A 144,179-nucleotide genomic window follows, 5' to 3' on the forward strand; every position below is an offset into this window, starting at 1 on the left:
GGGAACGTAAATGGAATATAGATGATAAATGTAGAAAATGCAGTGTTTTTCAAATAGGAATAGAAAGTGTCTGTATAAGAGACAGATCATATACTTTACACTGGTGCATTGCAAGTGAAAAGTCACAGATACAAGATTTATGGGAAAAAGTAGATCTTCAGCTTTATTAAAACACAGAGAAGACCATGCTGCCTGCCAGCGGATGTTGATTTGCCAGATAAATCTAAATCCCCAAGGCTATCTGAGACTACAAGCTACCAACCGCAAAGGGAAGCCAGATATAGAATATGAACAGGGACAGAATGTGGGTGAAGCAGAGGGCAAGGTAGTGGATTTTGCAGCAGCATTTTGCACAGTCTAAAAAGGGACAAGGTGCATGTCAGCAGCTACTGGAGAATTGTGGGGAGGGGGTTGATGGGACCCCACCAGGGTTACCCCTCCCTTCCAGCACCCTCAAACACAACTATGCAGGGGTGACCCAGGGAAACTAGGATCCATCCAGTGCCCCTCCCCTGATAGCCTTGTGGACTTGTGGAAGTCAAATCCTGAGTGGAGACAGCCCATGAGCCACAGAAACTGAAGCTGGCAGATACAGACAGCTAGCAGTCTGAAGCAGGCATCATCGCGACTACTCATAAACCCAGTCTGCTTTCTACAGTTTCCACTATGGGCATACTCTCCCCTGTGCTACTTACCACAATATTACCCTGCCCTCTCACTCACTCTCTTCACCTTAACGTCACTTGTCATTCTATCCATGCTTTTCTCCTCCCTCTTCTCCCCTGCCCTATTTTACTTACTCCCCTGCCTTCTATATCCCCTCTCCTTTCCTCAGCCTTTCCATCCAGTGAATCCTCTCCTAACAAAACCGAATCCACAGAATGTAGAAAAACCTCACAGCACTAACATGATGCAAGCCAACCAACAATGTTCATTGTGCTTGTATGGTATCCTCCATTACCCCAATACTTTGTCTTTTCTATTTAGATTGTAAGCTCTTCTGGGCAGGGTCCATCTACTACAGCACTTTGCACAATCAGGTCACATTCTTCGCTGTCCCTTAACCATTACCATTACAAATAATAATGTTGGGAGGATGGAAAAGTTGCAGTAATTGAGACAAGAGAGTATCTAAGGAGTTCAGTTTGTGTCTTATAGGCAGTAGATGTGCAGGAAGAGATGTCTGAACGTCCGTAAGAGATGCGAGACTAAACAAAATGGTGTAGCAAAAGGGTGGGAAGTTAAATCTCAGTCATCAGAATCTAGGCAATAACTGAGGCTTTGTGGGCAGAAGAGGCGTAGAGAGAAAAGAGGACCAGGTCAAGGATGGAGCCCTCAGGGACCCTGACAGAGAGCAGGAGGAGGAGCCAAAGGAGGCACTAACGGAGCATCCAGAGAACTAGAAAGAGAATCAGAGTGTGATGAAATGGTAGGGAAAGGGCTATCAATGCTTTCTACAACAAATCTTTGGACTAATATTATATTCATTTCAGTCCCTGGACATCATCAGTCCTATAGAAGCTCAGTTTCCCACTCTGCAGTTTGTCTCCCAATGGTCACTTTGAAATCACTTTATACTAGAAGCGGGGAAGACAGTGATTTTTCTATTTTAGTTTTTACAATGAAATGTGCTAAGTAAAAGAAGGTGGACATAGCCACATAGAAAGGCCTGAAACCACAGTTGTCAGTTACTCCTGTCTCCTCTCTCTCTCTCTCTCTCTCTCTCTCTCTCTCTCATTAGGGCCTACAACAATTCAGATAGATAGAAACCCCAGTCAGCAACTATATTGCACTAAGCAGTGTATACACTCACCTCATGCCTAGGCTGCCTGGGTTATCCCTTGCCTCCCAACTCACACACTATCCCTCTAGCACTTGGTCTTCCCCCCACCCACACTTAAAATGAGTAGGGATCTTAAAGTTGGTGTTTCAACAGTGAGGTCCAAGCACTAATATTACATCAACACAAAGACCCATGGACAATCAGAACATGGCTATGAGCAGTGTGCACCCAAAGCCATGCGGTTTTCTAATCAAACAGAATTCTGTTCAAGGAATAGTCAGTATTAATTGGAGAAAGTGACATCCACTTTGTTTCAGAAAGTTTTTGAACATGAGCATTATTACAATGAACTTATATCCCACTCAAATTAATTTCATTCCCCAATGAGTTAAAAACACAGACCCTGATAGGATTTGTTCATGTTTCCACAATTTTTAAAATATTTTTTTCTCTCACCAATTTCAAGCTACAGCTACTTCCTGTTTAGCGTGCAGAACACATTATCTTCATCTCCCCATTTGGTTCTCTTTGCTGTCAACAAGTTCACTAGTAGCTGTGTTTTGGTAATGCTTAAAATTAAGTGGCCATTACAATTTCACTGGGATAAAGCACCATAAATGAAATCAGTAATAAAATTAATCTGATTACATACGACTGCCATAATAGCTTTGTCAATAATATGCCTTGGTGGTACATTACTTTTCCCACAGTCAATGCAAGATACTTTAAAGTGGATGCTATGCTTTTAGATCCACAACAGTCTTATTTCAGTTAAAACATGAATTCAGATTACTTGAGTGCATGAATTCAGATTACCTGAGAGGGGACATTCATCTCTTGCGAGTGCCTCCTGTTGGCTCAGTGAGATGCTGTAAACTCTCCTGCCCCAGGCACCCTCTGTAGGTTGTTGACCTCACTCACGAGGTCTTCAGTAGCTCAGCCTTACAGTCAACTATGCATAAACCCTGTTCCAGGGCAGCAAAGAGCTCCACACACTGTCTACCCTCAGCAGGGTCTTGCACCCTATCTCTGGACTCTTTAAATCCTGACCTTCACTTGGGCTTTCCAACAGAGCCTTGTCTTCCTTGGGACTTAGGCCGCTTCAATAGTAGGAGAGGAGGGAAGGGGATCCAGACCATGGAGCATAAAAATGACAGACATATTTTGCTTCCTTCAGTTTGCTACTTCTGTTCCCTGGACCTTTCCTCTGTATAGCCCCCTTTTCTTCACCCTGGCCTGAAGTTCTCATTTAAGTCTTCCTCACTAAATGCAAGTATCACCAGACCATTTCTTCCAGTTTTCTCTCAAGCACCTTACTCCTCTCATCCCAGCCAGGAACTGACCTGATCACACTCTGCAGCTCCTTTTATTGGAGCATACTGGGCCCTAATTGGCTGCTTCTATGCATCCTCTCTAGGCAGGCTTGGAGGACCTACCTTCGCTGCTGCTGTCCTGGGGCAGGCTGTGGTAGGAGAGTGTGGCCTCCCACAGAAGCCCTCTAAGGCCTCCTACACCCCATCACAGCCTCCTATATTTTTATGTATTCAGCAATGTTTCTCAGCTGCTGTAATACAGGCCATTTAGTCCTACTGTGATCTTTCAATATGAGTCACTAGAACACAGCAGTTTTAATACTCTTCTTGAAACAATGGAAATTGTTAGGAGTGGGAATAATTTATTATTTAGGCAATATTGTAACTTAGAGCCAGTTGCAGATGAGCTTACATAGCTATCAGAGTAGTGCTACTTGTGGAGTAAGGGGCTGCTCATTGCGAGGGTCGGAATCTGGCCCTTAGTGAATAGTAGCCTGATGACAACATGTGACAGGGTGCAGAGACATCACAAAGTCAGTCAGTCCAGGGAACAGGGCGAGAAATTCTGTCTGGAACAGGGCTGGGTTCTCAATCTAGCTTGGGGTGGGGGAGTTGGGTTGGGGCTAAAAAAGGCCAACTGGGGAACATCTTTTGTTACATTTCTAATGTTTTGTTAACTTTTGTCCTTTGTCTGATATATAAAGTTCTTTCTGAGAAAAGAATATAACTGGCTGACCTAGTGTGTTTTGGTGGAATTGCCTTACCAGCCTGCACAACACTTCCCCTGTCATAACTGGGAAATGTGGTAAACATAGAATACAGGTGATAGCCAAAGTGTTGGGGAAATAAGAAAAATGGTAGCTGCCAGCTGGCTAGATGAGTCAGCCCTGTATAGAATCAATCACCTCACTGGCTGGGATCACATTGCTCCATAACAGGCAACTTAAATTGGTTCAACTGTTGCTGAATGCTCTTTTTTTTCCTAAAAATAATCCAACAATGAGCTTTCACAATTCTTTCTTTCAACTGCCACTATGGTGTGTCTCAGTATTATTCGGGGTCCTATTTTAAGAGGCATCAGTAAGCTACGGTTCCAAAATTTTTCAATTTATATGGAATATAAAGATCAGTTAATATTGTACAAATGATACCAGATGGGGATCGTTCATGACATAGTATGTACCAGAACAAAGGAAGATGACATGTGTCTCTACCTACATGTGTAGAGTTGGAAACCACATGGCATAAGCTTATAGATTTTGATTTTCAGAGGAGCTCAGCTCCAATTTAAGCACTATAATACATGGCCAGATTTTCTAGAAGTGCTCAGCATGCTGGTTGTTGAGCTCTTTTAACAGTCTGTCCCTGAGTGTGGGTGCTCAGCCCCTGAAATATTGGGCCCTAAGGTCTTTTGAAAGTCTGGCTCATAGTAGCCATGAGATCCCAAATAGCCAACCTACGTTCATATGACCATACAGTGTGTTAAAACCAGGGCTAGTGAACCAGCTAGGCAAAGGGAGGGAATAGAACTGAAGTAATTTGTTACATCCTTCATACCTGTTTGTACAACTTTTAAAGAGGTTTTCAATATTTTACTTTTTAAAGATGTATGATAGGCTGGTGCCTTTCATGATCTGATGATCTCACTTCCTGTGCTTCTTGTTCTGGCAGTTACAGTTCTTACTACTGAAACTAACTTCTATCTACTTCCTCCCTGCTGTAAGAGCTGCTTTGTTTTGTTTGTAGGGTTTTTGTTTGTTTGTTTGCTTGCTTTATTTAGCTTCCATTGTCTATCCCCCTTTCTTCATCTAAAATGGCAACCTAAAAGGGAGACAGCTGTCTGTGTATCTGTGAGGAGTGAATCAAAATGAATTGGAGCTCAGTGTTTTCCTGCCAATTACTGAACTATTGATTGACTCCCTATCAATTGCTACACTGCTCCAGTTCAGTCAGATGATATAGACAAAGCATGATGGTGTGAGAAGGCGAGGCGATATTCAGAGAACCAAATGGGACCTCAGAGTACAAAATTAAACAGAGGTGGATACAAATGAGAGCAAAACAAACAGAATCAAAGCCGATGGAGTGGAGAAAGCAGTCTGAAAAGAGCATGGTTTTATTAAGTGATCATGCAGCATGTAGGCACTGTGCAAGCTTCTCCCCACAGCTCTGTAAATGCACCCTACTTCTCATCCATCCTATTTACTCCATTCTTGAATAGGACACAGGGCAACACAGAAAAATAAAGGCAAGGAGTAGTAAAATACTCCAAAGAAAATACACACTGATTCATTAATCCACAGAGAAGCAGGAACCACCAAAAAAGAAGCAGACCATGAAACAGGAAAAGCATTTGAACAAATAATAATTAATAATAAATAATAATATAAAAAGTTAATCTGCAAGAGAGTGAGCCCACAAAAGCAGCATAAAAGAAACCAGAACACACAAATACTATGGAAGAATAGCACAACATAGGATTAAAGGTATGAGAGCAAAGGATTGTTGAAATGATTATGTTAAACTTTAGAAAATAATCAGAGTCTAAGTTTAAAATGAATAAACAATAATCATTAAAGAAAATAATTGAATGCTGAGGAAAGGTGGTTTAGTGGCTCAGGTGATAACCTCCAACATGAGTAACTCAGGTTCAAGTTCCTGCCGTCTCAAAGATTTGTTATGTCACCTTCAATATGGCACTTAGGGCTACATCCACAAAAGCACTTCGATGCCTAGCTGCCACCTTAAGCACCTGAATCCAACATTTAAGCACTGTTGAGATCCTCAAAACTCACAGTAAGCTGCCACCTACCTATATATATCCCGAGATGCCTAAATTTCCACAGGTGAAATCCTCAAGGCACCTAAAAATCTGCCAGTGTACATGCCCACAGCTGCTTTAGTCTGTATTCCTGGGCACCTAGCTCACACCTGGGCCCCAGCTGCATCCTCAAACTAGGTGTATCCCTGCCTATCTCACCACTGATGCCCAATCCATTAGGTACTCAGAAACTGCCCAGCAGGTCAGTCCCCAATTCAAACAAAGCTAGAAGAGGAGAAAATCATGGTACATCCCTTATAAGTTTTAGGCCAATGGTCAGAGAACTCACCCAGAATGTGGGAGTCACAGGTTCAATTCCCCACTCTGCCTGATGAGGAGAATGGAGTGGAAGTCAGAGGGTGCTCTAACTACTGGACTATAGGGAGTCCTGGAGCAGGTCTCTATCGATCCCCGTATTGAAGCTGATCCACACTATATATATACATAATGAAATAGTCATTGGGCCAAAGAGCAAGTGAAAATGTCTCTGTGGCCCGTAGCTGGGGAACTCACATGGGAGGAGGAGACACAAGACCCATTCCATTCTCCACATCAAGCTGAGTGGGGAATTGAGCCTATCTTTCCCAGATCCTGGGTAAGTGCCAGCAGCAGGTCCAGGCACCAACGCTCCAAGTGCATGCCTGGGGCAGCAAGCCGTGGGGGGGCACCCTGCCGGTCCCTGCAAGGGCGGCAGGCAGGCTGCCTTCAACGGCTTGCTTGCGGGAGGTTCCCAGTCCCGCGGATTCGGCAGTGCGCCTGTGGGAGGTCCGCCGTTCCTGCAGATTTGGTGGCAATTTGGCGGCAGGTACACCAAAGCCACGGGACCGGCGGACCTCCCACAGGCGTGCCACCGAACCCTGGGACTGGGGACCTCCCGCATGTGCACCGCTGAAGGCAGCCTGCCTGCCAAGCTTGGGGCGGCAAAAAAGCAAGAGCCGCCCCTGGTAAGTGCTCTAACCACTGAGTTAAAAATTATGGGAGGCGGGGCACCATATCCTCTTCAGTGATTTGCATGAAAGCAGAGATAAGTTCCTCCACCTGATCTGGACTTAGGTGCCTAACTCCCTTTGAGGGTGGGGCTTCAGAACCAGCCCTCTCATCAGCACGTGCCATTGACTAGTTTAAGTGGCTTGGACTTCCTGCTGAGCATGCTCTTTTTTATAGATACTATTCGTAGCTGCCTAACTCTTCCCGTCCATTGCATACGGAGCCCAGGCAACTAACACAAGACCATGTATTCCACTAGGTCAGGGGTTGGCAATCAGGCGGTCCACTGGGAGCTGCGGGGGGCCGTGCCTGCGGATGGTCAATGTAAACAAACTGTCTTGCAGCCTGCCAGCAGACAACCCTGATGGGCCACATGCCAAAGGTTGTCTACCCCTGCAGTAGGTGGTAGGGCATCTAAAACTGAGGTGCTGCAATGCTGGGTCTAAGTCCCCTTTGTGGATCTAGCCCCTAGTCTTTTTGACCTCAGTTACACATCTGTAAAATGGGAATAATAGCACTTCCATGTCTCACAGGAAAGTTACAAGGGTAAACAAACTGAAGATTATGTGGCGCTCAGATACTATGCTACTGAGAGCCAGATAAGTACCTAAAATAGACAGATACTAATTGTGCTTGTTAAATTCAGGCTGTTTGGAGATTTTCCTCTCTACTAAATGTATTGTGCCAGCTTTTGACAGGTGCGGAGTAGAAACAGCTAGCTCTGATTTCAATAGCAGATGCTGGTACTCTGCATCTCTGACAATCATATTGTATATGTTGACTGCAGTCTGAGTTGTGGGTGGCTGTGGTTAGAAACCCCAGTCCCTGTGGAGCCCTCATTCACTTTTGCCAAACATTCACATTAAAATACTGCCCATATTAGTTAGTTCAATGTTTGGAATAACAACGGGCCATGATCAATAAAGTGACACTTTTCATTGTAACCTTCAACACGTTTCACATAAACAAGCAGATTTTCAGCCTCCTAATCACACTGGTTACAATTTATTGATAGCTTGGAAAAAATGGAATGAAGTAGTTTCACCATATCTTAAAAATCAGGAAAACTGGCAGGCAGGCTACATTAATAGCATATGAATATATTATTACTTTTGTTTGTTTAGAAGATAGGAAACACTATTGGTGGTAGTGTGCAAAATGAGGTTACTTGCCATATACCAAAATGTTGCCACAAACTAACATTATCCTGTAGCGCCCCTCTCCACCTGGTTACCTCCTTTAATGCCAATCTGCTTACATGTTTTGATGGACAGGTCTGGGTTCTTTTGGATCCCGCCACCCACTCGGCAGGGTGTATATTTTTTCTTTTTTTCCTATGAAATTATTTGGCGGTGCCTCCACACCCCTCGCTCCTTCCTGGCAGGGTCACCAGGGCAGCTTGGGCGTAAAATTCTAACTACAGAGTAATCCCCACTTACCTGCCAGATAGTTGGAGACTTCCAAGAAATAACACAAACACATAAACATATATTCAACACAATAATTATATTAAACAGGAGACAAATACAACATAACAGGGTGAAACACTATTTTTAGGGTCACTGGTGCCCCCACTGAAAATACCTGTGACTTGATGTAGCAAATGTAAAATTAGTGTCCTGTTGGTACGCGTACTTTGCTGGGGCCCTTCATGACCTATAATCAAAAAATTCTTCTCTGCAGTGGTCTAGCAGTGTGGCTGGCTGGGTTCAGTACAGGCCAAAGGACTCACAAGTGGGAGGAGGTCATAAATCCCTCCACAGGTGTAATATGCATCAGGTTATAAATTCCTCAAACCCTTACTCCCTGGCTTGAGGACATAGTTCAGGGAGTAGTAGGGGGTCCCCAAAACAAATTCCCTGACTGACTAACTAACTAAAAGATGGTGCACTCGCAAACTCCATGAATGATCCTCAGGTTTGAAGGTGACGCTGGACTCCTCAGTCACTGCAGAGGGGCTGCTGTCTGCTGGCAGGGATCCTCCTCAGGCAGGAATCAGGCTGCGTCGGTCCCAGGATCTTCCCTCATCACAAAGGGGTGCAGGGTTCAAGGTGTAGGTTACAAAACTACACTAACATCCAAACTGTAGCCTCCTAGCCCAGCCTCCAGTCACACACTCAGCAGGCAGCTTCCCTGGACTAGCAGGCAGAGCAGAGCTGACCATGTGGTGACTGGTCTCACCTAGCTGGAGGGCGAACTCAGCCTGGCTGGGGAAATTTCCCAGCAAAGGCTACAAATTGGGAATCATCAGTCGGGAAGGAAGAACCCAGCTGAGGGATCTGCTGTCAGGTCCCTAGAGGCCAGTTCTCAGGGGGAACCCTGCATGCAGGCCTGGGACTCACCAGTTCCCCACACAGCCAGTCATGTCCTTTTCCTGGCTGGCTCCAGACTCACTCCAAAATGGCTTCTCCCTGGGAAGGGCCTCTCACTCCCTATTGGTTGCTGGGTGGACTCTGAGTCTGCCTTGGCTCCTCCTCCCTACCAGAGACACTGTGCCTCTCCCTGAGCTGCCCTCAGACAGAGTCCCAGGAATCTATGTAATCTCCTTGCGGGTTACAATCCCATGGCTGAACATGACAAATGCAACAAGCAACTACTCAATCCTTCCTTGAGCTCTCTAGTGCATGGACTAACCCCATAAGGTCCTATACATCGGTGCAACCATGGCCTTGGAGTCCCCACTGCACAAGATCTGCAACTTCCTCTGGCCCTCCTTGTTTGGGGCATGAAAGGAGTGTGGACAGGAATTTTGTGTCCTTGCATTCCCTGCACATTTGCACAAAGGCCTGTGATAATCCTGCACTGAGACAGCACTATGTGACATGAAGTGAACCTTCTTTTTGGAAATATATACCTGACAAACATACCTATGGAAGTTTCCTTGGCTAGAATTGATCAAATAAAGCTCACAACCTCAGATCTCATGGTATATATCCATGGTATCCCCACATCGTGAGTACAGCATGCAGTTCTGGTTGCCCCATCTCTAAAAAGACATTAGATTTGGGGAAAGTACAGAGAAGGCAACAGAGAAATCTCCTCATATGGAGATTAAAAAGATAGGGACTGTTCATCTTAAAAGAGACATGACTAAGTAAGGATATGATAGAGAGCTATAAAATCATGAATGGTATGTAAAAAGTGAATACAGAAGTGTTATTTATCCCTTCACCTAACACAAGAACCCAGTGGAATTAGTAGGTAGCAGGTTTAAAACAAACACAAGGAAGTACTTTTTCACATAATGCACAGTTGACCAGTGGAACTTGTTACCAGGGGTCTTGTGAAGGCCAAAAGTATAACTGGGTTCAAAAAAGAAAGATACATTAGTTAATGGAGGATAAGTTCATCAATGGCAATTAAGCCAAGATGATCAGGGATGCAAGCCCATGCTCTGGGTGTCCCTATACCTCTGCAAGCCAGAAGTTGGGACTGGAGGACAGGGGATGGATCATTCAATAATTGCCCTGCTCTGTTCATTCCCTCTGAAGCATCTGGCACTGGCCACTGTCAGAAGACTGGATACTGGGCTAGATGGACCAATGGTCTGACCCTGTATGGCCATTCTTACATTCCTATGACCATCCCATAAAAGAAATTAATATTTATATATTATTACACCTAATCCATTACACATGGAGGACACATGAACATTAGCAATACAATAAAAATGACTGATGACTATCTGATGATCTCTGATGTAAGGGTCATATTTCAAATCTGGGATTTATTTCCATTATTTCCAGTAACATAATGAATGAGTGTACTGCGATTCTAGATGAAGAGGAACATGGGAAATAATGCTACTCAGTGAGTGATCTGTTACAAGTGTCTGCGTTATTAATTAACCTATTACTTCTGTTTTGTCATGTCTCATTAAGTTAGAGATTTGTGTTATGTCGCATATGAATATGAGGCCGTGAGCCATATTCTTCACTCAAACTGTTTTTATTGACTTCCATGGGGTTGGTCCTGTTATACCCAAGTATAAACAAAAGGAGAATCAGGCTCATGAATGGAACACCGCAAGAGTGAATATCAAGAACCATCCCCAGTTTACTGTGATTTCTGATTGAGTAATGGGAATGTGAAAAGTGGAACTATTTTGCAGAGTGAATACTTATTAGTGATGTATTTGAGAAATGTGTTTAATATGCAAAACACATTCTTATATTCTCCAAGTTCGAATTTATTTAACTCCTGTAATCCAATACTGCAAAGCTTTTTTTATTCGGGATAATAAATAAGTGAGCTGTTCATCAGTGATAATCCGCAGCATTGCCTAGTGGATAGAGCACTGGAGTAGGATTAAGGAGACTCTGGTTCTATTCCCAGCTCAGCCAGAGGCCAGCTGAACAGGAACATGGGAAATATGGGTGACCCTGGGCAAATCACTTCCCTTCTCTGTGTCTCACTCTCCTCATGTGTGAAATGGGAATAGTGATGCTAACCTCCATTGTAAAGCTCTCTTAGAACTACAGATGAAATGTGCTATATAAGAGCTAGATGGTATTATTATTGTGATATCACCGAAACAGGTGGTGTAAGGCACTGTACAAGCAGGTTTGTGGAGAGAGTGAGTTCTGATTCCGAATTATCTGCACATTTTAGAAAAACCTGTTGGCATATGGCTATGGATTATGCAATATATGTTTACAGCATATTAACGTTTTCTGTGACATTGTATATGACTTCTTATTCCAAGTCCCTTTGGTTTGCATGCTACAGAGTAACACACAATGCTTGACAACCTGCATAAAATGATATAGAAATTCATTTTTTAAAGTCTTCCTAATTGTAATCATGTTCTTGTAATGCAGCATGAACGAGAGGGACTAAATAATGTAGATACTTTGCTTCATCAGAATCTCTGACCTATGCCAGAAACATTATCACCTTTAGACAAATGCAAAATCTTTGAATAGTTCATTGATAACAGCAAGAGAACAAAGCAGAAGCTGAAACTGTTTTAAAGGAACATGTACCCCTAAAATGTAGATGTAGCATAGAGGTACAATAAATTCTTTCCCTTTGCATTCCTTGGTGCATAAAATCAGAGAGCACTAAGCAATAAGAAGCTATCTGCCAGAGGCAAACATTCAATTTGCTCTAGTTTGCGAGTCCATTTCAGCTGAAGAGACCTGCTGTTTAGTTAGCTCCCCTGCTGAATGTTGTAAGAGATATAGATGAAATTGAGCAAACAGCAATTTCTCTAATGAAAAAGTTGTGTATGTCTTACAGTTTTCAGTGGGGGAGCTGGCATTTGATCATTTTGGTACCTCATATTACTACAAGTTGTTCAGGATGAGACTGTGACCTGCTAAAACCAAAAACAGACCAAATACAGATCTGGTGTAGACAAATGAAACTCCATTAAATCAACAGAACTCCAGTCACATCAGGTCTGTATTGGTCCAAAGTTCTAAAGCACAGAAATGGCTTAAAAGCACAGACTTTATCACTCAATAATATACCAACTCCTATTTGCTGAACTTAACCAAAGGAATAAAATAATTTAAATCTTCAATAAGTGAAGTTTCATCGATCCAAAAGTAGCCTATATAGAAAATCTTTGGAGCTATTGACTTTATCACTCAATAATATACCAACTCCTATTTGCTGAACTTAACCAAAGGAATAAAATAATTTAAATCTTCAATAAGTGAAGTTTCATCGATCCAAAAGTAGCCTATATAGAAAATCTTTGGAGCTATTGCTCAGTGTGCAAGTGCATAAAAATTGAGAGAAACAAACACTGGGCCAGATCAAGTTTAGTCCAGACACCTGTGTTTACGTCTTCCACCCCATCAGAGAGCAGTAAAGCTACAGCAGGTTCTTTTCTGTTTCAGACAGCACATGCCGCACATTTAGTAGGACTTTTTATACACACTGCTAGATTTATGATTTACTGGTGTATACCCAGAAGAGAATTAAAACATACACAAAATATAAAGTTCAGGATTTCAACAGAGTTTATTGAAGAAAATGCCTGCAATGCCCTGACAAGCATATTCACAGACCACAGCAATCATTGAATTTCAGCACATCTCAGATGAACACATTAAAATTCATAATACCTTTAACACACTGGTAAGTTGCTACCAAGAGGTTTTTTCACCATCAATACACTGATTATCATACTATTAAATAACCACAGAGTTAATGAAATTCAGAGAAATCACCAGTCAGATATAAAGCAAGAATGAGAAAGCACCAGCTAATTAGAGGGTGGTGATGAAAAATGTCTTGCTCATCAAGGTCTTTACAGAGAAACACTCTAGGTGACATGACGCATTCTAGCTCATCTTCTGGACAACATCATAAACATTTGGAAAAAAAAATGATGAACGTGTATTGTGCAGTAGTTCAGCTGATGTTTGGAATACCAAATAAATTGAAGTCAAGAAGAAAAAAGAAATTACTTAAGAGGGTTGTTTGTTCATGTAGCTTATAAATATTGGTATACTATTTAAATAATTATAATTTGCCAAGTAATGTTTTAAGGTGTCCATGTTAGGTCATTCTTAATAAGGTACATGTAAAGAAAAAAAAGTTTTTCTTTGAGAGGACTGGGAGCTAGTAGCTAAATTCTAATCTTGACTGACACTGGCAGTCTCACTCTTTACCCCTTTGCCTCAGGCCTGGTCTACACTAGGATGGGGGGGTCGAACTAAGGTACGCGACTTCAGCTACGCGAATAGCGTAGCTGAAGTCGAACTACCTTAGTTCGAACTTCTTACCTGTCCAGACGCCGCGGGATCGAAGTCCGCGGCTCCCCCATCGACTCCGCCACCGCCATTCGTGGTGGTGGAGTTCCGGAGTCGACGGGAGCACGTTCGGAGTTCGAACTATCGCATCTAGATTAGACGCGATAGTTCGAACTCTGAGAAGTCGAACGCTATGCGTCGACCCGGCAGGTAAGTATAGACCTACCCTTTGTTTCTCAATATGTAAAATGGAGGATGAGGGACTAATATCTTACTTATTACTTGCATATCTCAGAGGGTTCTATTAACTATTATTTGTATTCAATATTTGTATAAACCTTTGAAGACAGCAACTATCACTACTGTTTGGGGTAAACGATTAAAAGTTAGTAACTGGTGAGTATCTATAGTAAATCTGTAAGGGCCCAGTTTGCAACCCTTACTGAATAATACTTAGTCTTCTGAATAGTTAGAGTGACCACATGAATGAGTAATGGTTGTTGGATAAGGACTTAAGGCTAGATTTTTTTTATTAATAAGTTGCCTATTAGTCACCCTCAATGTCACGGGAGAAGCAATGAAGCTAATAATTTGGCTAATGAAGTTACAGGTATTAGAACTCCATGAGCATAATAATCCAGCAGTAAGAGGAATGTTTTTGCATTTAAATCCTTTTGTCCGGGACAGTTCAGCCTGCAAAATTGCAATCCATTATTGACAATTATTGTTCTCCTTTGGAAAGAAACCCGATCCTGTTGCTGCAGAGAAAAATGAAGCTGGTAGAAAAGAAAAAGATACATGATGATATCTTTGATCTTTTTTGGCTTCAAGGAAAGTTGTTTCATCTTCTTTGCTAGTGAATAGCAAGACATCTCTCCTCAGCAGAAGGATATAAACTATGAAGTGAACAAAACTATTAACTCTTACAGAATCACTAAGATACTATTTGTCACCCTTGTAAAATAACAGTGACTTTTAGTCTTCCAACAATATCAGTCAGGCAGCTACTAAATATCCAACCAGCTGGTTGAGCCAATATTTCATTGGCCTCCTCGGGCAATCTTGATTATGGACACTTGTTAGGGTTTTTTACATGTCAGGGGACATCTATAAAAATCCTTAAAAGTATTTGACAGTGCCTTTGAGAAACTCCACAAAATATGTATGAGGGAGAAGATACATATTCAGATTTCCAAAGCCACCAGAAGTAAAAGAAGAAGCAGCTCTAAATAAGCACTTGAGGCACAAGGTGACAGTCTCATAAATTAGTGAAGGAAAGGTATGTCTACACTGCCAAAAAAGGTGTGTTGACTTGGGTTAGCTAACCTGGATTAACATAGCAGTGAAGACATGGCAACTTTGCTTTTAACTCACGTTAACGCTTGTGTTACAGTCTATAGGTGAGCCTGAGATTGAATTTGAGCCGTAACCCAATTAAAAGCTGAGTTGCTTTGTCTCATTGCTGTTTTAACCAGAGATAGGTAACCCAATTAAAAAAAACACACCTTAGTTTGCATTGTAGACATGCCTAAAAACTACACCAGGACAAACAGGGAGATTGTCAGAAGTAAAGAAACATACAGTAGCATATATACGTCTGGTATGGGCTGCAGAGGCCAACAAAATGTGGCAAATTAGGGCCCTAATCCAGAAATTCCTCTGCGCGGTAGGGCATTGTTGGGGTATGTGTGTAGAGAGCTGGGAGTGAGGATAGAGGCATGTTCTGGACCTCTGTAGATTTTCAAGTAGACAGCTATGTAGCAGCTATTGCTGGTTTGGCCAACATGCTGCCCCTGTCTGCTAGAGAACAGGATTGGTGCAGCTACTACAGTAAAGGCTCCTGAGAGAGCCATGTTGCCGCTGGAGAAGGGAGTAGCAAAGGAATCAGGACAGATACTTTGAGTCTCTGCATAGAGGTCACTGACCCAGGCTATAATCGGGTAACAGCAAACTCCCCAGTTAAACAATTTGGAGGGAATTCCATGAGTGGAAACTGGTGGAGTTTTTGTTGTGCTCATGAAGGATTTTGCTGTGAATGGAAACATATAAGCCAATTATCAGGATATAAGACCTTCCCTCAAAAACCAGTACCACTTTGGTGAATTTATCATGACAATGGTAAATTGTAAGCAGCTTGACAGTGAATAGACCTATAGTACAAAGGAGTTTAACAGAAATGTAACAGGGGAAATGAAAATCAATACAGGTGACTGTTGAGGGGATATATTATCCTACAGAAAGGACCACTCTGGAAAAAAAATGAATGAGGTAATATCCTTAGAGTTTAAGGAAGGTAAATCAATGAGAAAAGAACACTTGCAGGAACTGTAAGTGAAGTGGAACATGATGATTCAGAAGTACAGGTGCAATATACCCAACTCCTAGGATTCTGTCACATTAGGAATTTGCAGTAGACCAAAATAACCAAAAGGAAAAGCATGGTCATGGGAGAAAAATATACTGAAGAAGTCTGGGAAAAGAAAAAGGTAGTGGTAAAAAGATGATTTAGTTACTCAAACATAATCCAGGACAAAATACACTGAGTGATGCATTAATATTTGTAGACATAGGAACATTATGAATAACAATACCTTATAAAATAAGTAAAGAAAACAAAATAAAAAGGGACAATTCTTCAGGATATGATTGGAGATGCAGAAGTGAATAATCATTCAATAAGAGACCTTTGATCATTAAAAAAAAATTAAACAAAAAGGGGGAAATGAGGAAGTTGAAGTTCAGCCGCACAAATTTTGAATAATATAGAAAGAACGTAAGGCAATGCTGGTGAAAGGCCACAGAAGGGAACTGGAAATATGGCTGCAGCTTATAACTGTCTCCTGATAATACTTATACCGTTCAAAGAAACAAAGCTAGTATGAATGAATAAATGCAAATGTAATCAAATAAAGAAGCAGAAGTATAAAACATTAAGCAACACGCGGTCCACGTTAGGCAACAGAATGAAAATAAAGGAAACAGAAGACAATAATAAGAAAGAAGAAGATGGAGAAGAAAAGTCAAGAAAAAGAAGGAATGAAAAATTGTGTTAACCTATTTAGGACATTAAAAATGTATTATGCTAGGAGTAAGAAAAGGCTGAATGAAGGAGAAAGAGCCTGTTAAAGATTACAAGTGTAATTTTATTGACTGAAATCTGAGAAATTGCTAAAATATTATTTTCTTATCTTTGTGTTTATAAAATAGATGTGAAAACAAAGACCATAAAGAGGTCTAGATTAAGGTTGGATTTAACTTTCCCAAGGGAGGAAGAAGGAATACTAAGTAACAACCTGAATGGAATAGTAAGGAGAGGTGCTATTTAAGCTGCTATTAAATACAAACCTACGTCAGCTGAAATATTGCTGGACACCAAAGGATTTTATCAGAGAAGAGTTCATAGCGTACAGAATAATTGCAGTAATCAATAACTAAAATAGCAGTAGCTAGTATAGGCTTTAACAGGAATTAAGCTAGTATAATGAAAGCCACCCGCTAAATCAAAGGAGAAGGCAAAGGACCCAAGTGGGCTTCCCAAGCTACTTCCAAACATGCTGTCCTAAAATGCCATATGTTATAGAATAGAATACATTCTCTGGTATTCTGGTTTAATCCATTTCCTAATATCAGTAGGGCTACAGCTGTTCAGCTGCATATTGTGATGAATGAGAAACACCAGTTAGGAAGGGAAAAAAAGATACAACTCTAATATGCCCGTAGTCTGGTCAATGGAAACCAAGTTTAGTTCAACATTCCCAAATCTCTGAATATTTCCTGGGTTAACTTTCAGCCTCTACTATTTACCATTCATGGCACACATCACACATTTTTAGCTACTTATTGAGTAAACATTTACTTAAAAACATATCATAGCACAGCCTTCTTAAGTCCCTTCTTCTGCTTCAAACATGCAAGGGATTCACATCTGACTCTTTTAATTTGACATGCTATGGTGTTGTTATGTTTCCTGTACAGTTAACAAGGACTTTTACTGCAGCTGACACTAGTGCTTTGTGGTTAAATTTGGCTGTGGCTGGATTAGGTCATGAGTTACCATTAGATTAGGAGATCACTGCTTATCTTGCTCTCCAATGTTGTTTCATTGTTCCCTTGTTCTCCTCAATCTGTTTGAATGGATCCATCTATTGTCTCTTGTCCTACACTTGGATTATAAATTCTTTGGGGCAGGGATCATCATTTTATGATGGAGTCCGAGTCCATGACTAGGGCTCCTGGGCACTGCCACAGTACAAATAATAGTAATAATAATGTGATGTTTGGTTATTAACTTAATTACACAACTTTCCACCTGTATTTGGCTGTGACATAAGAAAACTCGGTTTGCTTCAAGTTTTATTTCCATATTTTGGAATTAGAATTGTGGTGTCTATTTTGAGTTTCATATTTCTTGTAATTTCACTCTTAAAGATCATAAAAAAAATTGTGCTCAGACCTAGTTACACGAGGAGAAGAGGTAGATTTATATATTCTATTAAAACTCTCTCCTTTTGGGTTTTGTCTGAGGCCTATCCAAAATGGCCATTCCTGACAAGTTTCATAGGCTTTTGTTGATTTGAATTTAAAACAAATTTATTTTACTGAAGCATTTGTGCATTTCTACAGCAAATTAGCCAGTGCCGAGAAATGCAGCAGCTCAGTATATATATATTTCTGGTCTCGGTAGTATTTGCAAGAATGGGCCCCAAGTCAGGTGACACTTTTATTAGGGCTTCTTTACATGGGAAATTATTCCAGCATTATAGCAATTATAGTATTACAGCAATTATACCTGTATAACCCCCTGTGTGGACATTCTTATTCCTAAACAAGAGTACCTATTTCCAGTTTTGCTTACATTGCTCTGGAACATAGTTATGCTGGTGAAATTCACCATGTAAACAAGTCCTTAGATTCCTCCAACTGGTTTCTTTAAAAATTACCTCACTTGTTTTAATATGGTGGGTTCACCCCTTTGTGGGCTATTTGCATCTTAAATAGATTAAACAGTAGTTTACTTGTGTCTGCATTCCAGAAGCATTTTCATTCCTCTGTATATAAACTACTCTGGCAATGTGACATTTCATCAGTAGTAAAGATGGGAAAATGTAAAAGGTACATATCAGAGAGGAAGATGCAGCTAACAGCTGCTAGGAGTAGAATGGTTACTTTAGGACTTCAATTGTGTGTGTCTGCCAAATTTAAAGGACTAGAACCAGAAAGACATGCTGAGAGAAAAAAAAATCCAATTAAGGAGCATTCGTATACCAGGGAGAGTTAAGAAAGACTAGAAAGTCAATGAAAGGTGCTTCTGAGCAAGAGGTTGCTTATGTGGTACCTATCACAGCTACAAATGACAGATTTTGGCCTTGAAAGTTGTTAATTACTTGCTTCATTTTAAGTGACTCAACTTTTAAAGCTGCTTCTTTGAGCAATCAGATAATTTACCCTTCAGCAATGTACCCTTTAGCTGCCAATCTTAAAGACAGTTTTTGATCCGATAAAATAAAAGCTAATAGAAAACATAATTTTTGTCACAATATTACATTATTAATTATGAAAACATATAAAGAGGAATGTTCCTAAAGTATAAAGGTTGATACTTGTATATGGAGGCAAGGGGTGAGATTCACTGGTATCTTCTGGCTGCTTTGCATTGCTCAGATAATGCAAAGCAGACAGATATGTTTATAGATATGCATATAAAATACGTAATGTAAAGATGTCCTGTTAGGTCCAAACACATATATACAATATTGCTTTAGTTTCTTTACTCCATTATAAAACCCTCCCACCTTTTATACTTCCAAAATATTCTCATCTGTTTGCTGAAGTTTAAAATCAAGATTTTACCAGAATACTATAATGTAGTCCAGACCACCAGCAGGACACTGCATTCTGAGTACACCTCAGTATAAAACTGAAAAAATAGGTAACCAAAAAAATTGTTAATAGTTACATGTCTCCCAAGTCAGTGCCAATTGCCATTTGAATGTAATGAAAACCAGGGCCCCAATCTCACACAGAAACGTGCTTACATTACTATTGTGAATAGCCCCATTGACTTCATTGGGACTATTCGTGACAGTATAGTTAAGCAGCTGTGTAAGTGTTTGTAGGATCAAGGCCCAGGAATTGACGGCAATAGTATATGCAGCTACAGTAAGAACCATATAAATTGAGGGTATATACAGTAGCTCCTCGCTTAACATTGTAGTTATATTCCTGAAAAATGCTACTTTAAGTGAAACAAAGTTAAGCAAATCCAATTTTCCCATAAGAATTAATGTAAATAGGGTGTGTTAGGTTCCAGGGAAATTTTTTTGCCAGACAAAAGACTATAGATAGATAGATAGATAGAATCTATATAAATAGATATAGATATATCTATATATGGATATAGATATAGATACAGTATAAGTTTTAAACAAACAATTTAATACTATACACAGCAATGATGATTGTGAAGCTTGGTTGAGGTGGTGAAGTTAGAGGGTGGAAGAGGGTGAGATATTTCCCGGGGAATGCCTTACTGCTAAATGATGAACTAGCACTCGGCTGAGCCCTCAAGAGTTAACACATTGTTGTTAATGTAGCCGCACACTCTACAAGGCAGCATGAATGGAGGGAGGGGAGACAGCATGACAGAGAGAGACAGAGACACACACTATGTGTGTGTGAGAGAGAGATGTGCATTGCCTCTTTAAGTATGCTGACCTCACAAATACATTGCCTTTTTAAGTAGATCACCAAGTTGAGACAGCAGCTTCTGCCAGCAAGATCCCTCTGTCCTGAGCCCTGTTGTGTCCTCCCCTGTCCACATATCTGTTCAAGGGACACCATCACAGGACATAATCACATCAGCCACACCATCAGAGGCTTGTTCATCTGCACATCTACCAATGTGATATATGCCTTCATGTGCCAGCAATGCCCCTCTGCCATGTACATGGGCCAAACCGGACAGTCTCTATGCAAAAGAATAAATGGACACACAAGAATTATAACATTCAAAAACCAGTCTTGAATAAAGACTGGAAGTGGATGGGTCATCACAGAAATTAAAAGCTATTTCCCTATGCTAATTTCCCCCCTACTGTTACTCGCAACATCTTGTCAACTGTTGGAAATAGGCCATCCTGATTATCACTACAAAAGTTTTTTCCTCCTGCTGATAATAGCCCACCTTAACTGATTAGTCTCATTATAGTTGGTATAGTAACACCCATTTTTTCATGTTCTCTTTGTATATATATCTTCCTACTGTATTTTACACTGCATGCATCTGATGAAGTGGGTTAAAGCCCATGAAAGCTTATGCCCAAATAAATTTGTTAGTCTCTAAGGCGCCACAAGTACTCCTTGTTCTTTTTGCTGATACAGACTAACTCTGAATGTTATAAAGAAGCATTGCACAACTTTAAACAAGCATATTCCCTAATTGATCAGCAATGTAACAACAAAACAACGTTAACCAGGATGACTTTAAGTGAGGACTTACTGTATAAAACTTCCTTTAATAAGAATAAATATCCCATTTTTTATCACAGAGTAAAAATATGCCGAGAATGATGGAACCTCTATAAGCACTCATCAAAACAAATTCACATTTTCAATTTGGAGGATGATCAGAAATTTTTCAAAGTAATATAGGAACTTTTAAACCTGTGTCAAAATACTAGTCATTTAAAATATATATTAGATATGCCTTTTCAAATATGCAGCTGAAATGTCTTCCTTTCACTTTAATTTCTTATGTCCTGTCCAGAAAAATATATTCATTCAATGCACTGATAATACCACCATCTTCAAGGTATTTGAAGCTGGGAAAAATGCAGAAATTAGCATACATTATCTTTGACTTCTTTGATATGCTTTCAAAGAGGAAACATCTATAGGCAAAACAACAGCACATCTGAGAGCCAGAAATAAGGTAATCAATACTCTCTATGCATTTAAATGTCAGGTTATTTTTTATTATTACCATTTGAGTTAACTTTAAAAATCTCCCCTAAGAATTATCTCGTACACTTACACAGTACACAATACAAACACCAGTGAACATTTCAGTGCTGGTGGATATGAAATGAAAGATGTATTCATGAAACAGACCTAGAAGTTCAGGTTATTGGTAATGGATCTTTTTTTTTTTAACTTTGACAGCATGAAGACTACAGAGGTTGGTTCTTTTAATAATTCAAATGCCCTAGTGTATTGATTCAGTCTGAGCAAATTCAATATCCACTGTTAAAAATATATGTGGTATTAACACATCAACATCTCTCCCAATAGTGATAACAAGATTTTAAAGACTAAAATGACCCAAGTGGCAGTGTTAAAGAAAACTTTACAAAAGTTTCATAGAAGTATTGCAATGCATTGACTGAAGGACACAGCCCCCATGATTGTGTAGTATAGGAGTGACACAATTTTTCCATAGCCAGGACTACTTAATATAGATTGAGCTTCTCAGGCCACCTCTCTTCCCATTCCCAAATCAGTGGGCTACCTCCCCTCCCATCTGTGGTGGCAAAACCCACTTATGACAACTACAGCAATTGTTTACCGGGAAAAAGGAAACACATAAGTAGGATTTTTACTTATCTTAATGAAGTTTAGCATCTGGAAATGGGAAAGAACCAGCACCACGTGACCAGCCAAATCATTGTGGACCACTAGCAAATACTATGCAGACAAGACCAATAAGAGCCCATGGCCAATAATTTGGGAACCAATACTTATTGGGTTATCCAGTGTATCTCTATGGAAAGAAGCAAATAATAAACAGTGTACCAACATGAAATTTCACTATGTGAGATCATTTCTTGGCTGTCCTAAAACATGACAAAGTAGCCACATTACTATTTAATGGATTATAAGCAATTCATCTTGTGGAGAAGAGGGGGGAAAGACTTGAACATGAAATAGGGTAAAACATAAATTGAAATAATCATATGAATTTCATCTTAGGCATTTGGGCACCTAATTCTGTTAGGCTCCTTGGAACACCCCAGCATTAGAGCTCTATTCTGATTCATATATTTATGTTGATTAATCATAGAATCATAGAAGATTAGGGTTGGAAAAGACCTCAGGAGGTCATATAGTCCAACCCCCTGCTCAAAGCAGGACCAACACCTTCTAAATCATCCCAGTTAGGGCTTTGTCAAGCTGGGCCTTAAAAACCTCTAAGGATGGAGATTCCACCACCTCCCTAGGTAACCCATTCCAGAGCTTCACCACCCTCCTAGTGAAATAGTGTTTCCTAATATCCAACCTAAACCTCCCCCACTGCAACTTGAGACCATTACTCCTTGTTCAGTCATCTGCCACCACTGAGAACAACCTAGCTCCATCCTCTTTGGAGCGCCCCTTCAGGTAGTTGAAGGCTGCTATCAAATCCCCCCTCACTCTTCTCTTCAGCAGACTAAACAAGCCCAGTTCCCTCAGCATCGCCTCGTAAATCATGTGCCTCAGCTCTCTGATCATTTTTGTAGCCCTCCACTGGACTCTCTCCAATTTGTCCACATCCTTTCTGTGGTGGGGGGCCCAAAACTGGACGCAGTACTCCAGACGTGGCCTCATCAGTGCAGAATAGAGGGGAATAATCACTTCAGTCGATCTGCTGGCAATGATCCTACTAATGCAGCCCAATATGCCGTTAGCCTTCTTGGCAACGAGGGCACACTGCTGACTCATATCCAGCTTCTCATCCAGTGTAATCCCCAGGTCCTTTTTTGAAGAACTGCTGTTTAGCCAGTCGGTCCCCAGCCTGTAGCAGTGCATGGGATTCTTCCATCCTAAGTGCAGGACTCTGCACTTGTCCTTGTTGAACCGCATTAGATTTCTTTTGGCCCAATCCTCCAATTTGTCTAGGTCACTCCGGACCCTATCCCTACCCTCCATCGTATCTACCTCTCCTCCCAGCGTGGTGTCTCCACGAACTTGCTGAGGGTGCAATCTATCCCATAATGCAAATCATTAATAAAGATGTTGAACAAAACCGGCCCCAGGACCGACCCCTGGGGCACTCCACTTGATACTGGCTGCCAACTAGACATCAAACCAGTGATCATTGCCTGTTGAGCCTGACAATCTAGCCAGCTTTCTCTCCACTTTATAGTCCATTCATCCAATCCATACTTTTTTAACTTGCTGGCAAGAATATTGTGGGAGACTGTATCAAAAGCTTTGCTAAAGTCAAGATATTTCACGTCTTCTGCTTTTCTATTGAAATCCATTGGACTGCTCACATAACAAGACTGCTCACATTGGACTGCTCACATAGTAAGACAGAGAACAGATCCACATGGGCAGGGTGGCAGAGTTAGGCCCTTTGATAATTTCACTCTCTCTTGGGAAGCTTTGACTCTGAAAAAGGTTTCGCTGTCATATTGGATAATCAGCTGAACACGAGCTCCTGGCATGACACTGTGACCCAAAGAGCTAATGTTATTCTGGGATTCATAAACAGGGGAATCTCGAGTAGGAGTAGAGAAGTTATTTTACCTCTGTATTTGGCACTGCTGGAATACTGTCTCCAGTTCTGGTGCCCACATTTCAAGAAGGATGTTGATAAATTGGATAAGGTTCAGAGAAGAGCCATAAGAATAATCAAAGGATTAGAAAACATACCTTATAGTGATAGACTCAAAGAGCTCAATCTATTTGGCTTAACAAAGAGATTTAAGTGGTGACTTGATTGCAGTCTATAAGTACCTACATGGGAAACAAATATCTTATAATGCCATCTTCAGTCTAGTAGAGAAAGGTCTAACAAGATCCAATGGCTGTAAGTCCAATGGCTATTCAAATTCAGGCTGGAAATAAGACATACATTTGTAAAGATGAGAGTAATTCATCACTGAAACAATTTATCAAGGGTTGTGGTGTGTGACGAATTAGGGATTTTCCCTTGTTGTTGTATGTGAGCCTACGTGAGTTTTACTGTTTTGCATGAATACTGTGTGTGCCTGTTTCCCTGTGTGCTACACCAGTGCCTAGGTAATGAGAATAAGAGTGTGTGACTTTGGCTGAGACCCTCTGGGGCAGGTGATGCTTCTCCAGCTGCCTGCACATATGCTATGGCCAGTGCCTTTCCTAACCTAAGACCCAGGAGGGGGATGGAACCAGGTGATGATCAGGTGACTCTTTGCCCAGGAAGCAAGACAAAGACCAGGAGAAGGAGCAACGGGGGTGTCTGAGGTTGGGTTGCTGGAAGCTGGGAAGTGTGCCTGGGGGAACTGGAAGAAGGCGAGTCCAGGGTGTCTGGCCCGGGACTCCCCAAGATGGACTTGGCTGAAAGTCACTGATTTCCGTGCTAACAAGTTCTGTTCTACACTGTGTTCCTGTCGACTATTAAACCTTCTGTTCTATATACTGGCTGAGAGTCACTGCTGACTGTGGAGCTGGGGTGCAGGGCCCTCTGGCTTCCCCAGGAACCCTGCCCAGGCAGATGTGCTGTGGGAAGCGCATGGTGTGGAAAGGGATACTGAATGCTCTGAGGTCAGACCCAGGAAGGTCAGAGCTGTGTAAGCTTCTTGCCCTGGCAACAGTATGCTCAGAGAGAGGCAGGCATGCTATGCCAGAGTCCTGGCTGGCTTCGTATGCAGTAGTTCCAGAGAATTGCCCTGGTGACTCCATGACATGGTGGATTCTCTATCACTGAGAATGGGGACAGTATTTGAGTCTGGGGCCACTCTCCAAATGGAGGAATAACTACAAAATGATGCAAGAAAATAAAATGGTTTCTACCATCCTCTACCATATATAGATTCCCTTCTTATCAATTGCTTCTTCAGTGTGAAGGGGCACTGTATAGTGGGAAACAAGCAAGACCTCCAAAGGAAGGGATACACTCTCTCCAGGGACATGGACGCTGTCCACAGGCACCTGAGTTGGCCTGTAGGAATCATGCTTTCATTGGCTGTATCACCCTGTAGCAGCTCAGTAGCCATTACAGAGGGGACCCTTCAAGCTGTATTTACTTCCTCTTCGATTTCCACATAAGCATCCACAAGCACTGCAGCAGATGATACCACAAAGAGTGACATTTCAAATGAGGTGATGCAATATTAGTATGGGGGTGACTATGCTAATACCTGTGAAGCCTATGAGCATGCTCCATGTGAACTAAAAATTTCTAGAAGCCTGAGCAGGTTTAAACTGAGTGGTGTGCTCCTGTAGTCAATAAAAATGCCCCACCCATGAAGACCATTTTATGCTGAGCACCTGTAGTGTAATACCTGACAACCATTTGTATTATTGTGTTAAGACTGGCTAGGTCCACTGGATTGTGTGGGGGAGATCCTAAGTACATTGGGTATTATTCTGCATGACCCTAACTAACATAGGCCATGCAAGGGTGGAAGGCTCTTTATGTCATTTCCCCCTTACTGCATGCCACCCACATAAGGGGCAGATACAAACTACCCCTAAATGTTCAAAAGCTGCAATACACTGATCAAGAAAAAATGTCTGGTGTGATAGCGATTAGCTACAACACTAAAACTATCAGCTCAATATCTGGCAGCAATCAGGAAAAGAAACAGAAGGTCAGAATGTACTGCAGTAGCAATTCAGGGGTAGAGCACATCTCAGAGGCAATGATCTTGGGTCTTGGCACTGTACATAGAAAGCTAATGAGACCTTACCTGGGGTATTGTACATAAATCTGGGCAACTTGTTACAAAAAGGATCGTAGCAATTTGGAAATTGTGCAGAAAGAGTGTGAAAAGGATAATGGAGTGCCTCAGGGGTTATAATTATTGTATGGAGTGAGGTTAGGAAAATTAGATTTATTGGCATTAGAAAAGATTAAGAGGGGACATGATGAAGGCACATAAAACTTTCAAGGGCATAGAGAAGGTGGATGTCGTAAAACTATTCAGAGGGTAAAAGTCTCCCCAAATAAGAATTAACAAACTAACAGTTAAAAGGACCCTGGGCATTAAGACTATGTCTGCACAGAGATAAAAGACCTGCAGCTGGCCCAGGTCAGCTGACCTGGGCTGGTGGGGCTTGGCTCTGGGCTGTAGATGCTTTGACTTGTGTTGCAGCCCGAGCCCAAGTTTTCTACATAGCAATTTTTCATCCCTGGAGCTGGAGTTCTGTGACCCAAGTCAGCTGACTTGGACCAGCTGCTGGTTTTTATCCCTGTGTAGACATAGCTTAAGGGAGCTCAGGAGATACTTTTGAATGCAGAGTGACATTAATGTGCAGAATGGACTAGCAAATGCATTAGTAGAAACTGTAAGTATATAAAACCTCAGAGCAAATCAACTGGGATGGATGGGAAGGTAATTACACCCCAATCCTACAGATATTTGGAGGACCAAATGGGAATGGAGACTCAATTACTTCTCATCTCAAGAAGTGCACCCTCTAGAATAGCACTGCAGATTTGGAGCACATTGCTGACCTGGTGCACAGAAATTTCAGAGCCTCCGTACACGTTTAGTGGATGAACAGACAATTTCAGTCTCTATTACTATCTGCCCAGTGCCTTCCATTTTCCATCCCATTTTTCTTTTAAAAAATAGTGCTAATGAAAGGTGTCAGACTGAGGGGAGTTCAGGCACCCCCACACCATCCTATAAATACTTATTTGCTCTTTCACTGCTTTGCTCAGGCTGCAGACAAGGTTGCCACCTGTGATGGTGATGCCTGTCTGCCTAACACTAACTCATTTCACAGAAACCACCGGAAAGCTCTCAGATGGTAATAACTTTTGGTCACTACCTTCCTGGATGAGATTCAAAGTGATAACCTAGAGGTGAAAGACACCATATCTCATTTCCATTCCCCTGCGTCATTCAATCCCTTATTTGGATCTTTTCGCTAGTACTAAATAAACTATTTTAAAAGGATCTATATAGACTTCATCTCCTCCTTCCATCATGAGGTTCCAACCCTGCAATGCACAAGACGTGAGCAGACTGCTGGATGCATACAGAGCCCCAGTGAAGTCAAAGTTGCTCTGGGTGGGCACAGCAAACCACTTGTGTGTTGTAAATTGCAGGAGCGATGCCTTATTGCATTAGTGTAACACATAATATTTACTAGTGTCGACATTTTATTTTTCTAAATTACCAAAAAATATCAAGACCATTTGCATGTTTATTTTTTTTAAAGAGATGCTGAGGAGCTAACTGATGTAATCATGTTATTCTGATTCCTTTCTCTTCTGTTGAAAGTTAGTATGTAAAGGCAGCTTTGAACTTGATTTATATTCAGTTTTTTTAAATGTACTATTTCAAAGCTATACATTAATGGGTAGATAGAGACTATAATTGATTTTTATTTTTGTGCTATTTAGCAATTTTTACAAAAGACCAGGCACTCGTGAATCATTATAAACTTCTCTGAGAAATGTTTCTTTTACAATTTTGAAGCAATTTCAGTTCTAGGGCAACGCTAAAGTTTAAAGTTCTGTAAGCAAAGCCATTCAGTGGTGATATATTTGTGGAGAGACAGAACCCCTTAGGATCCAATATACTGTATATGCATGCTTTGATGACAAAGGATAAGGGTTAAATATCATTTGCATCAATAAATAGCATCGTTTAGCACTCTGTGAAAATACTGCACTAGCCTTTGTGTTTTAAATGAACAGAGACTATAATACAATATCTTTTTTTATGGTGCAGAAGTAATGTAATTCATGTAATTATTTTTTAATAACGTAATTGTGGCCAGATAGAGTGAGGACCATAAAAAAAAATCCAGTCAGTACAGCGTTATTTATGCCCTGAAAATAATATAGCAATTATACTTGGAGTTAAAGTACAATGCACCACCTAGCATAATTGCCTTTGGATTTCTACTGGTAGCTTGAAGATGGAGGAACCTCTTTATTTATAGGCACAGAAGTAACCACACAATTTCCATGTATATAGTGTAGCACACTTATAACTGAAATTGCTAGTGAATCAAATTATTAATTGCAAACAATTTATCTGCCAAATTTATCCTCTGTGTGCATGAGTTGTCCATGAAAAGATTACAGCGCCCAATAATGAAAAGATTCCAAATTATCTGACAAATACTTTGTGTAAACAAATTTAGGATGCTGCCTTGCTCAGAAACTGTTTACCGTGAACATTCATTTGACTGTTTAGTATTCAGAATTCTGTAGCCAAGTGGTGTGACTGGTCATTAACATTGCCTGGAGCTTTTCCTGCTTCATGACTGGAGGACCAAACTTTATAAAGAGCTGCAGTGGCTGCACAAAGACACTGCCTTGTGTCACTGGATTCACCACTGCTGCACTAACAGTGCCTCCTGGAACCTCGAGATTATGCTGCTCTTCCCCCTCCAGGATGTGCAGCCTCTGCCTGAGAGCTGCTGCCTACAGATGAGTCAGATGCCCCCAGCTGCTGCAGTGCAATATCCGGAGGAAAGAACTGTCCACTACTGCCTTGCAGCTGCTGTTGTCCACTTTATGATTGCTGCTTCAGCTGTGTTCCTCTTTCCCTTGATTGATTCTGCTATTTTTTTTACCACTTCTCCTTGATGATGGTGACAGCACGGATGACCTCCTTTCCCATACTACAGCCTTTGACATCACGCTGACAGCAGGTATCCAGTCACAGGGCAGTACCACCACAGAGATGATTCCATAGGTTGGTTACTCCTGAGCTATGTTACAACCCCACCCACATATCTGCCACAATGCATATTAAGGGATGCTGAAGCATAAGCAAAGACTTGTCATAGAAAGGACATTTTCGTGACTTATAGTGTATCTCAAACACCCTTTCCCTCAGCCATCCCCTTCTCAGCACTGCTACCCACCCTGGTCAGTTGTATTTAATATTTTGTTGTTTTTAAAAACACTTGTTTTCTCCCTTGTGTGAAGGGATGTAGGGGGAGTATTAATGGCTAGTCAAGCACTCCCCGCATGAATGGTGATCTCTCATGCAAATAATAATATTTGCACTAATAGGATCTCTTAAACATTTTCACAAAGTCTGTTCAGAAACATGAGTGCAAACATGGTCAAATGGAGAAAAGATTCTCGCATTAAATCACAAACAAACATAGTGATCAGTTCTCCCAGCTTTTTTCTGAACCAGGTGAAATACAAGTAATACACATTCTTAAAAACAAACAAAATACAATAGTTATAATAATACCACATACCTCGTATATACTGCAATTACTCTGTTTATGGGTTATTAGTACAGAGCCCAACCCTGCAAAATATTTTTTCAATGAAATTGCTTATAAGGGTAATTCATATGAGGAACTGTTTGGAGGATCAGTCTCGTGAAATTCATGATTGTCATATACAACATAATAAAAGGAAAAGAGGAAATAATTTGGTGTCTTAATGGCTGACTTGTTTGCTATAAAGGGGAGTGACAACATGCTTCTTTTGTAAGTTTGTACAAGGCATTGTTTCTCTTCTTTAATTACACTATTTTGAACCGCTACATCAGAGCAGTCCAGGATGGCTGCAAATCTGGCTGCCTAGCAGCTATATTACAGACTTAATTAACACATGTTGAGATCTGCTGCAAATCAGGCGTGCAACCATTCTCTCTCCACTGATGATGACAACCTTCTGGAGGCCAAGCTGAAAATCCACCACAGTGACTGCAATGCAGTAACCATTACACTGTAGATTGCAGTAGCTCATCTGTTGTGTGGTTAAAATAGGTAATCAGGATGCCAGGTTAAAAAGATGTTTGTTATTCAAGCAGCCATTGAAGATAAATTCAATACATCTTTGAAAATAAAAATAAATTCGTTTGAAGAAGCAGAACACAAAAACAAAACAAAAACAAGAGGACAGTGCAGCTTCATGAAAGTCTTTATCAAAGATCTCAGTTAAAACCAAGCTGCTATAGAAAAAGAAAACTGATAACAAGCATGTAGGACTATTTGGTGTATTAAAGGTTGGCAGATAAAAGAAAAAGAGGGTGATTTTCCTGGACATTGTGTAATCACTTACACCAACGTAGTCTAGGTGTAAAATGCTATCACATCAGAATGGTAGTGTTTTATACTCACTTTGCGCTCATAAATGACAACCCAGGATACAGGGCAATGGTGGATCAGGTCCTTGTGCAGCACAAATGAGAATGAGTTAATACTACTGAAAGGGTTACGGGGAATATAAAAAATATCAGGTGAAAGACATGTTATGGGGAAAAGGTAATCCATTCATACACAAGGAAGAGAATGAAATAAATTCTCGACCTCAGAATGATTCTGCTCTATTCTGTTCAGGTTCTTATACCATGTCTGTCACTATAGTTTCTGAACTTCTCCTGGGGGGTCAGTACTAACTCATCAATGCAGGGCTGTGCCAGCATCACACAACCGAATTTACATTAACACCCAGGTTGGCATTGGGGAAAAAACACGTTTTGAATTATGTACTTCATTTTTAAGCAGCATTTAAGGAAGATGTAGCAATTACTGGAGAAGTACATGCAACCATTGTAGAAAAAAAAACAATTAGCAAGTGGGCTACAAATTAAAATAAATAATATGAAAGGGCAACCCAAATTAACAGAACTGCAAGAGGTGAGAGAGAAGTTATTGGTGGAATATTTGCAGAAATCATCAGTTCAATACAGATTAACGAGTCTAAAAAGTCATGTACTGTAGCAAACAATGAAGAAAGAGGAGTTTTAAATGGAGTAGTGCTTTCCTGCATGCTAACTAGGAAAGAGATTTGAGAGTTACTATGGATAAAACTGCAAGTCCCCCAGCAAATTGTGCAGTTGCAATAATGTAAGCATATATAGGGTACTAATGTTGAGCTGCTTTATGAAAAGCATGGTATTCAAAATGTAGTGTGTTATAATTTATTAACTCTGATGTTGTAAAGTGCTTTGAGATACACGGATTATGAAATATACTTCTGTATTTGAAACAAAAAAAATCTATCCTAATAAATACAGAAAACATTTTTTAAATAACACTAATTTTGTACAAGATATTCTTAACCAATATAATATATTTTTAAAAGGCTTTGTATTTTTGCTAAATTTTTTAATTATGAACCATACTCCCAGCATGCTTTACATTTATAGTGGAAATGCATGGGTAGTTAAACTGTGTATGCCTCCTGTTCCTTGTACTTGTAGGAAATGGCAAAAACAAGATATATGTTCTGTTAAGGACTATTGGATATGGCCAATACTAGTTATCTGTTTTAGAGATAACTGGTATAAGATGTCTTTGTGACCTGCAAAATAATTGGAAACTAGATAAGAAGGCGTGTGAAAGATCTTTAATTAATAAAGAGGATTCTGTAGAATTTTCTATCTGTTGTAAACAAGTAGGGTATAAAAACAGGTAGTAGTTGTAAGAAATTCAGAACAGACTTCAGCTATAAGCTGCAAGCCTGTCCTCTAGAGATTGGTAATGTATGAACCTGTCTCTTTGTGCTGATTTCTCTATGTTTTAGTAAACTGATTGAGCTGATTTATCTGATGCCTTATCAGTAAAATATTTTGGTATAAAATAAAATATATAATATTTATATACTATATATATATGTATAATATATGTATAATATATAAAATATATAAATAAAATATATTGGTATCAACAATACTAAAACAACCAAAGAAATTACAAATTATGGTTGAAACTCCTCCCATAGACTGCTGTCATAGATTCGCAGATTCAGAGCCAGAAGGGACCACTGTTATAGTTTAGCCTGACCTCTTGCATAGAACAGGCCACAGAACTACTCCCCAAAATAACTAGAACATATCTGTTAAAGAAATAATCTAATCTTAATTTAAAACTTAGCAGTGATGGAAACTCCACCATGACCCTTGGAAAATTGTTCCAGTGGTTAATTACCCTCAAAAATGCATGCCTTATTTCCAGTATGAATTTGTCTAGCTTTAACTTCCAGCCATTGGATTGTGTTATGCTTTTGTCTCCTAGATTGAAGATGCCATTATCAAATATTTGTTCCCCAGGTATGTACTTACAGACTGTAATCAAGTCACCCTTAACTTACCTTTTGTTAAGCTAAATAGATTGAGCTCCTTGAGTCTATAACTATAAGACATGTTTTCTAATCTTTTAATCATTCTTGTAGCTCTACTCTGAACCCTATCTTGCACCTTGGCATTGAAGCAAGAATGGGATGTAACATTAACAGGCAAGAGTGAATTTTAGATTTACCTCTAAAGGCCTTCCTCTTGTTTATTTGCATCACTACTGTCTTGCTCATGCTCACACATAACCAGGTCTCTCTTTTGATGTCACCTAACTCGTAGCAAAAACACACACAGGACAGAGAAAACTCTTGAATATGTACTGGCAGTGTTTTCATCTTTCTCAGGCAAGGGATTTGTTCCTGAAATCCTCAGATCAGCTGAGAATTGCAGAAACCAGACACATACATGTAGACACTCTGTAACTCCCCACTGTTTTTGCCTTCCCTCGCAACATGGACTGGAGAACATGGTGTACTTGTCTGCAGGATAGGAGCTTCTGTTTGCAAAAGACTGAGTGTGTTAACCTTCAGGGCATGATGCACAGCCCATCTTCTCTCCCTGGATCACTAGGATGGGTGTAGTTGGAGGGGGATTCTGTTGGTGGCTTTGGTCCCAATCCTGCATTAACACGTGTTTAACTTTACATATGTGAGTAGTTCTATTGAAGTCAATAGGACCATTTATGTATGTGCGTAACTTTATGCATGTTAATGTTTGCAGGATCAGAACCTGTTAGTTGGGTTCATTAAACCTCTTTATGTTGCTCCCAGACTAGGTTTTTTTTGTTTTTTTTTGTTTTTTTTTTCCTATGGGTAACATGCATTTATCAAGCATACCCAGAGCTTGTGTAAATAAAAAAATTAAATAAACCATAAATCAGGCAAAGGCACAAGAATGTGCCTCTGTGCCCCAGTCATTATGTGGTGTGTGTCTATTAGGATGTACAAGATGTATTTATACAGCAGAAAGTTTGGACATGTTGGCCTGAATTACACCAAAAGTTGTTTAAAACTCAGAGCATTTACACAGAAGAATGTCTAGCCCATAGCAAGCACATCTCTCCTTAATAGAAGAGCTTTCACAAGAAAAATATTCTCTGGACATTACTCATAATGACGTCAATAACAGTCGTTCTACCACTATAAAATGAAAGGGACCATGGCCTGCAAAGGAAAACCATCCACTCGTCTTTACCTTTTTGTACTGCTGTTAAAAATAAGAGGCCTGTTTCTGACAGTTGCTACTGCTCAGGGTTTCATGACAACTCAGAGTTGTATTCTGCCTTCCTGCGGGCTGGGGAAAGGAGACTCAATTTAAACAATCATGTGACTCAAGTGTTGGTGTGCAGATGGGCCTCCACGATTATTCCAAAGGGATATGGCAAGCAGAACTGGTGTAATCAAACATAAGTGAAAGGTAATCTAGGAAAGCTGGAGCTGAATGTTACACTTTCAGTGTTTAGCCAGAGGTCAGTTGAAGGTTATTGCTATTAGTCAAAGTACAGGATTTTCAGGATCTAGACAGTATACTTAGCAATGGGGGTGTGCTACCTTGCACCTTTAACTTGTTGCAAGGCAACAAGAAATGGATCAGCCTACAAAGCAGCAGAAATTACTCAGTGTGATCATTTAGGTCTATCGTTGCAGATAACTGGTATTGGCAATAGCTGGGGGCAGAATACCTGACAAAGAAACAGAAGTAGAAATTGAGAAGTGATACTATGGTGGTGCATTACTGCTTTGAGAAACAAGATAAGACCATGGTGAAATAGCTGTCCAATTAGTAATACCAACTGTCATTCTCACAAAGAGACCAGTGACTCTGACTGAGGCAGCTGTCCCATCTCCTTCACTATAATTTATACAGTTCCAGTATCTCTCTTTTATCTTAAGAAAAACACGGATTCATAAAGTCTGATCCTGGACTCACCAAAGTCAGTGCTGATTTCCCAATTGACTACAATGCATCCAGGGTAGGAATAAGTTATTTAAAAATACTTGGTCATGCTGAAATGTTCACTTACAGGACTTCTAATACCAGGTAATATTTTGACACTATGTGATGTTGAGTTTACTTGAAAGTATAACCAATAGAGAGCAGGAGTCCTCTTAAGCAATAAATCAGTCAGAGAGAATAAAGCAGAGGAGACGCTACTGAAGATGTTCACAGCATCTAAAAAAACCTGCCTCACAACTGACAATAAGCATTTTCCTAAGATGTAACACAAATATGGTCAGACAAAGAGAACTAGCAACACAATCTGTTGTATCACCATCTGGTGCCTCATGAAATGTTACAGCAGAGTTTATTTCCCATTCTCTTAGATTTTCCATCTTGAATCCTTTCACTGCACCCTACAGAAATACAGCTGAATTCTTACATCTAAAAGGTGAGAGACAAAGAAACAGTACAGAAACATAGCTCTTTAAAACAAATCCCACACTACCATAGCAAGTCCCTTTGTGCAACTAAACTATCAGAAGAACTAGTTAAAAAAAAATCTCGTGCTTCAGGGTATAAACTAATCAGGAAGAAATTCACCTCGACCATGTAGTTGTATTTGTTTGCAAAATTGCTCTTTTCAATTTTGATTTATGTATATGTGAAAAAGTTGTTTATATAAAAATTATTACACATAAAAAGCTACACCATTATGAGAGTAATGCAGCAGAGCGCATCACTCTATCTAAGCATGGTGAGCTCTTGCAAAATATTTTCTTGAGGTTTGGGCTGAGCTGTGAGCTAGCCCCACAGTGGAACGTAAGTGCAAGGTGACTTGCTGAAAGAAGCCTACATTGGACTCAATTCAGCATTCCCCTGCATCATGTTGAGTCATTTATATCAGTGCAAAGTGAGTCAAAAAGTTACTACTCTGACTTGGTACCACTAGGTGCGAGACAAAAAGTTGGACTCATTTCATTTATTCATGTTTCAATATTTTTAAGCTAAGCTCTAGCTGCAGGAAAGCTTTTGCCTTTGGTTAGTGACCCCTATCATTACCCCGAAAAATGAATTTTGGGATGCCCCTATAATAACCTGCCTATAGCCCCCTTAGTCTGTTCTTCATGAGGTCTGAGTTTCCAGGGTTAAGGAAACACTAGAGGACATAGATATAATCTTGTGATAAAGTGATTGACACAGGCAGTGCATCTTCCAAAACAAAGTATCTTTGTACTAAAGTAGCTAATAATCCCTACTACAATATAATCTAAAAATAGAAATCAGACATAAATCTTATTGCAAGTTAAAGAGCATTCAAACCTCAATCACATACAGCTCTCCCCACTAGGGACCCTCCTCTACTTGTGCTACATTGATGACATCTTCATTATATGGACCCATGGGAAGGAGGCCCTTGAAGAATTCCACCTAGATTTCAGATTTCAACATTTCCCATCCACTCATCTCAGCCTGCTGAAGTCAGTCCTCAGACAATCCACACCTCTACACTACTATGCAAATAAGTGATGGTCACATAAACACCACCACCCTAGACCAGAAGGCTACTGACTGCACTTACCTACAGGCCTCCAGCTTCCATCAGACCATCCATCATCACCACTATCTACAGCCAAGCCCACAAACAACAACAACATTTCCAATAGGTCCAATACCTCAGACAGAGACAAAAGATCTTAAAGAGCATTAAAACTAAATGGGAAAAGAGGAAACAGATTGACAGAGCGAGATAGGTACCCAAGAAAACCCTAGGACAACAGGACACAGAAAACACAATAACACCACACCACTGTCCATCACACCATCCATCATCTAAAATCTCCAGCACATCAATGATCTACCCACCCTCCTCACCTATCCCCACCTCACTCACAAGGCTTGGCAGGCTCACCCTTCTCGAGACAACCCAACCTGAGACAAATACTCACCAGCAACTATACACCACAAAACAGACCACCACATCCAACACACCACCTCAACACAAACCGTCTTACACCTCTGTCTGCGTATCTACTCTAATCGATTCCATCATAGGACCACCATCACATCAGCCACCATCAGGCCCATCATTATCATATCATATTGATAGCATATATGCCATGCCATGTATTAATGCCATATTGCCATGTGCCCCGTAAACATGGAACCAGACAGTAAAAAGACAAAAAGAATAAATGGAATAAAAAGAGGAATCAAGAATAATAAAGCCAAATAACAAACAATATCATCTCCTGGACATACATCAATTCAACAATAAAAATAACAAAAAACAAAAAAAAAAAAAACAGAACAGAAAGAAAAAACCAAAAACATTTTGACATTTAACTTAACACACCATTAATTTGGGCTTGAGCTTGGACTGGGACTAAGCTTGGCTCCTGCACTGCAAAAACCTCTTCATCAATTGACCTCATCTCTCCATCTCCATTATTGGACCTCATCCACATCCACCCGGACCCACTTGGAATTCCATGATTTTCTCTTAATGTGCCAATATATTTATGCCTGTATCTGTAATTTTCACTCCATGCATCTGAAGAAGTGGGTTTTTTACCAACGAAAGCTTATGCCCAAATAAATCTGTTAGTCTTTAAGGTGCCACTGGACTCCTCGTTGTTTTTATGCAGTTTAAAGGATTCTAAGCCAAGCACTTTGCTACAAATGGCTAGTTTGTAACACATTACTGAGAGCAGTTCTGAAATTATACTGTTTTCTATAAGTAAATACAATTAAAATACACACACATTTCAAGTATACACATATTAAATAATATGCTAGACTAGACAACACTAAAATTATAGTTAAAAAAACTAACAGGCTTACTTTCTAAATCCTGTAGCATCATTCTTTTAATAGCTGTTGCTGCTTTATAAATTATTTGGAATTCTTCTTTAATTGTGGTTGCTGCTCAGATCTGGTCAGCCAGCTCCATTTGCTCTAGTCTTCTTCTCTCTCTTTCCACACTTTCTGATTCTGCTTTAGCAGCTCTTCTTGCTGATGTCCAATTTCTGTCTTCTCCCAGTTATGTTGCTTGCTGTCTGCTGACTGTCTAACTGCCTGTCAGCACATTGCCTTTTATACTGTCAGACCTTTAGAATTACTGCACATGCTCACTATCAACATTACCTTGGGCATGCTCAGATTTGTTCGATACTAGTAACCTTGCACATGCTCACTGCTGTTATTTACCTCAGAGCTATGACCCAACCGTACTTGGCCTTTTACCAAGGTGCCATCTTAGAAATTCTTGGCTTTGTGCCAATTAACTGAACTTTTCACCCCAATCCTGGTACTGGGCATGCTCAGTCCAGGAATCGCTCAGCTCTGGTCATGTGTCCTATATTGTCCTATGGTAAGTTATCTGCAGCTTTCAGTTGGTGAAGTGATTCCTGCTTATTTAAGAGAGAGACACATAATGGAGTTTAAGAATACAAAATAGAGGTTAGGAATGTCTTTGGTATCACTATACTTCTCTAGATGGTTTCTTTTACACTTTGCTTTAATGTACCTGGCTTGTTAAACCTTCACACATTGATAAAATAGTCATTGCTTTTCATGTTTGTAATTGCCATAAGATCCTATAATGTATGCCTTTTATAAGAAAGCAAATGATCAGCTAAAAAGAACAAAAGTGGTCATTTTATAATAAGGAATTAATAATACATAAAGGAGGTGAGTAAAGTTGAAATCTTTAAAAACTCTAGTAATTAATAGAGAAGTGAACCCAAATGATATTATGTATGAACACACTGTCAAAAATGGCCAGATATTACTATCAAGAGAGATTCAAATAACTATCTTTGTTAGGAATTTAAATATTAGACCTTCTTTGTGGGAAAGCCATTAAGTCATTTTATGCACATACCAGCATAGAATAGGTTTTTAATAAGTGTACCCAAGCAGCCATATACACACACAATAACCAAGGTGTTTGTACACATGGACAAGGCTCCTAACACACAAATAACACTGGGGATCATAATTTATCCACTTGTGAAACTCATATATGATGAGTACCTAATGACACCAAGTCACCTTGTTGGACATTTAGATGGGAGTCAAATGTTCATGATCTGATTGAGTTTGCCCCACTGGAATGAATAAACCAGGATTACTTTAAATAATAGCAATTGAAATGAAAATGCTGCTTGACTGTTCACTTTTATACATACGAGTTATCATAACAAATCAAGCAAACCTCTTAAACCTAAAATCCTCTTATGATAACATCCATAGAGGAGCCCAAAGTGATTAACAGCTTTCAACAAAACTTGACCCCAGTTTAAAAGTTTACCCTTGAGTACAGAGAAAGCAGAGACAATTTCTTAGAGTAAACATCACTATTGAAAATGGGAGATTTATCATTGAGCTCTGTTTAAAAGGCATGGTTCTAAACTCATCACTCCTGGGAGACAGCTGCCACCCAACCACATAAAAATGTGGATTACACTGTCAATCAACTTGTGCATGCTAACTGCATCAGTAAAGATGGTAATCCCTGCAACAGTAGAGCTGAGGAAGTCTTAGAGACGTTTAAGGAGAAACGATATGAAAAAAGTGGTTACTAAGGCCTGGTCTACACTGAGAGGGTGGGGGCGAGCTAAGTCGGGCTAAGTTACACAACTTCAGCTACGAAAATAGCGTAGCTGAAGTTGACATACTTAGAGCTACTTACCATGGTGTCTTCAATGCAGTAGGTCAACTGCTGATGCTCCCCCGTCGACTCCACGGACGCTTCTCGCTCTGGTGGAGTACCAGAGTCGACAAGAGAGCACTCAGCGGTCGATTTATCGCGTTTTCACTAGACGCGATAAATTGAACCCCGCTGGATCAATTGCTCTGGAGGTAAGTGTAGACATGCACTTTCAAATGGTGAAAGAAAAGAGGAAGACTATCTATAGAAACAGGAACTTTAAGGGTATATTTACATTGGAGCTTGGTGCGAGTAGACAGACTCAGATTAGCTCAGCTCAAGCTCACATGCTACAAATAGCAATGTAAACATTGCAGTTCCAGCAGAGATTTGAGCTAGTCACCTGAGCTCAGGGGGTGAGGTGGACATGAGAGCCTGAGCCACCACTGAAACCACAATTCTCACACTGCTATTTTTAGCATGGCAGCTCAAGCCCCTCTAGCCCAAACCTGTCTACCTGCACCGGGAGGCTCATTTCCAGCTGCAGTGCAGACATACCCACAAAGGGCTCTATGTTTTGTACTTTCTACATAAAGTGGAAATTACAAAATATATTCAAAAATAAATCATCTCAGAGGGGAAGGGATATGTTCTTAGCTGGGCTTTAATTTGGCTCCCAATATTGAAGCCTAGAAGAGTGATGCACCAGCTGGCATGCTCCTTTTGGCTGGGCATGGCCTAGCAGGATCTCCTCCTCTGCCACCCTGTTTTGAAAGCAACCTCAGCCCTGATGTGGTCTGCTTCTGTTCATGCATGTGGTAATGTAGGTTATGAAAACTTGTTTCTGAATAGCTACAGGCCAAATTTTAATCTCAGGGACACATTTCTAACTTCCATTGCATTCAGTTGGAGTGGTGTGTGCATATGAGAAGGTGGAATTGTACCTTAAACTCACATATTTTAATCTACCGTTCCAGAGGGGAGAACATACCTCTCAACTGACCTAGATTTTGTGGGATGTTTTAGAATCCTTTCACCTTGCTGTAATCCCCTAGAGTCTGAGTCATGCCTCCTAGTTCCATATGATGGAGATTCCACCAATGTACTCCCACCTGGGGGCCATTTGAGAGCTTCCCTTCTATTTCTCACAGGGTGCCAGGCCCTTTTCTTTGCAGAGTGGGGTATAAAAAGAATAAGCAGAATAGGAGCAACTTGGCCAGTATGCATACATCAAGAGGAGTTAAGGGGGAATGGGGAAGAGTAAAGAAAAATATGGCTTTATTATTTTTTATAAGTAGTGTCTGATACATCACAGTGGTTAGTGTGTTACAACCATCAAAATATAATATATATCATGCAACTAGAGCTCCTCTCCATAAAAGGACTTAGATATCGCAACATTGAGCATTGCTACACTTATCTTTTAGGTGCCTAGTCCATAAAGCTATAATCCCCAGTTGTCGCCTATACAGTCTGTGGGGAGAGATAGGCACCTAAGAATGGGATCCACAAAAGCCAGCACCATAGGCTAGGAGCTTCCTAAACTAGCCAAATATAGATGCAAAAGCTCTGCCCCATTCCATGAGTTAGGCACCTACATTCTTTTGTGGATCTGGGTTTAAGTGCCTGGTTCTTCCACCCCTGAACCAATGCATGACCAATATAGCAGTATTATTGTTTGTAATATGGTTGCACCTAGGGGACCCCTGCATGGGATCAGTGCCCTGTTGTGCTGGGGACTATACACACATATAACACAAAGATGGTCTGTGTGCCAAAGAGCTAACCATCTAAGTGAATGAAAAGGACAGGTATCATTTTAAAGAATATTTAAAAGGAAATATCCCATATTTTGCTCATTGGATCCATAATGAATGGTTTGGAGCATGAATAGTAATAAGGACAAATCAACCAGTACTGTTAAGTGAGGGTGTAACTACCATAGACCAAGGGATTTATTATAGAGTACAGTAAATATATGTGGGTACAGGATGCCCACCCTGTATTGAGGACTCTGATTGGGATTCCCTTTTTGAGCTAACAAGTCAGGTCATTAGAATTCTGCATGCTATCATTCGCACCAAAAGTAAATTCCCCTGGAATGAGGTGCCCACAGTTACTAGGGGGCAAACAAACGTGAAGTCATGTTGATACTCTTTTAAAAAGTCAGCCCCTATACCTATGAGATATATACAAATTCCAAATCGAAGAGAGGAATTCAGTTACTGAAGAAAAGTAAATGAGGTGGAATTAAATACAGATTTGTTAGCCCAAAATACTAACACCAAATGCCAATAAAGAAGTCACATTGCAAGTCTCATCATGGAATAGTTCTTAAAAACTACTTTAGGCTGCATTAAAAATCAATACCACTGCAAAATCAAATGGATCAATTCTGACAAAGGTGGAAGATGGGGAATACTTTGAAAACAACATCACGAAATAATTTGTTTGAGTATATATATGAGATAAGAGATGGATTAAAGTATTACTCATTATTTTGCATAGTTAAAATCCTGGGTAATATGCAGATTCACAAGCTGCACAAACAGCTGTTCATTCTAGGCCTGCCTGTTTAAAAAAAAAAGCATACAGCTTATCAAAAGGGACAGAAATTCTTAGTTCCAGAAAATTATTTTATTTTTAAAATTTGAAACAGTAAAGATTGACTAGAGCCTGCAGGCTTCACATCATAGAATAGCTGTGTTTAAACTAAGTTATCTGAATTGTTTAAAAGTAAAAAAAACATTGGGAGAAATGCTGCCCTTTAAATCAATGGAGCAGCTCAGGTATAACCAGGTTATACACGTCTATTGAAAATTAACTGGTACAGAGTTTATGTTAGTATGTAAGTATTAGCCCTTAAGTTAGAAGAGTATACACTTGGCAAATTCCCCCAGCATATATCTAGTTAAAGTGAATAAGCATGTATTCTTTCAGTAATTTCATGGACCAACTATCCCTCAGAAAGAATATTATATTATCCTTGAAATGTCAGTCTCCTAGGAATAGTATAAGCAGCAAGGTTTCTTGGTAAAACAAGATAAATCACTTCCCATCGCTTAAATAAGCATTAATAACAGAATAATGCTTCCACAAGGTTGTTCTGTTTAAAGAGGAGGAGGAGGAGAAGAAGAAGGCTTAATATTTATATAGAGTTGATTGGAAAGCAGAAAATCATTTGCTCTATGTTCAGATTTTAGTGAATGGGTAGGGGTTTCCTGCTCAAGAAAGCAAGTATTGAAATATTTCCAGTTCCTGTGTGTTAAGGAAGACTCAGGTAGTAAAACAGATCTCAGCAAAATGAGAGTTCCTATGGGCACTTTTACCCTTTTTATCCATATTTTACTGGTAATGCAAGCCTTGGCACTTTTAGGCCAGTATGAACATGGTACCCTGAATCAAAATACACCTGTGCGCACACCTCCTGTCATATGTATGGCAATACTTTCTTTCTTGTCCATTAAGAACAAGTCCCTCCATAGCTCCAACCCCACATGTAACATGCAGGAAGGGATACGTGGAAATGTATGAAGATGATGACAGTATCTTTGTCCAGCCAAGTGGGGAGGGAGGAAGGGGTGGCAAGTCCCACCACTCACTGAGCCGAGTCCATTGTAACAGGCACATGTGTTAGCATCCCTGTAGAGTCTACTGGGCTTTAGTACTGCGTTTTGTTAACAGTTAACCTGGCCAAGTGCCTTCGCCACTGAACGGGGTGTGATCTTGGGTAGTTCAATCGAAATCTGCTCTATGGGCTATGTGGCCAGAGCCAGTGCAGGCCAGAGAGAACACCCATGCAGCCAACAACTGACAACAGCTACCTTAATGTTAATAATGAAGAGTGGGCATGAGTTGAGGGGAGCATGCTGAAGTCATTGGCTGCTCCTTGCCTTCTCTTCATACGCCATGGGAGAATTCAGTGGAGCCTCTGCTTTTCCCTGCTGTGGGTCTGCCAGATGTCTGCCTCAGTTTGCTACCCTCCACATTTCATGCACTACAGGAGAGCATGGGCCATGGTAATAGTTGTTCCTGCAATTCAAAGCAAGAATCAAAAGAGGATTAGACATCTATATGGCTAATTATACTTCATAAGGGTAAAAAACTATAAGGGGGATATACCTTCATGCTTCTTCATATAATCCAACCACTAACTTCCTAGGGTCCACATGAAACTTTCAGTCTGGGCAGGTTATTCCATAGCAGCCCATTGCAAGGATTCTTGTATGTTCCTCTGTGCAACATCTAGTTCTAGCCAGGGCAAAGCCAGGATACAAGACTGTGTAGAATAGACCATTGCTCTGATCTGGTACAACAATTCCTGCATTAAATGAAGATGGTGAATACAATTTTGAAAAGACCTAGATTCACTAAAGGGAATTAATTATTACAATACCTGCCCAGGGGAATTCACAGCTCAAGTTAGTCACCCAAGCTTCCTATGCACCGTATGGAGAGAGTTAAGCTCCTAACAAAGGGATTCACCGAAGCCAACAAGTGAAGTGAGGAGCTGCCGAAGCTAATCAGGAGTTAGATGCAGAGGAACAGTGAGGAGGAGGAGATTCACAAAGATGTTTAGGCATCTAACTGATGAGCTAGAGGGAGGCACCTCCCTTCAACTGGGATTCACAGCCACAAAACCTCTCCTGTAGTTAGACACCTAAGCCAGGTCAGCCTTCTTCTTGAAAAAATAATGGAACCCCCTGCACCATTGTGGCCTATTGCCCTGTGGTTAGGGCATCACCTGGGATAGGGGATGCCTATTTTCAAATACTTGTTATGGAGAAGGGACTAGAAACAAGGTCTCCCACATCCTAGGAGGGTGCTCATACCATAAGGTTATTAGGTATTCTATGGTGAGTTGCTCTTGTTGAATCTGTTCCACTTTATATAAATAATTAAGTATTCATTGGGCCAAAGAGCAGTCAAGAGATGTACTTTATAGACCAGTGGTTAGGCCACTCACATATAATAGAGGAAAAAGGTTTAAGTCCCTGCTCCATGAAATAGCTAATTATTTATGGCACCTTAAAGACTAACAAATTTATTTTAGCATGAGCTTTCGTGAGCTAAAGCTCACTTCTTCGGATGCATAGAATGGAACACACAGACAGGAGATATTTATACATACAGAGAACATGAAAAGGTGGAAGTATGCATACCAACAGGCAGAGTCTAATCAATTGAGATGAGCTATCATTAGCAGGAGGAAAAAAAACTTTTTGAAGTGATAATTAAGATGGCCCATAGAAGGTGTGAGGTGAACTTAACATAGGGAAATAGATTCAATTGGTGTAATGATCCAACCATTCCCAGTCTTTGTTTAGACCACAGTTAATAGTATCTAGTTTGCATATTAATTCAAGTTCAGCAGTTTCTCTTTGAAGTCTGTTTTTGAAGTTTTTTTGTTGCAAAATTGCCACCTTCAAGTCTGTCACTGAGTGGTTAGAGAGGTTGAAGTGTTCTCCCACTGGTTTTTGAATGTTATGATTCCTGATGTCAGATTTGTGTCCATTTATTCTTTTGCGTAGAGACTGTCCGGTTTGGCCAATGTACATGGCAGAGGGGCATTGCTGGCACATGATGGAATATATCACGTTGGTAGATGTGCAGGTGTACGAGCCCCTGATGGTGTGTCTGATGTGATTAGTTCCTGTGATGATGTCACTTGAATGGATATGTGGACAGAGCTGGCATCGGGCTTTATTGCAAGGATAGGTTCCTGGGTTAGTGTTTATGTTGTATGGTGTGCGGTTGCTGGTGAGTATTTGCTTCAGGTTGGGAGGCTGTCTATAAGCGAGGACTGGTCTGTCTCCCAAGATCTGTGAGAGTGAGGGATCATCTTTAAGGATAGGTTGTAAATCTTTGATGATGCGCTGGAGAGGTTTTAGTTGGGGGCTGTAGGTGATGGCTAGTGGTGTTCTGTTATTTTCTTTTTTAGGCCTGTCCTGTAGTAGGTGGCTTCTGGGTACTCTTCTGGCTCTGTCAATCTGTTTTTTCACTTCAGCAGGTGGGTATTGTAGGTTTAAGAATGCTTGATAGAGATCTTGTAGGTGTTTATCTCTGTCTGAGGGATTGGAGCAAATACGGTTGTATCTTAGAGCTTGGCTGTAGACAATGGATCGTGTGGTGTGTCCGGGATGGAAGCTGGAGGCATGTAAGTAAGTATAGCGGTCAGTGGGTTTCCGGTATAGGGTGGTATTTATGTGACCATCGTTTATTAGCACAGTAGTGTCTAGAAATGGACCGCTTGTGTGGATTGGTCTAGGCTGAGGTTGATGGTGGGATGGAAATTGTTAAAATCTCGGTGGAATTCCTCGAGGGCTTCTTTTCCATGAGTCCAGATGATGAAGATGTCATCAATGTAGCGCAAGTAGAGTAGGGGTGTTAGGGAACGAGAGTTAAGGAAGCGTTGTTCTAAGTCAGCCATAAAGATGTTGGCATATTGAGGGGCCATGCGGGTACCCATAGCAGTGCCACTGACTTGAAGATATATATTGTCCCCAAATGTGAAATAGTTGTGGGTGAGGACAAAGTCACAAAGTTCAGCCACCAGGTTAGCCGTGATATTATCGGGGATACTGTTCCTGATGGCTTGTAGTCCATCTTTGTGTGGAATGTTAGTGTAGAGGGCTTCCACGTCCATAGTGGCCAGAATGGTGTTTTCTGGAAGATCACTGATGGATTGTAGTTTCCTCAGGAAGTCAGTGGTGTCTCGAAGATAGCTGGGAGTGCTGGTAGCATAGGGCCTGAGGAGAGAGTCCACATAGCCAGACAATCCTGCTGTTAAAGTACCAATGCTTGAGATGATGGGGCGTCCAGGATTTCCAGGTTTATGGATCTTGGGTAGCAAATAGAATACACCTGGTCGGGGTTCCAGGCATGTGTCTGTATAGATCTGTTCCTGTGCTTTCTCAGGGAGTTTTTTGAGCAGATGGTGTAGTTTCTTTTGGTAATCATCAGTGGGATCAGAGGGTAATGGCTTGTAGAATGTGGAGTTAGAGAGTTGCCTGGCAGCCTCTTGTTCATATTCCGACCTATTCATGATGACGACAGCACCTCCTTTGTCAGCCTGTTTGATTATGATGTCAGAGTTGTTCTTGAGGCTGTTGATGGCATTGTGTTCAGCACGGCTTAGGTTATGGGGCAAGTGATGTTGCTTTTCCACAATTTCAGCCCGTGCACGGTGACGGAAGCAATCTATGTAGAAGTCCAGTCTGTTGTTTCGACCCTCTGGAGGAGTCCATGCAGAATCCTTTTTATTATAGCGGTGGTAGGAAGGATTCTGTGGGTTAGTATGTAGTTCAGAGGTGTGTTGGAAGTATTCTTTGAGTCGGAGACGGCGAAAGTAGGATTCTAGGTCACCGCAAAACTGTATCATATTCGTGGATCTGGAAGGACAAAAGGAGAGTCCCTGAGATAGGACAGATTCTTCTGCTGGGCTAAGAGAATAGCTGGAAAGATTAACAATATTGTTGGGTGGGTTAAGGGAGCTATTGTTGTGGCTCCTTGTGCCATGTAGCAGTTTAGACATAAATGGACAAAAATCTGACATCAGGAATCATAACATTCAAAAACCAGTGGGAGAACACTTCAACCTCTCTAACCACTCAGTGACAGACTTGAAGGTGGCAATTTTGCAACAAAAAAACTTCAAAAACAGACTTCAAAGAGAAACTGCTGAACTTGAATTAATATGCAAACTAGATACTATTAACTGTGGTCTAAACAAAGACTGGGAATGGTTGGGTCATTACACCAATTGAATCTATTTCCCTATGTTAAGTTCACCTCACACCTTCTATGGGCCATCTTAATTATCACTTCAAAAAGTTTTTTTTCCTCCTGCTAACGATAGCTCATCTCAATTTATTAGACTCTGCCTGTTGGTATGCATACTTCCACCTTTTCATGTTCTCTGTATGTATAAATATCTCCTGTCTGTGTGTTCCATTCTATGCATCCGAAGAAGTGAGCTTTAGCTCACGAAAGCTCATGCTAAAATAAATTTGTTAGTCTTTAAGGTGCCACAAGTACTCCTGTCTTTTTTGCGGATACAGACTAACACGGCTGCTACTCTGAAACCTCTAATTATTTATATACACGGAACAGCTCCGACAGGAGAGATTGAGAGAAATTTAGAATATTTTACCTTACACGTGTATCTGAACATTAATAGAAGTAATTAAAAATCAGTTTAATTCTGCTGGGATTGTTAATGCATTACATTTTTGTTTCAAGTGAGTTTACTCTGAGAAATATATATACATATATTTAAGATCTTTGAGGTAAAATAACATGTAGGTAGTTACTGGTACAAGATATCATTCATCAGTCATAACTAATATTAAACAGATTTAGGCATTAAAACTTTTCTGATAATCTTTGATGTCACAAAAAAAGAATTCAGCATCACTCACTCTATCTGCATACATGGAGACAGAAGAGAAAAACTCTAAACCAAGTCACGTTTTTTCTCCAATATCACTGAGCAGCTCAGAAAAAGTCCTATACTCACACTGTTGGTGGGAGTCAATTCAGACCACAATAAAATCTGTGTAGCAATAATAAATCCACGTGGTGTATTCCTCTTAAAAAATTAAGCTTATACAAAATCCAATCAACCCTTTGAGTTGGGATATATGGGTACAGACGGTTAGTTAATTGGTTAATTGTTAATCAGTTGTGATTCCCTACAGGAAGTCCCATAGTCTTACAACACCCCTACCCAGAAAGCAGGATAGGAAGGAAGAGAGCAGTGAAGCTGGATCTTCCAGGCCTGCCTAGAGTGGCCTCACAGAAGCAGCCAATCAGAGCTCAGCAGGCTCAGATAAAAACAGCTGCAGGGCCTTGGTAGGTCAGTTCCAGGCTGGGACTAGATGAATGAGGAAGGATGTTCCTCTCTGGCCAAAAGAGCTTAAGGGAGAACCAGGGTTTGTTTCTGACTGGGTTTGCAGGAGGAGAGAGGACTGGAGAAGCTTAACCCTCAGGTAAGGGTGAAGCTAAAGGAGGCTAGGTAGGAAGAGGCCCAGAGAAGAAGCAGTGATAAACTGAAATTTAGCAGTGTGTGTCTGCTCTTTAGAGGGCCTGTGGATTAGAATATGGAGTATTGGGCAGGCCTGTGTTTGCCCTGCTGATGACAGTGGCATAAACCCCAAGAATGGGAGGAGCTTAGTTGAGAGCCTGAACAAAGGGCTGTATTTAAAGGACCCAGTGCTGTAATTGAAGACCCTAATGAGGGCAACAGGACTGTTCATTTATTGCACTTTTCCCTACCCTGGAAGGGGCTCATTTGAACTTTGTGATTTAACTGGAGGGCCAACCAATGAAAGACCCACCAACGCAGGCCAGCAGCCTGAAGGGGGTGCCAAAAGGACTTCAGTACCACACTGAGCTGCAAGGAGGTGTGCAAGAGGTGAGTGACACTCCTTACACCAATGCATGGGAGAAGGGGCAGATTACAGCCTAACTTGCCATGAACAAGTAGTCATGTAGACAAACTCTTACTCAAACTTCATCTTCTGAATATTTCACTGTGTAAAGACTAGAGATGCAAGCTCAGGAGGGCATAGTCATATGCCATAGCCTGTGTGCCTCTGTTATGGTGAGTACTTATCCTGACACACACCCTTGTGTCAAGACTAGAGTGACTACCTGTACAATTCCTGGTGGCACCTAGCACATCTCTTCAGGTGTACCAGAACTTCAGGTACATCTCCGTCTCTGTTTCCCCTTATGGACTTTCAATGAATTCAATGGCACATTTATATAGAGAACAGCACCCCTTCAGAGGTCAAACATGGTAGGCAAACAAGCCTTCACTCCACTGTTTTAGTTGGTTGTTAATCTTAGTCAGTCCTACCTGAGGCCATCCTTCTCCTCCATCTAGGCTCCTTTATGTGTAATGCCCTCTGAACCTAGGACCACCTCCTTGCCCCTCTGTCACCTCTGAAAGGGCTCACTCTCTGGACTCAGGATATTTTTTAATCCCCATTAAGAAGAATCTGGCTTATTAGTATTTATTCTTAATTCTCAATTATTAATTGTTGGCATCATGGAAGAAGAGTTTCTTATGACAGTGCGGGACACCATTTAATTTTACATTCTATTCACTATACCTTGAGAAAATGATAAAGAATAAAAACCTACAGCTCAATCATTCCCCCACAAAAAATACAAAAAAAACCCCCCAAACCCTTATAGTTGTTTGCTAGAAAATGGCCAGACTTTTTAATCATGCCTAGCTCTTGTTGTTCATTCTAATCTTTCACCTGTGGATGTAGCTTAATCTCTCCCCCGCCCCAAATAGTTAATGAATTCTAAGGTCTTATAAATATCTGACATTAATACTAACAGACAGCAAAGGGGTCTTTCTAGACACATAGCCACATCTGGTCAAAAAAGTTTATCAATCTTTAAAGACTTTACAGGTTTTCAAAATACTGATGACACTTCTCAAAAATCAAGCAACTTCAATCAGTCATGCAATATATAAGTACCCCTGTCTCTCCCCATTCTCCCCCCCCCCATGCAAAAAAAAATCCTCTAGGGAGGGAGAGGTCATCAATATCTGAATTTTCAATGAAAACTTCCATGGAAAAATGTCATTTGTTTTCCAAATATTGGCCAACGCTGCTACTGTTTAAAATTTATATTTTGTAATGTGATTAAATGCCCCAGTCAGATTAGTGCCCCATTGTACTAGGAGCTGTACATCAAGTAAAAAATATTATTTACGGTTTACAGTCTAGGGTCCTGAGCCTATAAACAAGTTCGTGCTTAACTTTACTGATATGAGTCTCATTTAAGTCAATGGGGATAATATGCATGTGCACAGGATCAATGCCTAGATTAAGGCAAGACAAAAACTGAATGTAACATATATAGTGAGCAATCACAAAGGGAACTGTGATCAGAACAAATGGTTGCATAGACCAGCTACATGCTTGATGTGTAGGTGTGTGTGTTTTTAAATTATCTAGAAACCCGACTTTTAATTATATCAGTAAACCCAACTGCAGCACAAACAATGCATATTCATGGGAATGCTTTAAAAAGGGGGGTTGTTCTAAAGGCATTCATTTATATGGGATGCAGTGGTTATTACATTAAGCATGCAGACATAACACAACACATCTCTCACATCCTGTTATACAAGTGCATGCATAATGCCAGAGATTATAGATAGAGTAAAAGATTAAAGAATGTACTAACATGGTTTCATTTCACTGAACATCAAAAATCTTAACAACAACAAAAGCAAACAGCAGAGCAAGGAGTGGTGCCAAAATTATAAAACACAAAGCTGCAAACACTTCATTCAGAGATTAACTTTTTAAAATGAGTTTTTAGTAAAAGGTGTCATCAGTTGTTGGCTGTGTGTGTGTTCGTCCTGCGTGCTGCATTGGCTCTGGTCAGATAACCTGTACAGCAGGCTCTGATCCAACTGCCCCAAAAGACCACAGACTCGGTTCCGTAGTGAAGGCAGGTTTATTGCTGGCAAAGCACGGTACTACCTTCCTGGATCAATGTCTACAGTTACACAGAACATGTATGCCCATGAGAATGGACTCAGCTCAGTGAATGGCAGGACTTTCCATTCCCCGCTCAGCTGGACAAAGACACTCCCTCTGAGGCTCCTCTTTTATAAACTGATGCAAACTATTGCCCCTCTAACATGGTTAGTTACCATCCTTTACCTTGTACCTGTTCATTCAAACAAGACATCTATCCATCACCCTATCATCCTGACCTTATCTTTTAGAGGGGTCAGTGTGTCCTTGCATCATCTTCTGGGAGTGTGTTTACACCATAACCCTGTATTGGGATGTTCTGGTACTACCCTTCTGGTATGTGTTCACATGAATACTTAGTGCCTAGGAGTGCTTGTGTTTTCTGCCCTGTTATTGCCAAGTTCATGTATCGGATAGAGAGACAGAACAGATGCTTGTGTGCAGGAACAGTGCAGGGCCTGACTTGGCCTGACTCTTGCTAACCCTGCTTTATATTAGCAGGGCCTTTGGCATTACACTAGGCCTTTTATAACAGGCTCAGGCTCTTTCTTTCTACAACAAAAATTAGAATTTGGCTCCATTAGCAATTATCTCTTTTGTCCTCATTCTGGGCTTGTCCCCATACCCATAGAAGGCTTTGGATCAATCCCTAAATCACATGGGTCTGTGTATAATACCATTCTTCAGCATTACATAGTCATCTCAGTCATGGCTGCCACTTCCATGCATTACTTGTGTAAACAGGGCCGGCTCTACAGTTTTCGCCGCCCCAAGCAGCGTGCCGAATTTCCACAGCGGGGGCAGTCTGTTTGCCATTAGGCTCCAGGCGCGTTTTGGCGGCGGCGGTGGCAATTTGGCAGCAGCTTCTATGTTTAGCTGAAGCCGCCAAGGACAGATAAATACAGAACCTGCCGCCGAATTGCCACCGCCGCGGAAATGCGCCTGCCGCCCTAAAAGCGCATGGACTGCCCCCGCTGCCCGCGGCAGCAATTCGACATGCTACCTGGGGGCAAAACAACAGGGACTGCCGCCCCAAGCACCAGCTTGGAATGCTGGTGCCTGGAGCCAGCCCTGTGCGTAAATATTCATTATTATGCCTTTCCTGCAGGCTCTCACAAGTCTTATAGCCACAAATATACACATTCAACAGCTTTAAAGCTGGTCAGAATAATTTTGACAAAATGACATTTTGCCAAAATATGCTGTCTTGTCAAAGCTCAAACACTTAGTAGAAATGTATCAGTTTGAACAACGTTTTCATCAGAAAGGTTGGTGTCATCTCTAAGACAAACACATCGTGGGACCTAGCTTTATTTTCAAACCTTTCCATTGTGTTATTTAGTGCCTCGTTATCTTTCATAAGCACATTGAGTTATTTTATCTGCTTGGCTTAATTTCCCCCGACATAATGTTTCTATGTCATGTTTAATCAGTTGTGTTTTCATCCCAGCAGTACACTGCTTCAGAGTATTTACTCTGGACGTTAGTTTATTTCTTCTATCTAGGGTAGTAACACAGCAGCACCTTGCAGGTCTTTAAAATTTCTGTTTAACATCTTTCAGGATGACTCAGATTTTTCAGTCACTTTTTTCCCTCCTCTAATGGGAGATATGCACGTCTCATTCATTCCACATGACATCAAGGCTGCAGCAAGCCTCTTACCCTGGAAAGAGCGTGATTTGTTTGCTTGTTGTTTTCTAGTTTAGTTTTTTAGACCGCATAACAGCCTCTCAATCTTGTTAGGCCTTTCCCTTCGAGGGAAGGGGTAATGTCTACTGGAAAAAGCAGATACAGTCCTCCCCAAAAAACAGGGAAGCAGGAATAGCCACCCTGAATCCCATTTTCCACTTTAAAATGATCGATCCATCTAAAAATTCAAAGCAACCCCCACAGTAAACAGGTAGAAACAACAAGATAATGTAGTAAGTGGAGGTTGAGTGGCACCAGCCTCTTTACCAAGGCAATTGCTCTAAGCAGACCCCTCCGGAAGGGATCCAGGCTTTGAGTCTTCCCAGTTAGGTCAGCAGGCTTTGGATCAGGCCCATGACAAATGTTTTTAATTTAATATGGAGTGATATTGTAGTTACAACCATAGGTTAAATATTTTTTTTTCCTCAGAAGGAGATAGATGTGTTAGGTAAGGTAATAAAACATGAGGATGTCTAATTTGTAAAATGTCAGAGTGAACCATTATAGAAAGCAGGCTGTATGAATGAGAGTAGATAAAATAAATTCCTTGGTGCTTAATAAGAGCTAAGCAGCATAGATTTTACTTCCACCTGCCACTGGCTCACTGTAGAACATTGAACAAATCACTTCTGTCCAAGTTTTCAAACCACTTGAGGGCCAGGTTTTCAAATACCTCGCACCCACATCAGGACAAGCTTTTTATTTTCCAAAACAGATCAGCATCCAGTTAAGCACCTAAGTAAGATCAATGTTTCAGAAGTGGTTGTCAGGGATCACACTGTGCATCACAGGCTTGCACTTCCTCTGGAAACTGGTTCTAATTGGCTGGACATAACAAGAGCTTCACAGCACCCTGCCCAGACTTTGTCTGGGAAGCTCAGTCCTTAAAGGCACTGCCCCAAATACTACAGTCCTAATGAGGACCTGGACTTACTATGAATCATTCATAAGAAAGATTAAGAAGAGGTAAGCAGTTCTGAAGATGGAGGAAGCCTTGAACAACAAGGAAACCAAAGGAGAATTTTGTTATGTTTGGACCCAACAGAGAAGGAGATAGAGCTCAGAGAATCCACAGTCAAATTACTTTAGGGAGGATGGCAATAAGGGAAGCAGACCTCTTAAACTGATGATTTTAGAAACTTTTAGCAAGAGGAGCCCAATTCTGTTCCCAGTTAAATCAATAGGAATGTTGCCATTGTCTTCAGTGGTAGCAGGTTTAGGCTCATATACAGAAGCAGAGAGGGAGGAAGGGTGATCCGGTGGACATAGTGGACATAGGTTTTCAGAAAGCTTTTGACAAGGTCTCTTACCAAAGACTCTTAAGCAAAGTAAACTGTCATGGGATAAGAGGGAAGATCCTCTCCTAGATCAGTAACTGGTTAAAGGATAGGACACAATGGGTAGGAATAAATGGTTAGGTAGGTAAATAGTGGGGGTCCATCTTGGACCAGTGCTGTTACATAAGAACATAAGAACATAAGAAAGGCAGGCCCAGTCAGTCCACAGTCCATCTCATCCAGTATCTGTCTACCGACAGTGGCCCAGGCCAGGTGCCCCTGAGAGAGTGAAACTGCAGCAATGATCAGATCATCTCTCCTCTCATCCATCTCCCATCTCTGACCAGACAGAGGCTAGGAGGCTAGGGATCTCATATTCCTACATATAAGCCTATGGAGCCATATACCATAGCCAAATCCATGAATTTATCCAGTCCCATTGTACATTTCCTATAGTCTAGCCTCTCTCCTCTCCTAAGGTAAGTTGTTGACTGTGCGACTGAAGAAAGAGAAAAGAAAAAATTTGTTTTAATTTTATTTCTTTTGGCTTTTGCTTTTATTTAGTTTGGGAATTGTTAAATATAATTTCATAAATACTTTCTTATTCTCTCATTTTTTTATCATCTTTCTCTCACCTTTTATATACCCCCCTCTTCTCCCTCTCCCTCCTCTTCCCTCTTTCTGAACTCTTTAGCCTCTCCTCTCTTTCCTCCCTCTGGACCCTAATCAAACCCTTTTTTCTTTTTCTTAGTTTTTCTTTTTCTAGTTTTAGAATTTCTTTTTGAGGGTGATCTGACATCTGTACACAGTATTCGGGATGTACCATGGCAGATATATATATAAGGGCATAAATATATTCTATATCTTATTCTCTATTTCTTTTATCTATTTTTAATCCCCTTTTTTTTTTTGTTTTTGATCTTGTTTGCTTTTCTGATATGATCTTCAGAGAACATCCTGCCTATCAAGATCTTTTTTTCCTTTCTCATGTTTATTTAAATACCCCCCATCATATTGTATGTATAGTTTTTTTTATTTTATATTTTTAAATGTTTATTTTTATTTATTATTTTTTTTTTTATTTTTCCATTTATTTTTTTTTTTTTTGTGTTTTTTGTTTGATTCTTTTTTTCTTCTCTTTTTCTTTTTTTGTTTGAACTTTAGTGTAGTTTAGTGTCATCTGCAAACTTTGCCACCCTTCTGTTTATACTCCAGATCATTTTTTTAGGAATATAATTAAGGACTTACCTCTGAGGACCTCCCTTGGGAGAAACACTAGTTACCCTCCTCCATCTTGAGAATTTACCTTCCCTTCTTTTCCCTTGTTTCTCAACCTCCTTAACCCAGTCTCCAATTCCTTCCCTTTCCTTTCATGACATGACACACAGCTTTCTTGGTGAGGGAGCTTGTGCTTTTGAGTCTGGACCTTCTTTCTGGAAATCTATGTACTAAGTACCCTGTGTCATGTGTGTTGTGTTATTTGGTTAGAACTTAAATAGACGATTAGTAGATTAGTAAGCTTTAAACCACCATTGAAACCTATTGCTTTTTTATTATTTTTTTCTATTTATGTTTTAATTTTATTTTTTACTTACTATTTTTTCAATTTTTTATTACTTACCCGCGTTAGACTTTTAGACTGTAATACTGATCACCCCTTTTTACCTTTTTCTAACATTAGCTAACTTATTGTCATTACATTCAAACCATTTAAACATTTAAGGTTGCAAGCCTTGGTTAACAGTTTTCGTTCTTGGTTAACCATCTTTCATCTCTGAGTTCTTGGGTGAATGGTGTCTGGTCATCATTGTTATCTGACTTTTTAGAATTAATCTAAATCTTAACTCTCCTCTCACTTCAATCAAATACACCCTCCTCTTGTTCCTTCAGCTTTGTCACAACTCTCAGCCAGCAACACTTGGGAATCTCTCCATCAGCATGTGAAGACTGAAGCAAAAATCCTTTTTTAGTTTCCATTTAACTTTATCATCTCATCTTTTTTTTTTTTTTTTTTCATTCAGGCCCCACTGGTTGTTTTGTTTACTTTTTTCTTCTGATGTGATGTAAAAAAAAACATTTTATTACCTATTTTTTTTTTTTTGGCTTTTTTTTCTTCTTTCTTTTGTTCAACATATTCATAATGATAAGGGGAAAAGAAGTAAACAGTGAGGAGGCAAAATTTGCAGATGATACAAAACTACCCAAGGAAAGGCCAAAGCAGACTTTGAAGAGTTACAAAGGGATCTCACAAAACTGGGTGACTGAGTAACAAAATGGCAAATAGTATCAGAGGGGTAGCCGTGTTAGTCTGGATCTGTAAAAGCAGCAAAGAGTCTTGTGGCACCTAATAGACTAACAGACATTTGGGAGCATGAGCTTTCGTGGGTGAATACCCACTTCGTCGGATGCTTGTAGTGGAAATTTCCAGGAGCAGGTATATATAAGCAAGCAAGAAGCAGGCTAGAGATAATGAGGTTAGTTAGTTAGTAGGGTGGTGAAGCACTGGAATGGGTTACATAGGGAGGTGATGGAATCTCCTTCCTTAACGTTTTTTAAGGTCAGGCTTGACAAAGCCCTGGCTGGGATGATTTAGTTGGGTTTGATCCTGCTTTGAGCAGGGGGTTGGACTAGATGACCTCCTGAGGTCCCTTCCAACCCTGAGATTCTATGATTCTATGATTCAATCAGGGAGGATGAGGCCCTCTTCTAGCAGCTGAGGTGTGAAAATCAAGAGAGGAGAAACTGGTTCTGTAGTTGGCAAGCCATTCACAGTTTTTGTTTAATCCTGAGCTGATGGTGTCAAATTTGCAGATGAACTGAAGCTCAGCAGTTTCTCTCTGAAGTCTGGTCCTGAAGTTTTTTTGCTGCAGGATGGCCACCTTAAGATCTGCTATTGTGTGGGCAGGGAGGTTGAAGTGTTCTCCTACAGGTTTTTGTATATTGCCATTCCTAATATCTGATTTATGTCCATTTATCCTTTTCCGTAGAGACTGTCCAGTTGGCAAATGAAATTCAATGTTGATAACTGCAAAGTAATGCACACTGGAAAACATAATCCCAACTATATATATACAATGATGGGAATCTAAATTAGCTGTTATCACTCAAGAAAGATCTTGGGGTCATAGTGGATACTTCTCTGAAAACATCTGCTCAATGTGCAGTGGCAGTCAAAAAAACTAACAATGTTGGGAATCATTAGAAAAGGGATAGATAATAAGACAGAAAATATTGCATTGCCTCTATATAAATCCATAGTATGCCCACATGTTGCATAGTGTATGCAAATTTGGTCTCCCCATCTCAAAAAAGAAAGATTGGAATTGTAAAAGGTACATAAAAGGGCAACAATGATTAGGGGTATGGAACAGCTTCCTCACGACGAGAGATTAATAAGAACATAAGAACTGCCCTACTGGGTCAGACCAAAGGTCTATCTAGCCCAGTATCCATTCTTCTACACGTGCCCCAGAGAGAATGAACAGAACAGATAATCATCAAGTGATCCATCCCCTGTTGCTCGTTCCCAGCCTCTGGGTAACAGAGGCTAGGAACACCATTCCTACACACTCTGGCTAATAGCCATTGCTGGACCTATCCTCCATGAATTTATCTAGTTCTTTTTTTAACCCTGTTATGGTCTTGACCTTCACAACATCCTCTGGCAAGGAGTTCCACAGGTTGACTGTGCATTGTATGAAGAAATACTTCCCTTTATTTGTTTTAAACATGCTGCCTATTAATTTCATTTGAGACGTGTCAGTTTGGAAAAGAGATGACTAAGAGGGACCTAGGATAGAGATCTATAAAATCATGACTGGTTTGGAGAAAGTAAATAAGGAAGTGTTATTTACTCCTTGTCATAACACAAGAACTAAGAGTCACCAAACGAAATTAAGAGGCAGCAGTTTAAAACAAACAAAAGGAAGTGTTCTCCCATCGACATAATAAAGCTGGCTCAATGAGCAGTGGTAGCTATGTCGGCAGGAGAGCATCTCCCACCGACATAGCAATGTGCACATGAATGCTTATGCCAGCAAAATGTATGTCGCTCAGGGCAGTATTTTTTTCACACCCCTAAGCGACAAGTTTTGCCATCATAATTGCTAGTGTAGACATGGCCTGACATTGTCAGTTTCACATGAAAAGAATGCAAGAATGTCAATTTCAGTCAGCAGCTTCTACGGTTGCCAAGTTTGGTGGCTCTGGTCAGTCCCCCATATAGATTATCCTGGAGTTGGGTATCCCAGGGCTTCCAGACTCTTGGGCCAGTCAGTGTGGTGAGGCTGCTCTAGAGATAGAGAACCTTGAAGCTTGAGGCTTCCAACAACCTTCTAGGTGAGTTGGCAGGGGACCAGGCAGGGTACTAGAATCATGCCTGTGATTGAACAAAATGTTCTCAAACCCAGCTGGCTTTTGAGACATCCTGTGCTCAATGAACTGGCATTTTCCAGCGAAACTCAATTTTTTGTCATACTTTCCAGCCACCTCTAATTTAAGATACATGCTTCATTTGAACCTGGGTTTGAATCCACAACCCACTTGTGTTACTGTGTCTCTTTGTTACCCTCATGGCTGAATCCTGAAGCCCATGGAAATCAGTGGAGAGACTCCCTTTGACTACCATGGGCTTTGGATTATACCCTCAATAACTAGCACTTAGGCTTATGTACTGGGCTCGTACCACTTTGTGGCATTTGGTTTGTTTTTTGTCCTGGCCTAGCCTTTCTATACCACATATCTTATTATTGTGGCTGAGCAATGGCCATGTTTTTGCTGCCTAATGAGCACTGTGATGAGAAATTTCTTACAAAATGGTGTCTAATATTCTTTCCTTTTCACATGACGCAACTGAGATCTCACTTTTGGGAAAGAAGCCTCCCTCTTTCTATGCATTTTGTTGGTTTGATATACTGTCCTCCACAAATATAGCGTATGCCCCCTCACATTTCCAATCTATAGAATATATCCAACAGCTTTGACATACCCTTAGACTCAGGTATGTGTGTTCAGACACAATGGTAAGGCACTATTGGATCTATCAACACCTCTAAATCTGTATGTACACTTCTTTAAAAATTAAAAATATATTTTGAATTGCACAGAAAATATTTGCATGCTCACTATTCTGGTGAACACAGAGCCAGGTTAAACCAAGAATGCAGTTTTACTGTAACTGGCTCTAGTATGCTACAGGATTATATAGATCATAAAGTAGTCTTGGATAAAGTGTATTAACTGTCCTTGAGGGGCAGGAGAAGGAGCCCAGCAATGTCTTATGTTTACACTGAAACATTAAAAAGTAATATACAGTCACATCTCTGCTTTCTGGTGAAAAGTTAAACTGTAAATTCATTCTCTAATAACCAGAAAATTAAATCAGGTATCTTTGCAGAGTGAACAAAACTGACCTTTGACCCATGACAACTAGCAGAAAATCAAATTAAGCAGCACATGGTCTTTGACTCTGTTGCTCATTATATCAGTTCAGGGACTGAAGCGGGAAGGGGAGTGTTGTAGGAGCAGCAGTGATCTGTATGCTCTGTATAATCTGTATGTTCAAAAGGTCTGTTACACCTTCCCCGCCCCTTTTGTCTCCTCTCCCTCTTTGAATACCTGTGAAGTGGCTTTTCCCCTCCCCCCGGAATGCTTGTGGGATGAATGGGCTGCTTGAACAGCTGGAAGATCAGAAGAGCTCCCAGGTAGACAAGGTGTCTGGGACTCTAATTAGGCAGCACTCACACACCCACTGCATGGACACTGTCCGATGTGGAGTGTGACCAACCAGATGCGGCCAAGTCATCTCTAGTCGCAGGCCATGAGGAACAGGTCCTTAAAAGGGGAAGGGGCCATGTGCTCAGTAGTGCACAGACGAGCTTGTATCTCCCATAAAGGCCCTTCGTCCGGACCACCTGGCCGGTGGTTCACCACATTGCATTTCATCGTGCCTTGGGAAGACTTACCTTCATCACGCCATCCATCACTGTGCTGTGGGATACTTACCTTGAAGGATCCTAACATCTCCAGTGCCATGCCAGTCCTGGGAGCATGAGTATGCAAGTCTGAGTGTGACACCCCCCTTCTTTTGAGCTTAGCTATAACAGTTTTTAAAAGAGAACTGGATAAATTTATGGGGTTAAGTCCGTTAATGGATATGAGCCAGGATGGTTAAGGAAGGGTGTCCCTAGCCTCTGTTTGTCAGAGAGTGGAGGTGGATGGCAGGAGAGAGATCACTTGATCATTGCCTGTTGGGTTCACTCCCTCTGGGGCATCTGGCATTGGCCACTGTCGGTAGACAGGATACTGGGCTAGATGGACCTTTGGTCTGACCCAGTATGGCCATTCTTATGTTCTTATGTTAGTATAATAAACATGCTGCTTTCTGCCAAACTCTGGTGGGTCATTAGTCCTCCCTAAGCTTACTAGCTGGCCCAATTTCAGGTAATAGGGGGTAAGGAAATTTTGGTTATTAAACCCTGTCTCAGACCCTGGTGCAGTGGATTTCTCCTCTTCCTCCCAGGCCAGAGACTCTTATTCTGGGCCTGTTCCCATACCCATAGGCGGCTTTGGATCAAGCCCTAAACCACATGGGTCTGTGTATAATACCACTCTTAAGAGTTACACAGCTCTCACATTGCCAAAAAGATAGGATTGTTTATTGCATGCACCTTTTACTTTGATTGGGCATAATAAGCGTTCCCTTATATTCAAAACTCTGATTTGCTTCTCTGAATTCCTTCTCTGTGTTTACACCACAGGGAGGAAATCAGGACAGAAAGATTTTTACCTCCTATTTTCAGTTTTCTTGCCCTAGGCTTCTGCTATCAATAACCTGCTCCTGAATATGAACAAAAGAAACTACAATCATTACATTCTTCTTCTGAATTTTCTTTTTTTCTTTTTTTTTCTACTATACATTATGATTTTTACTCAGACAAAATGGCCCTTAGTATTTAAAACCAATAATTTAGGCAATACTATTTTGAGAGAGGGAATACCTTACATTCCTGAACCCTGCTCCCATTGAAATCAAATGCAAAACTCCAATTGAAGTAATTGTTCAGGATCAGGCCACTGGCTTTCAGGAGAGCTGGTCATAATTTTTTTGGTGGAAATTTTGCTGAAAATTAATGTTTTCTTTTTCAAAATTGTTAACAGAAAATCTTGACTTTTCATTGGAAAAAAAATTCTACTGAAAACTACTCAAATTGTCAGGTTTTGGGTTTTCAGTTTTGCAACAAAAAATAAGGGAAAGTAGACACTTTCCATAAAAAAATTGTTTACTCAAAAATCTAATTTTTTGCTGTCAAGGGTTGACAGAATTTTTTAACAACACTAGGCTCCAGTTGTTCCAAACAACATTCCAGAGCTGTATTACTTTTAGCTAAAAGTTTATATTGATGCAGATTCTGTTAACTGTAGAAGTCTTATTCCCCAAACAGCCTAAGAATGAATGACCATATTGGATCAGACCAATGAACTATCTATCCTAGTATCAAATATTTCAATACCAGGTGCTTCAGAGGGTCTGAACAGAACAGGGCAATTATCAAGTGATCCATTCCCTGTTCAGTCCCAGCATCTGACAGCCAGAGGTTAAGGACACCAGGAGCATGGGGCTGCATCCCTGATCTAGGCTAATAGCCATTGATGGACCTATCTTCCATGAACTTGTCTAATTCTTTTTTGAACCCAATTATACTTTTGGCCTTCACAACATCCCCTGGTAATAGGTTCTACAAGTTGACTGTGTGTTGTGTGAAGAAATACTTCCTTATGTTTGTGTTTTAAACTCGCTGCCTATTAATTTCATTGGTTGACCTGTGGTTCTTGTGTTATGTGACGGGGTAAATCATACTTCCTTATTTACTTTTGCCACACCATTCATGATTTTATGTACCTCTATCATATTGCCCCCTTAGTTGTCTTGTTTGTAAGCTGAAGAAGACCCAGTATCTTTAATCTCTCCTCATACGGAAGTTGTTATAGGCTCTTAATCTTTTTAATTGCCCTTTTCTGTATTTTTTTCCAATTCTAATATCTTTTTTGAGATAGTCTGACCAGAACTGCAAACATTATTCAAGGTGTAGGTGTACCATGGATTTATATAGTGGCATTATGATATTTTCTGTCTTAGTATCTGTCCCTCTCCTAGTGGTTAATAACAATCTGTTAGCTTTTTTGACTGCTGCTGCACATTGAGCAGTTGTGTTCAGCGAACTATCCACAATGACTCCAAGATCTTTCTTGAGTGGTAAGAGCTGTTTAGACCTCATCATTTTCTATGTATAGTTGGGATTATGTTTTCCAATGTGCATTACTTTGTATTCATCAACATGAAATTTCATCTGCCATTCTGTTGCCTAGTTACACAGTTTTGTGAGATTCCTTTGTAACTCCTCACAGTCTGCTTTGGACTTAACTATCCTGGGTAATTTTGTATCTGCAAGTTTTGCCACATCACTGCTTATCCCTTTTCCAGCTCACTTATGTGTTGAATTGCATTCTTTCCAGTACAGATACCCGTGAGACACCACTATTTACCTCTTTCCATTCTGAAAACTGGCCATCTAGTCCTACCCTTTGTTTCCTGTATTTTAACCAGCTACTGGTCCACGAAAGGACTTTCCCTCTTATCCCACAACTGCTTACTTTGCTTAAGAGCCTTTGAGGGACCTTGTCAAAGGCTTTCTGAAAGTCCAAGTGCACTATATCCATTGGATCACTCTTGTCCATTTGTGTTTGATGCCCTCAGTCTTAGGGAAGTGAGTGAGACTACTGTCAAGTATGGAGTTAGTAAGTAAAAAGTGTTTACAACGGTATCAGAATCTGGCCTTTTGTGATGAAGCTGCTTCTAAAAACTGGATTTGAAATTTTGCCTGGTTTGTACCTACAAGTCAATATTCTACTGGCTCATCCCTTCTGTTCAGCCACCAATTCAATTTTTCCTTCAGTGGATGTCTACTGTAGCTAGCTGCTTTTTGTGCAGATGAGCAAGTATTTGCTCAAATGTATTTTGAATTCCTATAGATTCTCCCAGCCAAACTTCTTTCATAGTGGGTATGGCTGGGCAATGACTCACTGGCATGGTGCCTCCTGCTGGTTGTCTCAGGAATTAGCTCTTTCCAGCCCAGAGCACCCTCTGCAGGCCAGTGTCCCACCTGCCGCTGGCCCCCATGTCCTTCCAGACTCCTGTGCCCCTCTATGTCAGGGTACTGCCCCCAGCAGTAACCCACAATTTGGGTCTCCCCTCTCCCCAGGGGAACTCCCAATCCCCTATCCCCACCTTGCCTCAGTGGCTACTGCCAGTCATCATCTAGCCTCTGCTCCCTGGGGCGGACTGCAGTCTGTAAACACCACTCATCATCAGCAAGGGGGGGTTGGACCAGCTGCCTCTGTCTATATCTGGGCTGCCCCTCTGCAGCCCTAGTATCCTTTGTGGGCCCTTAACTAGGCTTGCAGCCTGGGATTTTGCCAGGCTGGAGCTCCCCAGCTCCCTCTGCCCTTCCCCAGCACTGCTCCACCTCAGGTACCCTGCTCAGCTCCCAGGCAGCCAGGTCCATCTCTCTCAAAAGGCTAGAGAGAGTCCTCCTGAGCTCCTGGCTCACCGCCCTTTTATAGGGCCAGCTGTGGCCTGATTGAGGTGTGGCCTCAGCTATGGCTGCTTCCTCAATCAGCCTTTCCCCAGCCACAGCCTTCTCCAGGGCTGCTTTTAACTTCTCTGGGCAGGAGCGCGGTGACTACCCCACTACACTGGGGTTCAGAGGGTGGCAACCCAGTGAAAAAACATTTTGAAAATGTTTCTACCATGCCAAATCTGACTATGGATAGGTTCTAGGAGTTGAGGATAATTAATATATTATGCCCTCCAAAAATAAAGTTACCCAGGTTATAAACTGTAACATGATTAACTTGTAAACCAAAGGAGGCATTGTGCATTCTCTCTGTTTGGAAAGCACTGTGCACACTGGAGCTACTGTAAATAAATAATGATGAATCATTGCTATCAATTTATTCTAGAACCTCTTGACATCTCTATCTGACAGTGCCTGAAAAGAGCAGGGGATGCAAACATCTGTTTTATAGAAGCACATTTTCCAGTATAAATCCCATGAAACACTGGGCATCCCAAACTATAAGTCTTCAGCTAAAACTCTCAGCCACTAGGACTACTTCAGGCCATTAGCAAATAAGTGGTTTTTGTGAGCTTTGGTTCCTTTTTTAAATGTTTGTTTTGTCAGACTGAGTTATGAGTTTGCAGACTAATAATGCACCTTCCCTGAGACCAGGCTGCAGATTGCACTTGGCAGTTCAGGAGCTGAACAACATTTCATAGGCTTTCAAGGCAATGCAGAGCACAGGTGTCTATAGGAGTTGGAAATATGTGAATAGCTTTCACTTGCCAAAGCCAGGCACATGCTGTTTGAAAGGGTCATGGGGTAGAATAATGGGTTGAGATGAAAAACAACCCAGCACTACATAGCAACTTAATTTGAGCTGGGGAAGGATGGGAGGGGATGAATTAAATATACTGTGTTGTACTTAAACTAATCCTCATCCTGGGTAACCATTACAAAAGCATTCTGCTTTGCCTTTACATTGAGAAAATACTGGGCACTAGGACTCTTTAATCTAGCAGAGACTAGCACAACAAGCTGGAAACTAAAGCAAAAAGAAGTTCTATTTAGGAATAAGGCGCATCTTTAACACCGAGGATGATTGTTCCAGTGGTTAAGCTGCCAAGAGAAGTGGATGGATTCACCATCTTTTAGTGTTGTCAAATCAAGGCGGGATGCCTGTTTGGACAACGCTTGGTCAAACAAGTTATTGGGATCAATCTATGTAATAGAACTCCAGGAAAAAACACTCCATCACACTGAAACCTATTACGTCTATATAGTCAGTGTGAAGCAATGGAAGCAGATACCAGCATGGCTGAGAGCTTTTTGTTCAGAATAACATTAAATTTCACAGTCTTTTGCCCTCCAGTTTAATTTCTCAGCCATTTTGACTTTATGAATTACACCTGTGCAGTGTACATCTACACTAAGGCATCTATCTACATCATGCCAAGAGTCTTATATTATGGTAACTCACCCAATCACCACCCTTTGTCTGCAGCTAATTTGCATGCAACAATTTCATTGATTGTATAAAGGAGACTGCATAGATGGTGGATTACTTGGCCCAACTGCCATACCTGTGCAACAGCACTCACAATAACCCCAAGCAAAGCCCTTTGAGGCAGTTCACACCCCTCATTCACTACCCACATACAAATCTCCTGGCACAACACACACATTCACTTACCTACCCTCACTCATACTTACCATAAAGCCATAAACTTGTGTGGCAAAGTTATGGGTCCATCACTAGTAGTACAGGAGTAACTGGATGAAAGTCTATGACCTTTATTATACAGGAGGTCAGATAAGATGACCTAATGGTCCCTTTTGGCCTGAAAATCTACACAAACCTCAATTATTTTAATACTTTGTGTATTAAATGCATCTTTGTCTACATTACCCAAAAAGTCAACAGTATCATATTTTCTGCTCAGTGATTGCTGAATTTGAAAAGTTTCATTGACACATTAAATGTTTTCAGGCTGGTCTGCACTAGACAATGGACTACTCCTACTGCTGTTCCATGCTGCCTTTGGAAGATAGAAGACTCTTTTAGTGAAAGCCTGGCCCCTTTACAGCCAATAAGAGTATTGTTGTTGATTTCAGTGGACCAAGGATTTTATCCACAGTCTGTTACAAGAACTCTAGTATCTTCTTATGAAGCATCTTCTATAGGCCACTTTCAATGACCGGAAACTAGACTTACGTGGACCCTTCATCTTATCTTGTAACAATTCCTATTGTAATATAGCCATCCTTTAAGATGCACCTTACTCCTATGAAAGGCATTGCTTGGTTGGTACTGGCATAAGTGTTCCCTTGCAGCAGAAACATGTAGCCTGAACATAATCTTGTGGCCTATTCTATCCCTTTAAGCAATCCTGAGTGGGAAAGAGAGGGACAAGTGAGACACAGCAAACCAAAGAAAAGACCTAGCAGAACATTTTGTGGAGTGTCAAACTAGCCTTTACAAACTATGTGCTACTTCACATTAATTAGCAAATGGCTAACTTAAGGTCCAAAGTCTATTGTACACCAAACCTAGGACATTGTCCTAGGTTCCACCACTTGCAATAAGTATGTGTATTATAGAAGGTTCATAACTGCCTTAAGTAGGGCTGGCCAGAAATCAATAATTCCATTTCACAAAATTTAGGGTTTTTTTTCCCCTTCACATTGGAATGAAAAAAAAATAATGGAAAAATGCAATAGCTCAAAATAATCAATGCCCTGATGGTTAAGGCACTCAGCTGGTATGTAGGAGACTCAGGTAGAGCAAAGACTTGAAGCTGGGTCTCACACATTCTAGATGAATAACCTAATATCTAGGCTATTGGCTGTTCTGTGGTGGGAGGCATCTCTTTTGCCTGCCCACCTGAAATTCTATCCTGGACTGGAGGAAATGGCGTTTTTTGACCTGCTCTAATCTTAACCATGCTTGGATGTCTTTTGTTCATGTTTATTACATGAATCTCAATATCCAGTTCACAAACTTTGTAAGCTGTCACTGTCCCAAGAATATGTATTAACCTTGAACTTTAGAGATTATGGTTTACATAGGTTTTAAATTCAGTATATTTATAGGAGACACCATGACTCTATTTTTGCTTGCATCTGTTTTAAGCAGGTTAAGTCCATTGACTTACAATTTTTTCCATGTTTACACACGTATAAATTGGCCTAAAGCCTGTGATAACTATTACTGTTTAAAATTCTATTGTCCAAGTTTTAGTCACTGTTTTTTATTTCAGTGATTATTATTTTACATAATCGTCTAATGATAAGCAACTTCTTGAGGATTTCCACAAGACAAAACATCTCAAACTAGACAACTTCAATGAATTACAACTGAATTGTAATTCAACACTTTTTTTTCCAAAAGGAGACATACTTTCCTATTCTTGATTAGCTGCAATTTGAGACACTAAGACTTATCTCTTTAAAAAAAAAAAAAGTAGAGCTGAAGTTCTAAATGCTGGATATCATTTAAATATTTTAAACTTATTAAATGTTTAAAAATCTGAAAACCTATAGCATTATTTTAATGATGTAGCATCTAAGCCCTGGTCTACACTGGGTGGGGATTGATCTAAGTTACACAACTTCAGCTACGTGAATTAAACTCACAACCCTGGGTTTAGGAGGCCAATGCTCAAACCACTGAGCTATCCCTCCCCTTGCAACAATGGCACACTGTTGACTCATATCCATCTTCTCGTTCACTGTAACACCTAGATCCTTTTCTGCAGAACTGCTGCCTAGCCACTTGGTCCCTAGTCTATAGCAGTGCATGGGATTCTTCCATCCTAAGTACAGGACTCTGCACTTGTCCTTGTTGAACCTCATCAGATTTCTTTTGGCCCAAACCTCTAATTTGTCTAGGTCCCTCTGTATCCTATCCCTACCCTCCAGCATATCTACCACTCCTCCCAGTTTAGTGTCATCTGCAGACTTGCTGAGGGTACAATCCATGCCATCCTCCAGATCATTAATGAAGATATTGAACAAAACCGGCCTCAGGACTGACCCTTGGGGCACTCCGCTTGATACTGGCTGCCAACTAGACATGGAGCCATTGATCACTACCTGTTGAGCCTAATGATCTAGTCAGCTTTCTCTCCATCTTATAGTCCATTCATCCAGCCCATACTTCTTTAACTTGCTGGCAAGAATACTGTGGGAGACCATATCAAAACCTTTTGCTAAAGTCAAGGAATAACATGTCTACTGCTTTCCCCTCATCCACAGAGCCGGGGGAATGTGCTGGTATCCAGGTGTTCTGGTACCACCTTTCTGGAATGTGTTTGAGCATATATTCTTGTGCCTAGCACTACTTAGGAATGTATGTTTCTGCAGTATTAGCCCTGTTCTTGCCAGATTCTGTGAGCAGGGCCTGCCTCTTGCTCACAACCTGACTTTGCTTCATATTGGCAGTTTTGACAGCTACTTTAGTTCAGGTCTCAGGCCTCTGATACATGAACTTATGTTTCAGGCCCTCTTCTTACTACAATGCCATCCCCATGAAAATTCACCTGAGTTTGGCCAGATGCAGTTTGCACATGCTCAGAAAAGTTTTAGAAACTTGGAAAAGTTGTCCAATTTTTGTCTGCACTGAGAGGGGTCCAGCCCAGCAGTGCAGAGGTGAGGGATTTTCCCTGCAAGTTCTTTTCCCTAATCCTGGTGATGACCATATGGAGGAGTGAGTGCAGTTCCACATGGTAAAATTTGGGGTTTTTTAGTTGTTTAAAACATTAATGTTCACGATTTCTTAAGTTTTGAAAAGCCAAGTATTCAAATGCATATGGCAAAGGAAATGCCAAGAATGATGGCCTCTGCGTGTTTAATGGCATATATGCATGTGAGCATGTAATTAAACTGTATCATATGTTTCCCCATAGTCCCCCTGCCTCAGCCAGAGCACAAGATGAACAATGCTGTGAGAGTGATTCAGGGTGGTGTAGTTAGTGAGGCCGTGGTCCGTAGCAACCTTGCCACAAATGTTGAGGACGTTTAAAGGTGCATTGTGAGTGAGGCAGGGAATTGCAGAAAGAGGAGGGTTTCATGGTTAAAGCGCTGAATGCTGCCCCATGGGTAATTGGTTTCAATCCCTGCCTCTGCCGCAGAGCTTTTTATGTGATGCTTTATAAGTTAAGGATGCTTTTTATTTTCCAACCTACGATCGCATTTTTTTTGGCAAGGCAAATGTCACATTAACTGCATAATAAGGCCTTTGATAGCATGAGAGTTTTACAGTTCAGACCCATAAACTCATTCTAACAACCAAGAAGGGTTTAAATTGTCCACTTTGCTCTGTGTCGGTTGATTGGTGATTACAGGTAAGGCTCAATACTGTGTCAGGAATAACTAAAAATTTATTAATATCTGTGGTAGAATGCTTCAAATGGTATTTTCATACAGTTTAATAAATGGTTCGATATAATTACATTAAAAACAGCTATAAGTTTCTGGTTATGATCAGACTTATTTTCCAAAAATGAAGACTGTTCTGATAAAGAACATGATTTTATTAATATTTATATAAAGATAATGTGTTTTAAGCTGAACATCACTGAAGAGTTAATAGTTTCTTATTAAATGTAATCTATAAACAAATTGGTTTTGTCCACTCCATAGAAAAAACAGGTTTTAGTACTAGGTGAGATCTCTCACTTCATGGGTTAAGTGCAAGTTGCCTCATGGAGGCAGTGCTCCCAACCCAGATGGAAAAGGGTAAGGAACTAAAATGTGCTAATTTTATAGTAATATACACATTGGAAGATCTAGGATGTTGGTACTATGGTGATGGATGTTACAGAAAACCCTTTGATACAGGGACAAGGATCTGTTCCAAAAGCAGGTACTGAACAATAACTGTGCTACTGTTTCTTTCTGCTCTAGACTTAGAACCTTCAAGATGCCTACAAACATATGTGCCCCTCTGTACTTCCTGGTTCTCTGGATGTGGTCCATAATAGTCTGGTCTCATGGGGGCTGAAATACTTTGGCCTCATTTTAGATGCTGGATACTGTTTGTGGGTTCTAAAAAGTTCTAAAAAATGGGACTGTCCCTAGTACTAAAACCTGTTTTTTCTGAAATACAAAAGGTGAGGCTAGATAATCTGGAGGTCCATTTTTGCCTTAAACTGATTCAAATTGTATGCAATTTGGAAATCCCACAATGTTAGTCACAGAATCCTTGAGGGAATTCATTTGAAAATAATAAAATGAGAATTATATGTGCAATGCCTAAATGCACCAAGTAGTAGAGTTCTTTTTTTTTTAATGACAGGAAGATGCTGAAAGACAGACAACTGCAAAACTAATTGAATCAGGAGACCTGTAGCTCTAGAACTGCAAAAGACACATTCCCCTCTTTTGCAAAAAGAACAGGAGTACTTGTGGCACCTTAGAGACTAACAAATTTATTTCAGCATAAGCTTTCGTGGGCTACATCTCACTTGATTCTGTAACCTATGGCTCACAGTCTGCTGGTGACTCCTCAGGGTTCCTTAAAGATAGGATGACCAGATGTCCTGTTTTTATAGGGACAGTCCCATTTTTTAGAACTTTTTCTTATATAGGCACCTATTACCCCCACCCACCCCCTGTCCCATTTTTTCACAGTTGCTATGTGGTCACCCTACTTAAAGGTCTTAGTTTATGGGTCTACTCTGCTACCCAAATGATCTCAATCAGTGTGGAGATTGCTGAACTATCTCACTGGATTTATTGGAGCTTCCCTCCTCCTTCTGCCACCAGGGATTCAAACAAAAAGAGAACCTAAGGTAGTATCTAGCAGAACCAGTTGGGAGAACAGACAAGGGAGAAAAGCCTCTCTCCTTCAGGGGCCGGCAAATAGGAAGTGATAGATACTGATACCACACAGGGACAAAGTATCAAAGGGAATAGCATAGACTAAGTGTCTCTCCTTTTCTTCAAAAATATCTCCTGAAAAAATCTGTTCCATGAGTCATTTTGCTCTGATGGTTACTAGGCACACAGCTTGATTTTCAAATGTGAGCATCTTTGGTGAAATAGTGGCTTTGCTGCCATCAATGACAAAACATTCATACTTTAATGGGGCCAGGATTTCACCCCTAAAGTTTGGGCCTATATCCATATTTAGACCCTAAAAATAGTCTTTTCCATGCTTCTGAGTACCCCCAGCTTGCTTTGAAGTGAAATATTAGAACGAGTGACTCATGACAATAATTAGGGTTTGATTCAGAGTAAAACATGGGATGTTTTTTCACAAGAGAGGAAGTAATTTAAATACAATTTAAGACAATCCACCCCATTAAAGGCCTGAGAAAGGAAAAGAGGTGGAGAGAAGTGAAGTATTATAGTTTTTAATTATATCATCTCATTATGAAGTTTAAATTATTCATTCATATTATATTTAATAATGTATATAAATGTTTTGAGTACTAGGAAATAGTTATTTCTTTTTTAAATATAGATAGTTTTTAAATGGGCAATTTTAATGAGGTTCTCTAGGGAGTGAGTTGCACTGAGACTATTCAGTTTGTTTTGGTCTTTTGAGACACTTGTCCCATGCTTCAGTACACATCTCAGCCACTGTATTGAAGTCACAGATATTGCCAGAGCATCTAATGAAAGATTACTGTATTGTAGCAGAGAGAAATTTCCCAGCAAGAAAACTAATGTTTGTTCTGATATTTTAACCAAATTCTAACTTGAATAATTTCATTCCATCTACCTAAATTCCCCCAGGGGATACAGCAGGCAGCTCAGGCCTGGTCTACACTATGGGGTTAGGTCAAATTTAGCCGTGTTAGGTTGATTTTAAAATGAATGCGTCCACACAACCAACCCCGTTCTGTTGACTTAAAGGGCTCTTAAAATTGACTTCTATACTCCTCCCTGGCAAGGGGAATAGTGCTAAAATCGACCTTGATGGGTCGAATTTGGGGTAGTGTGGACGCTAATCGACGGTACTGGCCTCTGGGAGCTATCCCAGAGTGCTCCAGTGTGACAGCTCTGGACAGCACTTTGAACTCTGATGCACTAGCCAGGTACACAGGAAAAGCTCGGGAAACTTTTGAATTTCATTTCCTGTTTGGTCAGCATGGCAAACTCAGCAGCACAGGTGACCATGCAGTCCCCCCAGAATCGTAGAGCGTAGAATGTTTCTACGCTCCCCCTATCATCTCTGTCCCTGAGGTTATCGCAGATTAGAAGGTGAAAAAAACTCACTCATGATGACATGTTTTCCAAGCTCATGCAGTCCTCCCGCACTGATAGGGCACAGCTTAATGCATGGAGGCATTCAGTGGCAGAGGACAGGAAAGAATTAAGTGAGCACAAAGAGTGGAGGCAGGACGCAATGCTGAGGCTAATGGGAGAGCAAATGGACATGATGAAGTGTCTGTTGGAGCTGCAGGAAAGCCAGCAAGAGCACAGACCCCCACTGCATCCACTGTATAACCACTTACCCTCCTCCCCATGTTCCATAGCCTCCTCACACAGACACCCAGGAACGCGGGGAGGAGGCTCCGGGCACCCAGCCACTCCACTCCAGAGGATGGCCCAAGCAACAGAAGGTTGTCATTCAAACAGTTTAATTTTTAGTGTGGCTACAATAAGCAATGTGGCCATGTCCTTCCCACCTCACCTGGGCTATCAGAAACAGAAGGAGTTTGCCTGGGATCTGTCTGAGCAGAGGTACGCTAAGTGCTGCATTAGGGGGACTGCGCTGGTGAGTATCTGAGTGTCTGTTGAGGGGGCATTTGACCGTGTGCTTGATTGTTTGATTGCTTGCTTGTTTGAACAGTGTGAATTGGGAGTGCTTTGTTCCAGCTCGGCCTGACTGTTATAAAAAGGCAGTCAGCTGTGAACCAGCTCAGCAGCAAACAGCAGAGAGGAAAACAGAAGGAGTTTGCCTGGGAGTCCGCCTGGAGAGAGCCTACTGAGGTCCCCCACTCGCAGGTTTCTCTGAGTCGCGTCCGCCACAAGTAAGGAAGCTCGGAGAAGGAAGAGACTATGGATGCTGAGCGATCCACTGTTGTGACCTGCACAGGATGCGCCATGTTTGTCTTCCTTCCACAGGATAGAAGAGACTTTGTCTGTACAAAGTGCAAGCTGATCTCCATATTGGAAAAAAAGATTCAAGGTCTGGAGAAACAAATATCAACCCTGCATTCCATAAAAGAAAATGAGGATTTCCTGGATAGACGTCAGGATCAGCTTCAGCGGGCACAATGTTCCGAAGATTCAGAGCAGGCTACGCAGCGGGGACAGAAGGCCAGCGAGGATAATTGGCGGCATGTGACTTCCAGAAGAGGAAAGAGTACCAGAAATGTCCATGTACCAGAAACACAAATGCAGGTGAGCAACCGTTTTCATGTTCTCTCCGCAGGTACTAGTGCAAAGAGTGGAGTGGATGATACATCTGAGGAAACAGAGCAGAAGGAGACTCCACTGATTGGAAGGCATGAGATGCACCGTCCTAGAGATGGGGGTTCCACGACCACCACTCCCAAGAGGAGGAGGAGGAGGGTGGTGGTGGTCGGGGACTCTCTCCTCAGGGGGACTGAGTCATCTATCTGCCACCCTGACTGGGAAAACCGAGAGGTGTGCTGCTTGCCAGGGGCTAGGATTCACGATGTGACGGAGAGACTGCCGAGACTCATCAAGCCCTCGGATCTCTACCCCTTCCTGCTTCTCCACGTGGGCACCAATGATACTGCCAAGAATGACCTTGAGCATATCACTGCAGACTACGTGGCTCTGGGAAGAAGGATAAAGGAGTTTGAGGCACAAGTGGTGTTCTCGTCTATCTTCCCTGTGGCAGGAAAAGGCCAGGGTAGAGACCATCGAATCGTGGAAATCAACGAATGGCTACACAGATGGTGTCGGAGAGAAGGGTTTGGATTCTTTGACCATGGGATGGTCTTCCAAGAAGAAGGATTGCTAGGCAGAGATGGGCTCCACCTCACGAAGAGAGGGAAGAGCATCTTTGCAAGCAGGCTAGCTAACCTAGTGAGGAGGGCTTTAAACTAGGTTCACCGGGGGAAGGAGACCAAAGCCCCGAGGTAAGTGGGGAAGTGGGATATCGGGAGAAAGCACAAGTAGGTGAGTGCAAGAGGGGAGGGCTCCTGCCCCATACTGGGACAGCAGGACGATCAGGGAGTTATCTTACATGCCTATACACAAATGCAAGAAGCCTGGGGAACAAGCAGGGAGAACTAGAAGTCCTGGCACAGTCAAGGAATTATGATGTAATTGGAATAACAGAGACTTGGTGGGATAACTCACATGATTGGAGTACTGTCATGAATGCATATAAACTGTTCAGGAAGGATAGGCAGGGCAGAAAAGGTGGGGGGAGTTGTGTTGTATGTAAGAGAGCAGTATGACTGCTCAGAGCTCCAGTATGAAACTGCAGAAAAACCTGAGAGTCTCTGGATTAAATTTAGAAGTATGAACAACACGGGTAATGTCGTGGTGGGAGTCTGCTACAGACCACCAGACCAGGGGGATGAGGTGGACAAGGCTTTCTTCCAGCAACTAACAGAAGTTGCAAGATCACAGGCTCTGGTTCTCATGGGTGACTTTAATCACCCCGATATCTGCTGGGAGAGCAATACAGCAGTGCACAGACAATCCAGGAAGTTTCTGGAAAGTGTAGGGGACAATTTCCTGGTGCAAGTGCTAGAGGAACCAACTAGGGGAAAAGCTCTTCTTGACCTGCTGCTCACAAACAGAAGAAATAGTAGAGGAAGCAATAGTGGATGGGAACCTGGGAGGCAGTGACCATGAGATGGTCGAGTTCAGGATCCTGACACAAGGAAGAAAGGAGAGCAGTAGAAGAGAGACCCTGGACTTCAGAAAAGCAGACTTCGACTCCCTCAGGGAACTGATGGGCAAGGTCCCCTGGGAGAATAACATGATGGGGAAAGGAGTTGAGGAAAGCTGGCTGTATTTTAAAGAATCCTTATTGAGGTTGCAGGAACAAACCATCCCGATGTGTAGGAAGAAAAGTAAATATGGCAGGCGACCAGCTTGGCTTAACAGTGAAATCCTTGCTCGTCTTAAACACAAAAAAACAGCTTACAAGAAGTGGAAGACTGGACAAATAACCAGGGAGGAGTATAAAAGTATTGTTCAGGCATGCAGGAGTGAAATTAGGAAGGCCAAATCACACTTGGAGTTGCAGCTAGCCGGAGATGTTAGGAGTAACAAGAAGGGTTTCTTCAGGTATGTTAGCAACAAGAAGAAAGTCAAGGAAAGTGTGGGCCCCTTGCTGAATGAGGGAGGGATCCTAGTGACAGAGGATGTGGAGAAAGCTAGTGTACTCAATGCTTTTTTTGCCTCTCTCTTCACAGACAAGGTCAGCTCCCAGACAGCTGCACTCTGCAGCACGGTATGGGGAGGAGGTGACCAGCTCTCTGTGGAGAAAGAAGTAGTTCGGGACTATTTAGAAAAGATGGACGAGCACAAGTCCATGGGGCCGGATGCACTGCATCCGAGGGTGCTAAAGGAGTTGGCCAATGAGATTGCAGAGCCATTGGCCATTATCTTTGAAAAATCATGGCAATCGGGGGAGGTCCCAGATGACTGGAAAAAAAGCTAATGTAGTGCTCATCTTTAAAAAAGGGAAGAAAGAAGATCCAGGGAACTACAGGCTAGTCAGTCTCACCTCAGTCCCTGGAAAAATCATGGAACAGGTCCTCAAGGAATCAATTCTGAACCACTTAAAGGAGGGGAAAACATCAGGAACAGTCAGCATGGATTCACCAAGGGCAAGTCATGCCTGACTAACCTAATTGCCTTCTATGATGAGATAACCGGCTCTGTGGATGAGAGGAAAGCAGTGGATGTGCTATTTCTGGACCTTAGCAAAGCTTTTGATACAGTCTCCCACAGTATTCTTGCCAGCAAGTTAAAGAAGTCTGGGCTGGATGAATGGACGGTAAGGTGGATAGAAAACTGGCTAGATGGTCAGGCTCAACGGGTAGTGATCAATGGTTCCATGTCTAGTTGGCAGCCGGTATCAAGTGGAGTGCCCCAAGGGTCGGTGCTGGGGCCGGTTTTGTTCAATATCTTCATTAACAATCTGGAGGATGGTGTGGACTGCACCCTTAGCAAGTCTGCAGATGACACTAAACTGGGAGGAGTGGTTGATACGCTGGAGGGTAGGGATAGGATACAGAGGGACCTAGACAAATTAGAGGATTGGGCCAAAAGAAATCTGATGAGGTTCAACAAGGACAAGTGCAGAGTCCTGCACTTAGGACGGAAGAATCCCATGCACTGCTACAGACTAGGGACCGAATGGCTGGGCAGCAGTTCTGCAGAAAAGGACCTAAGGGTTACGGTGGACGAAAAGCTGAATATGAGTCAACAGTGTGCCCTTGTTGCCAAGAAGGCTAATGGCATTTTGGGTTGTATAAGTAGGGGCATTTCCAGCAGATCGAGGGATGTGATCACTCCCCTCTATTCAGCACTGGTGAGGCCTCATTTGGAGTACTGTGTCCAGTTTTGGGCCTCACACTACAAGAAGGATGTGGATAAATTGGAGAGAGTCCAGCGGAGGGCAACAAAAATGATTAGGGGGCTGGAGCACATGACTTCTGAGGAGAGGCTGAGGGAACTGGGATTGTTTAGCCTGCAGAAGAGAAGAATGAGGGGGGATTTGATAGCTGCTTTCAATTACCTGAAAGGGGGTTCCAAAGAGGATGGATCTAGACTGTTCTCAGTGGTAGAAGATGACAGAACAAGGAGTAATGGTCTCAAGTTGCAGAGGGGGAGGGTTAGGTTGGACATTAGGAAAAACTTTTTCACTAGTAGGGTGGTGAAGAACTGGAATGGGTTACCTAGGGAGGTGGTGGAATCTCCTTCCTTAGAGGTTTTTAAGGTCAGGCTTGACAAAGCCCTGGCTGGGATGATTTAGTTGGGTTTGGTCCTGCTTTGAGCAGGGGGTTGGACTAGATGACCTCCTGAGGTCCCTTCCAACCCTGAGATTCTATGATTCTATGAAACTGGTTTACAAAGCCTCTCTGATGTGCAGCGCAGCTTGCTGTGCTCTTCTAATCGCTCTGGTGTCTGGCTGCTCAAAATTGGATGCCAGGTGATTTGCCTCAACCTCCCACCCCACCATAAACGTCTCCCCCTTACTCTCACAGATATTATGGAGTGCACAGCAAGCAGCAATAACAATGGGAATGTTGGTTGCGCTGAGTTCTGACCTAGTCAGCAAACAGTGCCAGTGAGCTTTTAAAGTGCCTGACGGTGAGCTGAGTGGGCTCCATGCTTGCCATGGTATGGCATCTGCATGGGTAACCCAGGAAAAAAAGACGTGAAGTGATTGACAGCCGTTGCTTTCATGGGGGGAGGGGTGACTGACGACATGTTCCCATTGGGAACTTAGCCCAGAATTCCAATGGGTGGCAGGAACTGTGGGATAGCTACCCACTGTGCATCGCTCCGTAAGTCGATGCTAGCCACGGTAGTGAGGACGCACTCCACCAGCTTAATGCACTTAGTGGGGACCTACACAATTGACTGTATAAAATCGATTTCTAAAAATCGACTTCTATAAAATCGATTTAATTTCGTAGTGTACACATAGCCTGTAGCCTGATTTGGGGTGGGTTAGTAGGGTCAGTGGAGTTTATCCACTTAATTTAGTTTTATTTGATAATTATTTTTTAATTAATTAGTAATATTAATAATAATTAATATATATTCATAATATGAGTATGGCTTGCCAATATGTGTGATCAGAAGATAAAGTTCGTCTTGAATCAGGCTTCACAGAATTTATACAAGGAGTTTCGGGGTATATGACAGGAACTTACATTGAGACAGAAATAGTCATCAAGACCTTTTATTAAAATCAATGAAACAATAAGTAAATGTAAAAATATTAAAAGCAGTTTGAGATTACAAAGTTACAAAATATCACAGTTCTTTAAGAGATATATTTATGATAATACATAATAAAGCAGAAATTAGATTTTTTTATACTTACAGCTTTGAAAAGAAATAATACTACAATTTGTTAATAGTTGACAGCCTTCACAGATGGGGAGATAAGGTGAGATAATAAGAGAGACAGGAACTGAAGAATGGGTGTATCGCCTACATATATTCGGAAATCCTTCCTCCTATGCCCAAATTTCGTCTTTCCCCCACGGAAATATTAGGGTACACATGCCTCATAGGCTAACATAGATGTGCGTATGAGTGACAAATATGTACGCATTTGTGGTGTACTTGTTAGATTTGTGGGCAAAAATCCCCCCTTTCAAAAGGTCTCCAGACAACTAAAGGTCTCCAGACATTTGCGTAGGTTTTTGTTCTATTATTACCTTTCTGAGTAAGGGTCCTAAAGGTTGCCTTCAGCATAATGCAGGATGTTGACCTGGGTGTCTAACCTAAATATCTATCTTGCATTTCAGCTATTGCAAAAATCCATAATCTATAAAGCCTATTACATACTTTTATCAAAAAGACATTTTATACAGACCAACAGATTAATCCTCAGGGCTACAACCCTAAAAGTCTCCATAATTATTCAGTTTATAGCCTGGGTGAGAAAGGTGCCAAACAGAGCCAGTTGTCATGGATGCTGAAGTTATCAGATAAACCTATTTCACGTAGAGCTAAAGGGATAAATATAATTAAGCAATTTCCAAAAGTAATCACAATGGTGTTGAAAACAAAACCTACCTTTAAAGCCTAGTATATGGATGTCTGAAAGTTCAGCCATCTGTTTAAACCCCCCTGATTTGCAAGACCTTACTTAAACACTCCTTTATTTTGGATAGTTGATAGTTGGGGATTTATAGATGTTGGCTTCCTTATTTTATTAAAATGTATTTGGAATACCTTATGAGTTAGTGTGGTCTCTCTCGATCATATATGTGCTTGGTATATGAGAAACCGGTGCATACCTTTCATACAGGTGAAGGGTGGAAATCTTGACCTACCATCAAGTATTGAATAGGCTTAATAGATTTTCCTTGAATTGAGAGATCAGATAGGAATTGATGTCTTAGTGTGGTGGTTTGCAGGGTAAATGACATCTGTATGGTTTATTGACAATCCTGCAAGATGCTGAGAACTTCTTTGTACCTGTATGCCTACTCTCACTGACTTTTAAATAGAACTTACATGATCAACCCCTATATAGGAAATAGCATGTGGTAAATTTTACTGTTTGGCAGGGTTACATCTGACTTTAGGTGCTATGCAGTGGAGTGGCTGTAGATTATCACTGGGAAAACCTAAAATCTAAGTGTGGAACTTGTTTCCCATATCTGTGAGGGGACCCTTTACACTGAGATCTTCTCCCTTCCCACATGGGGAGTGAGGAGGGGTTGGCTACCTCAGCATTTCCTTTATTCAGACACTTAGAAGGGTGCTCCACAGTTCTAGGGATAGGCCAAGGAAAGGCCCAAGGGACATATTTGGTTTACCTCAATCAGAAGCACAGATGACAAGGAATGATACAGCCTCAATCTGTCTCTTCCATGGCTCTCTCTGTGATGGGGATCCCCTTTTCTGGCCTCTTTCAGCAGAGACAATAGCTGATTTCAAGTTAATAAGGGCTGTATAAAATTCCCCCTTGAGAAGGATAAGACAAAATAATTAATAATGATAGAGTGGCCATGCCTGAAACTGGCTTTTTCCTTGGCAAATAAATTACAACTCTCTACCCAGTTGTCTAACTTCCCTAGCAGATATCTGCCATAGACCTTCAAAAAACACCCCTAAGTGGCTAACTGGTTAGCAATTTATTACGTAGTCATGCCTGAGTCCACTGCCTTGAGTGCAGGGGATTCAGAGCTCCAGTATGAAACTGGAGAAAAGCCTGTTGAGAATCTTTGGGTTAAGTTTAGAGGCAAGAGCAACAAGGGTGATCTAAACATCTGCTATAGACCACCAGACCAGGAGGATGAGGTAGGCGAGGCTTCCTTCAGACAACTAACTGAAGTTTCCAGATCACAGGCCCTGGTTCTAATGAGGGACTTCAATCACCCTGACATCTGCTGGAAGAGCAGTACAGCAGTATACAGACAATCCAGGAAGTTTTTGGAGAGTGTTGGGGACAATTTCCTGGTGCAAGTGCTGGAGGAACCAACTAGGGGCCATGCTCCTCTTGACCTGATGCTTACAAACAAGGAAGAATTGGTTGGGGAAGTAGAAGTGGGTGGCAACCTGGGCACCAGTGACCATGAGATGGTCCAGTTCAGGATCCTGACAAAAGGAAGAAAGGAGAGCAGAAGAATACAGACCATGGACTTCAGAAAAGCAGACTTTGACTCCCTTAGGGAACTGATGTGCAGGATCCCCTGGGAGGCTAATATGAGGGAAAAAGAGTAGAGGGGAGCTGGATGTATTTTAAAGAAGCCTTATTGAGGGCTCAGGAACAAACCATCCCTATGTGCAGAAAGAATAGTAAATATGGCAGGCGACCATCTTGGTTTAACAGAGAACTCTTCCATTAGCTTAAACACAAAAAGGAAGCTTACAAGAAGTGGAAACTTAGACAGATGACAAGAGAAAAGTATAAAAATATTGCTCCAGCATGCAGGGATGTAATAAGGAAGGCCAAAGCACAATTGGAGTTGCAGCTAGCAAGGGATGTGAAGAGTAACAAGAAGGATTTCTATAGGTTTGTTAGCAACAAGAAGAAGGTTGGGAAAGTGTGGGACCCTTACTGATTGGGGGATGCAACCTAGTGACAGATGATGTAGAAAAACCCGATGTACTCAATGTTTTTTTTCCCCTCGGTCTTCACAGACAAAGTCAGCTCCCAGACTACTGCACAGGGCAGCACAGTATGGGGCGGAGGTGAGCAGCCCCTCAGTGGTGAAAGAACAGGTTCAGGACTATTTAGAAAAGCTGCACGTGCACAAGTTACTCCTGTAGGAATTCTGCACCACTAAGCATGCACAGAATTCATGTCCCCTGCAGATTTCTTTGCTTCCCCACAGCAAAATGACCTTCTGACAGGGAAGCAAAGGGAAGCTGCAAGAGCAGTCACACACTACTCCCTGGAAGTGCAGGTACATCGTCTCAGGCATGCAGAGCAGCCAGTGGAGCGGTAAATCACTGGGGCTGGAGACTCCCCAGCCAGCGGCTCCTATCCTGAGTTGGCATCAGCTCTGCTAGTCCTGGCTGGGCTGAAGACAGGAAAGGGTGGGATTTCCTCTTATCCTGCAATGAGTGGCTGGGGCAGTGTCAGACCCACTCCCAGAAACCTCCCCCAGCTGCAGGAAGCTCAGCATCCTCCCCTGTTCCCTGCCCCCATCTCTCCTCAGCTGCGTAGAGAGGGGTCACTGTAGGGGGAGCTGCTCCCCCATCCTCCCACCCCCCATGCATCGGGACCTTCCATACCCAGACACCCCCACTAAGCCTCACCCCATACACCCAGAATCACCTTAGCCCTCCACACCTGAACCCCACCCCACTGAAGCTCAACCCTTGCCTCCAGACCTCCACCCCTGCACCCAGACTGCCCCCCATTGAGCTCCCTGCACTCAAACCCGCACCCTGATGAGTCCCATCCCCTGCACCACCCAGAGCCAATACATCCAGACCCCCACACCACTGACCCCCAACTAGCTGCACCCAGGCTCCCACTCCACCAAGAGCCAGCATCCAGATCCCTCTTCTGAAATCCCCACATCCTGACCTCTCTGCTGAGGCCCAAGCACTTTCACCTGGAAGCCCCTGCAGAGTTCCATTGCCCCTACACCTGGACTGCTTCTGTGCATCTACATCCCACACACCTAGACCACCCACTGAGCTGCCTGCACCCAGATTGTCCCACACAGAATCCTCTCACCCCACACCTGGATCCCCCACACTGAGCCCCTCCACACTTGGATCCTGCCTGGTTAAGCCTGCCTGTCCCTCACCTGGTGCACCTGGTGCAGAGGGGCAGGGTAGGGGTAGGCCCAGGCCTGGTACTGTGTCAGAGTCAGGTGCAGCCTCACCACTCAGTCTGTGTCCTGGGGGTGGAGAGGCTGCAGGGTGATCTCCCACCTTTGTACAGCCAGTGGCATGTGCTCCCCACTGCCATGCTAGAGCTTCTGTATTTATTTATTGACAAATAAAGTTTGCAGAATTTTAACATTTTTAGCACAGAATTTTTAATTTTTTTGGCACAGAATACCCTCAGGAGTAACAAGTCCATGGGGCTGGATGAAATGCATCTGAGAGTGCTGACAGAGTTGGTGGATGTGATGGCAGAGCCATTGGCCATTATCTTTGAAAACTTGTGGTGATTGGGGGAGGTCCCAGATGACTGGAAAAAGGAAAATATAGTGACCATCTTTAAAAAAGGGAAGAAGGAGAATCTGGGGAACTAGAGACCAGTCAGCCTCACCTTAGTTCCTGGAAAAATGATGGAGCCGGTCCACAAGGAATCCATTTTGAAGCACTTGGAGGAGAGGAAGATGATCAGGAACAGTCAGCATGGATTCAACAAGGGCAAGTCATGCCTAACCAACCTGATTGCCTTCTGTGATGAGATAACTGGCTCTCTGGATATGGAGAAAGCCGTGGATGTGATATACCTTGACTTTAGCAAAGCTTTTGATACGGTCTCCCACAGTATTCTTGCCAGCAAGTTAAAGGAGTATGGATTGGATGAATGGACTATAAGGTGAATAGAATGCTGGCTAGATAGTCAGGCTCAATGGGTAGTGATCAATAGCTCGATGTCTAGTTGGCATCCAGTGCAGACTAGCAGAGTGCACCAGGGTTCGGTCCTGCGGGCGGTTTTGTTCAACATCTTCATTAATGATCTGGATGGTGGGATGGATTGCACCCTCAGTAAGTCTGTGAATGACACTAAGCTGAGGGGAGAGGTAGGTATGCTGGAGAGTAGGGATAGGGTCCAGAGTGACCTAGACAAATTGGAGGATTTGGCCAAAAGAAATCTGATGAGGCTCAACAAGGACAAGTGTGGAGTCCTGCACTTAGGATGGAAGAATCCCATGCACTGTTACAGGCTGGGGACTGAATGGCTAGGCAGCAGTTCTGCAGAAAAGGACCCAGGGGTTACAGTGGACGAGAGGCTGGATATGAGTCAGTGTGCCCTTGTTGCCAAGAAGGCTAACGTCATATTGGGCTGCATTAATAGGAGCATTGCCAGCAGATCAAGAGAAGTGATTATTCCCCTCTATTTGGCATTGGTTAGGCCACATCTGAAGTACTGCATCCAGTTTTGGAACCCCCAACTACAGAAAGGATGTGGACAAATTGTAGAGAGTCCAGCGGAGGGCAACTAAAATGATTAGGGGGTTGGGGCACATGATTCATGAGGAAAGGTTGTGGGAACTGGGCTTATTTTGTCTGCAGAAGAGACGAGTGAGGAGGGATTTTTTAGCAGCCTTCAACTACCTGAAGGAGGGTTCCAAAGAGGATGGAGCTAGGCTGTTCTCAGTGGTGGCAGATGACAGAACAAGGAGCAATGGTCTCAAGTTGAAGTAGGGGAGGTCTAGGTTGGATATTAGGAAAAAAATATTTCACTAGGAGTGTGGTGAAGCACTGGAATGGGTTACCTAGGGAGGTGGTGGACTCTCCATCTTTAGAGGTTTTTAAGGCCCGGCTTGACAAAGCCCTGGCTGGGATAATTTAGTTGGGGTTGGTCCTGCTTTGAGCAGGGGGTTGGACTAGACGATCTCCTGAGGTCTCTTTCAACTCTAATCTTCTATGATTCTTCTATGATTCCCTTCCAGTCTTACACTTCCATTATTCTATAATGCCCAGGATCATTTGTGTCCACTTTTTATAAAGGGTAACAATAGTGTCAGTGGATCAACCTGGGGAAAAGTCTTTTAATTTACACTAAAAACAACTCTGCTAACACAGGACTGCCAATCAATATTGTCTATATAAACTTCTGCTAGGATAAGATCCTCTCCGTAAGCTTTTTTATGGCATAGAATTTTAATGAACCAGCAGACTTCCCTGGTGGTGACTGAAGGCCATTCTGAAAGGGAAAACAGCTCAGGTCCATTGAGACGTACCATAAAAAATGACTGATGATAAGGGGCTGATCATAAGGGTCAGAAAAATGTCTCTCCAAAAGCATATTGGGAATCAGGGCTCTGAAATTTACCTTAATTTTTTCATAGCCCATTGCCAGAAATTTCCAAAATACAGATTTCCTTTTTTCCTGTGGTCATTAATTCAAATTTCTTCCACAGGCCCTTTTTCTTATTCAGCAATATTTTATATTTCTTTCTAAGGATAACTAATTTCTTAATAGAATCAGGGGAACCATTATTTTTAATACTTCTTGCCATATACTGAAGCTGTTTTTTATAACCAAAGCAATGCAAATTGGGGAGGCAGAGAGGATGTGGAAAAAGCTAATGTACTCAATGCTTTTTTTGCCTCTGTCTTCACGAACAAGGTCAGCTCCCAGACTACCGCACTGGGCAGTACGGTACGGGGAGGAGGTGAGCAGCCCCTCAGTGGAGAAAGAAGTGGTTCAGGACTATTTAGAAAAGCTGGACGAGCACAAGTCCATGGGGCCAGATGCATGCTGCCCCACTCCCCGCAGGAGCTTGAGGGCCGGATGAAAACATCTGAAGGGCTGGATGTGGTCCCTTGCCCATAGTTTGCCCACCCCTGCTCCAAGAGCTGGTGATTTGAGAAATATATCAATTATTGTAGGACTTCTGATTGAAATTGCAAGAGTAAACAAAACTAAAGTTGTGCTGACCAACATGAAAAGGAAGTTTTGGCAGTACATGGTAAGCTTGCACTGGCCCAGCTATACCAGTAGCAGCAAGGGGTAGGAAAAACAGACATTAGAAATACATTTTGTAATCTGTCGGTCCTGGGGCCGGTTTTGTTCAATGTCCTCATTAATGATCTGAAAGATGGCGTGGATAGCACCCTCAGAAAGTTTGCAGATGACACTAAACTGGGAGGAGTGGTTGATACGCTGGAGGGTAGGGCTAGGATACAGAGGGACCTAGACAAATTAGAAGATTGGGCCAAAAGAAATCTGATGAGGTTCAGCAAGGACAAGTGCAGAGTCCTGCACTTAGGATGGAAGAATCCCATACACTGCTATAGACTAGGGACTGAGTGGGTAGGCAACAGTTCTGCAGAAAAGGACCTAGGAGTTACAGCGGACAAGAAGCTGGATATGACTCAAAAGTGTGCCCTTGTTTCCAAGAAGGCTAACAGTATTTTGGTCTGTATAAGTAGGAGCATTGCCAGCAGATAGAGGGATGTGGTCATTCCTCTGTATTTGGCATTGGTGAGGCCTCATCTGTAGTACTGTGTCCAGTTTTGAGCCCCACACTACAAGAAGGATGTGGAAAAATTGGAAAGAGTCCAGTGGAGGGCAACAAAAATGATTGGGGAGGCTGGAGCACATGACTTCTGAGGAGAGGCTGAGGGAACTGGGATTATTTAGTCTGCAGAAGAGAAGAATGAGGGGGGAATTTGATAGTTGCTTTCAACGACCTGAAAGATGGATCTAGACTGTTCTCAGTGGTACCAGATGACAGAACAAGGAGTAATGGTCTCAAGTTGCAGTGGGGGAGGTTTAGGTTGGATATTAGGAAAATCTTTTTCACTAGGAGGGTGATGAAGCACTGGAATGGGTTACCTAGGGAGGTGGTGGAATCTCTTTCCTTAGAGGTTTTTAAGGTCAGGCTTGACAAAGCCCTGGCTGGGATAATTTAGTTGGGGATTGGTCCTGCTTTGAGCAAGAGGTTGGACTAGATGACCTCCTGAGGTCCCTTCCAACCCTGATATTCTGTGATTCCATAACAGGAACACACTGACCCATCCTAAGGATAAGGTCAGGATGACAGCATGTTGGATACAGATGTTTAGATCAAACCAACAGGTGCATGGCAATGGGTGGCATCTTAATACATCAGAGGGTGGCACCCTCATATGTCGGGGTGATAGATAACTTGTTTGTTTTGGTGTATAAAGATGTATCTCAGAGGGAATGTCTTTGGCCAGTGGAAAATCCTGTCACGGACTGAGCTGTGGCCATTGTCATGGGCATATATGTGCTAGTATAACTGTAGAGATTGATCCAGGAAGCTAGGACCATGCTTCATTGGCAGTAAACCTGGCTGGGTGCCTTCATATCTGAACGGATCTTGTGGTCATTGGGCGGTTCGCTCAAAGTCTACTGTGCCAGCTGTCTGCACAGAGCTGGGACATCACACAATGAGAACACACACACACACACACAGCCAAACATCTGATGACAGGCATAAGGTCCTTTTTATACAAGGTTGATGTCCCTGTCAAATCTTCAGTCCCTGCTCCAAAGCATGGAGACATAAGAACAAATGAAATGACTGTAGGAATTTTCTTAACATGGAAAAAACAATTTTTTCTCCCTAATCTTCTTTGAAGTGAATGAACTATTCAGCTGAAAGTTTCAAAGAACAATTGAGCCTGAGGCAGTTGCCTAGCATGGCAAATTTCAGCTTGAACAGTTGAAGTCTAACAAAGTTATGAGCAACTGAAAACAAGGCTCTATTCTATTCACCTAAGAAGTGCCTCACCTTTTACACTGCTATTTATACCGATGCTAGGGAGGCATGTGGTGTATGTATTCTACACACTGCAGTAAAGAGCGAGCATTGTAGACAAACCCTTAGGAGGGAGGAACAAATGCTCTACCACCCATGGGGATCAGTGGCTATAATAGAAAACCTAATATAACTCTCTTAGAGCTGCTATAAATGTAAGTCCTAAGGCTGAATTTACTGATTGCTAAGAAGGCACAAAGAAGCTGAAGTCAATAGACACAGAAACACTTAAGTCAGTGGTATAGCTGAGGAGACTCAAATAACTTGGCTTGTTTAGCCTAACTAAAAGAAGGCTGAGGGGAAATATGATTGCTATCAATAAATACATCAGAAGAATAAATACCAGGGAGGGAGAGGAGTTATTTTAGTTAAGGGCCAATCTGGACACAAGAACAAATGGATATAAACTGGCCATCAACAAGTTTAGGTTCAAAATTTGGTGAATGTTTCTAAACATCAGAGGAGTGAAGTTCTGGAACAGCCTTCCAAGGGGAGCAATGGGGGCAAAAAAACCTAACTGGCTTCAAGACTAAGCTTGATAAGTTTATGGAGGGAATGGTATGATGAGACTGCATATGATGGCATGTGGCCCATCGGTGACTGCCAGTAGCCAAAATCCCCAACCTCTGGAGACAGGACACTAGATCGTGAGGGCTCATAGTTTCTACAAAAGCAGCAAAGAGTCCTGTGGCACCTTATAGACTAACAGAAGTTTTGGAGCATGAGCTTTCGTGGGTGAATACCCACTTCGTCGGATGCATCCACAGGACTCTTTGCTGCTTTTACAGATCCAGACTAACACAGTTTCTACAAAGAATTCTTTCCCAGGTGTCTGGCTGGTGGGTCTTGACCACATGTTCAAGGTCTCACTGATCACCATATTTGGGATTGGGAAGGAATTTTCCCCCGGGTCAGATTGGCAGAAACCCTGGGGGTTTTTTCACCTTCCTCTACAGCATGGAACATAGGTCACTTGCAGGTTTAAACTAATGTAAATGGTGAATTCTCTGTAAATTGAAGGCTTTCAACAATGATTTGAAGACTTCAGTAACTCAGCCAGAGGTTAGGGGTCTGGTTTGGGAGTGGGTGGGTGAGGTTCTGTGCAGGAGGTCAAACTAGATGATCACAATGCCAAAACTTCCTTTTCACGTTGGTCAGCACAACTTTAGTTTTGTTTAGTCTTGCAATTTCAATCAGAAGTCCTACAATAATTGGTATATTTCTCAAATCCCCAGCTCTTGGAGCAGGAGTGGGCAAACTATGGGCGAGGGGCCACATCCGGCCCTTCAGATGTTTTCATCCAGCCCTCAAGCTCCTGCTGGGGAGTGGGGCACTGTGCAGAGCTGCCTGGCTGTGCCTCCGCGTAGGAGCCAGATGGGGGACATGCTGCTGCTTCTGGGAGTTGCTTGAGGCCAACACCACCTGGAGCCTGCACCCCGACCCCCTCCTGTGCCCCAACCTCTTGCCCCAGCCCTTATCCCCTGCCCTTCAAACCCCTCAGTCCCACCCTCCTGCACCCCAGAGCCCACAGCCCCGCCAGAGCCCTCCTACACCCCAACCTCCAATTTAATGACCATTCATGGCCCACCATACAATTTCCATACCCAGATGTGGCCCTTGGGCCAAAAAGTTTGCCCACCCCTGTTTTGGAGAAATGTGAATACAAGAGTATTTACTTTCATTTCAGAGAAGTACATTTTATCTAGACCTTGTGATTGTGAAGAAAAGCTTGAAAACATAATTCAAATGTACCCTTAGAGGCTTAGAAATTAGAAGGTATTCTTTCCTGCAAACCTCATGATTTTTATGCCATTCTCAAGATTTTGTGGGGGCTGACTCATGACTTCTTAACGTTCGGTGTTGGCTATACAGCAGTCTCTACCAGTGCAGTTACTTCTTACACCTGTGCAATACATTTACATAGGACTTTGCACTGATAAGAGAACCTTCACTGTAGGCAAGCCCTAAACTTTATATATACTGCATTTATTTAAGGATCCTAAAGAGGTCTGGGTTGATGATGTGAAACCAATCAGGTTTAGAAAGGAATTTAGAGTTAAGTAACCAGGGAAAGACAGCAGAGTAGAGAATAGAGAAAAAAAGATGGTCTTAAAGTGACAGCTTCTCACTGCCTTCTTGAATACGGCACATCTAGTTTAGTTGTAGGATGAACTACTGTAGAGGCTGATGGAATGGCGTGAGTTTGACTAGAAGTTTGAACCTGATGAATGAAATATACTAAGCTGGTAGTGGCAGTGCTTGTATGTCATCAAGTATGTTTATGGCAATAAAGTGGCATTTCATTGTATTTGATAACTATACAACAAATATAATGTGCTAACTCGGCACACTATTTTCTTGGTAAATAATACATTTGTTTAGAATTGTTCATAAGTTTATAGAGGATTCCTATAGGGTTTGTAATATGCAGCTGCAATACCTCAGGCTTTGATCTCATTAGATCACAGATGCTAAGAAGTGTCAGGCCTTGTCAGTATTTGACGAGGAGACCAATAACAGGGGGAAGAACTAAGGAGTGAAAGAAACGGTGTTGATTCTGTAACAGTGTTGATTCTGTAGTGGTGTTGATTCTGTGGATTAAATAACAGAAGTTAAAGTGCTTTGGAGCCTTTGACTGAAAAAATGTATATACTGAGCAGCTAGTTTTATTCTGAATCTTATTCTTTTGTAATATATGAACTTGTGAATAAATTTCTTCCAAAGACAGTGACATACCCACACAAATACAAAGAACTTCTGATGCCAAAATGCTGAACTAAGGATCTTCTCCTTTTGATCTTTTTTCCCCTTTCCCTCCTTCAGTGGTGGTCCTGAGATATTCAAAAGAATAGAGGAATATTAAACAGGCTTTTGTTTGTTTTTCCCCCTAAGTTCCTCCAGTAACATTAAAGGGGGATCTGGAAAAAATGGATTAATTTTATGTTAATGAAAAATGTGAAATGCAAATCCTTCATGAGAGAACAATATGCCCCCTGTGCATGTTGAATGGGCCAAATTCTGTTCTCATGGGGGTTTCATGTGTAGCTAAATATTAGTTTGACTAATATGTGAGATACACAAGAGTACAATCTGACATATAATATGGGGGCTAAATCCATAACTAGATTTTTTTGTTATTTTTAGCAGGTATGAGGATGCCAAATAAAACTAGCTACATGTTGCCTTCAAATTATCTAGCCTGTGGGTCAGACATTCTAACTGCAATTTGATATCAATTAATTCAACCCTGAAGGTACCATCCCTGTAAAAATGGCATTTTTAGGTATGGTGCTAGGGAAATGAACTGACTTTTAAGTTCAATAGAGTAAAACTAGCAGCTAATGAGAGAAGAATCTGGCTCGCTTTCCTTCCCCCTTCCCCACCTCCAAGCCCCTCATCTTTGTAACCATGTTTGACCCTGAATGATGGATTCAGTTTGCATGCCTCATCTCTTGTATAAACCCACCAATGGAATCCAAGATTGTGGGGTGGTGTGACTAAAGCTTTCAGTGGCATCTAGATCAAGGTTTGCAATGACAACACATGCACTAGAGAGTGCACTTTCTGTCTAGTGCTAACAAGATATGATTGACAAGGAGTAAATCTAAAAGCTACCTTTGCTCCCTAATGGGTTTACCCTGCAGGCATGGACTTTATCTTGTTATTTAGTTACATATTTTTCACCTTTCAAAGCACTCAGCAGTCTATAAATTAGAAATAGCGGCAGCAACTGTGACCAGTCTGTCAAAACCCTGCACTAATGAGCTTGGGAAGTAAAAGGTGTTTCTGAAACAAATCTATTTGCTATGTTTCTTAGCCAAGATTTTTGAGTTGTGATAAATATGGGGAAACCTTACATGAAATGACTGAAAGGCTTTCGCTTCTTTTGGTGACTTCCTTGGTACTGTTGCAATTTCTCAAAAGCCATTCTCAATATCTTTGAGTTACCTCAAGGTTTGGGTTTTAGTAATTCCAGTCTTTTCATGAAATACTAACATGTGCATTAGCTCTTTTCTCTAAGCCTGTTTTCATCCAAAGATGAACTGTATTGTAGAAAACTACAATAAGGGAAAAAATAGATTGCATACATGCAAAGAGAATATCCAGTCTTTTATTTTGTACAGTACCAGCATTATTACACTAACTTACTAATACTGGGCTCTATTTACTAGAAATAAAGTGTAGTTTGCAGACTTCTACAACTTGCAACTACAGACTAATACTGATTCAGGAATTCAAAAAGAACCCCGCCACAATTATTTTTGGCTGAAGAATATTAGCATCAGTTTTCCGCATGGCCTCCCATTTCCATCAGCATAGACTTTATAGATCTGATCACTTCTACAGCTCTCCAAAAGGTTCCTGTTCAGCATGTTTTATGGAGTCTATCAAAAGTGTGCTCTCCCTGGTGGAATGGAGGAAAGTGTTTGTTTAGTAAGACAGGCTTAAAAGCCCATCTGAATTAAATACAGATTAAGGACATGGGGTCTTGAATCAGAGGGAATGGCTTTGTCTTGTTCGCATGGCTCCCTCAACAAGGGATGTTGCCTCAATATCATTGCTCTGAGCTGGATTAAATCCCTTCTGAAATATGCCTTCCTGTAGCTAATGGTCATAACTTCAAATGTTGAATTAATCTAATGTAGAGATACCTAAGGTGAAGATGTGAGTGGCGGGTTGAAGGGAGGCTGGAGTTCTCTTTTGGGATGCTGATTCTCCAGAACCTTGCACTGTAACTTACATCACAACGAAGAGGCAGTAAAACACTACTGGAGCAGAATGGTAGTGACTGCACTCACTTTGCATAGCTGTAAATAACACAAGGTGCCAGACACTGGAAAACAGGGGCATTGTTTGTTAACAACTGGGGCTTTGCTGAGGGCAAAGGTACATCGTTAATTCACTTGTCCTTGGGAAAAAACTGGTTCATTTTCAACTTCAAACTTATTCCTCTCTTGTTCTCAGTCAGAAATTTGTGGGAATAATACTCAAATTTCCCCATCAGGTAGGTGGGTTTTACAGATAGAAACAATAGAGATGGGCAGATTTATCATCCAGTAGACCATGCAGCTATTCAGCATTAAAGCCAGAATTCAAACTGGAGACTACCTGACTTTCAGTCCCTACACTCATTCCTCCAAACCACACAGCCTCCTGGGTATGCAACAATCACTTGGCATTTTTTTAAATGAAGATTTATTTTGAGAAGATTCTAGAATGATGGCCTTGAAGAATAAATTCCTATTTTTAGCCTCATAACAGGTCCAGTATATACACAACAGCAATTAAAATGCCCTTTGACTTATTGTTGACTTGGGCTGGAATTGAACTGGCAAAAGGCTTTGTGACCTTTACTAATTCTCAGAATTCTCCACTATTTTCAATTAAACATAACACTGTCTGTAATCTACACAGTGAACTCCTTGTGAGAATTTGAGTCCCTAGCTAAAAAAGGCAAATTATTGTCTAGTTAAACTTCTAATTTTCACTTCTGTATGTACTTGCAATATAAATGTGTGAAGAAATGTGCAGAAACCTTGCAAATGAAAATAATTGTAGGATTGTATTTTCACAAAATTACTCGACACTTAAATAGGTGTTTTGTTCTACAATGGCAATTTAAATGCATAGGAACTCTGTCAAGTCTGTTTTTTTCAGATTTTATTTCAATAACTTGTAATGTAGTTGTCTTTACCCAAAACAGAAATCTCACTGAGATTAGTGAAGGCCATTAGGTGCCCTTATTGTGAGTGAATAAACGGTGTTGCTTCATATCATTAGAAGCAATGCTTAGACACTGAGAACACACATCTTAATTATACATCATTAGTATGATGAAGAGCATTTGCCAAAAGTGTAAACTTAATGAAAATATTCTGAGCTGAGTTTTTAAACTTCTGTTTCTTTGAAATGAAGAACTTCCCTCTTGAAATTCCTTTTTAATCTGATCTCCAGAATTTAAAGTATGGTATGGTTTGTTGTTTTTGTTTTGTTTTTTGGGATGGAACATATCAAAAGGCCTGATTTGCTTCTTAGACTATAAACTATTCATCCACGTAAATGGACATCCTATAGCTCTTAAACCTGAATATTTCCTCACTAGCTTTCTCCTTCTCTCGTCTAATGATGTTTATTTCTGAGATATTAAGTTTATGCATGGCAAGAACTAAGTACTGAAGCTGGAAGGAGTGAGTACAAAAGAATAGCACAAGCACTTAGGGACAAAAAAAGAAGGCTAAGGGACAATGTTACACCTCGCAAAGCAACTATAAGGCAATACAGATATTCTTTCAATACATTAGGAGCAAGAAAAAAGAAAGTGTAGGTCCCCCAATTAACAGGGAAGGAGAGCTAATAACTAATGACATCAAGCAGGCTGAGGTGTTTAATGTCTACTTTGCTTCAGTCTTCACTAAAGAGTAATGGTGACTAGATACTCAACACAATTAACATCATCAACAAGGGGGAAGGGAGTGCAAGCAAATACAGGGAAAACAGGCTAAAGAATATTTAGATGTAGGCAAAATCTGATTAAATTCTTCCTAAGGTATTTAGGGAACTAGAGGAAGAAATTTCAGAACCATAAGCAATTATCTTTGAGAACTCCTGGAGTACAGATGAGGTCCTGGAGGACTGAAGAAGGGCAAGCATTGTACCTTATCTTTAAAAAGGGGAACAAAGAGGACCCAGGGAATTAGACCAGTCAGACTAACTTCAATACATAGAAAGACACTGGAACAAATGATAAAACAAACAACATGCAAACCCCTAAACGATAATACTATTATAAGAAATAACTAGCATGAATTTGTCAAGAACAAATAATGCCAAACGACACTAGCTTCCTTCTTTGACACGGTTCCAGGCCTACTCAGAAGGGGGGAAGCAGTAGACATGATATATCTTGATTTTTAGTAAGGCTTTTGACACAGTCCCCCATGACATTCTCATAAGCAATATAGGGAAATGTGGTCTAAATTAAAATTAATAGAATTATTGGGTTAGAAGGGATTGCAAGGGTCATCTAGTTTAACCCCCTGCCAACATGCAGGATTTGTTGTGTCTAAACCATCCAAGACAAATGGCTATCCAGCCTCCTTTTGAAAACCTCCAGTGAAGAAGCTATAAGATTGATACACAACTGTTTGGAAAACCATACTCAAAGAAAAAAAAAAAACAGGAGTACTTGTGGCACCTTAAAGACTAACAAATTTATTTAAGCATGAGCTTTCGTGAGCTAAAGCTCACTTCTTCGGATGCATAGAATGGAACACACAGACAGGAGATATTTATACATACAGAGAACATGAAAAGGTGGAAGTATGCATACCAACAGGCAGAGTCTAATCAATTGAGATGAGCTATCGTTAGCAGGAGGAAAAAAACTTTTAGAAGTGATAATTAAGATGGCCCATAGAAGGTGTGAGGAGAACTTAACATAGGGAAATAGATTCAATTGGTGTAATGACCCAACCATTCCCAGAGTAATTATTAATGGTCCACTGTCAAACTGAGAGGATGTATCTAGCTGGGTCCTGGGAGGGTCAGTTCTGGGTTTGGTACTAGTCCATATTTTTATTAATGACTTGGATAATGGAATGGAGAGTATGCATATAAAATCAGCAAATAAGATCAAGATGGAAGGGGTTACAAGCACTTCAGAGGACAGGATTAGAATTCAAAGCTACCTTGAAAAATTGGAGAATTGACATGAACTCATGAAAATGAACATCAATAAAGACAAGTGTAAAGTACTCCACTTAGGAAAGAAAAATCAAATGCACAACTACACAATGAGGAATAACTGGGAGCTATAGTAGATCACAAATTGAATGAGTCAACAACATGGTGCAGTTAGTAACTGTTGCACTCTACTCAGCACTAATGAATACTAGTGTCCAATTCTGAGCATCACATTTTAGGAAAGATATGGACAAACTGGAGAGAGTCCAGAAGAGGGCAACAAAAATTATAAAAGGTTTATGCGGGGGGAGGGCTGATGATAAATCTTCAAATATGGTAAGGGCAATTATAAATAGGACTGATTAATTGTTCTCTATGTCCACTGAAGGTAGTAGAAGAAGTAATGGGCTTAATCTCTAGCAAGGGAAATCTAGGTTGGACATTAAGCAGGAAAACCTTTCTAATTAAAACAGTAGTTAAGCTTTGGAATAGGCTTCCAAGGGAGTTTGTGGAATCCCCATTATTGGAGTCTTTTAACGACAGGTTGAACAAACACTTGTTAGAGATGGCCTAGGTTTATGTGGTCCTGCCTCAGCACAAGGGGCTGGACTTGGTGACATCTCAAGGTTCCTTCCAGACCTACATTTCTGATTCTATGGCTAAGCCTTAATTATGACAGCAACTTGTCCTCTCAATATTACATTCCTTTCCCCTCAATGGAACAGGAAGTAGCTCTGTATTGCGTGGTCTGATTTCCTTTTCCCTTTGCCGCATGCTGACATAAACATTCCAAGTGATTCCTTCCTAACTATCCTCAAAGGCTAGGTACCCTATTTACCATTCTGTCTTTTTTACTGAGCTTGCAGAATTTAATCACATTCTTCTAATTCAGAAGCTATTCTAGCTTAGTATATCTTACTCAAAATATGACCCACCTTCAGGAAACTGAAGCAGCACCTGGATAACTTACAAATATTTCTACAAAGATGACAGTCAAACCCATGGGCCATGGAGTCTGGTGCATGGCTCAAGCTAATAGAGAATACTATGACTGGACCTTCTGGATCTGATTGATTTATTATCAAAGTTGGTATTTTGATAGTGTGGTTACACATTTCCCTATAGAAATGTAGAAAAGCTGAATAGCCTGTTATTCTGCATCTGGGTTCTTGTCTTGGTGAAGGTCTATAGCTAGTCTCTTTTCCAAGAGGAAACTACCTCCATCTGAATTTCATAAACCTCTAATATTCCAAGTTATTCACTGCACTACATGTTACAGGTCGTTGAGTTTGTATTCCTTCATCCGTTGTTTTGCTCCATCCATGCAGTTGGCAAAACTATCCAGGGTAGCTGTTGGAGAGAAGATTATTGCTATGTACAAAAAATTCCAGACAGATTAAAAAATGTCTTCAGTTATTTGCCAGCAACACCCAAATTTCACAGCAGAACTCTGTTCTCTGGCTGGAACTCCTGTGAACGTACTCTTGCATCATACCAGTATTTGTTACTATCTGAATTCTTGTGGGCAGCAGCTGTAGCCAAGAGATAGGCATCCTGCAGTTTTTATCTTAGTCAGGAAACATACTGCAGATTTCATAGCTTTCTCCATCCTCTGATACCTCAAAGCACAGGTCTATGGATAATCTTTGTCTTGCCCAAACATCAAGAGATATGGGGTGACTCCTGTAGCATCATTCTTCGTGGCATTGTAGGCATGCACCAAAAACGCAACATGCTGGCTCCAGGTTGCTTTCTCCTCTGGACGTAAAGTCCTCAGCATATCCAACAGAGTCCGATTAAATTGCTCTGGCTGTGTGTCACCTTGTGGGTGGTAAGGTGTTGTTCTGGACTTCTTAATTCCTGCCATCCTTAGCACCTCCTTCAGGAGGTGACTCTCAAAGTCTCATCCCTGGTCAGAGTGTATCTGAGCCAGGAATCCATATACTGACAAATATTTCTCCCACAACACTCGAGCAACAATGGTGGCCTTCTGGTCATGTGTGGGGTATGCCTGTACATACTGTGTAAAATGGTCAGTAACTACTAAAATGTTCCCAACATTCCTCCTGTCCACTTCTAAAGACAAGAAATCAATGCATACCAACTCCAAAGATTTGCTGCTGGTGATATTCTTCAGATATGCTGCTCTAGTGGGCTGAGTTTTCCTTTGAACACACCGAGCTCAAGTCTCGCATTTCTTGCGTACATCCTCGGCCATCCGGGGTGAGTAGAACCTATTACGGATAAGTTCCAAGGTTCTCTCCATTTCCAAATTGTACAAAGTCATCTTGCTGAGCTCTCATGGCCAGGGTTCTGTACTCTTTCAGTAGCACTAGTTGTGTTAATTGACTTTGTAAAGGACCTACTGTGATCCAGTGTAGCACTCCCTGTATCAGTTTTAGTCAGAGCTCCATTCCCCTAATAGTAGTCTACCCTTGAGGGTAGTTGGAATAATTGCAACAGGGTTTCGCCCCTCTCTTTTTGCAAGCAGTGTGTCATAAATGTCAGTATCTTACAGTTGGGCTTCTTGCCAGTCAGTAACATTGAGCATAGGCAATGGAGACTGGTCCAACGCAATATAATTCACTGAGGGACAGGCCCAGAGTTTCTGCAACACAACCATGAAGATTCTCATGAGCCTCTGACTCTTGATAACTTCCATTGCAAATATCTGTCACTCCATCCATAGAAGTAACTGCAATTTCCGATGCCTGCGGATGCTGTGACAAGGCATCTGCATCCACATTGCTTCTCTCTGATCGGCACTGAATGCTGAGCTCGTAGCTAGCCAAGGTCACCACCCATCTCTGCCCTGTAGCATCAAACTTAGCACCTGTCAACATGTAAGTCAGCAGATTGTTGTCTGTCCACACCTGAAACCTAGCACCATACAAGTAGTCACAAAACTTCACAGTTTCATTTCAAGGCCAAGAACTCCAGCTTGTGGATAGGGTAGCAAGTTTCACTATCAGATAGCCCTCTGCTGGCAAAGGCTACAGGTTTACATTTGCTTTCAACTTCCTGGTATAGGACTGCTCCTAAACCCTCCAAACTGGCATCTGTATGTAGGATAAATGGCTTGCTTGGGTAAGCAAAGACTAGGACTGGAGCATGAGTTTGGCAGTTAATGATTTCTCAAAAAGCCCTTTCACATCTTTCATCCCATCATGGTCCAAAAGACTCTAAGGGGCCATAGTGACTCTGGTCGGGAGGCCTTGAGGGTCTCCCCTTACTCTTGGTCTTAGACTTGTTCTTGCTGGATGGGAATCGTCCGAGGCTGCAGCCCCTCAGTTAGGGGCTGCTGAGTCAGAGCCCAACAAACCTGACATATTAGCCATTATACAAACAGTGATTTCCTCAAAATATAAACACAATTGTTTTCCCAACTTAGTGAATCACTCAAGATGTGCTTGTGAGGGGTACTGACCCAGTACCCCGGATGAACCCCCCAAAATGTGACCCTTTTGCCAGGTGGAGCCAGCAGGAAACAGGGCTGGGTTCAATATCTAGGGGTTTCTTTCCATTGATACAACACAGAACTGGTTTGAGCCCTCACCCAGTAAACTGGGAAATTTACACCCCACCACTGGGCGCCTCTGAGAGGCAATACTTCCCCACTCACAAGCACAATGTTAAAAATAAACTTTTAATTAAAGGAGGGAAGTAACTCAGCATCAGTTTTGGAAAACACTGCAAACAGAGTTCACAAACATAAACCGTGAGCAAAAGACCCACCCTCAATTAGGTTGGGCAGTGTCCTTTTCCCCTCAGGTTCTTAAGTCCAGCAACCCAAAAGTCCCTTTCATGTGTGCCTGACTCTTCTCTGCACCCCACTCACAGTTGCTGTCCTTGGTGAGTGCAAACCCTGGTGCACTCTGAAGAGTTTACCTTCCCCCTGGGTGGGGTAAAGAGGTACCTTACTCTCTCCCCTGCTTGGTCACTTGCTCACCACCCCTTTTGCCAGCCACACTGCTGGCTGCTCACTGGCCACCTGCTCACCACTTTCACTGTGCCTCTCCACCAGCTGCCTGCTCATTGTGCCTCTCTGCTGCACCAGGCAGTAATTCACCACAGAATAAGAGGGTTGGAAGGGACCTCAGGAGATCATCTAGTCCAACCTCCTGCTCAAAGCAGGACCAATCCCCAGACAGATTTTTGCCCCAGATCCCTAAATGGCCTCCTCAAGGATTGAACTCACAACCCTGGGTTTACCAGGCCAATACTCAAACCACTGAGCTATCCCTCCCCCAGCTGACTATCAGTTGCGTTCTCCTGCCACCTGCCCCTCTACTGTTATCTCTGCACATCCGTCTCTTAGTAATTTTCAGCTCTTTTCAGGCTGGGCAGAAACACTGCCTCATCTCAAGTCATTTCAGCTATGATTGGGCATTTAACAAAGAGGCTCCTAATGAAGCCTATTTAGCTCTGTTCCTTGAACAGTGGGGAGGAACAGGTTAAACCAGTCTAGGGAGGACCCTTAAGGGTGTGCAGCCTCCTGGCTGCCCCTCTTACTTTAACAGTGCTCTGACATTCGAGCCCCTGCTTAACGAGGTTCTTTCAACTGAGGATGTCCCCCCTCCTTTGGGACAGGTTAAGCACAGTCCTGCTTTCCTGTATTCCTACAATAATTATTATAGTACACTGGTATTCATTAGTGCTGAGTAGAGCGCAACAGTTACCAACTGCGTCACATTGCTTACTCATTCAATTTGTGATCTACTATAGCTCCCAGTTCCTTTTCAAAAGTACTACTGCCTAGCCAGCTATTCCTCATTGTGTAGTTGTGCATTTGATTTTTCTTTCCTAAGTGGAGTACTTTACACTTGTCTTTATTGATGTTTTTTTTTTGATGAGTTCATGTCAATTCTCCAATTTTTCAAGGTAGCTTTGAATTCTAATCCTATCCTCTGAAGTGCTTGTAACCTCTTCCATCTTGGTGTTATTTGCTGATTTTATATGCATACTCTGTTCCATTAGCCAAGTCATTAATAAAAATATGGACTAGTACCAAACCCAGAACTGACCCTTCCGGTTACAACCTTGGTAACCGTATTTCACTACCCCTGCATTCAGTACTAAGGTCATTTGTACCCAGCGCCAGGCAAAATTGATCTTTTGACACAGTTGTGTCTGATGAATATGTAAACAGAGCAGGAAAAAACTGTATTTACATAAACACACCCATAGTCTCTTCCCCTCCCAGCTAGCTGTCAGGGAAGCATTCATTCAGACCCTGTTTATGTACACTTGTAATGCCGACAGACCCTGGTTGTTGGTGGGTAGGATGGAACCTGGAACTCACGGAGCTTAGTGCATGAGCCTATACCGCATGAGCTAAAAGCCAACTGCCTGTTACCTAAAGCTGTAAAGCAGACTCATAATCTCTCTCTCTAAGTGGTCTTGGTGCCACTAGATGGGACAGAACACTACACTGAGGAGATGTGTGGGTTACAATTATATTTACTGTCTTATGTGTCTCTTTCCTAATGATTTATTACATTCTGTTAGCTTTATTGACTGCCGCTACATATTGAGCAGTTGTTTACAGAGAACTATCCACAATGACTCCACGATCTTTCTTGAGTTGTAACAGGTAACTTAGACGTCATCATTTTGTATGTGTAGTTGAGATTTTATGTTTTCCGTTATGCACTTCATTGTTGATAAATGCAAAGTGTTTCATCAGCCACTTTGTTACCCAGTCATCCAGTCCTGTCGATCCCTTTGTAACTCTTCAGTCTGCTTTGGACTTAACTCTCTTGAGTAACTTTATATCATATATAAACTTTACCACCTTATTGTTTACCCCTTTTTCTAGATCCCTGAGAGACACCACTATTTAGATCTCTCCATTCTGAAAATTGACCATTTATTCTTACCCTTGGTTTCCAGTCTCTTAACTGGGATATTTCCTGGTTATCCACTGATGTCTCATGACTCATAGAAATGTATTTAAATTGTAAAAAGTTTTGGTGAAACAGGCTTCTTGAATCAATTCTTCCACATCTGGTAGTGTAGCAACACTAATACACTTCAAAAAATCCCTTAGTATAAGGATGATATAAACAGTGAGGGTAGATTTTCTGATAGACTATTGCAAAAGAAGACTATACCTTTGCAAATGGCAATGAGTTTTTCATATAGCTTAACACAATAGATGTTCCAACACAGTTCCTGTAGATAATCATAGAACCATAGGATTAGAATGGACCCTTCAATATATGAAGTTTTCTCTTGAGTGAATCATACTTTAAAATAGATTCCCCCTGAAGGAAGGTATTGCCCTTTATATCTGGGACAGCTTTCCTAGGATCAGAAGCTCCTTACTGCCTGGTTCTGAGGCTGGTGCTAGTAGGGGTATAGGGATGTTGCAGATGGGAAGCTCCATACAGAGAAGCTATTGCTTATAGGCTGGAGGTTTTCTTTTTGCTTATATGATTGGCTGCCCATTTAGGTGGCTGTTTTTAATACAAATCTGATAATTTCCTTCACAGTTTTGACACTGATATTCCTTGATATGGTATCATTTAAAGAACCATGTAATTCATACAAAAGAATGAACCATTTATTTGTTCCGAAGGGAAGTGCTAGGAAGGACCAGTGTGGTAGAGTAGAATATGTCTGAGTCAAATTATAAACTGTCTTGTGCTATGTGTCGAAATGTTGGACACTGACAGCACAAGCCTGAACATGTTCAAGGACAACCTAACTACTGCATTTCAGACAGTCATCCTGCCCAGGGAAAGATGTTAAACAATTTGTTGAAGGACTAACAATAAGAGCAATCAAGATGGCAATCTATGGCTAGTGGCTTTCATTGTGTCTCAGCTACTGGCCCACATGTCTGTAAAAATGAGGTTTTTTTACATAGGGGCCTGCTGGAGGATAGGGCAAGCATGACTGGGGGGCCTGTAACTTTTCAGTCTGAGCACATGACTCATATGGGGGCCCTATTTAAGAGCAAGGCTCTGCTCAGGGCTGAGGGCTGACCTTGTCCACACATAGGAAGGACTTGAAAGAGAGGTGTTGTATTCATTTCAGTGAAATAATTGGGGCCAGAAACTGAAAGATGTCAGCATGACCCCTTCACTGTACAAAACTAAACATTTAAACAAGGTCCTTGAGTTACATCAGCAGGACTTCCTGCTTCATTTAATTCAGTCTTGTCTCTTTTTTGTACCTTTTCCCCCATCAACATTTGTTATATGACTGGAACATTTTATACATTGCTAGCCACTTCTCACAGTGGAGCTCACAATTAGCATAATAATCAGGCCTATGAATTTACAACAGAGAATAGGAGGGACTCTGCCCCACCTGAAACACTGGCAAATGTTGGACTCACAGAATGGGCTCAGGCTAGAGGAGGGGTCATCTCAGGAGTTTTGTTTCCAAATATCTGTAACTCAAGTCAAGCTGTGTAGATAGCTGCGTAGGTTTGTGTTTTGTTTGCTGGAAGTTTTGATGAAAAATTGGGTTGAACTAAAATGATTTTGGGGGGGTATATTTTGGCAAATCAGTCAGATTTCACTTCAGGGCATTTTAAACCTTTTTAATAGCAGAAAAGGAAGTAGTGGGCTAGAGTCACAAAACTGGTATGACTTACGCCTTAGAGCCTAGCAGTTAGGGTATTCACCTGGGAGGATGAGACCTGGGTTTGACTTCTCCCTCCAGAACAAGGATTGGAACTTGGTTATGCCACATATCAGTGAGTGTCCTAATCACCAGACTATTGGCTGTTCTGGAGTGGATCCCTCTTTGAATAAAATACTTGAATACTCATTGGGCCAGGAAGAATAACTATAGCCTGGGCACCCACTAAAGATGGAGGATACCTCTGTTTAAATCTCTACTCCAATGAATCATTGTGAGTCTAGCCTGAAAAATTGAAATGGGCTCTTCTGACATTTCTCTGGTGTTTGGTTTCAGCCAAATCCACACAAATGTATGGAATATAACACCAGCCAGAGAATTTAATCCAGTTACCCCTATACTGAGCCCAATAACTTGTTTGACTGAAGCATATCTTCCAGTTTTGAAGACATCCAGAGATGAAGGATCCACTGCTTCCTTTGGTGGTTTAATTCCAATGGTTAATTACACTGACTGTTCTAAGAGCTTCCACCCTATTTCTAAAGATGAGTGGAGTGGAAAGTATAGAGAACATATTGTGGAATAAGTATCATATGGGTTCATGCAGCTCATATAATGAGAAGATACATCTAATCCTCTGTAAAACATAATAATCAAGCAGTATTCTGTACTACATGGGCAATACAAAAAAACGATAAATACCATAGTTAGGCATTCATCACTCCCTAGTTTTCTTGAGGGAGGGTGGAGGAAGTTCGTCTAGCTGTATAGATTTTTAAATATGCATTATGTGAACTAACTTAAAATAGTAATTAAAAGTTGTATTTTATAGATCAGACACTATGACCCTGTACCTACAAACTCTTATGCACATGAGTAACTTTACACCTGTGAGTTGTCTTGAACTATGTATTTGAAGGGAAAATCCCTGTTTGCTTAATATTCCAGCTTGAACCATCATCCAAAATTCAAATGAATTAGGACCCCTTTCATAAGGTACCAGTTGTGTGAACTTTTAAAATTGATCATGCTTCCCTAGATATCACAGTGTAAATCCTCAAGTACTTACTTCAATGGGGATTTTGCCTGAGAAAGGAATGTATAAGAAATTGAATAGCAACTTGAGCGATTGGCCCAAAATCTCTAGAGGAGCATAAAAAGTTCATGGAAGTTAAACTGGGGTTGAGGAGGTGGAGAGTAGGAGTGGGAGAGGTTAGACTAATTATGAATGAAGGCACAGGATGGTTTTAAAGTTAGGCATTTTGTAATACATTGTTCAAAGCCTGGTACAGGCACTAACCTTCTTACCCTCAAAATGCCTCTGTGAGGGGGATGGGGAAATGGAGATAGAAAGGTGAAGTGATTTAGTCACGGCCATCCAGTTGTAGCAGAGTCAGATAGAATTTGGGATTGCCTGACTCACCTCCACCCCCATGCTCAAGTCTCCAGGCTACGCTGCTTTATCATAACTCTAAATAGTTATATATAGATTTGTGCCAGCATCTTAAAATCAATAGCGACATAGGCCCCAATCAGCAAAAGGCTTATGCATGCACTTAATTTTTTGCAGTGTGAGGAGCCCCATTAAAGTCAATGGACCCTTGTAGGTTCAGGACTATAATCATGAAAGGATTTTTAAGATATCCAAAATTATTTACTCACCCCAAGAGGATTCTAAAAATAGAAGGGAGAACGAATGATCAACTTCTTATTTATGAACTGATAGAATTACCTGCAAAACATTACTGGGTCGTTATGCTATACAGAAGATGAAGTATCTCCTCATTACACGAGTTGAAGGGACCTGTACATAACACTTCTCCAACAAGCTGTTTTATAGTCTTTCTACTTTAATAATCTTTCCTCATCTCTTATTGCTTTCCGCTTGTTATTTAAACTGCCAGGAAAGAAAATTTCATTTTAATACATTTTGCAATTTTTTTTATTGACCTCAATGGGCTTTTATCTGACTAACTGTCAGAGGGTTTGATTTAGATTACTGATCAATGAGATGTCAGATAGTTCAGCTCAACTGGTTGTATTCGTCAAAGGCAAATCAGCACACTACAGAAAGGCAAAAGTTAAAACATTACCTCTCCAGAGAGCAAGAGAAGACTGGCAGCTTAATCTATTCCAAAGTCATAAGCCAAATTTGATTTAATTTTTATACCCCATCTATTTCCATCAAATAGAAAATAAACCAATTATTATAGATTGTGTTTTTCTTCTTCTTTCTCTGTACCTTCTGTTTTCAGGGTACAGAGGCATCTACCTCAATTATTTCTAGCACTTGCACCATATTTATCTAGCATTTTATCTAGTTAAAGACACCTGTACCAATTATCCCCAGAAGGTAACCAACACTGATAGTTGGCATCACTTCTGAAAGGTTCTGCATACTAAAGAGGTGTTACATATAATTCAGCATAAGCTGAGCATGAGTGCAAAGCATGCTGGAAGTTTGGTTCATAGTTAGCATAAGTGCTGAGAATACAAAGCCTTCTAGAAGTCTGCTATCAGTCTCTATCCCCCTTGTCACACTGACTTAACATCAGCATGGCATCTTTGAAAAATGCATATATGTAGCTGTTAAAGCATTTAAATGAGGTGTGGGGTTTTTTTTCCCCAGCAAACTGTGTAAGTGACAGAACAAAATCAACACAAGCAAAATCAATACTGCTTGTAAAACAATTAAAGCCTTAAAAATAACCTCTCTCCATGCTGTCAAGCTGTCCTGCAGTGGCTGAAGACCATAAGCAGCACTTCAGGGCAAATTGTTATGAGTCAGGGCACACCATTAAGAGGCAGGGCACAAACACCAAATTGGTTGTGAGCTCTATACTTCGATTTCAGCACCCAATTATCAAGTGTAAATTCCTCAGGCACTTTAAGAGCCATAACATGGACTCACAGACAGTGCTTTTGGGTACTCTATTCTATCTTGCCATCCATGTGAGCTTACTTCTGTGATAGATGGGACCTTACATCAAGAATCACAGCAATATTCACATTACTCACGGTGAACACTTTCTATGATTTTTATGTTGTTACTTGCCATAACCAGTTAATTAAGGGATTGTAGTGGGGTGGTTAACTGCTCCTGCCCTGAGTGGTTTAAAAACAGCCCAGGAGAGGGCTGTGGCTGGGGCAAGAAGCCTGGGCTGATTAGGGACGCTAGGCTCAGTTGTGGCCAGGCCCCAGTCAGGCCCAGCTGGCCCCTATAAGAGGCAATGAGCCAGGGCCTAGTCAGTCTCCCTCTGTCTGTAGAGGGAGAAGGACCTGGCTGCAAGGTGCTAAGAGGGGACCCTAGATTGGAGCAGGCCTGGGGAAAGGCCAAAGGAGCTGGGGAGCTCTGGCCTAGGAAAGCCTCAGGTTGCAGGCCTGATAAGGCCTATTAGCTACTGGGTTGAGGGGGCAGCCCATGGGTAGGCAGAGGCAACAGGTCTGAACCCCCTTTGCCTATGATAAGTGGCTTACACTGCAGTCTGCCCCAGTGAGCGGGGGCTAGATGGAGACTGGCAATAGCCTAACACTGAGGCAGAGTGGGGATAGTGGGTGGGGGTTCCCCTGGGAGGGGAAGATCCTTAGGCTGTGAGGAGTTACTGCCAGAGGGGCAGTACCCCAGGTAAAAGGGGCATTGGGTCCTGGGAGGGACATGGGCCAGCTGTAAGGCAGATTACTGGCCTGCAGAGGGTGCTCCTGGCTGGAAAAAGAGCTAATTCCTGAGGACAATCAGCAGGAGGCGCTGCAGTGGTGAGTCCACATGCTTACAGGGAACTTGAAAAGAGTAAGTTGCCTGATCTTATTAGTGATGAACAATTAGCCTGACGGTATTGCCCTCAGTATATATCATAGACTCTTGTAAACCAGCAGTGTGTTAAATTGTGCAAACAAGTTCCCTATAGCACAATTCTTATTTAGGCTCAGGGAAACAGCATCCTCACAAGATGTTCTCCTGCCTAGTTTTGTTCAGTGTTGGGTTCCATGTACTTTTTTTAATGGTCTCTCTACCCATATTAGACCTTAAACCTGCTATTTTTGATAAATTGGCATCTATCCATTCAATAGGTTACTTAGAAAGAGACATTCACAAGAAGCACCTGGTTTACCACAGCTACTGGTATTTCGTTCAGCAACACAAGCCTGGAGGGCATGGCCCACAATTTCTTTGTACATTAAGGGATATCGATGTATGTAGATTTGATGGTTTTGTCATTGCAACTCCAGTATATGGCCATGCTGGCCTGGAACCATTAAATGTGATAGATGACCTAGCCACCACTATCTTGTTCAGTGATGCTTACCATATAGTGATGTCCAGTAGCAAAGGTGACCAGTACTATGCATGGACAGTATTGCATAATAACCAATTATAAGGAATTTATGTATGAAACCTCACTTGTGATGTTCCTACTTCAAATTTGTTTTACTCCTCCTATACAAATTATTGTGGGTCAAACCATAATTATGACTGTTCCCTTCCAAACTAACACAATGAATTTGCTATGCAAAGTGAGCTCCATCACCAGGATAAAACTGTGAAACATATACCACTATTAAATATACATATTGATCCACTAATCTTAAAATAAATAGATATGACGAAAAGACATCTATATTATTCAGATTAGCAGTGATATGCACAAAAGGCTTTGAATAATCTCATCCATGATGGTGATTTGGAAATACTTGTCTTTAATACAAGCGTGATGCTGGCAGACAGGATGCCAGCTGAGACCCAAGGAGAGGGGTGGGTCTTAGCAGCTAGAGCCTGGGCTCTGGTACCCACCCTCCTACTTGGTCTCAGAGCCAAGGCTCTGGCCTGAGTGGGAACAATCTACATGGCTGTTTTTAGCCTTGTAGCATGAGCCCAAGTCAGTTGACCCAGGCTCTGAAATTCTCTGTCTCAGGGTGTGGGTGTGTGAATGTGTGCAGTGTAGACATACCCCCTAGTTACCCTTGTATTGAGCCCAATACCGTGTGCTTGACTAAAGCACATCTTCTAAAGAAACATCCAGTCTTGATTTGAAGACATCAAGAGATGGAGAATTGTCCATTTCTCTTGGATGCTTAAATAACCCTCATTGTTAAAAGTCTGCCTAATTCTAATCTGTCTCTGTCTGCCTTCAGTTTCCAGCTACTGCTTTTATGCTTTTCTCCTCTAGATTTAGTACCTGTTATTTTCTCCATGTCATGGTACTTATACACTGCAATCAAGTCACCTCTCAATCTTTTTGATAAGCTAAACAGTTAAGCTTAGGTGTCAGTGTAAGGCATTTTCTCCAGACCCCAAATACATCTCAAATTTTACACCTCAATTTTTGTGGCTGTCTTGTCTGCTCCCCCCACAATTTTTCAACATCGTTTTTTAAAAATATGGACATCAGAACTGTACATAGTACTCCAGTATCAGTCTCACCAATGTCAAATACAGAGTGACTGTCTTCATATTTCTGTAAAGCAGCTAGCACTCTGTTTAAACTGCACAAATATCTAAGTAATTTCTGGAATTATTTCTGTATACCTGTTGTTCTCTCTTGTGGTATAGAGCCTTAGTTTATGAATTAATTTACAGAGAAAATGACATTATTTTTATTGGCTTTATTGACTATTGCATTTATTTTCCAAAAATTGTTTGGTATCTTAGTCACACTTGATTTCACTAATTATTTCTAGAGTTGCATTAATTAATAAACAGGAAAGTGAAGATAGAATAGAAGAACCTGATCTTGATGTTAATTTTATTGCTCATGAGGCTTTTATATATGTTATCCTTTTTGAGGAATAGAAATATTTTGTCCTTTCTTCAGAATGAGTGCTTGTATTCTATTAAAGGAAATAGCTTATTAGGTTCTGCTGGTGCACTATTTTTACAGATATTGTAGTGATAATTGTTTGAAAAGTAAACATATCATGTGAATAATGAGTGATTGAAAGCTGTTATACAAAGTTCAGCAGATGCAGAAAACTGAAGTTTATTTTGTTCTTTTTGTTTTTTAAGCTCTGAAAGTTAGAATTTGTTAGCTCCTTTGACTGGAGAATATCTCTCTATAGAAAGCAATTATTGGAGTGCTTTGTCACTGAGACATAAGAGCTGACATTGTATGGCCTTATCCTTCTGATGGTTCCATATGCGTGGCCCATTGGTACCCTCCCCATTTGTACTGATGACATGCTGAATAGTGAACTTTTAAAGACAGCGTTATGTACAATAATTTGTGTGTTTTCCAAGTAGAAGTGAAATGTATTGAGAAGCATATTCCAGAGGCACACAGCATGAAACAATTGCAACTTTTACAAGTTTGAATCAAAAGTTGATATTTATGCTATAAACTTCTGACAAGGAGGAACTCAATGTACTTGGTGCCATAAAAGATAATTTTGAAAGCCATGACTAACTTGAGAAGTACTAGCAGTCTGAGATTTTGTGCAAGTTCCATGAAAGAATGTGATAGGGGTATTTTATATACATTATACCTAGCAAGATAATGTTTCTACTCTAGTATTCTAATATTAAAGGTAAACATAAGAACGGCCGTACCAGGTCAAACCAAAGGTCCATCTAGCCCAGTATCCTGTCTACCGACAGTGGCCAATGCCAGGTGCCCCAGAGGGAGTGAACCCAACAGGCAATGATCAAGTGATCTCTCTCCTGCCATCCTCTGACAAACAGAGGCTAGGGACACCATTCCTTATCTGTCCTGGCTAATAGCCATTTATGGACTTAACCTCCATGAATTTATCCAGTTCTCTTTTAAACGCTGTTATAGTCCTAGCCTTCACAACCACCTCAGGTAAGGAGTTCCACAAGTTGACTGTGCGCTGCGTGAAGAACTTCCTTTTATTTGTTTTAAACCTGCTGCCTATTAATTTCATTTGGTGACCCCTAGTTCTTGTATTATGGGAATAAGTAAATAACTTTTCCTTATCCACTTTCTCCACATCACTCATGATTTTATATACCTCTATCATATCCCCCACCCCCCTTAGTCTCCTCTTTTCCAAGCTGAAGAGTCCTAGCCTCTTTAATCTCTCCTCATATGAGACCCGTTCCAAACCCCTAATCATTTTAGTTGCCCTTTTCTGAACCTTTTCTAATGCCAGTATATCTTTTTTGAGATGAAGAGACCACATCTGTACACAGTATTCGAGATGTGGGCGTACCGTCAGTTTATATAAGGGCAATAATATATTCTCAGTCTTATTCTCTATCCGCTTGTTTGAATTCTATATATGTGAAAACTACAGTGAGGTAACAATAGGTAAGGGGACTGTTGGCCCCTTACTGAAACTTAATGTTTTTTTTTATTGGCCACCTCACAGTACCAAAAGGGGAAGGGCCAATGGGAAATCAAGACCTTGAGACTGACAGTCCTCAGGGCCAATGAGCCAATGCTCCAGGTCAGCCCAATTGACGGCAGGGAGGCCAAAGGGGCAATCGGGAGTCCTGGGTACCATCCTCAGCTGGAACTGCGTGAGCCAGAGAGGGCCAAGCAAAGGGGAGAGCAGGTGCCCAGGCTGACCTGGGAGCAGAGCAGCACCAGTCAGAGCCAGAGAGGAACAGCACAGAGAGCAGAGCTGAGCTGTGAGCAAAGCCACAGCGGCCAGAGCCAGAGAGGCCAGAGAAGCAGCCCAGAGAGCTGAGCTGGAGGCAGAACAGCAGCAGTGCTGAGACAGAGTGGAGCTGGAGCAATCCAGAGCCAAGGGCAGTGAGCAGCTGGGGAGAGCGAGGGGGATCATGGGCCGCAAAGGCCCATTGCAGGGAGATGCCACCAGCCAAGAGGTCTTGCCGGCTGGAATTGGAGGAGCGTTGTAACCCCAACGGGAGGGCCGATACCAGGGGAAAAGAGTCCTGCCGCCTAGAGCATGAGGTCATGTGGCCACCACCAGAGCAAGTGTCCAATCTGTGGCCTCCCTACAGTACAGCCAGAGCCTGGAAAGGAGGTCTGGAATGTGTGAGGAACAGACTATGAACTTCCTTTCCCTTCCCGAGATGCCTGTTGTGGTTTGCTCATGCTCACAGGGTGGGGTTACTTTTTTCCTTTAACCTTTCCCATTTTTTCCTTAGTTGGTGTTTAATAAATTGTATTTCCTTTGAACTGTATGTAGTGATCAGTGGGTCAGGGAAGCATCCAGTGCAGAGAGAGAGCACTCCAGAGTGGAGACACCCTAACCTCATCTGAAGTGACCACGACAAGACTGGGGGGTTATAAAACATGGAACAGTTTCAATGAGAACAACTGAGGGAGATGTACCTCCAAATATCCCATAACTCAGTGGTTAGGACACTCTGCTGGAGGATGTGAGTTCAAATCTGTGCTCTAAATCAAGTAGAGGGGGAACTGAATCTGTGTCCCACCTCCTGGCTGAGTGCTCTAACCATGGGGCTAAAGGCTATAGGCAGGAATACCACCTCCTCCCTACAGTTACTGTTTTTTTTTGTTTTTTTTCTTTTCTTTTTTTTTTAAGAAAGGGCTTAGGCACCTAACTCCAGAGGAGGTTTCATGGCTGTAAACTGCAAGCAGAGAGAGATGCCTTTCTCTGACTCAAACTTAGTTAGTTAAGTCGCTTTGAGATGTGGGGTTTAAGCCACATACCTCTCCTCAGCACTTCCTAGTGGCTAGGTTAAGCAGCTCCTGCTCAGCATGATGGCTTCAGTGAATTTCATTCTTTGGCACCTAGATTTAGTCATGGCAACAATGAACCTAAGTCCCTCTTTGGGACTCTTGCCTTCATGCTTAGGGTTGCCAACTGTCTAATCACATAAACCCAAACACCATTGCCCCACCCCTTCCTCAAGCCCAAGCACCTGCCATGCCCATTCTCCAAGGCCCCACCCCCTGCTCACTCCGCCCCCCCGTCATTTGTTCTCCCCCACCCTCACTCACTTTCACTGGCCTGGGGCAGGGGTGCAGGAGGGGGTGCAGGATCTGGGCTTCGAGGGTGGGGCCAAAAGGTTTGGAGTGTGGGAGGGGGCTCTGGGCAAGCCTGAAGCAGGGAGATTGGGTGCAGCAAAGGGTGTGGGCTCTAGGAGGGAGTTCGGTGCATGAGGGGGCTCAAGGCAGTGGTGGTGGCTTGGGGTGCAGGAGGGGGTGCGGGCTCTGGGAGGGAGTTTAAAGGTGGGAGGGTGAGGGGTCAGGCTCTGGGAGGGAATATGGGTGTGAGGTGTGGGCTCTCAACTGGGGTATAGGGTTGAGGTGCGGGAAGGGGTGAGTGGGGCAGCACTTATCTCAGGCAGCTCCCGAAAGTGACCAGCACATCCTTCTAGCCAAAGCTCCTAGGGGTGTGTGTGGGGGGGGAGGGTGTCCACATGCTGCCCCTGCCTTCAGGCACCACCCTTGTAGCTCCCATTGGCCACAGTTCCCAGGCCAATGGGAGCTGCAGAGTCGGTGCTTGAGTTGTGTGCAGCGTGCAGAGAACCCCTGCTACCCCCAGGGGCTGCAGGTATGTGCCTGCCACTTCTGGGAGTGGCATGGGGCCAGGTTAAGCAGGGAGCCTGCCTTACCCTGCTGCACAGCCGGACTTGTAGCACCTAAAATCTCCTGGTTTGGTGTCAGTAGCCTCCAGAATATAAAGCCGGATTCCAGGAGACTCCTGGCAGAACCAGGAGGGTTGACAACTCTATTCATGCTTCTCAGGTTGACATATATCGAGCACATTGCAGAAGTGATGCACTTGGTCAAAGGAATTAAACTGGGAATGCCAGGAACTCAGCTGTCTGCAGGCTCTATTGCCTAACAATCCAATGAGCTTGGTTAGGCACAGCAAACCCTCACTAAGTGACTGTGCTCCTGGATTGACCAGAAGGGCCAAAAGATCACCATTTAAACCCTGAAGGAATGGCAGCACAGTGGCTGCTCAACACATTCCCTGTCTGCAGCTGCGTCAGACCTGCTTCCTGTACAGCCTTTGCTCCATCCATTGCCTATTCTGTTCCAGCCCTAGTACTTGCTTACCTCTGAACTGATTCCTAACTCCTGGCTGTGACCGCTGGCTTATCTCCTAGCCATGACTTCAGCTCTGCCCTTGGTTCAGCCGGAATCCTGACTCCTAGCTCCAACCATTGGCTTGCCACCTGATCACACCTTTGGTTCTGCCCTCTGATTCTTCTCTGACCACTAGGTTGCCCCGTCTATACCTCAGTGTGTGATAGAGACTATTCAGGGAGATAAACATACTAGTCAGCACTATGGAGTCACCACTTGATGAAACAGTATCAATCGTGATCTTGAAGTGTTTGCATTCTGTCCTTAATTTGTAGAAAAATTGAAAGAGGCTCAATGAGAGGATAGGCATGGATTCACTGACAGACTTCACCCATTTCCCAGAAAGAAACCTATTATATAAAATAATAAAAAAAATAGGACTGTCAATTAATCACAGTTAACTCATGCAATTAATTCAAAAAATTAATCACAATTTAAAAAACATGATTGATCAGTTTTAATCAGTGTTAAACAATAGAATAACAATGGAAATGTATTAAATTTTGGATATTTTTCTCCATTTTCAAATATATTGATTTCAAATACAACACAGAATACAAAGTGTACAATGCTCACTTTATATTTTTTCTTACAAATATTTGCACTGGAAAAATGATAAACAAAAGAAATAGTATTTTCACCTCATACAAGTTCTGCAGTGTGAACTCTTTATCGTGATAGCAGCAAAGAATACGCTTCCTCAGCTCCCGTCCACTCACACCCCTTCTCTATCTACGCTACATTGATAACATCTTCATCATCTGGACCCATGGGAAGGAGACTCTGGAAAAATTCCACCATGATTTCAACAGCTTCCACCCCTCCATTAACCTCAGCCTGGACCAATCTACACGGGAGGTCCACTTCCTAGACACCACGGTGCTAATAAGTGATGGTCACATTAACACCACCCTATACCGAAAACCTACCGACCGCTATGCCTACCTTCATGCCTCCAGCTTCCATCCCGGACACACCACAAGATCCATTGTCTACAGCCAAGCACTGAGGTACAACCGTATCTGCTCTAACCCCACAGACAGAGACCAACACCTAGAAAATCTCCACCAAGCATTCTCAAAACTACAGTACCCTCACGGGAAATAAGCAAACAGATCAACAGAGCCAGACATGTACCCAGAAGCCTCCTACTGCAAGACAAACCCAAGAAAGAAACCAACAGGACTCCACTGGCCATCACATACAGTCCCCAGCTAAAGCCCCTCCAACGCATCATCAGGGATCTACAACCCATCCTGGACAATGATCCCACACTTTCACAGGCCTTGGGTGGCAGGCCAGTCCTCGCCCACAGACAACCTGCCAACCTGAAGCATATTCTCACCAGTAACTGCACACCGCACCATAGTAACTCTAGCTCAGGAACCAATCCATGCAACAAACCTCGATGCCAACTCTGCCCACATATCTACACCAGCAACACCATCACAGGACCTAACCAGATCAGCCACACCATCACCGGTTCATTCACCTGCACATCCACCAATGTAATATATGCCATCATATGCCAGCAATCCCTTCTGCTATGTACATCGGCCAAACTGGACAGTCTCTAAGGAAAAGGATAAATGGACACAAATCAGATATTAGGAATGGCAATATACCAAAACCTGTAGGAGAACACTTCAACCTCCCTGGCCACACAATAGCAGATCTTAAGGTGGCCATCCTCCAGCAAAAAAACTTTAGGACCAGACTTCTAAGAGAAACTGCTGAGCTTCACTTCATTTGCAAATTTGACACCATCAGTTTAGGATTAAACAAAGGCTGTGAATGGCTTGCCAACTACAGAACCAGTTTCTCCTCCCTTGGTTTTCACACCTCATGCTAGAACAGGGCCTCATCCTCCCTGATTGATCTAACCTCGTTATCTCTAGCTTGCATCTTGCTTGCTTATATTTACCTGCCCCTGGAAATTTCCACTCTTGCATCCGACGAAGTGGGCATTCACCCACGAAAGCTCATGCTGCAAAACGTCTGTTAGTCTATAAGGTGCCACAGGATTCTTTGCTGCTTTTACAGAACCAGACTAACACAGCTACCTCTCTGATACTTTATTGTGATAGTACAACTTACAAATATAGAAATTTTTTTTGGTTACATAACTGCTCAAAAATAAAACAATGTAAAACTTTAGAGCCTTTAAGAACACTCATTCCTACTTCTTGTTCAGCCAATCACTAAGAGAAATAATTTTGTTTACATTTATGGGAGATAATGCTTACCACTTTTTCTATTTACAATGTCACCTAAAAATGAGAACAGGTGTTCCCATGGCACAGTTGTATCCAGCATTGCAAGGTATTTATATGCAGATATGCTAAACTTTCATGTGCCTCTTCATGCTTCGGCCACCATTTGAAAGGACACGTATCCATGCTGATGACACTTGTTAAAAAAATGTGTTAATTAAATTTGTGACTGAACTCCTGGGAGGAGAATTCTGTCTCTTGCTCTGTTTTACCTGAATTCTGCCATATATTTCATGTTATAGCAGTCTCAGATGATGACCCAGCACATGTTGTTCATTTTAAGAACACTTTCACTGCAGATTTGACAAAACAGAAAAGGTACCAATGTGAGATTTCTAAAGATAGCTACACCACTTGACCTGAATCTGAAGTGCCTTCCAAAATCTGAGAGATACCAAGTGTGGAGCATGCTTTTAGAAGTTTTAAGAGAGCAACACTCTGATGTGGAAACTACAGAACTTGAACCACCAACAAAGAAAATCAACCTTCTGCTGGTAGCATCTGACTCAGATGATGAAGATGAAAATGTGTCGTTCCACACTGCTTTGGATCATTATCAAGCAGAACAGGTCATCATCATGGATACATGTCCTCTGGAATGGTGGTTGAAGATGGGGACATATGAATCTTTACAGCATCTGGCATGTAAATATCTTGAGACGCCAGCTACAATAGTGCCATGTGAATGCCTGTTCTCACTTTCAAGTGACATTGTAAACAAGAAGCGGGCAGCATTATCTTCTGCAAATGTAAACAAACTTGTTTGTCTGAGAAATTCGCTGAACAAGAAGTAGGACTTAGTGGACTTGTAGGCTCTAAAGTTTTACGATTGTTTTATTTTTGAATGGAGTTATTTTTTGTACGTAATTTTACATTTGTAAGTTCAACTTTCATCATAAAGAGATTGCACTACAGTACTTGTATTAGGTGAATTGAAACATACTTTTCCTTTTGTTTTTACAGTGCAAATATTTGTAATCAAATAAAAAGTGAGCATTGTACACTTTGTATTCTGTTTTGTAATTGAAATCAATATATTTGAAAATGTATAAAACATCCAAAAATATTTATTATTTAACAGCATGATTAATCGTGATTAATTTTTTAATCATCATTTTTTTAACCGTGTGACAGCCCTATAAAAAAATCATAGCACAAAGTGGTAGCCAGTCCTTCAAACTTACTTAGCTAGGCTAGTCTAAGAGGTTTTTTTTTTTAAATAACAATCCAATTGCATAATGAATTTTGCTATTACTTGCTGAAGAATGTGTCTGAATTGCATTATGGAGCTGGTCTAAAATCAAAAAAGTTGAATATTTTTTTCACAATGAAAACATGGCAAATTTACCATATAATGTATTTGATCAGCTCTGATACTTGGAGTATATGCCAGTTTGGACACACTCAGACCCAAAGTAATCCATTTTATTAATACTGCATTGTAGTCCCAGCTGTGAGAATATAATGTTCTAATCCCTGACAATTTAGTTTTGAATTAATACCTTGCAGAACAGTAAATTCTGAATCTCAGTAGACCAGGGGATTATATAGCTAGGCAAAGAAGAGAGAAAAACACAAGCAAAGACTTAGAATGCATCATTATAACAGCAGGCACATTTCTGGTTGAATAGCTTATTCTGCAGGGCCCCATTTGGGGATTGTTACTGTACATTGTAGATCATTATTAACAGATCTGAGCAAATAATTCACAGCCAATAGTTTATCTGTAGAATATAGTTTTCTCTTCTTGAGCATGTTATGATTTTGTTCCATTTTTTACTTAGCCACTTTGTTTACAGTATGCGTTGATTGCCCAGTGTATTACAGGGGGTTGGGCAACTACGCCATGTCTCTGAAACTGTTGGCTTGATAGCTGCCTTCAGCGCAGGCTAAATGCAGGAACTATTCAATGTTATCTTGTCACCTCTCGGTCTTCTCTTCTCCAGATGAAACAAACCCATTTTTTTAAATCCTCGTTCATAAGTTTTATGTTTTCTAGACCTTTAATCATTTTTTGTTGCTCTTCTCTGGACTTTCTCCATCTTTCATGAAATATGGCACCCAGAACTGGACACAATACTCCAACTGAGGCCTAATCAGTGCAGAGAAGAGAGAAAGAATTACTTCTTGTGTCTTGCTTACAACACTCTTGCTAATCCATCCCAGAATAATGTTTGCATTTTTTTTGCAACAATGTTACATTATTGTCATATTTAGTTTATGATCCACTATGACTCCCAGATCCTCTTCCACAGTGTTCCTTCCTCAGCAGTCATTTCCCATTTTCTGTGTGTACAACTGATTGTTCCTGCCTCAGTGGAATACTTTGCATTTCTCCTAATTTAATTTCATCATATTTACTTCAGACAATTTTTTCCAGTTTGTCCTAATCATTTAGAATTTTTATCATATCCTCCAAAGCATTTGCATCTCCTCCCAGCTTGGTATCATCCATAAACTTTATAAGTGTATTTTCTATGCTGTTATCGAAGTCACTGATGAAGATATTGAATAGAACCAGACCCAGAACTGATCCCTGGAGGACCTTACTCAATATGCCCTTGCAGCTTGACTGTGAACAGTTGATAACTATTCTGTGGGAATGGTTTTCCAATCAGTTATGCACCTACCTTATAGTTGTATTTTCCCTACTTTTGTCTAGGTTGTATTTCCCTAGTTTGTTTATCAGACGATCATGCAAGGAAGTATCAAAAGCCTTATACTAAAGTGAAGATATAACACATCTACTGCTTCCCCCCATCTACAAGGCTTGTTTCCCTGGCAAAGAAAGCTATTGGGTGGGTTTGACATGATTTGTTCTTGACAAATCCATTCTGACTGTTACTTATCACCTTCTTATCTTCTAGCTGTTTGCAAATTGATTGCTTAATTTGCTCCATTATATTTCCAGGTACTGAGGTTAAGATGACTGGTCTGTAATTCCCCAGGTTGTCCTTGTTTCCGTTTTTATAGATTGGCACTATATTTGCCCTTTTCCAGACCTCCTGTCTTCAATGACTTTTCAAAGATAATCATTAATGGCTCAACTATGATGGCAGTCAGCTCACTGAGTATTCTAGGATGTATTTCATCAGGCCCTGGTGACTTGAAGACATCTAACTTGTCTAAGTAATTTTTAACTTGTTCTTTCCCTATTTTAGCTTCTGATCCTACCTCATTTTCCCTGGCATTCACTATGTTAGATGTCCAATCACTACTAACATTTTTGGTGAAAACCAAAGCAAAAAAGTAATTTTTCACTTCTACCATTTCCACATTTTCTGTTATTTCCCCCTCACCTCCCTCATTGAGTAATGGGCCTACCCTGTCCTTGGTCTTCCTCTTGCTTCTGATCTTATTTGTATAATGTTTTCTTGTTATCGTTTGTCTTCTAGCTAGTTTAATCTCATTTTGTGCCCAGGCATTTCTAATTTTGTCCCTACATAGTTGAGTTATTTATATGCATCCTTTGTAATTTGACCTAGTTTCTACTTTTGTTGGATTCTTTTTTGAGTTTCAGATCACTGAAGATCTCCTGGTTAAGCCAGGGTGATTTCTTGATATACTTCCTATCTTTCTTACGCAGTGGGATAGTTTGCTTTTGTGCCCTAAATAATGTCTTTGAAAAACTGCCAGCTCTCATGAACTGGTTTTCCCTTTGGACTTGCTTCCTCTGGGATCTTACCTACCAAGTCCCTAAGTCTGCTAAAGTCTGACCTTTTGAAATCCATTATCTTTATTTTGCTGTTTTCCCTCCTACTGTTCTTAAGAAACATGAACTTTACCATATATAATAGTGTGTATGTATCATCATATAGATGTATTGTATGTAGGTGTGTGTAAAGCTGCAGAAACACCACAGAAGGCAGCAAGGAAGACAGGCAGTTGTGTAGTAGAGCATGATTAAAAAGTTGCATTCCCTTTCCTTCTCTAGCTGATCAAGGAGGAAGGAGATTTAACTTCCAGGAACATATAGACATTACTGTGTCCTGAGAACTAATTCTTTTGGCAGCCAATGAAGCCACACTGGTCTAGCCAAGTCCCTCTAAGTGCAGCTAGTGTTGCCAAAGGGATGGCTGGTATCATGTGATACCAGTATAATCTCTATTTGGTATTAGCAGTGCTAACTGAACTGTCTTGAACAAATAGCAAAAGAACAAAAATTTACTTCTGAGAGGCCATCTGCTCCTTTCACCTTTATTTTCTTTAAGGTGAAAGAGGGAAATCTCCTAATGCCATGGAGGGGCAATCTGATTATATGCATAACACATGGTGGGAAGTCAGTATTGTAGCCTTTAAGTAAGCTAGGTCTGATGGAATATCTGATTTAAATATAATGCCTAATCTTCCAAAAGATGTTCAGCTCAGGGAGGACTGCTGACCACTGCAGTCCAGCACATGGAGATAGAAATACTAATGTCAGATGAAAGTGCTTCTTTTCTCTTGGGCTGAATATTTTCTCCTTGCTCTTTTTGTTTGATATTTGTTCCCCCAAATTAAACCCATGGCTCAACCATGGGAGTAGTTTTATTTGTTTCCAGCCATTCTGTGCCTCAAACAATGTCTGAGAAGGTATTCCAATTGTAGGAACAGACTATGGCACTCTGATGCCAAGGAAATAAACAGCTCTTCTGCCAGCTTCTCTATAATCCCCAGTCTCTCTCTTGCTCTTTTTTTTTAAAGACCTTGCTAATCGCTTTCTTCTTTTAAATATCTTTACTGAACAAAGACTGGGAGAATGAACAAAGATAGCACCTTAAATGACTCCCCATTTCCCTATTACTGGTTTGACACAAGATACAAATGGCTAGATTCACAAAGGGGACTTGGGTGTTGCAATACTGAGCACTGCAACTTTTAGGTACCTTGCCACTGAGTGGAATTCACAAACTGTGAATTAGGTGCTCAGGCTCTCTATGCAAGAGAGAGGACAATTAGGCACCTAAGAATGTGATCCACATTAGGGGAGGAGGGAGTTGCCCAGGCAATTAGGCCAGTCATAGGAGAGGGTGTGTCCTAAACCCTGCCCCTCAAGGTGAGTTAGGCACCTATTTCTCAGATTTAAGTCTATAGACCCTCTCCTGCAGTCAGCCTCCTATCCTTTCTTAGAAGAAAGATTGCATTGTATGTCTAAGTGCATATAAAATGGCTGGAGGGTGGAAGAGGGAGAAATTTTAACATGGGGTTTAGCTGAGGGTTAGACTGAACACTGGTCTAAAGAACTAAAGATGAGAGAATTCAGACTTTCTCTTGCCCTTTTCTGATGTGAGGGAGACAGCAGGAAAGGCTCATTTCATTCTTCCTAACCTGAGTTCTAAGTGTGAAATTCCTGCAGTGGCAAAACAAGCCCTCAGAGGAGACCAGCATGGAACAGTTTCATATGATTATGACATGGAATCTTCCATGAGCCAAGATCAGTGGGAAGGGAGGAGGGGAAGGAGGATGACCTCCCTGTAGCTTGGTGGATAGGGTACTCCTTCAGTACAGGGGGAAACCCCTGGTGCTTATTCCTGCCCTCCTGCTGAGGAGGAATAGATTGGAACAGGAATCAGCCACCTCTCAAATGAGGGTCATAACTACTGGTTATGAGATATTGTGATGTGGGGAGTCTCTCAATGTCTCCTACTGAAGTTCTTACACTTGAATTAAATATGAATTGGGCCAGTGAAAAAATGACTCTATTGACTAGCAGCTAGGGTACTTATTTGAGAGGTGGCAGTTCCTGTTCAAATCCTTTCTCCCCCTTCCTGAGGAGGGCACTTGAACTGGTATTTCACATATGCTGGGTAGGTATCCTAGCCACTAGGCTAAAAGTTATAAGGGAGTTCCTCCCCCTTACTGGGTTTCAGAACCCAGACTCCACCCCAAGCAGGATAGCAATGCAGACATTCCCATAGTGTGAGCACTGTGAGCTCAACTCTGACTAGGGCAGGGTTTCTCAAACAGGGGTCGCCGCTTGTGTAGGGAAAGCCCCTGGTGGGTCAGGCCGGTTCATTTACCTGTCCTGTCCACAGGTCCGGCCTATCATGGCTCCCAGTGGCTGTGGATCACTGCTCTGGGCCAATGGGAGCTGCTGGAAGTGGCGGCCAGTACATCCCTCGTCCCGTGCCACTTCCAGCAGCTCCCATTGGCCTGGAGCAGTGATCTGTGTCCACTGGGAGTCACGATTGGCCAGACCTGCGGACGGGGCAGGTGAACAAACCGGCCCAGTCCACTGGGGGCTTTCCCTACACAAGCGGCGACCTCTGTTTGAGAAACCCTGGTGTAGACTTAGCTTTAGGGGTAGTCTACATTGACAATGCTAAAGTGCTGCCGCTTTAACGTGCTTGTGGTGTTGCAGAAGAGCGCTGGGAGAGAGCTCTCCCAGTGCTCTAAAAAACCCACCTCCACAAGGGGTGTAGCTACCAGCGCTGGGAGGGCGACTCCCTGCACAGCGCTGGTGCACTGTTTACACTGGTGCTTTACAACACAAAACCCTGCTGCACTCCAGGGGGTGTTTTTTCAAACCCCTGAGCGAGAAAGTTGCAGCGTTGTAAAGTGCCGATGTAGACAAGCCCTAAATCTCAAGCTATTCCACTGGAAGTGGCTTTGTGTAAGCACTGTGGGCGGAAGCTGTAGAGGTGAGGGAGCTCACTACTGCCATCTGTTGGTAAAGGAGGAAAGGAGGCCCAGAACTCCAGTGGCTCCATAGGGGAGGGAGTAAGCTATTGGTGAACAAGGGGAAACAACTGAATGAGCCAGGCCTCATTTGCACTTTATTATGTGATACTTTTTGGTCATTTGGGCCAAATTCAGTTAAGTTTTGAGTTTAAGGGTAATGAAACAAACTATTGCTGGGTGACAAAAGGGCAAGAAAACCTGTACCGAATGCACCCTCGATAGGGGCTCACCTTAATCAAAACCTCTGTCTGGCATGGTTTGGTAGTGGAACCCCGCTACAAGCGGCTGAACAGAGGGCATTGTGATCTTGTGGTGGGCTCCACTACCAAGCCATGCCAGACAGTTGTTTCCCCTTGTTACCAATAGCTTACTCCCTCCCCTATGGAGCCTCTGGAGTTCTCTACAGCATCAGCCCACGGTGTTTATCTGAAAAGCGTCAGTGTAGACAGTGCACCAGCGCTGCACTGGGAGTCACCCTCCCAGCGCTGGTAGCTACACCCCTCATGGAGGTGGGTTTGCCGCGACTACACAAGACAGGTTAAAGCAGAATTGGCAACTACTCTTCCTGAGAGGTCTCCTCAAAGAAAGGTGTATACATATAAGATCACTAGCATTACTTTTATGGAAGTGAGAGCTTATTTTTCAGAAAGCTTCATTTTCAATGACCAGATCCATAATATTTTGGGGGAAAAAAACATGGTTGGCAATTTCCAGTTTATGCTTTAGATTATGATATTGCATCAAGATATATCATTTGTGTTCAGCCTGCATGAATTTCTTTGTTCTTAGGCAAGTCATGTTATCCAAACAAAAAAATATATTTTTATGGGGGAAAAGCAAGCCAACTAATATTGTCACGCTGCAAGGGTGACTGAGCTACTGTAGGACTCCATGTCTTGGAAAAATGGATGTTATACAGCATAATAAATATAATAAATAATAATGTGCCTAGGCTTGCAGAAGGGAAGAGAAGGTTTTATTAATATAGCCTGTGTCGCTGTGGTTATTCAAGAGTTTTTCTTATCAGCTTTAAGCACCAGAATTTTTTTATGTTCAAATTAAAGTTGACACTGCTATAATGACTCAGTGAAGGAAGGCTTTCTGACTGAAGAAATTTCAGAAGTCAGGCAAATTAGATTATTCAGCTAATAGAAAAACTTCATAAGAGCAGCTAAGGGATGCCTATTTAAAATTATGTTAATTTAGTTAGAAATGATGTATGTGATGAAACAAGAAAAAATATCAGCGGAGGCAAAGAGAATAAATGCCTTCAAAGATGGAATAATAGACTTAAGAGCAACAAAGACACATCTTCCCATATGCAAAATGTTCTTTACCTTGACAAAGCTGCAGTGCAGCGATACAGCTCACAGAAAAACAGATAAATTCCCTTATATCCACCCTTACATGTAAGCTGGATGATTTTTATTACTTCCTAATAGCAAGTCAAGGGAACTAACAATTGAGAAACTGTTGTACTTTATTTATTACTTTCCAAACTGGTTGCTTATTTGATAAATGTCATGATTTCTCAATAACTATACAAAATATATTATCAAATGTGACCTTTTAGGTAATATTGTGGCCATAATACTTCTTGCAAAAGTTCAGGGTAAGTTTGTCATAGTTTCAAGCCTTCTAGAACCTACCTTTTTGAGTACATTGAGGTGGCAACATTGAGGTGACAAAATTTACAATTTTTTTGTGACAAGCAATGAAAATACAAATTCTTCTGGTTGGGAACCAAAAAGTTTCATAGCCCAACACACTACAGAATATTTAACAGTCAACTATTGACTAAATTGAAGATATGCCACCAATTCTCATCTTGCTTATCCCGCTCTATAGGGGGAAAAAGATCCACTGAAATGACTAGAGCTACACAGGTGTAAAATTAGTGTAGGGAGAGAATCAGATCCATAGTTTTACATTTCCCTCACCTTCCAGTCCTATGTCTTAGTTTGTTAATATGAAGATTTCAAAACCATATAAAATGGGGAAGGAACCATGGCCCAGATCCTTAAAGGTATTTAGGCACCTACCTCCCATAGGAATCTATGGAAGTTAGGCACTTAGATGCCTTTGAGGATTTGGGCTGGTGTCTATGCTTTGCGCATCACCAAGCACAACTGCAGTATCTGGGTGTTACCATAGTATACCAATATGACCAAAACTGAATCTTGCTTTTCTGCCAAACCTTCTTTTCTCCCTTTCTCTATCAGTGCTGACTCCACACCACATTAAGTGTCTCCTAGCTTTGCCACCTCATTGTCATATTTTTAATTCCCCTCTAGCTCCACCTCCCCTCACATCCAAGGCATTGTCAAATTCCTCTTCCATTTCTTATATTAGAACTATAAAACTTCTCCCTTGTTGCTGGCTGCAGTGACTGCTATTGGAGCAGGATTCAGTGGGAATATAAATTGACGATATCAGTATGTGAAATTAAAATAAGTAAAATCCTGTGTACCGGAACACTTCCACAAGCAGCAAAATCTAACTTGTGGGTATGGGAATTTGATGAAATAGCATGCTCTCCCCCACCCTCCTTCTTGCTGTTGTGAGGTTAGACACAATTTTTCCTGTTTTTGCCATCAGAAAGAAATTGAAATGTCTCCCAGCTAGGCTGAGAGTTTATGCTACAGTGTGCATAGAGAAGCTAGTTGGAAGCAATATTTGCACTTAACTCCACCGCTCCATTGGATAGATTAGTCTGACCTATCCAATCTTGCTAGTGGTGCTTGCAGTTTAAGTAATAAAATCTCCTCACTGCTCTGTGTGGGTATGAAATGTGTGCCAGGCGTGGTGCCATAGGTTCACAGGGGTTGTGAGAACCCTTCTTTCTGTTCAATATTCTTTGAATATGTGCAAGGAATCTTTTGTATAGTGGGTGGCAGATTTATACCTGCATTACTGAAAAGCTGGCCCAGAGCCTTTGACCCTGACACTCTCTTAGCGTCACTAAATTGTGCAATGCGTCCTGAAGTAGTCTTGTACGACCACCTTCTACCAGGCCCTAATTTCTCTTCTCTCTTTAAGTTTATTACCTTGCTTCATTCTTAACAGTTCTTGAAGCTGGATGCTTTGTCAACTCTATGCCCTTGCTTTCTGGATACTTTTTTGGCTCTGTCAGCTTCCAATTTTTAAGAGGATTTTCTCTTGGAATGTATCCAGTATCTTATCTGCCTGTTTATGGAAGCTAATAAAACAAATACTGTGGGAGCCAGAGTGAAGTTTGTCAAGTTAGGTCATTCAGCTCTGAATTAACTGGCAGTCAATCAAAACTTTGCCTAAAGCCTAAGAAAGTTTTGAGTTTTTGCTTGTTCAACAAATCATTAATTCATTTAGTAATAAGTGTTTTAGGGTTGAAAATCCTTACTTTTACCATCAGCAGTTAACAAGTGGGGACTTGCCACCTCAATGTACTCAGAAAGGTAGGGTTTTTTCAGATTATCATCCAGTCTGGTTTTGATAAAACAATCCCTTTTCCAGTTTTTAAGGGTCATTGTTCTGGCAGGCCTAAAAAATTAACTTTCTACATGCATTAAAAATACTCCTCACCCTGCTGCCCATTAATGGGAAAAAGACTGTTATGGCAGTATGTTAATCCATTCTTTTTATATTTAAATTGTTTGGGGCGGGGGGGGGGGAACAAATTCCATACTATTTATTCATTACTACTACGATATTTTGTTTTGTTACTAATATGATACTTGATTAATGCCCCTGCTCAGTGAGCAAGCAGAAAGATTTCAGTAAAGGCAACTCATGCATATGGTATTGTAACTTCAAGAGACTAACGTAAGGAACAATGTTTCAGGACCTAATCCTGCAAACACTCATGTTTGTGCTTAACTTTTACTGGGACTACCCCTATACTTAATGTTAAGCATGTGCAGGAGTGATTGCAGAGTGGGAGTACTAGCTACTGTAGTCAATGGGAGTTTTATCCTAGACTTCAGTGGGACCAGGATTTGACCCCAGGAAAATTCAGAATTTCCCAAGTTCAGAGTAGGAATCTCTTTGCATGGTTTCAATGGCTTAAAAGACATCAAGTTACAATTATCTAGAATATAAATTAATATATTTTGTAGGAAGGTGTTGGGTTTTGCTCTGTAGGCAACAGATGTAATGTGAATTGTAGGACTGGAAGGGACCCCAAGAGGTCAGCTAGTCCATTCCACTGCATTCAGGCAGGACTATGCATTATCTAGATCCCATCCCTGACAGGTGTTTGTCTAACCTGCTCCGAAAAATCTCCAGTGATGGAGATTCCACAACCTCCCTAGGCAATTTATTCCAGTACTTAACTACCTTGACAGTTAGGAAGTTTTTCCTAATGCCCAACCTAAAACACCCTAGATACAATTTAAACACATTGTTTCTTGTCCTATCATCAGAGGTTAAGAACAATGTTTCTCCCTCCCTCCTTGTAACAATCTTTTATGTATTATGTGAAGGAACCACAGGGGAACAGAAGGGACCAATAACTGTTTACTAACTGCATACAACATGCAAGGCTTCACTATGTGTATACACATGGATGCTTTAGCAGTGTCCTGGTGGCTTCTGAAACATAAACAGTATAAATAGTTTGTGAGGGCTCATAAACGAAACATCTACTATCCAATTTATGTACATTACAGTAAGCTGCAATTAAAACCACTGGCCCACCCAGATAACTGACCCAGCACTGGTCACTTGTGCACATGAAGACTGAAGACTATTCTTCATCCCCCAAAATCCCAATTTGAATGAATCTTTTTTCATTATTTTTAAAGTAAATGGCCGGCCCTTTTCTTTCTGCAAATCCTCTTGAAAGTATACCTTGATTGCTACAGTGAAAAGTTTGTGTCTGTTTTTCTCCAAAGATCACCAGTTACTTACAATTCCCTACAGCCACTCAGTATATGCCTCTGTAATATGTGGCAGTCCTCTGATCTGAGCAAAGATCACAGATCAGTTTGTGACCATGAAGCAGTGCTGTGCAAACTGGCATTAAGATTCTCTGCAAATTCCTTCTCCCTGCAGGAGTGTTGGTTCCTCAGCTGAGCAGCCAGTATGACGTGTGGAAATAATGAAAAGGTAACTTAATACCACATGTTCTACAGCTCTGAGTGCAAGAGACTCCAGCGTGTTTAATCCCAGCTCTGACATTGACTCTCCTTGTGACTTTGGTTAAATCACGTACACTCTGTCTTAATTTCTCCATTGATAAAATATGAATAATACACTTACCAAATGGAAACAAAAGCTTCTGGCAGCTGAAGCCTAGCAGTGACAGACCCCCAACTAACCAAGACAATTATCCAGGCAACGTTTTTTTAAATATTGGTGTCTATAAATAAATCTCAATACAAACATCTTGGCTTTTGTTCTCATTCAGGAGGCCTGAAGAAACTCCACTCTTCAACACACCATTACAGAAAATTAGTTAAGCTTAGCTGAACCTTAAAGAATCACGTGCAAACTTCCCCCACATCCTCATGCTAGCCCTGTGCATTGTGGTATGACTGCAATAGACAGGAGTCTGTTGTAGTTTTGAGGAGTAACACATTTTTTCACAGAGCTACCCAAAATGCAAAGGCTGTCTTTGAATTGACCTATTTTTATAGAGGTAGTGGGTAGAGCCCTGCAAATCCATGAATATCCACAGATATCTGCATCCAGGGCTATGGATGCAGTTCTTTGTTTCCTATCTTTGTGAATGCAGATCCAATTTTTTTTTTAATCCATGCAGGGCTCTAGAGCAGGAGTTCTTAGCAGGGGTAAGTGGCCCCCTGGGGGTCTGAAATTTTAGGGGTGCTGCTCATGGGGCTGAAGCCACGAGCCCCAGAACTGCCCACAGGGCTAAAGCTCTGAGCCCCAGAGCCCCCTCTCCATGGATGAGGGAGCGCTGGGGCTCAGAGCTTTAGCCTCACAGTGGGATTAGGGTTTAGGCCCATGTGCAGGGATGCAGTGCCAGAGCTCAGAGTTTTAGCCCCACAGGGAGGGGCAGCACTCGAGCTCAGCATTCCAGGCTCGTGTCCCATGGAGCTGTGGATCTTCTGAAACTGCCTTTCAGCCCCCAGGGGGCCACTAACACCCAGTTGGGAACTGCTGCTATAGAGGGTGCTGGTGCAGATGCGGATGCAGATCCATCTAACAGATGGAGTGCAGATTGCAGGTCGGATACAATTTAATTACTGTGGATGCAGATTGGATGTGGATCCAAATGTTTGCATCATAACCGGATTCTAGTGGCAAGACCTTTGTGATATCACTGCTAAAACAGTGCTTTCCCCTGAGTGAATCATTTTGCTTTGGTTTGGTTTTTTAATGGGCAGTAATTCTGGGAAAGATGGATTTCATGACTCTGGTAGACACTGAAATTGGAGGTACCAGAGATCAGTAGGTCAAAAACACTTGATCTAAGTCCTTGGCTAATGTGTGTTTACTATATCACAAAATCTATTTTCTTTGTCAAAAATCTTTGCAATTCCAATTTCATTTTGTCAAAGTAAATACATTATTAATAGTAATGGAGTAGAATCATATTTTTCTTGTATATGTCCTCCTTGTAAGTATCTTCAGCACACTTGACAGCTGAGGGACAATGTATTGATTTCTTCTTTAGATTCAGCTATAAAGTCAGCCAACCATTTGCCAATTCAAGGTGAGTTGCGACCACAAAAAATGTGGGTTTTCTTTTCTCTCTGATGGGACTATTCTTCAGGCAAAGTTAATGTGTTGGCAAATTTTAAAAGATACTCTAATGCTACTAAACAGCTCCATATATATAAAAACAAAAATCCTGTATTTTACGTTCAAACTGGGAAACAACTGAATATTGAATTAATCTCCTTTGTTTTTTTAAGATAAGAGTGTAACTGAATGGGTACAATGCATTGCAACAATTTTTAAAGCCATCACGAGATTTTCCATCTTGTATCTTGTAACAGACTATAATTGTTAATGGCAGCACACAGATGGTAGGTCAGGCCATCTGGCCTCTATTCAGCTTCTGCTGCAGACTTGATGTGTGGCCTTGGGCAAGTTGCTATAGGGTTGTGAAGAGAAGAGTGGGCCAAGACCTATTCCATAGAGAGTGGTTGGAAGGATGAGGTACTGCTACGAGAAATGCTATGTAGGAAGAGAAGACAGTGGAGAAACCTTTTAGGAGAAAGAGCCTTCTCTCTGGAGTCTGAGATGGTGCTCTACCAAAAGGGGAAAGAAGAACTCTGCAGTGCCTGGGATTGGGGTGATGAGTCAGGAACTTCTACATAATCCAAGAGGGGCAGGAGAACCACTTGTTTGAATGTTTATTTGGATTTTCAGTTGGACATCTGTTCCCTTCCAATGCAACAAAAATTTAAAGTTGACCTTGCAGAGAGCGGGGCCATGGAAAATTCAGACACCTATTGAGTTTCTGAGGGTGGGTGGGTGCAAGTTCACACACATCTAATGGCCCCTCCTCAAGCCTCAGAGGAAGAGCCACTGATCCACGGATGAGAGGAGCTTGGGGGACAACTAATGAAAGACAGGAGCAAGGGTCAAAATTAAGGAACCCGAGGGGGACACAAAGCAGAGAACCCTGCTCCTCAAAGGCTTCTCAGCCAGTGGATGGAGCCAGTGGATGTGCCCAGAGGAACTCTGCTGGATGTGTGACCTGAGGGAGGAGTGGAAATAGGCTCCACAGTCACAAAGCACCTCTCATTCAACACCAGGAGGAGGTTGACAAGGGGGTCTCTTGACTTCATGGGGCCACAGATGGGGTGAGTGTGGAAAAGTGCAACTAGAACCTAAAGAGAACATTCTGGAGATGCTGTAAAAGGAGCTTCAACCTGGCAGACTCAGTGTAACTATGCTCCAGGATCTCCCTCATGCCACAGGTTTTGGGAAGTGGGGCGTGAATTGCGCCAGGTACATGCCTGCATTCATGGCTTTAGCTGCCAACTAACATACCTGGTGGGCTGCAGGTGGAATACAGACTCACCCTTCACAGGTGGTAGAAGGTCCTGCCTTGTGGTATTGGGGCAGGACAGAAGGGTGAGGAAGTGAAGGGTATGGAGCAGAAGCGTGTAAAGCTATTTTGCAGGTCACACAGCTGGCTTGGGTGGTGTGGAGGGGGCAGCCAGAAGAGCTCATGGGGCAGGAGCCCGATGGTGATGTCTGGAGGGCCAGGTGTGAGGGGAAGATGGGAAGCACCCTCCTGCAGCTCCCTCTCAAGGAAGGCCTGAGTGGCGGGCGGTAAGGCTGCCCTCACCTCCTGGAGTATGTGTCAGGGGACATGCGGGGTGGAGAGCCCCATATATTGACTGAGCACCAGGGGATCCACCCAGTCCCCTGGTTATAGTCCAGGAGGTCTCCAATTCTTGTGGTACCTGCCAGGACCAACCTCCAGCACACCAAGGGGAAGTCCACCACCTGTACACCGAGCGGGAGGTTGTGTAGCAGGGGCTCTGCAAGGAGGTCCTTCCCCCTCATTGGCTACCATGGACCTGTAGCTGAGACCAGCTTACAGTCCTGTAGATGGTCCTGGTAGAATACTGGCAGCTAGGAGAGGCATTGCGGAAGACCCCCCTCAGATGGAGATGGAGATAGTCTTCATCTGCGGCTGTCACAATAGGGGATGCTAGAGTGGAAGAAATCTGGCAACACCTTGGTCATGAGTCCTCCCTATTACAAGCAGTCACAGAATAAGAATTGGATTGGGAGAAGACAGTGCTGTGAAACACAAAGGTACAGGATGTCAGTATTTGATCAATTGTCACTGTGGAATGGTCAGAGATGAGTATGGGCTATGGAACCCCTGGCTTGGCCCAGAAGAGGTTAAAGACAACAGTGATGTTGATTAGAAGGGACAAAAGCCAGACTGGAGAAGATCCCAGATGGAGTTAGAGGAGAGGAAGACAAGACAATGGTTATACATGACTCATTCAATGAGCATATGGGTAAATAGGAGAAAAGAAACTGAAGAGACAAATGAGGACAGTTTTTTTTCTTTTAAAAGAAGGGAAATACTTGAGCATGGATTTATTTAGAGGAGAAAGACCCAGAGAAGAGAGGTTTGGGGTGAAGGAGAGGGAGAAGAAGGAAGTGAACAGGCTGGATAGAGAGGGAGCAAGAGAGGGTAGTTGTGAAGAGGGAATGATCAGGGAGACAGGTGGGGAGCTTCAAAGGAGAGAACGGGGGAGCATATTACTTATTTCAAATAATCAACGGCATAACCTAATCACTGCTTCACTTACACATTCCCCCCCCCAGCTGGTGTTTTCACTTTAAAACATTTTTGGGGGGAGAGAAGGAATGTGAGGAACTGATATGGCAGATGCAGGTAACTGATTCATTAATCAATGCACATTCAAAAGGTAGAGAGTGAACTTTTCTATTACTCCCAAGCCCCTCAACTTCTTGAACTCTCAAATGTCCTCCTTGAGAAAGGAGGTTTTTTTTTTTTTTGATGCAACACCAGCTACCATGATTACTGGCCAAGGACTGGTATTAAAATACAGTAACCCTCGCTTAAATTGAATCAGTGCTGTAACAGCTGAAAAACTCTGATCAAAATTAGTTTTGAGCAGGCTGGTCAAGGCTGGATTCAAATACATACCCAACAGAATAGCAAATAGATTGACTTCAAATTTTAGTCAGTGAGAAGCACTGATTTTTTTCCCCCTTGTAATACAAGATTATTCTTTTTGGAAAAACACAAGTCTGTAACAGTTAATGGACTGAAAAGAGATTGACAGTGGGTAACTGGGAAATGAGCAAAGAAATGAAGAAAAAATCCTTACAAATGATACTGCTTATTTTATTACATATAACATATTAATGTTTTAGGATGGAAGGAAGCCCTAGGATGGCTTTGATCAATCAGCAAGAATCTGTTGCATGCGGGATTTCTTCTACTTCCTGAACCCAACTCATTCATGAATATGCTCATGGGTGCAGCCTCTCTTGTTGCCTTTTATTGCCTTTCCAAGTATTTTAACACAGTTTGGATGTTTATATTATCTGTACATGTTTAGGTATATGTGTATAAATGTACAATTATATATTATGTGTTTGAAGTTGCAGTTCAAAAAAGGCGACAGACTGTTTGTGCCAGGTATAGTGTAAGCTTCTCCAAACAGCACTGAGCCAAAAATCTCTATTTGTACCTTACCATTGTTGTGATTTTCAAATCTTGTGATGTTTGTTGTGCCAAACTGTGTGGTGGTTTTCTGATTGTCGTCAAACTTAAATTTGTGATCTATGTTAGTGTTTGAACCTGGCTCTATAATGGTGAAAGATGTGCACTCACTCGCTATACTATCTGCTACCATTCAAAAGTTTGGTTCCCAGACCTGAAAGAGCTCTGTGTAAGTTCAAAAGCTTGTCTCTCTCACCAACAGAAGTTGGTCCAATAAAAGATATTACCTCACCCACCTTGTCTCTCCAATTCAAATACAGCGTTTTCCTCTAAAACTATTTTAGTTCCAGGTTACTACATTGTTCAGTTTTGTGCCCTTTTCATTATGAAGCCTTCCTGAACAAGTTTTTGGAATACACCTATTTCCATCCTCCTTAGAATTGTACTTCAAAACCAATATTATCTCCTAATGCTAATATTTTATTGATGGCAGACCTGATATCTGTAATGCTCCAACTGAACTTTCTTTAATATCTAAGGATTTTGCCATCCTACTGGTATTTTTTTATGTACCGTTTCCAGTTATCCAATATCCTTGTAATAGGGAACCCCCAATATGTGTGATTTAAGTACCTGCTGGATGGTGCCATAATGATTTCTTCTGATCTATTAATCTGATAGGTTTTTGTTGCTGTTTGGTTTTTTGACTGCCAGAAATTGGACGCACTTTTAATTTTCTATCTGCTTTCTCCTCACATCTCTAGTAGTATAAATCCATGCAGATAATCTTTGAATAGACAAGAACTAAACTCACCAATTAGAATTAATAGAGAAACACTGTTATGTTGTACAGGATAAAATGCCACCAGTTCTGAATCAAGTGTTCAAAGGCCCTTTAGTTAGATACTGACAAGGTTTATCCTTTAAACACAAGCCTACTTTAAATAATTGGCAGTATTGGAATCATAGGTTTACAAGGGACTGCAAGGGTCATCTCATCTAACCCGCTTCCAAGATGCAGGATTTGTTGTCTAAACCATCCAAGACAGATGGCTAACCAGTCTCCTTTTAAAACCTCCACTGAAGGAGCTTCCATGACCTCCCAAGTCATCTGTTCCATTGTTCAGAAGTTTTCCCTTAAATATAATCTAAATCTGCTGTGCTGTAGCTTGAACCCATTGCCTCTTGTCCTGCTCTTTGTGGCATGAGAGAACAACTTTTCACCATCTTTTTTATGTAAGTCATTCAAGTATTTGAAGAGTGCTGTCATGTCCCCCTTAATCTCCTCTTTTCCAACTAAACATACCCAGTTTCTTCAGCCTTTGCTCATATGGCTTGCATTCTAGCCCTTTGATCATCTTTGTCGCTCGCCTCTGGGTCCTTTCCCATTTCTCTACATTGGTGACCAAAATTGGACACAGTACTGCATCTGAGTAAAGCAGTACTATCACCTCCCATGACTTGCATGCTATGCTTCCACTAATGCAACCTAATGTTGCAGTTGCTTTTTTTCTCAACAGCATCACATTGCTGCTGACTCATGTTGAGGTTATGATTCACCTCAACTCTCAGATCCTTCTCAGCAGTGCTGCTGCCAAACCAGTTTCCCCCCATTTTGTATTTGTGCATTTGGTTTTTCTTAAGTGTAACACCTTACATTTGAATTTCATTTTGTTGTCTATAGCCCAGTTCTCCAATTTACCACAATCCCTCTAAATTTTAGCTCTATCCTCCTAAGTATTAGCAACCCCCCTTAGCTTTGTCACCTGCAAACTTGATCAGTATGCTCTCTATTCCTACCTCCAAGTCATTAATAAAGATGTTAAACACCACCAGAGCCAGAACAGATCCCTGTGCAACTCCAGCTGAGATCTCCCTCCAATCCAACACCATTCCATTAATAGTTACTCTTTCTATGGGGTTGTTTAACCTGTTATGTATCCACTTAATGGTAGTTCCACCAAGCCTGCATTTCTCCAGCTTACTTATCAAAATGTCATGTGGGACTGTGTCAAAAATGTTGCTGAACTCCAGGTATATTATGTCCACCACATTCCCCCTATCCACCAAATTGGTTTCCCTGACAAAGAAGGAAATTAAGCTGGTTTGGCATAATTTGTTCTTGGTAAATCCATGCTGGCTGCTAGTGATAATCACAAATCACAATGTATTTTATACATTGCTCATGATCAGTCTCCAAAGAGATCTCTTATCCTCATGACAATATGCAATAAACATCAAGCACTACTCACTTTTAACCCTAACAAAACTAAAAATAAAAACAAGCTTAAACAACCCCCTTTCATTTGAAAGCTACTTTCTCTTAGCCATAAACTATGGAGAAATAACCTTATACACTGTGTGTTTTCCCCAGCAGAAACTGTGATCACTATACATAAAGGAAAAAAGTTTTTTAGAAAACTTCTGTGCATTATGCTTATCCAACCTAGTTTCACTCAGTGAAAAAGGGTGTGGCTTTATAGCCAATACCTTGACACATTTCTGAACCCAGTGAAATAAGCTCCTCATTGTTCAAATGCACTGACATTTACCTGCTATGTTAACTTTCCACTGGCCATCTGAAAAAGTCCAGCAATGAATTTCCTTCCCACCTCCAGAAAAATCACACCACTGAGCCAGTGGGAAATTCAAACTATTTCAAGCGTGGTAACAAGTGAAGCTGTGGAAATATAAGGGAGCAGTCAGCATAGCATTCATTGCATTATGATCTTATTCCAAACATGATTTTATTTTTGGATGTCCTGAGGCATATAGTGTGTTTCTGTGGAAGGAGGGGAGGCGAGAGAGAGGAGGGAGAGTACTGGTGAGGGAGAGGCACTGTATGTGAAAGTATAAATTCAAATAGTGTAAAAAAATCAATGAATCCAACTGCACCATAGAATCTCTACAGCTAGATATTCCAAGCTTGAATAATAAAAATAAAGCAGTAGACACTACAGACAACCTGACCAGGATGGTGATGGTGAAATAGTTCAGATTAGAGAGGCTATAAAATAAAAAACTCAATAATAATGAGAGATTTCAACTATCCCCATATTGACTTGGTACATATCACCTCACAAATTGGATGAAGAGATAAAGTTTCTTGATACCCGACTGCTGCTTGGAGTAGCTCGTCCTGGAACCCACAAGGGGAGAGGCAGGGGCGGTTCCAGACACCAGCACACCAAGCGCGTGCCTGAGGCGGCAAGCCACAGGGGGTGGGGGGGCGCTCTGCCCATTGCCGCGAGGGTGGCAGGCATGTTGCCTTCGGCGGCATGCCTGCAGAGGGTCCGCTGGTCCCGTGGCTTTGGCGGACCTCCCGCAGGCATGCTGCTGAATCCGTGGGACCGGGGACCTCCCACAGGCAAGCCGTCGAAGGCAGCCTGCCTGCCATGCTTGGGGCGGCAAAATATCTAGAGCCGCCCCTGGGGAGAGGCAATTCTTGATTTAGTCCTAAATGGAGCACAGGATCTGGTCCAAGAAGTCAATATAGCTGAACCGCTTGGTAAGAGCGACCATAATATTATTAAATTTAACATCCTTGGGGAAGGAGGAAGAGGAAACACTAAAGAAGCTCACCATAGTAGCATTTAACTTCCAAAAGGGGAACTACACAAAAATGAAGAAGTTAGTTAAACAGAAATTAAAAGGTACAGAGCCAAAAGTGAAATCCCTGCAAGCTACTTGGAAACTTTAAAGACACCATAATACAGGCGTAAATTAAGCATATACTCCGAATTAAAAAAACCAAACAGTAAGAGGACCCAAAAGGTACCACTGTGGCTAAACAACAAAGTAAAAGAAGCAGTTAGAGGGGAAAAAGGCATCCTTTGAAACAGGGGTGGGCAAACTTTTTGGCCTGAGGGCCACATCAAGGTTATGAAACTGTATGGAGGGCCAGGTAGGGAAGGCTGTGCCTCCCCAAAGAGCCTGTCCCCCATCCACCCCCTCTCATTTCCTACCCCCTGATAGTCCTCTCAGAACTCCTGACCTATCCAACCCACCTGCTCCTTGTCCCCTGACTGCCCCCCCCAGGACCCTCCACCCCAACCGCCCCCCTGGCACCCCACCCCCTATCCAACCCCCCCGCTCCCTGTCCCCTGACGGCCCCGACTCCTATCCACACCCCTTCCCCCTCTCACGCTCCCCGGGACTCCCACGCCTATCCAACTGCCCCTGCTCCATGTCCCCTGACTGCCCCCCCCAGATCAGTAACTGGTTAAAAGATAGGAAACAAGTGTAGGAATAAATGGTCAGTTTTCAGAATGGAAAGAGTTTAATAGTGGTGTCCCCCAGAGGTCTGTAGTGGGACCAGTACTGTTCAACATATTCATAAATTATCTTGAAAAATGGATAAACAGAGAAGTGGCAACATTTGCAGATGACACAATTCTACTCAAGATACTTAAGTCCAAAGCAGACTGTGAAGAGTTACAAAGGGATCTCACAAACTGGGTGACTGGGAAAGAAAATTACCGCTGAAATTTAATATTGATAATGCAAAGTAATGCACATTGGAAAAAATAATCCCAACTATACATATAAAATGATGGGGTCTAAATTAGCTGTTACCATTCAGGAAAGAGACTTTGGAGTCATTGTGGATAGTTTTCTGAAGACATCCACTCACTGTGCAGTGGCAGTCAAAAAAGCTAATCGAATGTTGGGAATCATTAGGAAAGGGATGGATAATAAAACAGATGATCATATTGCCTCTATATAAATTCATGGTATGCCCACATCTTGCATACTGCATGCAGATCTGGTCATCTGGTCAAAGTATACTGGAATTGGAAAAGGTACCAAAAAGGGCAACAAAAATAATTAGGAGTATGGAACAGCTTCCTTACGAGGAAAGATTAATAAGACTGGGACTTTTCAGCTTAGAAAAGATATGGTTAAGGCGTAGAAGAGATGTTACTGCATTTTATTAGCCAGGACAGAAATTTCAGAACAATTTTTTTCACAATTTATAGGGCTAACAAATAGTTTGTTTCCAAGTTAAAAAAGGAATAAATCCAATTCTGGAAAACAGAGGCTTTTCATGAGAGTTTTACTGTGAGAGCTATGACAAGCAGGAATTGCGTATCTTCACTTCGGTCATCTGATCAAAAAAGGGATTATTATGAGCTTTGAAGATATCCATTGGGCATTTATTACTGGAATTTAAACTGCTCTTTTACCATTATATGCAGATCAGGGACTCAAATTATTTCCTTACACTAGAAAGAAAATTAAATTGCCTATTGAGAGCCCAATCCTTCTCCCATTTAAGTCAATGGCAAGATCCCCATAGATTTCCAAAAGAGTAGTATTGGGACCTGAACCTGACTTAGTGATTAAGAGTAACTTTTTTTTTCTATTTAGTGCTTTTTTTTATACCCTGTATCTACATTTTCTGTTAAACAGTCCCACAACACTGCCAAGTGCATATGAACTCTATAACCTTTCTGAATAATTGTATTTCTCACTCTCAAGGTACTTTCCAATACAATTAGTTTCAGATTGCAGTAATGCCTCCTTCATATTTATAAATTGGGCAGTAGATAGTAATATGTTCTATGGACTGTCATGGTTAACCACACTCGCACACCGGGGAGTCCTTGATTTTCCATTTGTGCATTAGATATCTGCATCTATCATGGTTGGTTCGAATTTGGTTCAGAGTTGACCAAAGTGACCGTGGAAGGTCAAACCCAGGAACCTTCTGCGTGGGATCTGGCGCAAGGTGCTTATTATTTAAGTCTTGTTATTTATTTATTTATTTATTTATGTATTATTTAAGTCTTGTTATTTAAGCCCAATATGCTTTCCAAGGCTCCTTCTGATCATAGTCTGATTGCATGAGGCTAAATGAATGTTCCCAGAAAGGCTTGCAGGAATTAAGACGTTGCAGAGGGGTGTTGTAAAGGTCTCAGTGAATAGGAAGACATCTGTTTTCCTGGATTCGCTGAGCTTCGTGGACTGTTGCAGCAGTTTGCTGTATCGGTGGGCAAGTGATGTTAGACAGGACAGGTAGCTATGGTGTTGGAGTTGACTTAAGGGTTCCCATGATGCACCACATCACTGTATTTAGCTGGGTATCCACAAGTCGTGTGTGGCTGCATCTGCTCCATACCGGTACACAATATTCAGCTACTGAATATACAAGTGCTATTGCAGTTGTTCGCAACACTGATGCACCCCAGGTTGTACCTGCTAGTTAAGAACATAAGAATGGCCATACTGGGTCAGACCATCCAGCCTAGTATCCTGTCTACCGACAGTGGCCAATGCCAGGCACCCCAGAGGGAGTGAACCTAACAGGTAATGATCAAGTGATCTCTCTCCTGCCGTTGGCTCTCATTTTTATCTTTGCAGCTACCTTCTCAAGATTATCATGGAAGGAGAGGATGCAGTCAGATTTCACTCAGAGATATGTTGGAGTATAATGGTGTTGCACATTTTTACCACAAAAAGCTACTTTGAGTGTGTTTTGGGGACTCTTATTCTAAGATGAAATGTGCTTACTATTATTTTTCCAGGGTTTGGTTTGAGCCTCCATTTCAAGACATATTGTTCCATATTTTGGAGGTTCTCAATGTCATGGAGGTTTGATGCTTGGATTGTCATGGCAAGATCATCTGTATATCCAAATTTTTGTGATTTAGTTGGAAGCATGTTACTTATGTCAATATTAAAAAGGGTTGGTGCAAGTACAGAGATTTGTGGTAGCCATTGTTTATGATACGGGGTGAGCTGGCCTTATTATCCAGGTACACCCACAGGCGTCTGTTACTCAGCATGGTCCGCAGCTGGTGAAGTGTTTGGTAGTAAGGTATAATTTTAGCAAGTTTCAGCATCAGGCCCTTAATCCATACAGTATCATACACAAATTCCAGATCAACAAATACTGTGCCAGTCTTTAGGGGTTTTTTGATAGCCAGGCTCCATGTGAGCTGTGAGTGCCAGAACTTGGTCACAACAACGACGTTTTGGCCAGAAGCCTGCCTGTTCAAAAGGAATAATTGGCTCAGTGAAAGGGTGTATTTTTTTGAGGATGATACGTTCAAGAACTTTATAGGTCATACATAGAGAAATTTGCTTCCCACTTCATTAGGGGGAATTCCAGGCTTTGGAATGGCAATTTCCATTGCCTCATGCCATATTTCAGGGATCTGTACTGTCCTTAAGGAAGCGGAGTACAATTTTGCTAGCCATCCGAGTCCTTTGGGGCTGAGATGGTGGAGGAATTCTGGCGGAATACCATCAGGGCCTTCCCTTTTTTCATCACAGCAAGTCCTTCTTTTACTTCCTCAATGCTGACAGTGGAAGGTTCTTGGGGAATTGATGAAAGTGTTTGGTAAAGTTGTTGATACACTTCTCTTCTTGTGTGTTTATCAAGTAGTCCTTTTGTGTATCCAGTTTGGAGGCTATTGAGTTTGGCTGGATTTTTGGTGGCCAGTACTCTGTGGGAATAGCAGCCCCAAGATGTCATAATAATGTCCAGGCTCGACGACTTGAATGTGTAAAATCAAGGTTTTTAACGCAATCAAGCCAGTGCTGGCATCTTGCTTTGTCAAGAGAGTGTAGCAGGGCATTTGCAGTATGAGAGCTCCTGGTCTGATTGTATGCCGGAGCAACTGCTGCATCTCTCTCATCCAGCAAGGAGTGTGCTTTTTCTGGAAGCCTCAGGGAATGTTTTTCTTTCCTGGTACTTTCAGGAGACCTGCAAAATATTGATAGCATTCTGGTCTTGCTGGAATCCTTGCAATAGTTCTCAGTCTGTTTGTAGGCATCCCAATCAGCTTTAGCAAAATTCCATCATGGTACCTGTTTTGGAAAGAACACAGGAATTTCAATAGACCTGTATTGGCCGTTTGAAAATGCTGATAGTACTTTGTGTTATGATCAGAGTGTTACCACTTTGGTCTTTAGACACAAGTTTTAGGTCTGGATTGTACCCACATTGCCAGTGGCTTCAATGGAATATTGATTGTTGTTTCAGTTCATAGATTAGTTGTAAGTCTTGTGCAGATATCCAGTCCATGAGATTTTCAACATTGGTTTCATTTGTTTTATAGCCCAACATAATGTGGTGAGTATTAAAATCACCTGCATACATGCATGGAATAGGAGTGCTGGTTTTGGTTATCTTGTGCTAGGGGCTTTATAGATGTTGGTAATGTGGAGGTCCCCTAATTTGATATTTGTGGTAAATGTGGTCTCATCTTCAGTTGATGGAATAATATTAATATCTGTGATGGTGTCCTTGATGTATATTGCCAAGCCATATTTAGGATGATAATGGCTAGGCATTAGGTTGTATCCATACATACGGTAGCGCCTAGCCTTTTGGTCGTTGCCAACATGGGTCTCTTGAAACATGAGTAGATCAATGTCGTAAGTCTTCAGCAAGTTTCCAAGATACTCGCATTTTGCCAATGACAGTCCTTCAACATTAAGTTGCAGGATTCTTATTCCAGGGCCTTTTGGGCATGTTGTATGGCCCTGAGGAGGAACTTTAGGATTTGTTGGGTTGCTGCTCTGATGACTAGGAAATTGCTGAGCGATGTTTGGTCACCAAGTTGATGGCATTCTTTGTGAATTCTCACTTAACAGAGTGGGCCCTGTGAAGGCTGCCGTCTTCCACTCATTTGGCTCAATCAACTTCAGGTGAAGTTGCTGCTCTACACCAACCATATAAAAGAAGAAAAAGAAGAAGAAGTTGCAGATGGAAACTTTAAAGCAAATATAGTGTGCCATTGCTATTGTACCATACAGCACTTTAAAAATTCCCCTTTTCTGCTTCTAGTATTTTTGGTCCTTAGTTACTACACCTCTACTCCGCTATAATGTGATCATGGGGAGCCAAAAATCCCTACCGTGTTATAACTGAAACCCCATTATATTGGGGTAAGGGCGGCCAGGGGAGCCCCACTGCTGCAGCCCCAGCATAGGGGCAGCAGGGCTCCAGCAGTGATTTAAAGGGCCTGGGGCTCCCTGCAGCAGCCGGAGCCCCAGGCCCTTTAAATTGCCACCAGAGCCCCGCTGCTACTGCGCTATATGCGAACCCGTGTTATATCAGGTTGTGTTATAGCGGGGTAGAGGTGTATTTAAAGGTAGTTAAGAAAAAAGTTCTAAAGAACTTTATTGGCCTTTTACCAGTCTTGTAGAGAACATTGTCAGTCTTGATATATGATCCCTACAAAAGCAAGGATGGCAGCACTGCTTAACATTAAAGTTTTCTGACATTTCCCATTATAAGATCCTGTTTTCAGTTGCTTATAATGTTGCCAAACTTTAACTGATAGTTTGAATGCTAGGGATCTGCTTCAAGTTGATTTAAAAAAAAAATTCAGTCAAAATGGTTCAGCCTTTTCTGAGAATGAAGCTAGGCGAAAATGTGTGTGTGGTTATTATTATTTTTACAATGTTTGAGAAATTCAGGTGACCTTTTTCTTAGCTTTAGCACTCCCATGCTATGGAATCTGAAATCTGACAGGGGAGGTGGCCTTTGCATCAGGGATGTGACTTTTCCTATCTATAAAAAAAAATCTGCCTAAGTTTGGCTAAACAAGCCTTTGGGGGCAAAAAAATGCAGTTTGCACATGCTCACTAGAGACTTGCTTGTGCATCGTAGCTCTGTTTCCTGATGATTCCATCCACATTGGGCATGCTCCAGCCCAAGGCTGAGTAGGACTTTCCCTATAATTGCTGATCCCTGTTCCTGCAGGATGGACATCTGAACTGAGAGCAAAGCTTGTGTCTCCTGTGCTCAGAATGCCCCCCTGTGGAGCTCAGGCAGCCTAGAGGGGGAAGTTTCCTGACTCAAATGCAGCAAGGATAAGAGCTGGACTTTGGAGGAATGGGGTGTGTGGGGGGAGCTTGGTGGTGGAGACTGGAACTGGTGGCTGACACGAGGTGAGAGAAGGAGACAGACTGGTTTGGGAATGGGGATGAGGAAATAGTGGGGTCACAGGAAATTAGGGCTGGTTTGGCAAGGAGCCAATGTGGGGGTGATTGAGATTGGCTGAGGAGTGAGGGGACGGGAGAGGGTAAGAAGGCAGGGAATAGAAAACAGTGGTGTGAAGGAAAGGAGGTGGAGGGGAAGGGGAAATAGCTATGAGGAGCCAGGCTGTGATGGGAGAACTGGGAATGGCTGGGTAAAGAGACTGGGAGAAGGAGTTGGTGGACACATGCTGATATTGGATGAGGAGACTGGGGACCAGTGGAGATGCAGCGCATGGGTGACGGGGACGACTGGAGGCCAGGATGGGAAGAAAGACAGATTGGACGAGGAGCCTGGAGAGTTGAAATGGGCAAGGAGACTGGGGACAAGGAGATGGGGTTGAACTTGGAATGGCTGGGCAAAGAGACAGGGAGCGGCACAATGAGGAGAATGTGATTGGGTTAAAGATCTAAGCTGCAGAAGACACAGAAATGACACAGGGATAGGTGGAGGGACAGAGGTCAAGTTTGGGAGAAAAGACAGATGAAATTATGCTTACTAGGGCACAATCCACTCCGAAGCCTGGAATAGTTCCCAAGATTTCTGAGTCTCACCATTCTTCTGCTGTGAGCAAATATTTGTGAAACCCACTGGCTGAGTGTCTCATTTCTCTCTAGTGCTGGTCCACAGAAAGGATTACAACCTACTACTGCTGCTACTTACTCTGTTAACTCAAGTAACAGATGTCTGTATAGAGGTCTAAAAGTCCCAACCCTGCTGATGACACATATGGGTGTCAATAAGATAGAATTTGTTTTTTCCAGTTCTTTTCCTACCGTGAAAGAACATAAATAAGATTTCAAATTCAAACACTTAAAAGTTAGGAAATGCAAGAATTAATGCAAATACAATCTTGATTCAGCCCCCATTAGCATATGCATTATGATACATTCTTTAATTATATGATTACATATTATTTTTTCCATAGGTCCCCTGCCTTATTCAGTGCACAGGATTGACCTGTTCTGGGAATGAACATGGCCCCTGAAGGTTAACAAACTCAGCTGTTATGAATCACTGGGAAAAATTAGTTCAAAAGATTTACAGTGCAATCTTTTTTCCCTCCATACAATATATTATTTTTTATCATTAAATGCACAGGATGGACAATACTTCCTGAATGATAAACTATTCCACATAATGGAATGAATTAGTGTCATGAAATTCCCCACATGTTCACATCCTCTTAATGCAATAGAAGACTGAGAATAATTGTGTTTGCAAATTAGGCTTGCATTTGCACAACTACTTAAAACTCTGGTCTAATAGCTACACCTTTCAAACTGCATTCCCTGGTTCATAGCAAAATCTCTAACTGATTTGCATGAAATTTTATATGCATAATATACACATGCCTAGCTGCTTTAATGAAAATAAAGGAAACTCAAATTTCCCTATTCATTTTAGCCATACACATGGCATCAATCAAAATGATTCATTATATAGGTTGTCTAGGTGACTAGATCGGTGGAAAAATGAAAAACAAAACCCAACTCCAAAAGCTTGATATTCTAAGGGCAATATTCCAGATTGCCTTCAAGTTGGGCTCTGTGTAGATAGTAATGGATGGTGCTGCTCTTTGTCTAACTCGGTTTGAATAACTACTTATGATTTTCAGTACAGCACAGGGGCTGAAATATGGACAATCTGAAAAAAGTAATATGGGAAACAAGACTTGTAAATCAGTTCAAACTAGATGTTTTTGGAGAATAAGGAATAAAGGGCAGTACAGCTGCCAGGTGGATTTTAAACTGGTGAAATGTCTGTTGCTTATTAGTTTTTAGGGTTGAGAAGACTTTGGTGGAAGTGTACAGTTAATCAGAAAATAATGTTTTGCTCATGTACAATCTCTCTCCCTATCCTTTTTATTTGAGATAGAAAAGAACTGGAATCTCTCATCCATAACGTCTAACACCAACTTCAAATGGTGCAGATAAACTTGAATCCAGCTGTAAAGTATTATCTTTGTATTTGTATTTATTTCTTTGAAAGAGACACCAGAGCAGTGAGGTTTTGCAAAATCAAAACCCAGCCTCCTTGGCACATCTCTCATCTTAATATTTTAGTTTACATGCAGATTAAAACAAGTTCTGATCCCTGGAGGCTGCATCTTTCTTCCATTCCCAATTGCAGTTTCGGAACTGTTTCATAGAAAATACTTGCTAGAAGAAGGGAGATCCAGGGGGAGAAAAACTCTTAAGATGTCAGACTCGTTAAATATTACACACATAAAGCTATGTTAGAAGAATATCGTTAAACATGCAAACCGAGCCCTCAAAATTTAAGAAATGCCAGAATTAAGGTTGTCCATACAAGTTTAATTTGGCCTCCTTGTGCATATTCATTATGATACAGTCCTTAATTACATTATCATATACTACTTTTATTCATTCAATGAATAGGATGGACAGTGCTTTCTGAATGAGGAGCTATTCAATATTTTTTTTCCTCTTTTTTTCATTGTGTGGCCATATGCCATATTTACTATTCATACACTTGTCTGAAAAGAGAATTATTCATTTCCTTATGAGTTCTTCTTTAGCATCCATCACTTTAGAATACGAGTGCTTCACAGACATAACACGTCTATGAGATAAGGGAGTGTTACTCACATTTTACAGAAGGGGAAGGGAGAGAAAGAGAAATTAAATTAATCCTAATCTGAGATGCCTAGGGCCTGATTTTTCACAGTAGTCACCATTATATGTTCAAAGCATGATATGTTCAAAGCACTGCTCTCATTGACTGCAGTTGCAGCTGTGAGTGTTCAGCACTTCTACAACTCAGACCTCTGAGTCTCACATTGTGCACCCAGAAAAGGTGGTTGTAACAGAATCGCTAACAGAGCTATTGCTTCCTCATGCTGTTACACAGGGCCTTGCTACCACACTGCCATTACTGTATAATTCATTCTGCTGGTGTCAAGCAAGAAGATATTTTCACAGTAGCATTGTGCTGCCAAAATGTCTACATCAAGAGGCAATACATGGAGCATTCCCTAGGGTAAAATATTTGTGCCAACCCCCATATCTACCTCCCATCCTCCCACTCCTGCTGCAAAAGTTACCCTCTATTAGTCCATGTCACGGGGTCACTCACCACACTGGCACCACCTGCTGGGCATTTTGGGCATTAACTCTGTCCCAGCGGGTGCATCCCTGGGTGGTGGTAGCTCTCCCATCCTCGCCTCCATCTACAAACCAGTTACGACTCCTTTCTCTTGGCATCTGCTTCGTGGCACAGCCCTCTGCTGTGTCACCATCTGGTTTTTCCCCCTCTGGAGAACTCCTCTAACAAGAGTCCAGCCACTCCTTGCAGTGGCTTTGCAGTCCACAGCTGGGTAGCTCCTTCAGTGGCTGGAGGGGGGCGGGGGGCAGGCCCACTCACTATTCCGGGTCCTGGATTAGGAACCCTGAAAACAGCAGCTTCCTGCTGCCTCTTCATTCCAGCTCACTGTCTCTGTTCCCTGGGCCACTTCCCCGCAGCCTCAGTTCCTTCTGCTCCTGCCTCTGGCTCCAGCTCCTTTGCCCTCTTCCCAGGGCCTCAAGCCTGTAAGTCCTGGCAGCCCATCAGGAGCTCTCCCTAGCTCCCCCAGCCCACTAGCACCTGCCCTTCCCCAGGTGCTGGTCTTGCTGTAGCCCTCCATGAAGCCAGTCTTCTCCCTAGGGTTCCCTGCAACAGACTCCCTGCTTTGATCAGCAGCTTCCTTTTATATGGGTCAGCTAGACCCTGACTGGCTGGTCCAGCCACCACCCTAACTGGCTGTTTCCTCTGCAGCCACTCCTTTGGCTGCCTGCTGCTCAGCCTCCCCAGGCTGGTTTTAACCCATTCAGGGCCAGTGTCGGGCAGGCGCCCTGTCACAGTCCAATACTTGGGTTGCATCGCTTTTATATAACCTTGAAAAAGTAAAGCAATCCTTGCTAAGAACAGAGTAAGAAACATTATTAAAGATTGTCCCTTCAGGATTAAAAAGCAGGTTTGGTTACTGGTGGTCTTCTATGAACCCATTCCAGCACATCAGTGCTTCTCTGAAGG

This window comes from Mauremys reevesii, linkage group 3, assembly GCF_016161935.1.
Source record: "Mauremys reevesii isolate NIE-2019 linkage group 3, ASM1616193v1, whole genome shotgun sequence".
Classification (NCBI taxonomy): Eukaryota; Metazoa; Chordata; order Testudines; family Geoemydidae; genus Mauremys; species Mauremys reevesii.